Source organism: Ictidomys tridecemlineatus, unplaced genomic scaffold (assembly GCF_052094955.1).
Source record: "Ictidomys tridecemlineatus isolate mIctTri1 unplaced genomic scaffold, mIctTri1.hap1 Scaffold_54, whole genome shotgun sequence".
In the NCBI taxonomy this organism is placed as follows: Eukaryota; Metazoa; Chordata; class Mammalia; order Rodentia; family Sciuridae; genus Ictidomys; species Ictidomys tridecemlineatus.
This window is the reverse complement of record NW_027523576.1, coordinates 905,887-1,035,397: the sequence shown is the minus strand read 5'-3', so window position 1 is coordinate 1,035,397 and position 129,511 is coordinate 905,887. Positions and strand designations below refer to the sequence as shown.

The 129,511-nt window shown below is 44.8% G+C and overlaps 3 long non-coding RNA genes and 1 pseudogene across 4 annotated transcripts in view; 2 read left to right on the top strand and 2 right to left on the bottom strand.

The window, feature by feature from the left end:
- Positions 1–27,119: 27,119 nt before the first annotated feature.
- On the bottom strand, positions 27,120–98,359 carry LOC144373993 (endothelin-converting enzyme 1-like; annotated as a pseudogene). Its single transcript, XR_013433524.1, has 20 exons — positions 98,324–98,359; positions 96,296–96,389; positions 83,827–83,900; positions 69,428–70,131; positions 64,591–64,802; positions 56,105–56,226; positions 54,942–55,088; positions 53,862–53,927; positions 52,720–52,911; positions 46,057–46,199; positions 44,505–44,618; positions 40,834–40,944; positions 39,078–39,176; positions 38,293–38,370; positions 36,571–36,674; positions 33,268–33,378; positions 32,565–32,638; positions 31,682–31,872; positions 30,188–30,283; positions 27,120–29,459 (listed from the first exon to the last, which is right to left on the bottom strand). The product of XR_013433524.1 is annotated as an endothelin-converting enzyme 1-like (transcript).
- LOC144373995 (uncharacterized) lies at positions 52,291–52,760 on the top strand. The gene is made up of 2 exons (XR_013433526.1): positions 52,291–52,547; positions 52,684–52,760. It is a non-coding gene; the product is annotated as an uncharacterized LOC144373995 (long non-coding RNA).
- A 14,185-nt stretch (positions 98,360–112,544) lies between the features above and the next one.
- On the bottom strand, positions 112,545–115,228 carry LOC144373994 (uncharacterized). The gene is made up of 3 exons (XR_013433525.1): positions 114,994–115,228; positions 113,578–114,225; positions 112,545–113,126 (listed from the first exon to the last, which is right to left on the bottom strand). It is a non-coding gene; the product is annotated as an uncharacterized LOC144373994 (long non-coding RNA).
- A 13,796-nt stretch (positions 115,229–129,024) lies between these two features.
- Positions 129,025–129,511, top strand: part of LOC120891599 (uncharacterized) — a 13,178-nt gene continuing 12,691 nt past the window's right edge. Inside the window, exon 1 of the long non-coding RNA XR_013433512.1 lies at positions 129,025–129,204. This is a non-coding gene — a long non-coding RNA (uncharacterized LOC120891599). The remainder of the gene's footprint in view (positions 129,205–129,511) is intronic.

The window sequence follows — 129,511 nt, the reverse complement described above, 5'->3', positions numbered from 1 at the left end:
GATATAAAATCAATACCCATAAATCAAATGCATTTCTATACATAAGTGATTAATCCACTTAAAGAGAAATTAGAAAAACTACCCCATTCAAAATAGCCTCAAAAATATAAAATATTTGGGAATTGACCTAACAAGAGAGGTGAAAGACCTGAAAACTACAGATCACTAAAGAAGGAAATTGGAAAAAACCTTAGAAGATGGATAGATCTCCCATGCTCTTGGATAGGCAGAGTTAATATTATCAAAAGGGCATACTTATCAAATAGTTACACAGTTTTAATGAAATTTCTATTAAAACCCCAATAAAATTCTTCATAGAACTAAAAAAAATCATAAAATTCATTTGAAAAAATAAGAGACCCAGAATAGCCAAAGCAATCCTTAACAAGAAAAGTGAAACAGGGGGCATCACTATACCAGACCTTAAACTATACTGCAGAACAATAATAACAAAAACAGTTTAGTATTGGCATTCAAAATAGATATGTAGACCAATGGTATAGAATAGAAGATACAGAGACCAACCCACATAAATACAGGTTTTTCATACTAGAAAAAGGTGCCAAAAACATACACTGGAGAAATGTAGCCTCTTCAACAAATGATGCTGGGAAAGCTGGAAATCTTCTGTAGCAAATGAAATTAAACTTCTGTTTCTTACCATGCACAAAACTCAACTCATAGTGGATAAAGAACCTAGAAATTATACCAGAGACATTGTACCTAACAGAATAAAAAGTAGGTCCAAATCTTCATCATGTCAGATTAGGCCCCAAATTTCTTAACAAGACTCTTAAGGTTTGAGAAATAAAATCAAGAATCAATGAATGAAATGGACTCAAGCTCAAAAGCATGTTCTCAGCAAAAGAAACAATCAGTGAGCTATGGGAGCAAAATTTTCCCACACATGTCAGATAGAGTGCTAATTTCCAGGATATAGAAAGAATTAAAAAACCTCAACAACAAAAAAAGAAAAAAAAAAAACCTAAACAACCCAGTCAATAAATGGGGTAAGGAACTGAACAGACACTTCTCAGAAGAAGATATACAATAAATCAACAAATATATATATATGTGTATATATATATATATATATATATATATATATATATCTGTTCAACATCTTTAGTAATTAGAAAAATGCAAATCAAAAGTACTCTAAGATTTCATCTTACCCCAATCAGAATGACAGCTATCAAGAATACAAGCAATAATGAGTGATGGTGAGGATGTGGGGAAAAAGTACACTCATACATTGCTGGTGGGACTGCAAATTGGTGTGTCAACTTTGAAAAGCAGTAAGGAGATTTCTTTGAAAATTTGGAATGTAACCACCATTTGACCCAGCTATTCTATTCCTCAATCTATACCAAAGGACTTAGAATCAGCATAGTATAGTGACATATCCACACAAATGTTTATAGCAGCTGAAGTCACAATAGCTAAACTGTGGAACCAACCTAGAGGTCAATCAAAAGATGAGTGAATAAAGAAGCTGTGGTATACATGGATACACACACACACACACACACACACACACACACACACATACACATACACATACACATACACAATGGAATATTACTCAACATTAAATGAGAGTAAAATTGTAACATTTGTAGGTAAATGGATGGAGTTTAAGAATATAATGCTAAGCAAAGTAAGCCAATCCCAAAACCTAAAGGTGAAATGTTTTCTCCCTTTAGTGGATTCTGATCTATGATGGGGGGAGGATGGGAAGAATGAAGGATCTTTGGATTGGGCAAAGGGGAGATTGGGTAGGGGTTATGAGGGTAGAAAAGATGGTGGAATGAGATGGACATCATTACCCTAGGTACATATGTGATTGCACAAATAATGCGTCTCTACACAATGTACAACCAGAGAATTGAAATGTTGTGCTCCAGTTGTGTATGATAAATTGAAATGAATTCTGCCATCATGTACAACTAAGTAGAATAAATAAAAAATAAATATAATAATAAAAAAGAAATTACTCAGTCCATCAAAAAAGATATAATCCATGCTTATACAATTACATCAAAGTGAATTCTACTGTCATTTGTAACTAAAAAGAACCAAAAAAATGCAATCTCAAAAAATTCAGCATATCACCGTGATTCAACCACATCAATGTTTATAGCAGCTCAATTCACAATAGATAAGCAATGGAGCTAACTTCAGTGCCTTTGGACAAAGGAATAAAGAAAATGTGGTAAATGTACACAATGGACTGTTACAATTACTCAGTTATAATTAAAAAATATTTTATGGTTCTTTTTTGGTTAATGGATGGAAATGGAGATTATCATAAGTTAAATAAGCCACAGCCCAAAAGTTAAAGGTTGAATGTTATGTCTGACATGTGGATACTAATTCAAAATTAGGGGGTAATTAAAAATAATCAAAGTAAGATCAGAAGAGTAGATTAAATTGAATGAATATAAGGGGGGGGGAGGGAAGGGATAGGAAAAGTCAGTGTAATGAATGCAACTTAACTTTCCTATATACCTGTATGAATATACCATGAATGTACCACACTGAATCTCACCATCCTGCATATCCACATAATACTAATTTTAAAAAACTCTTAAGTAAATAGCAAAATGATCAGTAGAGTAGAGGGAAAGGAACAGGGAGTGGAAGGAAATTAAGGTAAAGAAAAATACTGGGGACTGAATTAGAACAAATTATTTTCTATGCTTTTATAATTATGCCAGCATATTCTGTTTCTATGTATAACTAAAAAGAACCAATAAAAAAGAAATATTTTATTTCTTTTATTTTTTTATTTCTTTATTTCTAAATAAATAAAATATAAAATAGAGCTGGGGATGTGGCTCGGTGTTTAAGTGCACTTGAGTTCAGAGTTCAGAGGGTTTTGGTATCAATACCTGTTACAAAAAAGAAGGAGAAGGAGAAGGAGAAGGAGAAGGAAAAGGAAAAAAAAGAGAAAAAGGTGTGCCTTCAAATTAAATATATGTGAGAGCTGAAATGAAGAGTTCAATTCCCAGGCTGCACAAGAAGTTTGAGGAGAAGGCTCAGAAAGCAGAGCCTAAACAGGAGAGATGTTATGAGAATCAGACAACCATTTCAGGAGGCCTAGCAGCTGCTGATGTGAACCCATCAAGAAGGAAACCACAATAAACCAATTCATAAGAACTCCCTAGAGCTCAAAGACTAGATCTCCAGCTGACAGAGATCTGCCATGCCCAGTCCTGGAGATGGAAAACAGATCAGCAGTCAAGTACAGTTGAGAAGAATGGACCCATGAGCAGAGCCCTTCCAGAGAACCCTGAGCCAGGGTGACATGCAAACTCCTGGCACCCTCTCTTCAGGGATGTGGCCTGAAAGCCAGCCAGTCCTCTTCCCTTGGCAACTCTGTGCAAACAGCCACTTTCTCTACTCCTCTCCTCCATCACCACACAAACGAACCACCCCCTTTGGGGTCTCAAGGCCTCTGGTGACCTGACCCTCCCTCAGCCCCTCTTTGCACTCCAGAGGTATCTGCCAGGGACCACATGTAACTCCAGTTCAGGCGCCTCTTTAGAGAGGCCTCTCCTGAGCCCCTGAGGGCTGCACAGCTTGTGCTTTTACAGAACCCACAAAACCTGGGTGTGTCAATTCCTGGCCCCCTTGAGGCTCACAGAACCACCCTGGGGCCTCCATCTGGGCAAACTGATGAGGTGACCAAGCGGATGCCATTCCTGCAGTAAGGAACCAACCAGAGTGGAAGAGATGACCCATTCAGACAGCAGGAAGAGCATGGTCCTCAGCCACAGTAAGCGCCAAGATGGAGAAACACAAGGAGCTCAGGAGACATACCAACAACAAGGCTCCAGGCAGAGTAACTAGAACACAGGGCACAGGGGAGAGCAGGTCAGGAGAGCACTGATGGGTCCCAAGAGAAACCCAAACAAAGGCCCTTGCACAATGTCATTGAACAGCACAGCACCTTCCAGGACAATCTGGATGCCTCAGTGGGGCATGCATTTCCCTTTTGCTAGGCCTCAGGCATTCCACCAACTCCAAAAGTGGCCCTAGTCCCATACTGACCCATCCTGGTATCATCCAGGGCTGTACAGAGGTGGTCAATAAATGAACTGCAGGAACAACCCTGAGGCTGAACAAGCAGCAGGGCCCTGAACTGTGCTCTGATCCTCATGGCAGCCGCCCAGATGACCACCCGACCCAACAAGAGGCTCCCACATGTCCTAGCATGTTTCTGTTTTGGTCAATTTTACTACTGCAAATTTTGTTTTTATAGCCCAAGGAGGGCATTTGAGACCACAGATCTGGGACCCCAACCAACAAATGAGGACATTTCCTTCTGCAGAAAAGTAAGCCCTAAATAACTGACAAAGTTCCAAAGCACCATCTATTGGAAACTGGCACCAACCTGGGATGAATAAAATAGTACCACCTGGAGAAAGCAGACACCTTATCAACAATCATTCTTAATGCCTATACTCCCAGTCTCTCAGAAGGCCAAGGCAGGAGGATCCTAAGTTCAAAGCTAGCCTCAGAAACTTAGTATGGCTCTAAGCAACTCTAAATCAAATACAAAAAAAAAATGGCTGGGAATGTGGCCAGTGGTTAAGCACCCCAGGGTTCAACCCTGACATAAAAACATAGAGTTTATGGGTGGTATTTTAAAAAATACTCAAAGGAATAAGGTGAAAACATAGACTTAACCATCTCTACTCCTATGTCACAGTTCTGAAGTGGAAAAAGTTTAAAAAGAGAGTCACCTCAAAATGCCACTCTGCATCACTCACAGCAGAAACTCAGTACCCACAGTGGAGAAGCTCCAGAGCAACATAGAGCTCTCCCCTCAGCAGCAGGAATGCTGCCCTAAACACAGCTGAGAGAAACGAGTGTGAAGGCCAAGGGCAATGAATCTTCCGAGGCAGAAATCAAGTCAGGTTCCCTCTGGGGCACAAGGGCGAGGATGACTGCAGGCTGAGGGGCACAGGGGCCTGAGCAGTGCAGCAGGATGCGGGCTCTGCTGCCATGTTGTGTTGTCACATGAAGAGAAAGGTTCTGGTGGGGAAGATGAGGCATAGATATGTGCTTTCTTAGGGGGAAACAGGCCCTAGTTTTCTGTGAACAATATAATTAAGGACAGGGAATGGGTCATGTTTTTCATGAGGCTAAGAGTGAAGTGTGTAGTCTGTACAAAACAGAACCCAGCATCTAGGAGGTACCAAATAAATACATGACAGCTGACTTGACCACTCTGTCTCATCCAGGCTTCCCCAAATACCCCAAGTTCCCTTCCAAATCAGGCTGCGTGGAATCTCAGACCTCTCCTGGGTATAACATTTGGTCCATAAATCCCACTCACCACTGGAGGTCTAAGTCCAATGATTCTGCCAATGACCTCAGCAGATGAGGCAGGGATCTCATAAAACCTCAGGTGTTTGGTGATCCTGCAGACAGCTTCATGGAGCTTCAAGTCCACAGTCAAGAGGACTCTCATGAGGTCTTCTGAAGAATCTTACGACCACCAGGAGTCCAGAGAGATCATTGAAGTCATTGAGAAATGAGAAAACAATACCAATTATCAATTACCAGTCCCTTCTCCTTTTTAAGTTGTACAAGTATACCTGTACTCACAGCTCCTCAGGAGGCTGAGGCAGGAGAATGGCCCAATTCAAGGTTAGCCTCAGCAAATTAGCAAGACCTTATCTCAAAATAAGAAACAAAAAGGGCTGGAGTGTGATTCAATGGTAGAGAGCCTCTGGGTTCAATCCCCAGTACTGCAAATAAATTAAATATTTAAAATAAAATAAATGATCACAAGTAAGGCATTTACTTTATCTCCTCCAGGCTATCATTACAATAAGCCTTAAAGCTGTGACTGTGATAAGAAGGGAACACAGTCCTTTTGACTTAGCTCAGCAGTTGGAACTCTATAAAAACCAAGTTAAAATATGCTCAAATACATTCCCTTATTCAAAAAAATAGTAAAGAGTGGCTGTTTCTAATAATTTAAACATAACTTAAGAAAAAAAGTCAGAGAGATACAGGAGGGCGGGAGGGAGGGTGCTAGAAGAAGAGTGTGCACTGTGTATGGAATTCTTTCCACCTGGTGTGAATGGGTATTACATTTACTAACTGACAGCCTGGTGATACAAGAAAGAACCCTGCAAAGTCACAATGACTTGTCATGCAGGGAGACCCTGTGCTGTGCCCCATGTCCAGACATCCCAGGGGCTCAGAGGAGGGAGACCAGCAGTGCTGAGAGGCTCCATGGACACCTGAGCCCTTGGTGCACATTCCTGTTCTGTGTTTCCTGTGCTGTTTCTCCAGGTGGCAAATGTCATGCACAGGTGCGGGAGTAAATGATTCTGCAAGGCAACCTTTGATTTTTGTTTTAAACTCACCCAACTTACAAAAACCATAGAAGCAAACATTTTAAAAAATGAAGGACACATACATTTTCATTCTGAAAATGATCATTTAAAAATAAGTGAAAACACAAAGGCCAAAATGTTGGGTGGGAATTAAGCAAAATCTCAGCACCCAAGAGCTATGATTGGGTTTTTTGTTTGTTTGTTTTTAGTCCTGGAGACTGCACCCAGGCCTTGCACATGCTAGGCAAGCGCTCAACCCCTGAGCTGCATCCAAAGCCCGATTCATTTCCTTTAAGAAAAAGAAGAAATTAAAACCTGGATGTCTGGATTCACAACTGCAGAGTACACTGGGGCACTTGCTGGTGTGCCACCTTCCCCCTTTGACAGGAGGTGGCTCACACAACATAGGAGCCTTGTAGCAATTGGCTGCTCTATTTACATGTCCTTATAGATGTTCACGAGGTAAATGAGCATTTTGAAAACCTTCCCAACATGCTAAGGCAAGGAAGAAAAAAGGAAATATGAAAGTTTCAACCAGGAAACAGATCTTCATGCTTAGAAGAGAGTAGGGCACGGGGATTTGTCTTGTTCTCCCTGCCCATTAGACTTCAAGGGCTCAAGGGCCAATCTTCATTTTCCACTGGTAAAATTTGTACCATTTTCATTTTTTTTTTGGTTGGCATTCTTTTTATTGTCTTTTGTTTTTGGGGGGCTGGGGATCAATCCCAGGGCTTTGCCACTGAGCTGCATCCCAGTCCGTATACTATTTTCTTTACCCCAAAAAGCATAAAGGGAAAAACACCAACTATGACACATGTGATGTTCACAGAGCTTTCTAAGACTCATAATTAACAAGCGGCGATGTTCCTTTGTGCTCTGTATACTAAACCAGAATCAACTCTGGGAAGTCAATCTTTAACACTAAGAAATAATGACTTATTTCAGCAATTCTTAGCACTTCCCCCAATCTGTATTTCAGGACAGAAGACCCACAAGCATTCAATGTTCAGCATGTTACCTGCTTTTGCTAAGCAAGGACCTGACAATCTACTTCCAACCACAAACCTCCAAGACATCTTCTGAATCTTCGAGATCTTCTGAAGCCATTGCAACCTGTTGTGAGCCCCTAGAAAACAGTCCAGGACCCAAGCAGGCATGAGACTCAAGTATTCTGTGGAGTTTTCCATATAGGGAACGAGGCTTCCCAGAGGCAGCAAACTTAACCAGTATGGAAAGACATACTCATCCACACACAGCAACTACTTCCTGCTCTCCATAAAGTCAAGAAACTGGTTCTTGAAGGAAGAAACTGGGACAGAGACCAGGGCAGCAGTGAGAGCACTGAACAGACTCAAGACAAGAAAAAGCAAGGCTGGGAAGGTCCAGAATTCTGAGATTTTAAAGTAGATATCAATGCATCGTGGAAACAGACATACGGAGTGAATCAAATGAAAACTGAACAAAATAGCCAAATGCATGGCACACCTGTGATCCCAGCAACTCAGAAGGCTGAGACAGGGGGATCAAAAGTTCAAGGCCACCCTCAGCAATTTAGTGAGGCCCTGTCTCAAACAAAAAAAAAAAAAAAACAAATAAAATCATTAAAAATGGACTAAGGATATGGCTCCATGTTTGAGCACCCCTGGTTTCAATCCCTGACACTAAAAAAAGTGAGTTAAAAAATATTTCTATTTGGCTTTCATTTCAAAAGGTTTCAAAACTAGATGAGAGATGGGAACAATTGAGCTCACTACCTTTATGCTAATGATGACACTGACTCCCAGTGGATGGAGTGGGCAAGGGGACAGGTTATTCCACACATGGAAATTATCTGTGTGTGAATAAAGTGATGTTTTCATGTTTAATTCAGGTTTATTTTAAGTTTTGTACTTAAATTGGATTTAAAAAGTTTTTTTATGGTGTTGGGGAAACAACCCAGGGCCTCGCCCATGCCAGGCAGACCTCTGTCACTGAGCACAGCCCAGCTCCCTTCAATTTTTTTTTATGTATTTGTGCTTTCCAAGTCTTCTCTGAAGAATCTTTCCTCACTCCAAGATGACCTTATTTAGAAGCATGCTGTTAACACAATCAAGGCATGTAAGGAGTTTTCATTGAGCCTTCTGCTCAGCTGTGGTTAGGGACCTGCACTCTTGGACAGCAGCACCTTCAGGGTACTGAGAGTGGTTCAGCTCAGAATTCAGCCTGTCTTGTTGCATGTGCTCACGGGCACACCTAAGAAGGGTATGTGTCCTGGCATGCAGGGTGCCAGAGCCCCTGGGTGCCATCTGGGCCTCCAGCTTTCTTCCCAACATCTGTACCATATTCATTCTCCTGCCAATTGTTTTACAGTCACTGAAGAGGAGGCACAGAGTTCCACAGAGCTATAGATCTGGATCTGCTGGCTCCTTCTCTCAGGCTCTTGTGTGGGATTGGATTGGATTCTCTACCCTGGGGTTTAGTCCTTCTTGGTCCCTTTGTTCTCTAGTCCTCTGTGACTCTTGCTCTGACTTTTTTTCTTTTTGGTGGTGCTGGGGATGGAACCCATTGCCTCGGCCAAGCTAAGTAAGTTCTCTATCACTAAGCCCCAGCCCCAGCCCTGGCCTTATTCTGGCTTTTTAAATTGGTGGAATGCATATTGCTTAGTATTTAGTTTGGAGTTTTGCATCTGGGAGTCCCATTTCTCCTGCGGAAGCACAGTTCTCAGTGGGAGCAGTGGTGTTCAAGCCCACCCTCTATCCCACCCAAGGGGCCCTAGCAATAGCTGGATACACTTGTGCCTTTAAGACCTGGGGTGGGGGCAAGACATTGTCTCTGTACCCTTGCCCACCCAAGACATCCAATCCAGGAGGCCTGAGCTTCCCACCTATGGGACACTGCAATGCCTTCACAATCAGAGAGCAGAGAGTGTGGAAGTCCTCTGCTTTTCCTGGCCAGTTCTATGGCCTGGGCTTTATGGCTAGCAGAAGGAGAAGCTTGCTCCAGCCCTACCAAATGCACTCATCACCCACCACTTCAGCTAAAAGGCAAGGTCATAGATCAGAAACTGAGATTTGTAATACTCGGGGCTGAGTCTTGGGATATACAGAGTTGCTAAGTGTCACACAAATGAGTAAACACACATTAATATAGTCATAAGAGGAAAACTGCATAGCACTTTGGCCATGTTAGTGATCCCAGTTGTTTCAGAGATAGGAAGATCATGAGTTAAGCCCAGGCCAGGCAACTTAGCAAGACCCATCTCAAAAATTAAATATTTTTTCCTTGGTGGGGAGTGGTTCTGGGGATTGAACTCAGGGGCACTCATCTACTGAGCCACATCCCTAGTCCTATTTTTATTATATTATAGTTAGGGTCTCACTGAGTTGCCTGGTGCCTTGTTTTTGCTGAGGCTGGCTTTGAACTCTGGCGTCAACCTCTGAGTACCTGGGATTACAGGCATGTGCAACCATGCCCAGCTTCAAAAATTAAAAATTTAAAGAACTGGTGATGTAGCTTCATGGCAAAGTGCTGACATATCATTCCAATATGCATTTACATTAATGCAGCTTTACAACTTACTCATTTAGCAATTCTTCCTGAAACAAAGAGAAGGAGGTTCCCTTGAAGGCAGCTCAGATGTTCTCACACTGGCTCACAGAGTCCTTTCTTGGAGGGGCCAGCTGCATATAGTAGTTCAGGGAGGATGCCAAGCCAGCCGAAGACCCTTGCAACAATGCATCTTTGGCACTGTTTGTCAAGTACACTTGCCATCTGGAAGGAAACCAAGACCTACTGTGAGCTATGGATTGCTGTGTCCAAACTGCCTTTTGGCCTGATGTCCCAGGAGGGAAGGAACAGCCACTTGCACCCAGCAGAGGGAGCATAATACACACCTGGACTGAGTCCAGACCAGGAGGCACAAGGTGGCAAGGGGGACAAGTTCCTGGCCCCCAACCCTTTGCACCAGGATACCATAAATGCCAACAGACACCCACTGGAGTCATTTCCACCCACACCACACAGCTGAGGTATTGAGGTGCTTGGTTTCTGACCAAGGAATTCACATAGGGCCTAGGGTTTGAACCAGGCAGTCTGGTGATGGTGGACCTAAACACAAAACAAATGTTTTTTTGTTTTTAAACTGGAATTAAACCCAGAAACCTTATACCACTAAGCTATATCTCCAACCTTTTTTATTTTGAGATAGGGCCTCCCAAAATTGCTGAAGCTCAAACTTATAATCCTCCTGCCTCAATCTCCTGAGTCGCTGGAATTATAGGCATGTATCACCATGCCCAGCTACAAAGTCACATTCAAAAGGAATGGCACATGATGTGTGTTCCATGGGCACAGAAATTGATGCTTCTTTCTTCTCTCACACCCTTACACAGCTGTTGGTAGACACCACTGTCTCTCTTTCATACAGGGCACAGCAACTACCTGTGTCTTTAAACATAGGAAACCTACAGGTGCTAAGAGTTCAGGAGAGGCCACCTGATGTTACCCAAGCTCAAACCAAACAGAAGCAGAAGAGACCATGATTCTCCAAGCACAGCAGCTCAGAAGAGGACTCCCCTACCACATTAAAGGCCATGGCTGAAACAGCAGGGGCAGTGTGCTTCCACCAGCACAGGTGGGCCAGCAAGAACAGCATCCCTGTGGGTTCTGCAGCTGACCTAGGTGACACCTGCAGGCAGGCCTGGGCCCCAGTGCTAAGGCATGCTGAGTGTGAAGAGGAAGGTCCTCTCAGGAGCACTTCTATCATGTACTTTATATTATTCATTTATTTTTCCAGATGGGGTTCCACTAAGTTGCCCAGGCTGGCCTTAAGCTCTTGAGCTCAAGCAACTCTCCTGCCTCAGCCTCCCAAGTAGCTGGGATGACAGTGCTGCTGTGGTGCCTGGTCCTGTGAAGATTTTTGAAGTCAGCATATTCAGGAGAACACAGAATTTAACAACACTAGCAATGACATACGTGCCAGCAAAGTGACAGGAGCAAGTGGTGACATGACTGTGGTTTTATTTTTCCCCAGTGTGCACTCAGCCTTTCTCTGACTAGCACTTATCTCTATAATCAGATAAAAATCATGATAAATGCCTACAAAATCTCTGACAAAACAAAACAAAACCAAAAAACATGGGATACCTCTCAGATGTTACCAGGATATGGTGGGGGTCGCTGTGCAGGGCATCTGGTGAGCAGGAACTGGGGCAGAGAATGGAGCACCGTGAGGTCAGGTCACACTCCAGTAAGCAGAGTTTGGTATCTTCCCCAAGGAAGAGACTGATCAGACCCATTCTCAATCTGCTTCACATAGGGCAGCCATCACGCAGGACGTCCCCACATTTTTCTTCTAGAAATGGTCTTATCTGCTTTTTAAAATACTCCCACAAGTGTTTCTTCACCAGAGGCAGGGGGAAAAGAAGAGGCATGACCATGGAGTGCATGCCCTGGAGGCTGGAAGGCCCCTTGGGCAGGGGATCAATGTCCTGAGGACAGAGAGCTCTGGGGAGGGCCCCATCTGCCCTACCTCCCCACCGTCCCAGCACATGGGCTTTTGGAGCAGCAGGAGCACATGGATGCTCATTCCCAAAACGTGTAGTGAGGGGGTCTGGGAGGCCCCAGGATGCTCAAGATACCTCAATGTCAAACTGAGAGAGAGTGCCAGCTCTGTCTCCAAGTTACAGTGTGGCTGAAGGGGAAAGGATGGGCTCCACCTTTTCTTTCAACTCTGCTTAAGCCCAGAAAGAATGCAAGATTGGTGCTGGGAATGAGGCTTATGGGTGCAATAAGGAGGAGAGATAAGGAGAGAATTTCCAAGAGGTGGTGCAGAAACGAAGGGATGGAAAGGCCCTCCTGACCCCTCTACACCTGCCCTACTTGGTCACAGGGTCTCTATATGCCTCTAATAGGTCAGGGGACCCTGACCACCCACACCAGAGCTACTGATGATTGGGAGAAAACTGATACCTCTTCCTCTCTGAGGCCCAGGCTATGCCAGGGCTGTGCTTTCCCTGCATAAATCATAGGCACCTGGACAACAGAGTAAAACTGCTGGAACTGGGTAAAGAAGTTCCTCAGGTTGATGGGGTTCCAGGTCTGGGGATGTTGAAGATGTGGCTCAGCATGATGTTGGCTGCCATCTTCTTCCCCTTCACCACCTCCTTCTTTATGTTATTAGTGAAGAGGTTGTGGAATTTTCCAGTGTTCCAGGAGGCCTCATGCAAATTGTGTCATTATAATGATGCCAGTCTATGGGTTATAGCAAGAAAAATGTCACACTTAAGATTTCAAATCCCACCAGCCCAAGGCACCACTCCAGAAGACAGAAATACAGTGGAGCAGCAGCCAGGCACAGTGGCACATGTTTATAATGCCAGTGATGCTAATGCAGGAGAGTCACAGGATGGAAGTCAACCTTAGCAACTTAGAGACCCCTTCTAAAAAATAATTAGAAACAGGGGAGTACAGTCAGGATGAAAGGAAGGAAGGAAAACAAGAGGACTCTGGTAAACTGAGGTGACCAGAACTCACTGCATCAGCTACCATAAGCAGGTTATGCCTCTACTGAGAGAAATCCTAGACAATCCACAGTGATGAGCTTCAAACCAAGTCTCTGCTTAGCCATGCAGTTCAGCAAGCCTGGTAAAAGCTTTCAACATTACCACATGTAGGTTAAATATTTTATACCAAAACTCCATCCCTCATTAGCAACTGAGTCCTGTTCTGATAAATGAGCAGGGTACATAGTGGAACACCCACCTCAAAGAGAATGGTGAAGATTACACAGCAGACACAGAGCCTCTAGCAGGTGCCCAGTATAGGGCAGGGCTGAATTTATGGCTACTCTGAGGACAAACTGTAAGAGACACAATTATAGACCAAGAAAACCCAGTGACATTAATTGTAAAATAATTAGAAAAAAAAGTGGTTAGCCAAGCACCATGGTTGAATGCCTGTACTCCAGGCAATTTAGGAGGCTGAAACATGGGGATCCAAAATTTGCAGGCAGCCTTGGTAACTTAGGAAAACATGACCCAAAATTTAAAAAATGAATAAAAGAGCTAGGGATCTGGCTCAGAGGTAGATCAGAGGTAGAGCACTTATCTAGCATGAACAAGGCCCTAGGTTCCATCTACAGCACTGTCAAGAAAAGAAAGCAAATTTAAAAAGAGAGAAAACCTATACAAGGGCTGAGAGCTGGGCATGATGGTACATGCCTGTAATCCTAGAACTCCAGAGGTTGAAGCAGGAAAACTACAAGTTGGAGATTAGACTCAGCAACTTAGGAGGCCTTAAGCTACTGCACACTACTGCCACATTGGTAGGCCCTGCCATCCCAGCTTTACCTTGTCCTTGCCTACCCTGTCCCTGCCAGGTGACAGTTGGCCAGGGTTCATGTGCTGATTGGAACCTGGCCTCCTCAGAGCTTCTCCCTCACCCCACTGTAGCCCCTCCCTTTGTGGGAATTTTCAGAGCAGAAGTTTCATCTCTCCTTGTGGAATCATCTGATGAAGTCCAGTTTTGCCTCAAAGCTGAAGTCCTCGAAGTACACTATTGTTATTAAAAATTACGTGTACAGGGGCTGTGGTTGTGGCTCAGCCATAGAGTGCTTACCTAGCATGTGCAAGGCCATGGATTTTATCCTCAGTACCACATAAAAATAAATAAATAAAATAAAGATGATATTGTGCCCAAACAAAAAAACAATATATATATATATATATATATATATATATATATATATATATATATATATGTGTGTATGTATGTATTTTAAATTACGTGTACAGCCATGTATCATGGTGTACATAAAGCCACTCTAGAGGATGAGACAGGAGGGCTTCTTTTCTAGTTGGAGCCCAGATACTTGAGGACAGCTCAGAAAACATATTTTTAAAATCCTGGGTCCTGGAAGTCGCTCAGGACAGGGCTAGGTGCTCAGGCAGGCCAGGACTGCCAATATCTTCAGAGAGGGTCACCGAGGAAGAGCTGCTGAGGGACTGAAGAGGTGCAGAGAGTTCTTTCCAAAGATTCAACAGATTGAATGTAGAAGCCACCCAAGTGCCACTAGCAAAATGTGATGAGGACAAATAACAGAGGCCCATAGGGAGGCTCTCCACACATTATCCTGCTTCTGGTCACCACCTGGCCCCCTCCAGGAAGGGCCAGCCAGCAGCTCCCTGTTCCTTGCTTTGTCCCAGAGTCTGTCCCGGTAGTCGGGCCCACCCTGCCCACATCCCCAGACCTTTCTGTGGCTCCATCCTCATTCCTTCCCATTTCCTCTCACATGAGTCAAACCACAGCAGGGGCAGCGTGCAGCAGAGAACCCATGCAGACCAGGCAGTCTACTCCGCACGGCAGCACCCAGGCCAGGACACAGGCACCACAGGAGAGGCCCTTTACCTCTGGATCACAGGAGTGAGGACTTGACACACAGGCAGTGGTTCACATGCCCCCCTGCCTTCTGTGGCTGCTTGTACATGTACTCAAACTCCACAGTGCATTTGGAGCCTTGGTTGCAGGGAAGAACGGACTTGTAAGGAACGGCTCTATACAGGCTCTGCCTTGGAATGACAATGCTGTCCTCGGTGAGAGACCCATACTCATGTAAGTCCCTGCAAACCAACAGACACTGGCCAGTGATCTAGAAGTCTTATTTCAGAAGATTTTTTTTTTCTCAAACACACCAAGAACACAGACCCAATAATGGACACTGACCAAAATGGCATGTCTAGAACAGGACAGGTCTTACTTTCTAGTTAGAACAGAAAAAAGAGCCATGGTGAAGGGAGACAAAGAATGCATGCTGGGAGTGTTAAACACACTCACCCAGGGAACAGGGTCACCCCAAGGACTCACTGATCACCTCTAACAAACACCAGAGGGACTGGGGGCCCCAGGACTCACTCAGTGTAGTACATCTCACAAGCATCACTCCACTCAGGCTGTCCAAGCTCTTCTCCTCCCCTGATGAACACAGTGTAGAGCTTGGGGTACAAGGTGACATGTGTGGGGATGATGGTGTGGAAGTACATGGTGATCCCCTCCTCGGGGTTCAGCCAGCTGGAAGAGGGAAGGAAGCACTTCGGTCACTAACTGCTCCTGGCCCAGCCCCCCCTCCTCTTTCTCCACTGGTCATTTTCACCCCTGGCCACTGCCCACCATGAGTGGCCAAGAAGAGGAAAAGAGAGTGTGAAGCCCCAGCCTGGCTAGCCCACCTCCCCTGCTGACCCCACAGCTGAACTGTCCCAGGGGCCCTCAATAGGTGCAGACAGCATCCCTGGGCCCTGGGCCTGGGCAGGGCAGCCTGGTACCTTGAGGGGAAGGCCTGACTGCTGGCCTTCTGCTTCTTCTGCTCCTTCCCCTTTGTCACAACAGCTGTGTCATTTTTGTCACTCCCTTCTGGCTTTCTCAGGTCTTTGGGCTCTGAGCTGTTTTCACCTGGTTTTTCTCCAGGAACAGCCAACCTGTCCTTGGTCTCACCCTCCTGAAACAAGCAACAAGCCCCAGCCTGAAAGGCTGCCCCTCAGCTATGCATCTTACAGCAGCCCAGATGGACTGTCCAGTCCTTCCAGTTCACTCACATGGCTTCTGAGGACCTTCCCCAACCTTGACTGGGCCCTCTTCCCTCTCTCACTTCTGGGCACACTAGTTTCTTCCACTGAGAACAGGCTGCCACAAGATACCCCCAGGCCTTAGCACACCAATCCTTTCATCTGAATGTGTCCCCAAAGACCCCAATGCTCAACCCTAACTCCATCTAGCCTCTGCTTCCCCAGAACCTCCCTGGAAGCCTAACCCAGCCTCCTTGGCTGAGGGACCACCTTCCCTCATGGCACCAACCATCTCATTCCTGGGGACCCTCCTGGTGCCAACCATGCTCTTTTTCCCAGCTCACTTCCTGTTGCCTGGCTTGGCCTCAGTCTTCCCCCATCAAGAATGAGAGCTCCTTAAAGGAAGGCTTTGTCTCCTGTGCACTGTCCCTAGCTCTCCACAAACATGCCACAGAATCAGACTGAAGATGGGCTAGTGACTGACTGCAGGAGAAGGAGCTGGGAAGGCCAAGCAGTGTAGCCCAGGCCAGCCTGGAGAGAAACTTGTACCTAGCACTGTTCCTTGGAAGCAGGGAGACTTGCTGGCAGCCCATTTGCTGACTGAACATTATCTTTCATTTGTTTCCCAGCCATGTTAACTGGAATATCTGGTTCAGCTGTAGCATAAACTCCCTAGACTCATGGGGTCTAAGCCACAGAGAAAAATGGAAGCGCTGCTCTGCCCCAAAGGCTTAAGATCAGCATTGGCCTAAATGCTGAGTGTGGGGTTAACTGTCCATCCCCACCTCTCCAGCTGCCCTCCCAGAAAGGGAAGCAACCTCTCACACACATGGCACACCAAAGGTGCTAGGGCAAGTCCCATGCCCCTGACCACCACTCACCCCAGAGGCTGGGACTTCCAGGTGCTGCCTGGCCCTCTGTGCTTCTTTCTGAGGCTCAGAATCCCCTTTGGACTCAGGCAGTGGGAGCCCCTGGGCAGAATCTTTGCAGGTAGATGTTGGTGGCCCAGACACCTCCTGAGAGAGGCTCGTGTCCCCAGAGGGCATGGAGGTGTGAAGATCTTTTTCTTCCATGTGTTCCTGTGGTGCTGGCCTGCTCTGAGCCATATCTCCTGTGGCTGCACCCCTGCACTGGCCAGCTGGACCAGCCTGCTGGGCTTTGCTTTGGTCCAGGGCTGTATCCTGGGACCAGGGCTGTGAAGGTGAATTTGGACACTGGGGAATGGAAGGCAATGGGGCCAAGATACCTTGCTCTGAGGAAGCAGTAGTGTCCTGAGTCTTTCTCCATTTCTTCCTTTTGTTCTAAACAGGAGAGATATACCAATTTTACTTCTTAGGTTTACTAAAACTTGCTTCACATTTCCCTCCCATTTTTTTTTGTCCCAACTCTCTGGTACAGCAGGCTTAGCTCTGGTGAACCACTTACATTTGTCACTCTGCCACTTCTTTATCATGGGTGGACCTGAATTAAGCAACCAAGAGTGGGGTTGGGGGAACCAAGGAGCAAGAGGCCAGGCAGAGCATTGCAAAAAGGGGCTGGGGGTGTCACTGCAAGATTGTTCTTGGACATTACAAAACTCATGGACTGTCCATGTGATACCCTTTGTGTTATGTGTCACAAGCAGAAAAACTAGAATTAAGAAGAAGAGGAGACTGCAGAGTGTGGAGGAGAAGTGAGGCTGCTCCTGGGCTCTGGAAGTCTTGGGCAGCTCCCAGCCAAAGCTGGCACCTTGGAAACCAGGAATACAGCTTGTGAGGAACAGGCTTCTGGGATCCTGGCCCCAATGGCTATGATGCTCTAGAGGAGGAGTCTGTGGGCCACTGAAAGCAAGTTGTTGATATATCCTGAGTCCTGGCCGTATGTGGGGAGACCCTGCCACGCCAGACAGCTGGGGGTGAACCTGCACTTGCCCTAGACCCCCACTCCTTGAGTTATGCCATCAAGAAAAGGGAAGAACTTGGGTAGATCTGTGCCTAGGGGGTACAGCCTTCTTGTGAGTCAGTATGCAGCTTCCCCAAGAATCTTAGCTGACCTTCCTGCAGAACTTCCAAGATGCCCACAAAGTCAATCCCTCCAGGCACCCTGAGCACTCCTAGCCTGAGTCATGCTCATGGCTGGGCTCCTGAGAGTCAGCGCCCAGTGTGTGCAGTAGAAAGACAGGGCTTAAGAGACTTTTTTATTTTATGGTTCTGAGCATAGGACCCAGGACTTTTCACAAGAAAAATAATTTAAGACAGAAACTTCTCCATCTTCCAAGGGCAACCAAATCACCCAAGATACTGTTAACATGGGCAGTGACTCAACAGTCTGGGTGGGTCCCAGGGTACTCATTTCCACAGGCTCTCTGGAGGCACGTGCTGCCTGCTCAGGCCCAGTCATGAACATGAGATAGTGCAGCAACTGGTGGTCCTCTCCATGGCACCCCAGGGTCACCAGGAAACCTCTGAGACTGCTGGATAGGTCTGGGGTCTCCTGACCTTAATGGTGTCCATAAGCATTCTGATGGCTCCAAGTAATTGCTGAAAAATACCACGTCAAAACAGTGTAGGCTCTGGGAGGGACACACTCCCTAAGCCCTTCCCAGAGACCCTGAAATGTCAGTGCTTAATCCAAGTGGTGTTGCCTCCACACTGAGCCACTGAGTGATGTGGGTCTCTGTGAGGCACAAGGACCATGAGGGCATAAGGGCAAAACAGGGTCCGGTCCCACGATGCTGGACACATTATGAGACATGCCAAGGACAAATCCAGCCAGGAGGGCATGGTGGGAAGTCAGAGGCCACCCTGACTCATAGGCTTTCTAGAGACGGTGGCAAGTGGCTGAGTCTGAAAGATGCAGAAGCTCTAACTCAGCCTGCTCTCCTTGGCAAGGACTCACAGGTCTTTGGGCACAAAGACCCTGCCAACCAAGGCCTCCTGCTTACCCAAAATTAAAGCCAAAATCCAGCACACACAGACCCCATGAGGCTCAGGCTGCGCTCTGCCCTCACCCAGTGTAAGTAGCAGCTCTGGAGTGAGTGAAGCCTGGGCACAGGGAGTGACTCCAGTAGCACCTGGGGACAGCACTGAGTGCAGAACTGATATATATATATATATATATATATATATATATATATATATATATATATATATATATATATGTGTGTGTGTGTGTGTGTGTGTGTGTGTGTGTGTGTGTGTGTGTGTGTGTATGTGTGTGTGTGTATGTGTGTGTGTGAGAGAGAGAGAGAGAGAGTGTGTGTGTGTGTGTGTGCGTGTGTGTGTGTGTATATATATATATATAAAATGAAAAAATGGCTGGGATGTGATTTAGAAGTAAAAACACCTCTGGGTTTAATTCCTGGTACCAAAAAATAAAAAAAAAATAAATAAAAAATTTTAAAAATCAATGAGAGGAACTAGCCCCTAAGTATAGATGGGCCAACTGCCAAAGGAGTTGGTCAGGGAGCCAAGGGATGGGATGCTGAACCTACTTTTTGCAGGTGTCATGGCTGCTGTGCTGCACTGAGCCCTGGAGAGCATCCTACTGCCCTGGATTTTCAGCTGCCTCCACCCACAGACTGTAGCACAGCCACACCCAGCCTCACCACACGCCACACTAGCCAGGAGATCCAGTGGACTTATTAAGCCACCAGGTGCCCTAATTTCCTCATCTGTTAAATGGAGCAGATGTCCCTACATAACATGGTCACCATAAGGATGACCTGCAGTGAAAAAGCATGTCTAAAGTCATGGAAAGCTCTCTAGCTCAGCAGGGGACTGAGGCTATGTCATCATGCACAAAGGGTCTTCAGGGCCACCTGCTGACAATGCAGGGTGGCACAGGGTGGGTGTGGGACCCATGTGGTCAACGCCCCACCTCTCCATTGTACTGGGAAAGGTCCCTGCAGCTCGCTGTTCTCACCATGCACCCTGAAAGGATAGTGGCATCAGCTCTGCTCCAGCATCAGGGTCAGCCCTTGTGGGCTCCTTCAACCACTGATTTACACCTCACGGCCACAGCAAATGGAGGGCCAGGCTGGAGAGTCTGTTAGAACCAATGGGGCTTTGGGGGAAAGCTTTCCCTCTTTCTTCTTCTTCTTCTTCTTTTTGTTCTGAATAGTTATACATGATAGCAGAATGCATTTTAATTCATTATACACAAAAGGAGCACAACTTTTCCTTTCTCCAGTTGTACACTATGCAGCGTCACACCACATGCACAGTCATACATGTACCTAGGGTAATGATGTTATTCTCATTCCACCATCATTCCTTCCCCTATTGCCCTCTTCTCCCCTCCCTCCTCTTTGCCCAAAGTTCCTCCATTCTCCCCCTGCACCCCACTCTCATTATAGATCAGCATCCACTTATCAGAAAGAAAATTTAGTCTTTGTTTTTTTGTGATTTGCTGACTTAGCTTACATGATATTCTCCAACTCCATCTATTTTCCTGCAAATACCTAATTTTATTCTCTTTTAATGCTGAGTAATATTCCAGTGTGTATATGTACCACCATTTCTTTCTCCATTTATATGTTGAAGGGCATCAAGTTTGGTTCCACAGTTTAGCTATTGTGAATTGAGCTTCTATGAACATTGATGTAGCTGTGTCACTATAGTATGCTGATTTTAAGTCCTTTGGATATAGACCAAGGAGTGGGATAACTGGGTCATTTTCCTCTGTCCTGAAGGAGCATCCTTTGTTCCCTGGATGAAGCAATGAGGCAGGGAGCTGGGGATTCCATGTGACCAAGGGATGGGATGGTCTGTAGCACAAGAGACAGTCGCCAGGAGGGAAAGGAGGCAGTGCAGACTGGTAGAGCCACACCTGCTCTTCAGGGCTACCAGCCAGGTGCCTAGAATGATCTCGCCTACAGCCTTAGGATTGATCAGTGATATGAGCAATAAATTCCACTTAACCAATCTGAGTTGAATTTTTGGTAATTTGCAAACAAAAGTTTTCTGATGGTTCAAATAATCAAACCTCAGATTCAGTTATTTTTTCCTTACAGAAGTGAAAACTAAGTATAGGTAACCAATGTCCCAATTTCCAGGATGAAATGGATGCCAGGGTCTTGTAGATACCTGAAGGTCACCACATGGCACAGAGGATCCTCCAGGCCCATCAGAGCACACACCTTGCTTCAACCTTAGAACAGCTGCTAGCTGCCCTCTAGGAGGTGTGTGGTCAGCAGGGAGGCACTCAGCAGCAGGATTTGAGAGCGCAGGCATCCTGGGGTGGGGCTTGAAGGTGCCCTGATGAGGGTCTGGCTATACCCTCCATGACACAGTGGTGAAGAGACTGCAGGAAATGCAAGAATGGCCCAGGGAAGACCCTTGGAAAGACCCCAGTCAGTTCCTTGAGGACAACTGCCAGGGAAGGGTTAGTGACAGGTCAGTGACAGCCCCCTGTGGACCCATACCCTTTTGGCTATACCTGGGCAGCAGCAGGCCACTCATTTCCCATATAAGCACAGCCCAAATCCCTGATGGACAGAACTGCAGTGACTCAGGTGGACCACAAAAGTTGGCCCTGGAGGAAGGTCCATACCAGGATTCCAAACTCACCAGGGCACAGCCCAACTCATGTGGGAAACAATGTGTGACCATGGTACTCAGGATGACCCACAGCCCTCTGTGAGTGACAGCTCCCCCTGCAGGGTGAAGCAGCTCTGCTTTCCTCCTGTGCATAGCACCTTTGTTACACAAGCAAGCTTCTCTTCTTGTGTTATAGTGAACCTGGAACACACCCAACCAATGCTCTGGAAAATTACAGGGCAGGATCTGAAACCCAAGGAACAGACATCAAGCTCTGTAGGGCACCCACCATACCACTGGTGTCTCAAGCACAGCTTGCTGATGGGCAAATGCCCAAATTGGACACCACCTGGCTGGTAAGTAGAACTCTGGGTGGCCTATGGATGACAACGGAGAAACTTTCACAAGAAATAGAAGCTAGGAGTGATGGTGGGCAGGTAGGATGTGCAGCACAGAACAGAAAGATGGCACCCCCAAAATTACCTGCCACAAGTGCCAAAACCTGAGTGGGTGCTGCTGCCTCACAAACAGCTCAGTTCCCAGCTCAGTTTTCTCAGTGGAGATGTGAGGGTTACCAGCTATTCTAGGGCTGGCGGGAGGCTCTGCAGCCAGAAACACTAACTACCTGCTCATCATCCACAGTGAAGGTGTCCAAGACGTCGCACAGAGCAGCCTAATCCATTCTCCTCTGGCTGAGAAGGTGCTGGGCAGCTGCCTGCTCACCAGGTATGTCCTCTATGGTAACTACAGAAGGTTCAGAGGCCACTCCCTGTTGAGACATGGCACCTTCAGACAGCACAGGGTCACCCACATACCCTGGAGCCCTGCCTCAGCCAGGCCCAATCAGGGAAACCTCATGGAGCAGGGAAAACACAACACAGAGCCCAAGGCAGCTGAGACCAACAGGAAGAAGGATGCAGGCGGGCAGGCTACAAGTGTCCACCAGGTAGGCAAATCAGGTCATAGTTCCCTGGGGCCTCCACCTGAACACCTGGGCCTCTGCTTCCAACATATTCAGCTGCAGAGGCTTCAGAGGTCAGTCAAGACACCCAAGGCTCATCCAAGAATAGCCTCTAGAGCCTCCAGAGGCCAGGTGTGCCTCCACCAGGCAGCCTCTGTCAAATCATGCCAGCAAAAGGCTGAGGAAAGAAAGCCACTGAAGGCCAAGGGCCACTTGGAGCATCCACCTGACCCACTCAGGCCCCTGCTAGGTTGCTTCCCTTGTTGCCATTATGCTCTAGGCCCTAACACACTAGACTGAAAATCAAAATGTAGTAACCCATACTATACTCAAACAAAAATTAAGCTGATATAGGATCTTTGTAGGAATCAGGATAGAAATAAGACAAAACTTGAATTCCCAAAGAGTCCATTTCAATGGCATGACAAGTTTTTTTTTTTTTTTTTTTTTTTAAGATGGACACAACACAATGCCTTTATTTATTTATTTATTTATTTATTTTATGTGGTGCTGAGAATCGAACCCGGGTCCTGCCGGGTGCAAAGCGGGCGCTCTACCTCTGAGACACAATTCTAGCCCCACATGACAAGTTTTAATCCTTATCTTTTTTGTGCAATCAAAAATTTAATAAGAGGGATGTGGATGTTGCTTTGTGGAACAGTGCTTGCCTGGCATGCATGAAACCGTGGGTTCAATCCCTGCTTAAAAAAGAAAAATTACTAGCAAACATACTATTTTTTTAAATGTGTACTGTAGATGGATCCCAGCAGTGCTTTACCACTGAGCCACATCCCCAGCTCTTTTTATTTATAATTTATTTATTTATTTATTTATTTATTTATTTATTTATTAAAATAAATGACACAGGCTTTGTGCCACCTGAGTCTTTTTTTTTAATATTTATTGTTTAGTTTTTTGGCGGACACAACATCTTGTTTGTATGTGGTGCTGAGGATTGAACCCGGGCTGCACCCATGCCAGGGGAGTGCGCTACCGCTTGAGCCACATCCCCAGTCCTCTTTTTATTTTTTATTTTGAGACAGGGTCTCACTAACTTGCCCAGGCTGGCCTTGAACCTGCTATCCTCCTGCCTCAGCCTCCCAAATTGCTGGGATTATAGGCTTGTGACACTGTGCCAGACCAGCAAACTACTCTTTTTACTATTTTTTACTATTTACTTATTTTAACTAGATTAACTTCTTGCTTCATGAAGCCCCATAGGATGGAAGAAAACTAAATCCAGTATTTAAAATGTTTCACTTGATTCTAGATGTAAAGATAATTTGAAATTAAAAAGAATTTCTGAAAAATCAGTCTGTTTAGAATCATAAAAAATTGAACACATGTATATGGAACACATTTAAATGAGCATGTAAATAATTAAATTATTATTAAGTTTAATTTTTTTTTTCTTTTGGGTACTAGGGATTGAACTCAGGGGCACTCGACCACTGAGCCACATCCCCAGTCCTGTTTTGTATTTTATTAGAGACAGGGTCTTACTGAGTTGTTTAGTGCTAAATTGCTGAGGCTGGCTTTGAACTTGCGTTCTTCCAGAATGCTAGGCAAGCATTCTAGAACTGAGCCACACCCCGGGTCCACCTCCCTGTCTGTACCTGTGTTTTGGAGACTGTAATTGGCCCTCTCCCAGCCCATTTCTTGAGGAGAATTCCCATTTTAAGCTGCCCTCCTTTGTGAATGGTGGTCAGAGGATAGGGGAAAATTTTTTATTTCTCATTTATTTCTGGATTTCTCTTTTTCTTTCTTTTTTTGGTGATTCTGGGGGTTGAATCCAGCACCTTCAGCATGCTAGGCAGGCGCTCTACCGCTGAGCTGCACCCCATTCCCCATGGTACCTTGGTTTATAAAAGAATGAAATTTCGGTATTGCCAAATGTGTTTATCTTCTTTATGTTTTTCTTTTTGTGGTTTTTAAAAGGTGGCTTTGCTGGTATGAGGTTGTGACTCAGTGGTACAGCACTTGCCTAGCTCATGTGAGGCTCTGGGTTCCATCCTCAGCACCACATGAAAGAAATAAAGGGGAATTGGGGTTGTGGCTCAGGGGTAGAGCACTCGCCTAGCATGTGCAAGGCCCGGGTTCAATTCTCAGCACCATATAAAAATAAAAAAATTAAAAATAAAGGTATTTTATTTAAAAAAAGAAAAAGAAATACAGGTATTGTGTGTCCAATTACAGTAACAATAAATGCTAAAAAAAGGTGGCTTTGCTAATCCAAAGTTATAAACAGATTGTTATATTTTATCTAATACATTTATAATTTTAGTCTGTTTAGGTTTCTAATGCATAGAGAACTTCCTGATGTACACAGTAGGAAGAAATTCCATCTAAATTCATTTTTTCTCAAATGAATCCCCCAACACCATTTATTAAATGGTTCATTTCTCCACTCACGAAGAGCTTCCTCTATCTTACACTAATTCCTATATATGTGCAGGGTTGTCTCTGGCTTCTGGTCTATTCCAGTTTGGTACTTGTTCCTAACCTACAGCAGCTCTCATTTACCATTGCTTTATAAATATTTACATATGGAATATAGCTCCTTCGTTGTTTCAAATTTTTTTTTTTTCAGAATTGTCCTGATTGTGCTTTTTCCCTTTCATGTGAAGCAGCTCGTCAAATTCTATGCAAAATGATCTTGGGGTTTTGGCTGAGAGTACGCTGAAATCACACATTAATTTTGGGAGAGCTGGCATTGAATATTACATTGGAATTTTCCGCCCACCGGCAGGGTGCTCAAGGGTATTCTCTGACGGTCTTTGGTAAAGTTTGTCAGTTTTCTCTTCTGAGGTTTTCCAAGTTCTGGTTGGGCTCTTCAGTGGACCAAACTCTTTACAAGTTTAAAGTCTGTCCTAACCCCCTGCTCCCACACCCTTTCAGAGGCCTCTGCAGGCCCTTCTGCTTACACAATTGTTACAGATTGCTTACTTTTTCCAGCTGTTCCCAAGTTACAACCTGTGTGTTTCCACATGTGTCGGGTGAAGTCTGAAGGGCCAGGCTGGGGTTTCAAGTCCTGCTTGGGGGGGAGAACAAGGTTGGGTGAGGATCTAGGAAGATGGGAACGGCAAGGGGCGCTGGGACCCCAGCCGGGGGAGGAAGGAGCCTGTCCTTAGTCCCTGGGAGGTGGCCTGTCTGGAGGGAGGGCATCTGAAGGCCCAGGGCTGGGGGAAGGGTGGCTAAAAGCTCCCTTCTTGGCAAAAGGGTGGGCAGCAGCCAGCTCCTCCATCCTGTGCCTTCATGTGTGTGTGTGTGTGTGTGTGTGTGTGTGTGTGTGTGTGTGTACGCGCATGCGTGTTCTGCACACGTGGCATCCCTGGGGCATTCTGTTTCTAGCGGCTTCTCATGTTTTCCAAGAGAGTGGCCTGGGCTCAGAACCCAACTCAGCCACTTCCTGCCCTGCAACCCAGTGTCCCCGAATGACACCTCCTCTGAGCATCAGGGCTGAGAAATTCTCTGTCCCACAGACTGTGAGCTCCAGGGGAGGTGGGTGAGAACTCTTGCACATGGCTGCACTCCAATAGGCACGTGACTCATGGCAGGTCTAAACAGAATTCATGCATCCATCCTGCTGGGGAGGGGTGTGCCCTCTGTGCAGAGAACATTCCAGCCTGAAGGATAAAAGGGACCCAGAGCCTCAGTGGGAAAGGGCTTGGCCTGTTTGGGCTCCAGAAAGAAGCTGGAGGCCTGGGGTGTGGCTCAGTGGGGCGCTTGCAGCCTGAGGCCTGGTTAATCCCGGCACTGCCCCAGACAAAACAAACAGGACACAACAGGGTCAAACACAAGAGGTAGGAGCCAGTGACAGAGAGGGACCTGCTCTTTTAACAGGCTGCTCTCCTGAGGACAAGAGGAGGAGGGGAGGGGGCTCTCCCAACTGCCCCGGAGAGAGACACTGGGGCCTATGGGCCTCGCAGGCCCCTTCGCACCTCATGGGGACAATCTGAGCTCAAAGCATATCACTCTCTCTGGCATCCTCACTGTCGCCCATACCTGATGGTTACCAAGACAGAAGAAGAGAGTACATTGTAGGTCTTATAGCCAGAGAAACAGAGAAATGACCTACTCCTTTTAAAGACAGGTAGAGTCAGGTCGGGCTTGGTGACCCACACCCGTAACCCCAGAGACTTGGGGGGCCAACACCTCAATTGTCGTGTAGGCCACCGTGTTTGTGGTACCTAGTTACAACAGTCCTAGTAAACTAATACCTTCTGGAAGGAGAGGAAAGCCTGTGTGAGCCCCCCCCCCCATGCAGACCTGAAGCTTCCTACAGGAGGTGATGGTGAATGGGGCACTGAAGGATGGTAGGAGTTCACCAGGTGGGGAAGTCAGAACATTCCAGGCAGCAGGAAGAACACATGTAAAAGCCAGCGGAGGCTGTTTTTTGGACCTCTTTGAATTTCCTGCCTGCCCTGCCCAAGTATCTGAGATCCAGAAACTCTTTTGCTCTGAGATAATGGAAAGATGACGTTGACCAGGGAGCCCCTTGGGCCCAGGCCATGAGATGCATCATTCTCACGGGTAGGGGGTGCACACAAGCCTGCCCATGAAGCCCGGCTGGCTGTGGGGGTGCTGGCTAGGTGGGTGCAGGCAGGAGGAAGCTCCAGCTGTTCCTCAGGGTCCAAAGCCTCTTCCTAGTGAGGCTAGGGTGGGCCGCTCTGGGCTGGCTGGGGCTTTCTTGTGGTTCCAAAGGATTCACAGCATCCTGGAAGGACACTCAGACACAAGTGGCTCTCGATACAAGTACTTTATTTTAATTACAATAGTGCCACACAAAACTACAGTAGCACGAATCATAATACAAAAAATAGATTCCCACCTCCAAACCCCACACCCATGTGCCCACAGAGAAGCAAGCCCGAGGCTCCCCTGGTCTTGGGAGTGCAGCTGCCCATCTCCCCTTGGCCTTGACACTGTGGAGGGGCAATGGGAGTGGGGACACTGCCTCTGCGTGGGCCTGGACTTCTCCCCCTGCCCCGCACATCCTGACGGGGAGTGCCATCTCCATTCCCTCTGGCTAGACTCCAGCCCAAGACACTTGTGTCTGGCTGGTAGTACTGACAGTTTCCTGGACCACCCTTCCTTGGGGAAGGCAGGAGGGTGGGGCAGCGGAGGCACAGGGAGGCGCAGGGACGGAAAAGGCTCACCTCCCAGGTGGCTGGCTCTAGCTCCTTCCCTGGTTCCTTCTTTTCTTTCTTCCAAAGAGCTCCCAGGCCTTGAACTTGTTTGTGAGGAACAGGGGCCTCACCTGGAGTCCACTCACAAGCCTCCTGCTGACCCGAGCTGTCTGTGCCTCTTGGACAAGGCTTCCTCGGTAAGGGGCGCGCCATGGGGCAGGGCCTGGTCTCTCCACAGGAGCTGCTGTGCGGCTGCAGTTGGGTCCACCTACCTGGTGGAGCCTGAGCATCCGCTGTTGGAAGGAGCTGTGGCCTCTAGGAAGGGGTGACCTTCTTGATCTCTTGACTTCATGAGCCAGACTGCGCTGAGGAACCCTTCCCTTAGCCTCCTGTCTAAGGAGGGGAGCCTGTCCAGCTGCAGGGGCCGTCCTGATCTAAACCAGGGGGCCTTGATGGCTGGAGCGCAGGGTGAGGGCAGCAGCATCTACCTTCTACTACCCAGGGCCACAGTCCTGCAGGCCAGAGCTCCTGGGGGCTGATGGGTGGCCCTGTGAGCATCAGGAGTGGGAGTATGGCCTTGGGTTCCAATCAGGACACTTGGGGGCTCCACTGAGGAGGCCAGGAGCCGCTGGGGCAGGGGTCATCTCCTCAGCATGGCCCAGGCCGCAGCCTCAGATAAGGCACTAGAGAACTAGTCTGGAAGCTGACCAGGCTGGGGGCTGAGGACGGAGCTCAGGGGAGGATCTGGACCCTTCTGGAGACAAGAACGGCAGTCTCTTTCCTCCTTCCCTTGGGGGAGAGGGATCCTGCAAGGCAGAGCCCAGAATGGCTGGGGTGGGGGGTTGCTACAGAGAAGCAACACGTCCCACGGGGTGACCCGAAGAGGAAGGGCCAAAAGAGAAGGTCTATGGGCAGCTGCGTGCATCTGGTGCTGGAGGGCCCTGTGCTCCAGATTCAGGGCGCTTGGGTGCCCTCAGACTATGCTGGGGACCCTGACCTGGCTTCATCTGCCATAGGCATGAGTCCCTGCTGTGAATGTGGGGCTGAGATCTTCCTTGTTGGGGTTCCCATGGTTGAACTCTGGGGGCAGGGGCAGCAAGCTGAGAGCAGCTGGCCCTGAACTGGGCCTCTGCCTGGCTCCCACATTTCCTGTCTGTGGGTGGCCATGCAGTAGTCACCACAGTCAGAGGATTTGTTTAGTGGCCTGGGGCAGGTGTGTATGTGTCCCTGCCTCAGCCCAGCCTTGCAGTGAGGGGGTAAATCAGTGGGGCTTCCTTGTCCACAGGTTATTTAGGAAAAAAAAAAGAAAACATAATAAATATAACAATCCTTCATGCAAAAAAAAAGTGTTTTAAATGCATTTTTCCCTGAAGATTTCCAGTGTATTCCACAATGTTTAAAAAATAGTTCCCCCAAAAAATATATCTTAAAGCATTTGACACAGTGGTAATTGTGGTCTATGTGGTGCTGGATGTGGGCGAGGGGGCTGTGTCCCCTGGCCCTTGTCGCTGTGGGGACCAGGCCTGGTGAGCCACCAGCCCGATACCCAAATGCCCGCTGGAGCTGGTGCACGCTGGGATGCCGGTCTGCACAGGGGAGCAACTCGGGTATGTGAAGGACCCCCACCTGGCCCAGTGCTGGCTGCAAACCCTCCAGTTTGGGGAAGGGTCCCTGGGAGGCCAAGGGGCTGGAAGGAGGGGCGGACTTGGCAGCCTCCCCTCGGGGCTCGTCCTCAAGCCCCTTCCTCTCCTCCATCTTGGCTCTCTGTGCTCTGCCCTTTACCAGACTTCACATTTGTGACGAGGGTTCATGGGTGACCCAAGGGGGCAGTGGAAGTGTTCTGAGAACTCTTTGGAATTGGAGAGGGAGCTGATGACCCTGAAGCGGGAGGGGCTGTGGGGGTCGGTGATGAGGCCTTCGTGGGAGCTCTCGGGCATACGGACAGAGCACCAGACCTTTGAGGGAACAAGGGGGAGAAGCTGGGGTCACTGTGCAGGGGTGGAATGAGCCCTCGCCTGGTGCTCACACCCCAAGAAGTCAGGAAGGCCCGTGGGTGGGTCGGAGGGGAGGCTGGTGTGCGCCCGTGCCCCTCTCTGACGCAGGTGTCACCGAGCTGTGTCTCTTCAGCCAGAGCCGGGTCTCTGTCTGATGCCAACATACCAGGCTGGGATTCTGCCCAAACTCTACTTTACAAATCTTGGATTTAGTTTAGATCTCATCTTTCCTGGGCAGGGCACTCTCTCGAGAAGCAGCTCTGGGAATCAACTGAAGGCCAACTCAAGTGCCGACCTGGTGGGTCTTGATTTCTGGGGACCGAACCCAGGATTGCTCTCTCACTGAGCTACATCCCAACCCTTTTCATTTTCTATTTTGAGATAGGGTCTTGCCAAGTTGCTGAGGCTGACCTCGAACTTGTGATCCTCCTGTCTCAGCTTCCCAAGGAGCTGGGATTATAGGCATGCATTACCGTGTCTAGCTATGTTAAGAAGTTTCTAGAACCCCAGAACCAGGAGGGGCCTACTCCACCACATACAGGATACTAGTATTTTTTCTTGGCCCTTCCTTGAATCTCTCTAATGACAGGAAGCTCACCTCCTCACAGGGTAATGACCTGAAGATGGTCTGATGAGTCAGGGAGCTGGTGATCGGAGGGGACCTGTACCTGTTCCCCTAATGAACTCACCTGTGCAAACCCCAGGAAGAAGAGCTGGTCATTGGTGAGACCCAGCATGGGCAAGGTCTGCTCCTCCCCATTCTTCTTTACCCAATTCTGGTAAGCCTGGGAGGAGAGAAGGCCAGAGATTGAGGGCAGCCAAGACACAGGGGCGAGGGGCTAGTGTGCAGGCCGGGGCTGATTTCTGGGGTCTGGGCCTCGGCTCAGCCTGGAGGATCCCTCCTCTTTCTCTGCTCCCTCCCTAAAGTGGAGTGCAATTGACCCCAAGTCCTAAAACGCCATACAATGCCGATGGCTCTCCAATGTGCACTTTGGCACCAGCCTCTTCCCTGATCTGGATATTCAACTGCCTTAGCAGGACACCCAAGGTCACATCCAACCCAGCATGGCAAAGAAGGAATAAGTCACACACACACGTACCCTCACCAAACCTGCCACCATACGATGGCACCACCACCCTCCTAGTTACTCAGGCTCAAAACCCAGAGTGCCCCCCAACTCTTCCAGCCAAGTCAAACACCCCAAATCTGACCCTCCTCACCCTTCCCCCTGTTCCACAGGGCCTCTTGCCTGGTTAACTACACAACAGCTTCCAACGGGTCGCCCTGACTCAGAGGAACCAAGGACACAAGCCTGGTCCCCTCCTCATGTGGCAAACCATCTAGGGTGGGTGTTGGCAGACATCCTCTGTGAGGGCCGGAGTAGATGTTCCAGCTTTGGGGCTACCAGTCCCTGTTGAACTATCCTCCTCTGCGTTCAGAGTGCAAAAGTAGCCACAGGCAACCTGTGGACACAGTGTGGCCAGGTCCCCCAAACCTACAGGGACAGGCTGGGGCTGGATTTGCCCACGGGCTGCGGGCTTGCAGACCTGCCTTAAAGAAGGATTTATATCATGTCTCCTATTTGACCCTGTAGTGGCTCCCACTGTCACCAGAATAGAACCAAGCTTCTTTCTCAGTGACAGAGGCCCTTGCTTTCTACTTCTTCCACCACCCCCTGCCCCTGGCCCTTTTTCCTTGGTGAGTTGCCAGGCTGCCTCTCGGGCTGGGACCTGTATGAGAGTCACTTGCTTTCACCTCTGGCCACCTGAGGGTGCAGGTCAGGGGCTCAGAGCCAAGCCAATGAGCTCAGATGGTAGCCACTTACTCTAGACTAGGATCAGAACCCAGAACTGGCTCTGTGCTCAGTGTCCAACTGGACTCTGCTGCCCTACCTGGCAGTGGGTTCCCCCTCAAAGGTAAGAAGGGGCCAGTTCTGCAGGTGGACCCCACCCTGGCTCTCTCCCGGGTCTCTCAGGCAGGTGGTCTCCGAGCAGAAGGCCTTGGGCACCCGCCTCAGGCTCTGCATCCACAGTCATTGCTCTCATCCTCCCCACCCCCACCGACAGATGAGGAAACTGAGGCACATCACTCCTGCAGTTTGCCAGGCATCTCTACGCTGACCTACTGATGAGGCATCTGGACAGATGTGGACCTCGACAGGTGCACGGGGGAGCAGACCCACCCGATAGGCCCCCTTGAGGCCCCCGTTGTCTGCGATGTTCTCCCCAAGGGTGTGGCGGCCGTTCACGGGTTCCCCGTTCACGCTGTAGCTGCTATACTGCTCCACCATGCACTCCGTCTGCTGCTTGAAGGCCTCCACCGAGGAGTTCTTCCACCAGGGCCGGAGGTTCTCGTCCTTGTCATACTCCCGCCCTGTGGTCAGAGCGCAGGAGCGGCACCGTGGGACCTGTCCCTGCTATCGCTCTTCTTCCCTCCCAGTGACAAGTGGGTTCCTCTGTCTGACCCCCACCCTCCAGCCTGCACAGGGACAGGATGCCCATCAGAGGGCCAGAGGACGGGCCAGACCGAGTGGGAGAGGGTGGGGGAAAGTGGCCACGCAGGCGGCCGAGCGGCTGTGCAAAGGCTTGAGGCGCGGGGTGGATCTCCACTGGCCAAGGGCCTCGGATCCCAAGGAACGGAGGCCAGCAAGGGGCCAGTGGAGTTGACAGAATCAGAAGCACATGACAGGCCTGGTCTCCAGGGTCTCTGCCACTTCCTTCTTGTCCCCAAGAGGGGGCAGTTGAGGAAGACCCTGGACATTAGCTGCTGAGGAGGGTGTGACTTCCACATCTCTGATTCCCACTTTGCACCGAGCACCCAGCACCCTGCAGAAGGTGCTTGCTATAGTCTTCACACGATCCTCTCCACCCCCACCTGGATCTGTTGCACCCATTTTGCAGATAAGGAGGCTTGGAGAATGACGTAACTTGCCGAGTTGAGAGCATTTGGCAAGCGGCTGAGCCAGGGTTTAGACTCTGGTCCTTCTCTCCAAAGCTAAGTCTCAGGGAGCAGAGGCAGCGGGGCTAAGAAGCTGATGGGCTCTGTCTGGAGGGACCCCAAGGAACCTGTATGTTGATCATCAAAAGCGTGAGTCAGCTCATGGCCCACAACGACACCAATGCCACCAAAGTTTAAGGCCCTGGAGGGAGAAACGCAAAGTGAGAACAAGGCCTCTGGCTCCTGCCCTGTCATGTGGCCCTCACTTCTTGGGCCTGAGATGTAGCAGAGTCTCTCGGGGCTCTGTGGGACACAGCCCTGGAGACAGTGAGAGGCTGGGCAGTCTAAGGGAGCCAGCTGTGCCCTGTGGGTGACATGCACGTGCTGGACACTCTAGAGGATCACTGTCCCCTCCCACAGACTAGCAGTTAAGCTTTAAAGCAAACGGAGCCTGGGAATGGGCCAGCATCTCTTTCCAAGCTCTACACGGTCATCCCAGGAGTCCAGCTTCTAAGACAGCGCCCTCACCCGCCAACTCCCTGGCTGTGACTGCTCTAAGCCACCGTCACAGCAGTATTTCCCACATGGGGCTCTTGACTGCACAACTGTGCCATGTTCCCTGATTGCAGGAGCTTTCAGCCCCAGAGACCCCTGGAGGGAAGGCAGGGGACGGGGGATGCTGCGCTCTGCACCCACGACGCTGCAATTCTAGGCCACCTTGCCACCGGGGCGCAGATGGCTCAGTAAGATGGCTGTCAGGGTCAGCTGCAGACACAGGGCTGGCTAAGGGGCGGGGAACCCATCGGGGCACCAGTACCAGAGATGGCCTACTTGGGCGAGGAGCGGGTGTAGAAGGGCGCCTGCAGGATCCCAACCGGAAACACGATCTCATTCTTGGTAGGCAAGTAGTAAGCATTCACCATGGGCGGGGTCATGCTCCACCTGCAAGCAACAGGTGCGAGAGAGCCCAGGAGGTGGGCGGAGTGGAACTCCAGTGGGTTCTCCTTGACCCCGGGCCCAAGTCAGCACAAGGACATCGGGCAGCACTGTTTCTGAGGGGGAAACTAGAAAACACCTGAATGTCTATAATCAGAGATGTCACCTCAGAGGGTGCCACACCAAGGCGCTCACAGACAGCAAGAGGGACCATCAGATATTGAACTGAGGTTATTTTTGAGGCTTGAAATGTGTCTAGAAACTGTTCTAAGGTGTGGTCTGTGGACAGTCCCCAAGATCCTCTGGTTTATGATGTCAAAACTATCTTCATTATAACATTGAGACACTTTGCCTCTGCCACGTGTTGAGATGTGCATCATGGTACAAAAGCAACTGTGGATGACACTGCTGCCACCTAGGCAGGGAGCCAGGCAAGTCCTAGCGGCCACCTCTCCTTCCCCAGAAGGTGCTCCAACCAAAACAAACCAGCCAGTCATTTTCATTGACAACACCCAGGAAAAAGTAGCCTAACTATTAATTCCATTAAATCTCGGCCCCCAAGTACCAGTCTTTAATATCCCGTGTGACCAATGGGGAAATACCCACGTGGTGCTTCAGGCCTCTCTCATCCTCTTCGGATGACTGACCAGCCATGGAATTTTGGACTTGGGCAACTAGGCAGACATGTTCTTGAAAATGAAAAGGGAAGCTTAGCACCTCAGGGGAAAAATTCACATTTTGTCATTTATTACCAATGATAAAAATCTGAGGTTTCAAAAAAACTAAAGTTTTAAAGAAAAATTATAATTTTGGAAAACTTGTATTGACCATCATGAATTTGATAGTACTTAAAACTTTTCTCAGGAGGTCAACTATGATGTTAACTAATGTGAAAAAAAAATTTTGGCTGCAGCATATGAGAGTGAAAAATCTGTAAATCTTAGTGGAACCACATTTTTTTTTCTTTTCTGTTTTTTTTTTCATACTGGGGACTGAACCCAGGGTGTGTAACCACTGAGCCACATCCTCAGCCCTTTTTAATATAGTATTTAGAGACAGGATCTTGCTGAGTTGCTTAGGGCCTTGCTAAGTTGCTGAGGCTGGCTTTGAACTCATGATCCCTCTGACTCAGCCTCCTTAGCTGCTATGATTGCAGGCGTGTGCTACCATGCCTGGCAAAACGCTATTTTCCAAAGGACCAATGCATGAGGCCATGATTATGTAAAAAATCCAAAAAGTGCAAGACAGATCAATGATTTTAGTGTACAGGGCATGAAAAGTTCATGGATAAGTTTTCAGATTTTTTATATTGTATTTTTTTTGTGGGGGGGCAAGGAGGCTAATGGGGATTGAACTCAGGGCACATGACCACTGAGCCTCAGCCCAGCTCTATATTGTATTGTATTTAGAGACAGGGTCTCACTGAGTTGCTTAGTACCTTACTTTTGCTGAGGCTGGCTTTGAACTTTTGCCCATGCCTCCTGAGCCACTGGGATTACAGGTGTGCACCACCACGACTGGTTCAGATTTTCCACACTGCATTAATCTTTCCTTCCTTGGGGACTGAACCCAGGGGTGCTCTATCACTGGGCTTCATCCCTTGCCCTTATTTTTTACTTTGCTAAATTGCCTAGGCTGGCAATTCAGGCCTTCTGCCTCAGCCACCTGCGTAGCTTGGGTTGTAGATGAATACTGCTGTGTCTGGCTAGAAGACAAGTTTAAGTGAAAAATTTTAATCTAAAATTTAAAAAGCCAGGTAAATTGGCAGTAGTGTCTGTGCCATATTCTGAAGGCGAAGGCCCACCTACCTTCTTGTTTGTTAGGGGGACCCTGGTTGACAATGGAAAACTTGGAGGAAAAGGATGTTTGAACCTCCATTGCCCACCAGAGGGCGCCAGAGGCAAAGAGGACTCGTTCTGACTTTTGGTAAGATTTATCCTGTTTCAGGAGTGGAGGGACTAGTACCGGGCTGACTACATCTAACTTTCCTGGGGAGACCATTTTAAAAAGAAGGGTCTTTCTCCAGATTATTCTGACTTAAGATCTGGGGTAGAAGTTAGGCTATGGCCAGGTGCAGTGGTGCCCAAGTGTAATCCAGCAATTTGGGAGGTAGAGGCAGGAGGATCACATGTTCAAGGCCAACTTCAGCAACCTAGTGAGGCTCTCAGCAACTTAGTCAAACCCTGTCTCAAGATAAAAAATAAAACAGGGCTGGGAATTTAGCCCAGTGATAAAGCCCTCCTGGGTTCAATCCCCAGGAACTCCCTAACCCCGTTGCAAAAGCCCCCACAACCAAACACCACCATAACAACAACAACAATAACAACAACAACAACAACAACAAAAACGTCAGGAGGCAACCCCCACACCCACACTCACATTTTTGGCAGTGCTGGGGAGGGAACCCAGGGTCTCAAGTACTAGGCTGTACTCTACCACTGAGCTACACCCTCATCCTAGGAGAATATTTTTGAAACTGCTCCCTAAGGGACACTGATGCACAGTGGGATTTGCAGTGTGTTAATGTGCTTGGTTATCAGCGCCCATCTAGAACCTTCCCCAGCTCTCAGGGAGACAGTGGGAGAAACCACCGCTCCTGTTTGTGAGGAGTTATGGGACATTCACCCATGCGGAGGGCCTCCTCTCAGGGCCTGGCTCTCCCCAGTTCCCACACTGGATTGCTTCAATGACCCCAGAACCAGTTCCCTTCCCTTCTACTTCGAAGATAATGAAATGAAGGCTCTGAATGCAGAGGCCATGAAGCTGGGATGTGGTGCCAGGCCTTCACTCTGCCAACAGGCTGGGCACTGCGGCACAGACTGGGGCCAGGATGGGCTCTACTCTAGCTTTTTTTGCAGAGGGTTCTGGGGATTGAACTCAGAGGCACTCGACCACTGGGCCACATCCCCAGTCCTCTTTTGTATTTTATTTAGAAACAGGGTCTCACTGAGTTGCTTAGCGCCTCTCCGTTGCTGAGGCTGGCTTTGAACTTGTGATCCCCTTTCCTCAGCCTCTAGAGCTGCTGGGATTACAGACATGTGCCACCATACCCAGCGGCTTTTGGTTTCTTAATTTGAAAAGAGGGCCTCTGTGACAGTCACACCTGGCACCTGACAGTGGGTGGGGAAGGCAAGCTCAGCGGGGTGCATCCCTATGGTGGGGAACCAAGGCCTTCCTGGCCGGGCCTGGGGGACTCACTGGTCTCTGTTGGGGGCTTTCCTGAGCTGGTCAGTGGTGACCCTCCATGAGAAGTTGAAAAATCGCATGGCGTTCTCGAAGTAGAGGTCTGGAACTGCCGTGTACTGAAGAAAGAAGCAGAGACACAGGTTGGGAGCATGCCCAGAGAAAACTCAGAAACTCAGACCCCTCGAGGTGAAGGGATGGGTCCGCAGGCCCAGGGCCAGAGTGTGGGCCCGGAGCTGCAGGCTCCCGCCCCTCTGGAGGCCTCTAACCTGCTGGGCCCAGCAACAACTGTCTCCTTCAGGCGCCTGACAGTGTCACAGTGCTGCAGGATGCCCCGGCAGTGGTTCCCTTGGGCAAGAAGTATCTCCATCACTGTCCTGCAGGACTGTGACGATGGGTGTGTTCTCCGTGTGTTCTATACCCACCCTGGCCAATATGGTAGACTCTGGTGACAGGTGGCTACCGAGCATCTCAAATGTGCTACTGTAATTAAATTTTAATTAACTTAAGTTTTGATGAATTAAATAGCCCCCCATGGCTGGTAGCTAACAAATTGGACAGCACAGATTTAATGAACCACGCTGGAATCTAGCTCTGAAATGTCAGGGGACAGGTGTTATCACACCCCTATCCCTGGGCAAGGCCTCTCAGCTCCTGACAGGTACAAAGCCCTCCCCCAGGTCCACTTCAGATATTTACGGTTTACCCAAGGGCTTCGATAAAACACTGGGCCCTCAGGGGCAGGCCCCTGTCCTGTGGGCCCTGCTTGAGCTATCTCCAGGAGACTCTGGGTCTTGCATCATAATGACCCTGGGGTGTCTGAAACTGTTCTCAAGAAACATGGCTGTGGAATGAGTCTCCTATTCTCAGAAGTAATTTTAATAGTCTTAGGTTTTAAATAGAACCATGATGAGAGGTTATTATAATTTCAAAAATGCCTGAATTTCAGAAATTTCACTCATGAGAAGATAGGAAACTATCATTTGGGGCAAAATCACAACCCACTTAAAGGGGTGATGTGCCGAAGGTTCTGGCAGCAGGGAGGCAGCAATCCCCCTCTGCCTCAGTGGAATGTCACCGTGCATTTGGGATGGCTGCCTCCTCGTTCCCATCCCCATCTCAAGGTCAAAATTTGAGGTCCAAGTTTTCTCTGAGGAGGTTGAGGTACAACCCTGAAGACAGGTGGCCGCTCTGGAGCAGGAATGGGGGTGTGAGGGGCTTCACATTTCTACCCACCTTGTGGTGTTTTAGGGCCGTGATGCTGGCCAGCTGACCCCAGCCCTATGGGCTCTAGGCTCAGTCAGGGTCAGGTGGTGCTGCACCTTTTAGGATCTGCTTCTCCAAGACCTTTTTTTTAAAAAAAAAATTTTTAGTTGTAGATGGACATAATATCTTTCTTTCTTTATTTATTTATTTATTTATTTATTTATTTATTTATTTATTTATTTATTTATTTATTTAATGTGGTTCTGAGGATCGAACCCAGGGCCTCACGTGTGTGAGGCAAGCACTCTGCCACTGAGCCAACCCCAGCCCCCCTGCCCCCTGTTTTATGTAGTGCTTGGGTTGAACCAGTTGGAGTCATGAAGCGAGGCCAGCGTTCTCCCACTGAGCTAATCCCCTGATGGCTGTCATGATGCCAGGTCAGCCTCCCTGCCTCCAGAAGCCCTGGGCGTCCCGCCCACCTTGGCCCCTCCCCAAGTGGGCACTTGGGATGGCAGGGCATAAGCCACTCACGTCGTTGAACACTTTTTCCAGTTCCTTGGGGTCCATAATGAAGTTGGGGTAGCCTATCATGTTGTAGATGGCGCCCGCCTAGATGGGAGGGACACAGAACTGAGCACCTGCGATGCTGGCCTGCTGGCCCCAGCTCTGTGGGCTCTGTGCTCAGGGTCAGGTCAAGGTGCGGGGGATCAGGCACCTCCCCACTTAGGACTTTCACATCTCTTTTTGGAAACATTCTCTCCTTGCCTAACTTATCTTTTAACAAAAAATATTTATTTTTTTTTTAGGTGGACACAATATCTTTTTTTTTTTTACTTTTATGTGGTGCTGAGGATCAAACCCAGTGCCTCACAAAGGTGAGGCGAGTGCTCTACCGCTGAGCCACCACCCCAGCCCCCAGTTAATCTTTTGGGTTTCTGATTAAATGTTGCTTCCCCAAGGGAAGCTGCTATGGTCCAAATGTGTCCCCAAAATTCAAGGGTTGGAACCTTTGGCAGGTGATGAGGTTCTGAGGCTCCGTCCCCCACCGCTGGGGAACTGGGAGCTGTGGAGGGAGCGGGCACCACAGTGGCTTGGTCCACCTCTCTTGCGCGTGCTCTCCTGCCTGTCCACCTTCAGCCAAGAGATGTGTGACACTGGGCTTCAGGCTGTCCCCCAGGCCTGCTAGACTGGTCACAAGGCAGGACAGCATCCATGCGTGCCCAGGGGACAGGCTGGCCTCTCCTAGCCCTGCTCTCTCTCTGCTGCTCTCACCCAGTGCAGAAAGCCTGGGTGCCCGAGCTTCTGGGCGGCCTTACCTTCTCCTTGGCTGACTTCTGGGTGTCCTCATCCATCCACTTCAGCATGCTCAGGCTCTCCTCAAAGGCCTACTTGATCTCCAGGATTATCTCGCTGGCCTGAGGAGACAGATGTTGCACCCTCAGCTCTGGGCACTGGCCCCCTAGATGCAACCAGTGCCCCAGGCAGGATGACACTGGACCTGAGGTCAAACTGAGCCCACGCTCAAGGCCTCAGGTTCTGCAGAGCAGGCTAAGAGGGTGGCCACGGCTGTGCTTCCAGACCATGTTCCTAACATGGACATCCCGTGAGACAAGACGGGCTTTCCGCGCACTGGTCTCTGTGGTCGAATGAGCTTGGATGTGCCTTGGGGAAGCAGAAAGGTCCGCAGCAGGACGTTTCGGAGCCTTTAGCATGGTGGAGTGCTCTTTTGGAGCCATCCAGAAGACATGGCCTCTCCCAGGCTGATGGGATCCTATTTGATGGAATAGAGCTTTAACACCCAGAGAACTTGATCTGAGGAGCACTCAGAAAGGCCACACTCAGGCGCAAATGGCAGCTGTTGAGGGTGACGATGCACGGGCAGACCCAGGGGCCAAAGATAGAAGATGGAAGAATTCTGGGGAAGGGGAAGGCAAGAGCCGTGGGGCTGGGGCCAGACAGACCTGGATTCAGATTCTGCCTCAGCAGATGTGATAAACAATTGCTGCCATTGACTGTAGCTTATTTTGGGCCAGGTGTTCTTTACGTGTAGCATCTCATTTTGTTATGGCCAGGCTGTGTGGGCAATGACCACACAGACTCCATTTTGCCCTGAGACTCCACATCATGTAAGAAACACTTCTCCCGTGGAAAAGCTCCGCCTCTGCACCCATCAGCGAGCGGTTGCCTAGCATAGCACGTTAGGCGACACAGATGGCAATTCTTATATAACGTGAAAGTGTCCCCTCTTCAGTTCCCATTTTTCTTGGACAATCTACCCTGTCAGAGGTGGACTGTCTAGATGTTAGTAGCCATTCTTTAACTTGTCCTTGACTAGGGATGTTTTGGCCCACCCTCTTTACTGCTTATGATTTTAGATCTTATGATGTTCGTTTATGGTTTGAGTCATAGCAACAGCCACTTATGCGTTAATATGGTTTTGGACTACAAAAGGTGTGCTCGAACCCTGGGAGGGGGTGGAAGGGTGTGGACTAGCAGCCTGGCCGTTGGCCTGTCTCTTGCTTTAAGATCCACTTGGTGATTTATTGCAATCTCACCTTAACAATTTAACACCCCTCTGCAGATGAAACAGCCCTACTTTCATGTCCCAGGTGAGGGGAGAACACCGCTCAAGTCACCCAGCCAAGTGACAGAGCCAGAATCTGAGCTAGGGGCTGGCTGTCTCCCCAGCACTCAGCCATGATGATCCTCTACCTGCCCGAATAATTCTGTCACCCTCAGAGTAAGAAAAATGTCACTTCCAGGTCAACATTACCTAGTGGGGTCCTTCACAGCCCCAGGAGGTGGAGATGGCTGTGGTAGCCTCGTGGGGTCACTGGGAAGATCAAATTAAATAACACAAACTGGCCTGGCGCTCAACCACGGAAGTCATTTAGTAAGTCATTCCCTGCAGCCTGAGAAGACGGCCTCTGAGTTAAAGAAGGCCCCAGGATCCTGTGGCCTGGAGCAGGAAAGGCCCAGAGCAGAGCAGAGTGTGGGCTGTCAGGCTGGCGGCAGGGTGGGGGGTGGTCCAGCAGATGCGATGCCCACTCTGTCCACAGGGGAGGTACTTACTATGTTCTTGCTGTCCTCGGCGAAGGTCACTTTGACAAACATGGGGTCCAGGGCAAAGCCCAGGTTGTTTTCCGTGTCACTCATGCAAAACTTCCAGCGAGGAAGGCAGGTCTGAAAAACACGAGCGCAGAGGGTCACTGGGCCCAGTCCTCCTTCTCCCAAGGCCTGGCTGGGAGGTGGCGCCATAGGAGGCCTGTGCTTCCCCCCAGAACTCCAGGGAGACAAACCTCTTCTGGCTACAGAAGTTACTTTAGGCCACAGACACCCCTCATGGCCACCATCTACTGTCTCCTGAGTACCAGCCTCTGTGCTTGGCACTTCACGAAGGTCTGCCACTGAGCACCCCTAGCAGGCAGGGATGGGCCACTGGACAGACAGGAAGCAGAAATTCAGTAAGGGCAGTCACTGGTCCAGTAGGTGACAGTGGGTAGGGGTGCCACAGGGATGGGAACTCTGACATGCCTGGTCCTCCATCTGGGGCTCCCGCCAACTCCACCTGGTCCTGCCTCCTGGAGGACACAAGGAATCTTGGAGGCACAGAACCTCAGGAAGCTGCCTGTCCACCTGAGCAACGGCAACCTTCCCAGAAGGCCAGGGGCCCAGCCCCATTTACAGCCTCCTAGAGAGAGAAGGCCACAGTGACATCACAAAACTTCAATGTCGGCTTTTTTTTTTTAATGTGCTAAGGATGCCAGGCAAGTGCCTCACCACTGAACCGCATGCCCACCCCAACCCCAGCTCTTTCCTTATATTTTATTTTGAGATAGGGTCTCTCAATGCTCATTGCCCAGAATGGCCTTGAATTTGCAATCCTCCTGCCTCAGCCTCCCCAGCAGCTTGGATCACAGGTGTGTCACTTTGCCGGGCTTAAGTTGGTTCTTCCTCAGTCTCACCCACAAGCAGTGCTAGCCCACAGGACACCTCAGTATGAACCAGAAATGGTCCTTGAGCTGCAGCTCCCCAGAGCATGGGCTGATAAAAGAGCACCGGGAGGGTTTCAGCCTCGCTGTCCCCCTGCCCGGCCATTCCTCCATGGACAGTGTGTATGACCAGGTGTGATGACCCTGCTTATGGAAACCAGTCCGGCTGCAGGGTCCTCTTAACCCTGAGGAACAGGCGTGACAACCAGCTTGGGGCAGCCTGCTTCACACCAGCCCTACTGTGAACAACCCAAATGCCCATCGGCAGACAGATGGATAAACAAAATGTGTTGTTTTTCTACAGCGACATACCACTTGGCAGCACGGAGGAACCAGCTACTCAGAGATGCCACAACATGACGAATTCCACAGACTCACTAAGCCAGGCGGCCAGGCAGACAGTGTAGGACTCGGCTGCCCATCTGCAGCACCTTGGGGAGACGCAGGAAGGGGCCCGAGGGCATGCCGGGTAACTGGGTCCACAGAAACCTTGTTTGTCCTGACCGGGCTGGTGGTCACACGCACGACTTCATTGTCACAAATCAACAAACTGTATCCTTCACCCACACTCTATACACATGTGTGTGCATATTGTTTTTAAGTGCTGGGGGTTGAACCCAGGGCTTCACACATGCTAGGCGGGCTTGCTTTCTTTTTTTCTTAATGGGGTGCTATGGATGGAACCCAGGGCCACCCTCACACCACACCAAACTACTCTATGTCTCAAATTTTTTTTTGAGACAGGGTCTCCCTGGAATTACCAGAGTGTGCCACCATGGCCAGGTATACTAAATACTCTATTGTATGTAAATTATGACTTAAAACATTTTTTTTCTAGTCAAGAAGGAAGGGAAGGTCATTCTAGTCTAAGTGTAGCCCCTGGATTCTGCTTAGCTGTCCCAACCTGTGTCCGTTTCAATGGCAGCTTTCTGCTCCCCTCTCCCTCCTGCCTGCAGCCCTGCCAGCCACTGGGCAGCCCACAGCTGGACACAGACTTGGCCTGGATATGCTGAGGCCAAGCACATAGTGGGTCAAAGCTAGGGAGTCTCCAACTGTGAGGCTTGGCAGAGGCTCTGACGGCTGGATCACGGGCAGATTCTTATTGTCTTCTGCCCGGTGTCTCTGGAGAAGCCCATTCACTTTACACACACGCATTTGTCCCCTGAGTGACTCCCCTGCTCGGGGACTTTGCCAGGTCTCAGGAATTTAGAGCTGAATCAACGGCGGGCCTGCCCTTGAGGACTCTGTGGAAATGCCCAGAACATCCAGCAGGAGACAGAGGTGCAGTAATGATGTCAACAGCCGTGACAGCACCGAGTGCCTGAGAGCCCAGGGTGTGCAGCCCGCACGCCTAGAATGCTCGAGGGAGACTAAGGGAGAGGAATGAGGCACAGAGAGGTTAAGTCACTGGCCCAAAGGGAGCACCCAGGGAGTAAGTGCTGCAGTGGGCTTGAGCCCAGAGAGTCTGGCTCCAGTGACTTCCCGCAAAAAGGCCACTCTGACTGCCTACGACAAAGGTTTTGGAATGAGGAGAAAACTCTTTGAAACAAGAAAGGGTCAGGCAGGTTCATCTGACGTGGGGGCCACCTCCGGGCAGAAAAGGAGGGGCCAGCAGGCCCCTGAGGAGGCTGTGCGACGTGTAGCCTCTTCACCGTAACCCGAGGAGCACCAGCAGGGAGTGGAGAGGGGTCCCTCCTCCCCACCAAGATCTGCGGATTGTAGGCAGGTAGCACGAGGACAGCCGGCCAGGCATGCAGTAGAAGCTTCCGCCTTTGGAACCGACTTTACGGCCTGAGGAAACGGAGCCCAGGGATCACCTTTTCACAGATGGGAAGACCGAGTCCCTGCCCCATTTAAGTGACCCGCCCAAGGCTGTGTGGTAAGAAGCAGAACCTCCCATTCAAATCTCTGCCCAGCCTCCCCTGCTCTGCAGCCGGGGCACTCCCAGCCATTCTCTGATCCTTAGGTACATGAGGGCAGGTCAGCCCTGGCACCTCCCAGGCAGGCAGGGCTCCTGGGCACAGACCCATCCCACCCATCTTGGTATTCCCACACTGGGCTTGAGGCCTGGCCCACGGTGACAGTGCAGGAGTAACTGTTTGTTGGATGTGTAAGTGAGATGGGGAGGCCTCATTCTTGGCATCAGAATTCTTGGCATCAGCTTCCCAGGCGAGAGGGAGGGAGGGAGGCCTGGAAGCCTCTTACAAAAGGAGACGCAGAGGTTTGGGGGCACTTAAAATGGGTGGAGCCTACTGGATCTGGGGCCTGGGACTCCTGCTCCCTGAGAGAACCTGGATCTGGACTGGGTTCCCCTGACCACAAACAGGGAGGATAAGAATCAGGGAACCCTCGTGAGCAGGTGTTTGATGTGTTTGATGCTTCTGGGGAAGAAGTCCCCACCTTTAGAGTCACAGTTACATAAGGAGAGCACTGACATCTCCACGGGGAAGCAGCTGGAGGGACAGAACAGAAACTACCTTCTCTGCAAACCAGCTGAGTTGCTAAGACTCCTCTTTGTGCTTTGGCTTGGCATAACCACCTCCTTCCAGAAGCCTCTGCCCACCCTGGGGGCCTAAGTCCCCATCAGTGTTCCCATGACCCCAGATGGACCCTCAGTGGCCTCTTCATTCTCCTCCTAGACTCAACCCTCGTAAGTGCCACAGCCCTGAGGGTACAGTGGTCTTACCAGCCCCAGGGCAGAGCACACAGTAGGTGCTCAGCATGAACCCAGGAATCACTGTCGCCGCTCACCTTCTTGGTCCCATACATGACTTCCATAACTTCTTGTCGGCGTCCTGAAAGCGCTGGTCAAGGAAGGAGCTCGTTTTCCGCACCAGGTTCCAGATCATGTAGTTGTTCAGCAGGCTGGGGAACAGGACGCTGGCTCAGAAATGCCCGGGGCTCCCGAACAGCCTCACCCCGGCCTCCTTCCTAGCCTACCTGGGGCTCGGTTGGCGGCTGCCTTCCAAGCACATGGAATGTAACTCTCCGAGGAACGCCTGGTGCTCCGCCTAGAACCCCCCAGTGTCCGGTGCAATCACTTGCATACCAGCAGTGCTCAATACATGCTGCTGCTTAGCTGCTTTGTGTCTGAAGCTGTGAAGCCGCTGCCTAGAGACTTGCCTGGTGGTGTATGCTACAGTTGGGAGGAGGCTGCCATTCCCTGCTGAAGGCCAGACAAGAAGTAGAGGCCTTAAAGCAGCAGGGGCAGGAAAGGAAGCTCTGGCCAGCCAGGTTTCATGAAGACAATTCCCATGTTCCACCCACAGGGCACAGGGAACCTATCTGTGGCTGACCAACTGACCATGCTGAGTCAAGTTTGCAAAGATGTTACCTTAGTACAAAGATGTTCACTATATTCAACATCTAGCCTCAACTGGAATCACCCTGAAAGTCTGACTACGGGGGAGGGTATGGCAAAGATTGCATGTACAGTTGATGGAATACTATGCAACTATAAAAATGATCCTCACAGAGGGTTTGGGATGGCACTGGAAAATATTCATAATGAAAGTCAAGGCAAGGCTTGGAGCGGTGGTGCATGTCTGTAATCCCAGTGGCTCTGGAGGCTAAGGCAGGAGGACAATGAGTTCAAAGCCAGCCTCAGCAACAGCAAGGCCCTAAGCAACTCAGTGAGACCCTGTCTCTAAATAAAATACAAAAAGTTTGGGGATATGGCTCGGTGGTTAAGTGCCCCTGGGTTCAATCTTCAGTACTCCTCCTACTAAAATAAAAATGAAAAGTCAAGGGAAAAGTAGATTATCCATCTAGTCACATTAAGGAGAAAGAAGAACTATAGATTGGAATCCTCTCTTCCCTCACACCTTCTCTCCCTGATATGCACACACACACAAACACCCCCCAAAATGACCAAGAGTAGTATTTTGAATAATTTTACATTTTTCCTATTTTCTGTATTTTTCAACATTTCTATAAGCCTTTGAAATAAAAAAATAAAATAAAATAAAAATCCCATAAGTATTAATCAAAAAAGTGGTATTGGCAGCGTCCCGTTCCATGCTAGGAACGTGTTAAAACATGAATCATTTTGTGTGATTCTCACGAATCCCCTGCTTGGTAAATGCTATCTGCATCTCCATCTTATGGGTGACAGTATGACCTCGACAAAGGACAAGGGACATGCCCACAGCTACACAGCTGGCTGAGGGCAGCAGGATTTGAAGCTGCCCAGGGGACCAGCAACCTCTGCTGCCTCTCGGGGAAGCCCACCAGGGTGCGGCGCCCTGTGTCCGGTCGCCCTGCCCCTCCTGCCCCTCCTGCCCAGCAGGGCTGCTGGCCTCACCATTTGTCCATGGAGTTGATGAGGGCAGAGACCTGCTCCAGGTAGTCCTTGTCATAGACCACGATGGGCTCTGACGCGTTGATCTCCACGGGGTGGAAGATGGCGTTGAGGAAGGGCAGCCAATTGATGGCCGGTGCCAAGGTCTGCAAGGGAAGGGGACAGCGTGCAGCTGGAGGGTGGATTCTCCTCAGCCCCGTCTTCGGGTGTCCCTCAGAAGGCATCATTGTGCCTCTGCCCTGGGACCACGGTGCAGATGGAGCTCCAGGATGAGGCTGGCTGGCTGGTGAGTGCTGCTGTGGACTACGTCCCCAGGAGCCAGAGGCAAACCACATCTGAAGCGGAACCAGGGTGGGATGAGAGGCTGCAGCAGCAGCAGGCACAGCAGCCACCACCATCACCATGCCCTTCCCATGCAGCATGTGCCACTGCCCAACTGACCAAGCAGTGGCCATAATTATCCCCATTTACAGAGAAAGACATGGAGCCTCAGACCCCTAACTATTAAGAATCAGGAGATGGGCTAGGTAGCTTTCCTGGTGTAGCTTTCTTGCTTATGAGCTGTGCAACCTTTAATAAATTAATGTGCCCATCTGTGCCTCAGCACCTCATGTGAAAAACAGGGATCATCATGACAATGAGTCCCGTATATCTGGTAACTGTGAGGGTCACACACAGAAGCCAGCACTGTCCAACTCAACAAGGGTGTGAAGAGAGAAGGGAAAGCATATGGAAATGGTAGGAGACCTTCAATAATACACAAAATTATAAGAGGTTATGAGGGGCAAGGGGGAGGGGAAAAAAGGGAGAGAATTGAACAACAGCAGAGGAGGTAGAGAGGGAAGATGGGAGGGAAGGGGGGAGGGGGGATAGTAGGGGATAGGAAAGGTAGCAGAATACAGCAGTCACTAATATGCCATTATGTAAAAATGTGAGTATGTAACAGATGTGATTCTGCAATTTGTATTTGGGGTAAAAATGGGAGTTCAAAACTCAATTGAGTCAAATGTATGAAAGATGATATATCATGAGCTCTGTAATGTTTTGAACAATCAATAAAAAAGGAAAATATGAAAAAAAAAACAAGGGTGTCAGCAGCAGCAGTCTGCTGCAGAGGATCCAACATTCAGGAGGGCCAGTGTTGTGGGGTAAACTGTAGTCCACAGGTGAGGCTGCCGAGGGGGGAGCTGGGACAGCAAAGTCGGTGATGACTGCAGCAAAAAGGGAGAAGCCTGCAGCTCAGCCCTGCACACACCAAGCCCGCGGCTCTTTGTGCTTGTTTGTTTTGGGGAGTTATTGGGGTCTGAACTCAGGGCCACTTTACCACTGAACCACACCCCCAGCCCTTTTTATTTTGAGGCAGCTAAGTTGCTTGGGGCCTTACTAAGTTGCTGAGGCTGGCCTTGAACTCTTGATCCTCCTGCCTCATCTTCCCAAGCCTCTGGGATTATAGTAGGCATGCACCATCATGCCCAGCGGCAGCTCTGTTTTTTTTTTTTTTTTAAGTATTTTTTTTTGGTGGACATGATGCCTTTATTTTTATTTATTTATCTTTATGTGATGCTGAGGATTGAATCCAGTGCCTCACCCCGTTAGGAGAGCGCTCCACCACTGAACCACAACCTCAGCCCCAGCAGCTCTGTTTTAAGGACCTAATATGAGAACCTGTACCCAGGGCTTTCCAAAGAGACACTTGGATTTTCATAACTATCAGCTCCCAACAGATCTCACTTTCCCTTTGGCACCCCAAGGTGCCCTGCTCAGAGGTGTGTCCCCCAACACCTCCACATCACGGCCAGCATCTCCTGCATCAGCAGCCTCCAGCTATGCGAGCTATCCCTCTTGAGGTGGCAGATTTTTGTTATGAAGTCCTACAATATTTTAAAAATAAATTGTGGTAAAATATGCTGCACATTTGTAATCCCAGAAACCCAGGAGGCTGAGGCAGGAGGATCTCAAATTAAGGCCAGCCTCAGCAACCTAGTGGGACCCTGTCTCAAAATGAAAAATAAAAAGGGCTGGGGATGTGGCTCACCCAGCTGCAGATGACTTTTGCAAGACTTGAACTCTGTGCTTTCCACTTCCCACCCCCACCTGTCTCTGTGAGTCCGACGCTGGCCCGAGCGGCCCAGCTTAAGTGCAAACACATAGAGATTCGGGCTTCAATGCTGGTGTGTGTCCCTTGGTGTCAGTTCCTCAAGCAGAGCTGCATAATGTGTCTGCTCTGTCCCTGTATTCCCCACACATTCAGTTATTTTTAGTGTGCAGTTTTACAGAACATGAGGCTTTGGGCTGCATATCTCGTCTTTTAGCAAAGACACCTCTACATGTCAATCACTTGGATGGGCATCTGACTTAGCCAGCAAATCCAGAAATTACGATCATCGCTTAAGACCTTCCAAAAGTGGCCCTGGGCCTGGCAGATTTCAAACTCCATTCTCTATTCTCTTGAAAGGGCAAAATGTAAGACAAATACGGGAAGTGAGAAATGCATTCCCTTCATACAGGAAAACCGTACCCATAAAGCCACCTAAGATCCACTCCCGCCTGCTGGGACAGGCAGTCAGTCACAAGACCCCCAATTCACAGAGGCTGAGTTTGCTGATCAGGGAAGGTGACTTTCCTGAGGTTATATGGTTTACTGTGGGGGTTAAATAAAACTCAGGGCACTCGTCTCTGGGTGTATTTGGCGGGGTGCTGGGGATTGAACTCAGGGCCTTGAGCAGGCTAAGCACAGGCTTTACCACTGGGCTCCACCCCAAGGCCATTGTTCCTGGGTTTATTTTTTTATATTTTTTAATTTTTTTTGGTTGTAGATGGACATAATACCTTCCCCTATTTATATGTGATGCTGAGACTTGAACCCAGTTCCTCACACGTGCAAGGCAAGTGCTCTACCACTGAGCCACAACCCCAGCCCCTGCTCCTGGGTTTAAGTGGACATCTAATCCATTGGGGAACAAACATCTCAAAGGACAGATGAGGCTGGGGACGGGGCGGGGGCAGCTCCCAAAGGCGGTATTGTGCTGGTACAAGTCATCGACCAGTTCTCAGTAGGGGGCTGACTGGTGTCATCCCTGGGTGAATGTTCCCACCAACACCAATGGCAAACCCTCACGAGGCTGGGAAGAGAAGAGCACAGTGGGCCCCGAGCCGGCAGGCACCAGCACAGCCCTGCGACATGAGCTGAGTTGACATGAGCTGGTGACATTGAGCTGGGCGTGAGGAGTCCTAGATCAGAGTCCCCAGCAGGAACCAGGGGCACTGTCTATCCTTTCCCTAAGATGGGGTCAGTGACCCTGCCCCCAGAGCTGACTGCCGCAGGCCTCTCAGCCTGGCCTCCCCCGTGGCCCGGAGCCTCCCCTCTCCCTGGCAGGAGACCCTCAGGCCAATCTCTACATTTCTGTGGCCACAGAATTCAGAGGTGTCTGATGAGACCTTCAAACTGGATCCCACAATCAGGGTCACCTGAATGCATGGCCTGGTGGCAAAGACCCTGGGAAAGTGGGTTAGTTTACCGAATGTCACCAGTTACAGGGCTCACGAGAGCTTTATGAACTGAGGTGGCGGATCCCTGGTGCAGGGTGAGGCATCAGGTGTGGAAAACCCTACTACTCATCACAAACCTGCTCATTCCGGGAGAGCAGAGTCCTGACAGGGCAATTCTCACAACTCGGAGATAAAGAGCCTTATGCTGACAGCAGGACGTCCACATTTCAGTGTCTTGCTTTAGTGAACTCCTGAGACGCAGGTGCCGAGATCCATCTCCATGGATGTGGAAGTTTTGTTTGTTTGTTTGGTTGGTTGGTGCTGGGGAATTAAACTCAGGGTGCTCGACCACTGAGCCACACCCCCAGCCCTATTTTGTATTTTCTTTAGAGACAGGGTCTCACTGAGTTGCTTAGCACCTTGCTTTTTGCTGAGGCTGGCTTTGAACTCACTATCCTCCTGCCTCAGCCTCCCCAGCCACTGGGATTACAGGTGCGCCTGGCTAATGCAGCAGTTTTAATGGACTAGGACACTCTGCCCTGACTCAAATCCCCTAGAGGCAGGCCTGAGAGCTGCTTCCCACACCCAGAGCCTAGGAGGACCGCTGCACACCAACCAACTCAGGCCTGAGGAGTGGGAAAGATGAGGGTGCTTTTTGGCTTCATTTTTACAGGAGAAATGGCAGAGGATAGGGCCGAGGCCCAAACAGCTTGCGGGACGGGAGGTCCTAGAAAAGAATGAGAAGGCCCCCCTCCACCCCTAGAGCAGCAGAAGGTGGCCCGACTCATGGCTCTGAATCCGAACTCCACTTGGGGCTAGCCTGGAACACCATTCTGTTCCAGCAGGTCTAGCCTTGAACCACACGTAAGCCTGGAGTCCCTCTCCTCGATTCATCTTGAGTAGGAGAAGAAAACAAATCTCCAGCTACCAGAGAAGAAGACACTCTGTCCCAGGGTGGAATGATTCAAGTTAATTTAGTGATAGGGACCTGAGAAATATCACCGATCACAAAAGCACAGCACTACTGATATTTACTTCTGGGATGCTACTTTTCCACGGCGCATGCCAGTTTACAAAACAAAATCTCATCTTCTGCGTCATGTTATGTCCTCATAACCCGAGGGCAGGCCAGTCAGGTTTTGGGGGCATCCAGGACTTCTCTAAATGTTAGCCTGTGTGTTTTTTTCATGCACACATGCCCATTTTTCCTGGGTGACAGTCTGTAGTTTTTGAGTTGTTCTCAAAAGACTCCATGACTTAAGAGTTAAGAGCCACTATCCCTGGTGAAGGCAGGGGTGGTGTCTCATTTGTCTCTGTTCCCGCACAGAACAGGTGTGAGCAGATGAGCAAGGGCTTTTTACCTGGAAGGAAACCAAGGCTCAGGGTGGGCTCCTCACCTGCCAAGGCCACACGGCTCAAGGTGTGACCCTCTGACTCCAGGCCCCCTGCAGGCACTGTGTGATCTTCAGCCCCTGCTGAAGTTATGACCTTTCCTTTCTTCCATGAAACAAGAGAGTGAAAGCAATGGGGAGAGGCTGCCCCGGGGCAGAATCTGCTGGCCATGCCAGATTGATGTCCATTCTCTGAGCACCATGTCAGAGCCGTGAGGCGAGTGCTCAGGCCAGGCCCCCTGCAGCTGGGGGCGAACTGCATCTCCCTCCACCTCCCGGCCTCAGAGCGGAAAAACAGTGCCAGATGGTGCCCAACACAGGCTGCCGATCTCCATAACAAACCGCGCGAACCACTCACCCTGCCACCAACCTCCCTGGAGACCCGAGGGGCAGCTGTGCCACCAGAAGGCTGGGCTTTCTTGCCTCAGCCCAGGTCTTTGCATGGGCTGCACCTGTGCCTGGGAGACCCCACCCCCCGCAGCCCTCAGGATAAAGTGCGTCTCAAAGTCCAGGATCTGCTGCATCGGGGTCCAGGTGGTGCCCTAACCCCCGGGCCCAGCAGCCTCCCAGATGGACCATGTAGTGCAGGTATCCAGTCAGCCAGGGACTCAACACTCCCAAACTGCTGCCCATTAGGCCAGGGTGGAGCAGGGATGGCTGTAGCCCTGTGCCTGGGGCCAGAGGGACACACACTTCACCCAGGAAAACCAATGGAAGCACGACTTCCAGAATGAAGCCCACGAGGCCCTGCACACACCAAGGTCCCTGCAGGGCAGGTGTACACTCAGCTTCCCCAGCCCTTCCCCACCGGGCCTCAGTCCCTGCTTCTCTCGCCCACAGCACTAGGAAGGGAGACTGGGATTGTTTCTTAGTGTCCCCACCAGACCAGAAGCACAGGAAAGCGGGGCCCAAGTGGCCCCTGATACATCTGTCAGATGGAGGAGGAAAAAAGGGAAGGAATTTCCTCCTCGAAAGAAGAGGGAAAGGATGGGAGAGAAGCTGGAAGAAGACCGACCGGCAGTGGAACCCACCGCAGGTGCAGGGTCTGCCCCAGCAGAACAGCAAGGGCCACCAGGCGCTCCTGCCTGAGGGCAAGGAACAGGGAGATCTGTGGGACCACTCTGCTCATTCCTCGGAGACCTCCAGGGCCCAGGACAAGCGGGTCAGCAACAGCACATGGGCCAGAAAGAAGGAAGCAGTAGGAAGTCCACCCCAGGCCCTGGAGGCCTGAGCAGCCACCAGGGGGAAGCCTCGGCAAGGCTGGCCTACGGAGGAGACAGCAGGTCTCCGTTGAGTCACACCAGTTTCACAGAAAGTACAGGTCTGACTCCCAGTTACACCTCTGGATATCGCCTAGGGACATGGTCAAAAGCTGAGCCAAGCCTGAGTCCCAGGGCCAGCGGCCCTGCCCTCAGGAGCCTCCGGGCCCTGACCATGTCTCTTCATCTCCTGTTCAGCAAAGGGAGAAGCAACGTCGGAATCCACACCCCACCTTTACTCAGTGCTCGGTGCTGGATGACTGGGAGCTGCTAGGGAAATGCTGTCACACGAAGCAGCCCGGCGAGGGAAGAAGCCTAGCTCTGGAGTCCCTTTGCACTCTGTGGCCACCAGCAGGTAATCTTACTTGTCTGAGCCCCAGTCTATCTGTAACCTGGGCATAAACACCTCCTTCCAAGGGTGGCTTTAAGGTCATGATGAAGTGGGTATGACCCCTCCCCTGAAGAGCCCTGTCCGACTCTGTGTACTCCAGTGGCCCTGCCCCTGCAGTAGCTGGCGCACAGGGTACCTGCAGCTCGGCGGCCGTCACTTTGTGGTAAATGAGCTCCTCGTCCCGACGCTTCTCCTGGGGGATGGTGATATTGGCCAGCGCTGTCTGAAAGTCCAGGATCTGCTGCATCTGGGGCCAGATGGTGTCCTCATCTCCCCAGCCCAACAGCTTCCCCAGCTGGACCATGTAGTTCAGGTATCCCGGCAGCACCTGTGGAACCCAGCACCCCAAAACTGTCTGTCAGTGGTTGCCACCTGCCGCCCAGTGGGCCAGGTGAGGCCGGCCCAGCTGCGGCCCTGTGCACGGGGCCCAGGAAACATGCTGGAAAACAGCTCTGGAGAGGATTCTGGCGCTGTGTGTATTCACTGGTGTCCGTGGCGCTCCTGGTAAAGCCCACCGCCTCTGGGCACACATAGGTCCCTGAGGCTGGCCCCTGCTGCTCTGGCCCTGCCTTCACGGGTCGTCCTCAGCCATCTTCCTGTTCTGGAAATGCACCTTTTCTGAACCACCCTCTGCCACCACATCCCTAGAGCTTAATCAAGTCCTTTCTCGGCTCCCTCTGCCCTGATCACAATGTATACAGTTGGCATCTAGTTGGGTGGTCAGTTAAGTAATGTCTCCCTCTCCTACTGGACCTCGAGCCCCGTGGATAGGCGAGTGAACCTCAGGTGGGCCAGGCAGGGGAAGGGAGAGCTGTGAGGGGTTGGAGGTGATCTGGTTGTGGCTCTGGATCTCCCCACTTACTGGCTGTGTGACTTTGAACAGGTCACTTCTGTCTCTGAGACTTATTTCTTCCTCTGTATAGGGCAAGGTAAAATGAATATCCATTTGACAGATAAAGCAAATGATGTTCAGAGAGGCTGAGTGAATTTGGGGTGACTGGGAGCGTTAGAGGTGAGGTATATAAAAGGTCTGAGACCCTCAGATGGTGGGGGCTGCTACTGCACCTCTCTACAATGGGGACAAATGACACCTAACCCCTGCTCTTTGTGCCCACAGTGCCTGCATATGAACTAGCGAGCCTGGGGGCATCCCTCCCCTGACTGGGCTGCCTGTTGCCCATCAGGAAAGTGATACCCCTGTGTTCCCCCAGCTTCTAAGACCTGCCCAGGTATGCTGTGGGGGACATGGTGGGAGAACCACTGCAAAGTCCCACTCACCTTCTCGTTTTCAGTCTTGTTCAGGTAGTAATCTCTGGAGGGCAAGCCCAGGCCAGACTGGTCCACCTAAAGAGGGAGGCAGAGTGAGAGGAAGGCCCTGCTGCAGGCTTGTGTGTCTCCTGCGGCCTCTGCCTGCCCCAGGACTTCTCACACCAGGCACTGAGGACCAGCTCAGGTCCGAGCAGGAGCACAAGCCGGTAGCCGAAGTCACAGATGGGATCACTCAGTGATAAGACAGACACGTTCCTGTACACCTGTGGGGTCAGCTGCAGAGACCTGGGCCCTTCTGAGGGCTGGACAGAGCCTCCTTCCTCTTCAAACACCCCTTGGTCTCAGCAATGCACTCTACTTCTCTCAACCCTTCCCAAGTGATGAGGAGCCAACACAGGTGGCTTAACCTTAACCCAAGTTACTTAACCTTTCTGATCCCCAGGTCCCTCGCCCAGAAAGTTAGGGAGATAACACCTAACCTTCGGAGCTAGAATGAGGATTCAAGAGGACAGTGTCAGTACAGGGTTTTTGAGAGTGGGGCAGGCAGAGGAGGGTCACTTCCTGATGGCTACCATTGGAACCTTCTGGCCACACCTTGACTCAACCTGGGTAGCTGCTATTATAGTTCATTAGGATGAAAAGGAAAGTGTACCTCAGTGAGGTTGATGCTTGTAAAGGTCACACAGTGAGTGAGTGGCGCAGTTGGGCTGAGAACTAAGCCTTTATGACCCCTAATCGGCTCTCCTGGGTGTGCTGATCCTCAGCCTTGGGCAGGCTCTGGTGGGAGAGATGGACCAAAAGCATTCCAAGCAGCACCACAGAGCCAGAGGCTAAGTGAGGGGACAAAGAGGTGGCTACAGCTGTGCCCAGGAGTTGATATCACTTGTCATTTCTGTGGCCCATGATGAGCTGCCCACCGAGATGGCTAGTCTGCCCTCTCATAGTCTCTTGCCTGTAAAAATCTCACTGCTTGGGGCTGCCAGAAATAATCCCGGCTTAGAAACCAGAGCCTGCTGCCACGGCCCAGGGCAGGTCTCCCTCCACCCGAGGAGGCCACACCCTTTGCTTCCCTGGCCCAGGCCTGCTCACCTGGATCACATTGCTATTGGAGTTCTTAGAGTCTACACTGACATAGACGGAGAAGAAGGGTGAGGTTCGGTAGTGGGCAGTGACCACCTGCAGGGTGTCCTGGAAGTTGTCCTTGGCCCAGGGACTTGTGATATTCCAGCCTCCAAGCTGGGAGAAGGCAGAGCAGATAGGGAGGGGAAGGTGGTAAGGAGCCTGTGTGCAAATTCTGGTTCTGCAGCTGACTTGCTCTGTGACCCTGGAGCAGTCATCTGACCTCTGGGAGCGTCCAGAGCAAATGAAAGGGCTTCTGACCTGTGACCTGGAGACCCACGGAGGGAGCAAAGACTCAACCTTAACAAATGAGCTGGGAATCCCAGAGACTTTGCCCCCTGTGCTGTTCATTTGTTGGACAATCAATCACACGAACGTGATTACTATTAAGACATAAATCCAATTGTGACTACGGGAAATAAGGCTCTGTATTTTGAAAAAGGCTGATAAGCTAGGGTCTACCTTGGTCTCTCTCCAAGTTGGGACTTAAAAGAAATTCTCTTTGGTCCTCCAGGATTGGCACACACTGGCACATGGGGCCTGTGCCAGAGAGGAGGGACTGGGAGAGTCCCCATGCTTGCAGCAATACCTTCCCCGAACTGAGATAGGATGGCGAGCCCTTGAGCAAGCAAAGGGTGGCCAGAAAAGCCGCAGCCATCTCTGTCTGTGCCAGGCAGCCTGGCCGGAGGGAAGATTTCTCCTGGGCTCAGGAGCAAGGCGAGGCCTCCAGCCAGCAGGTCTGGCTCTGTTGCTGGCCTAAGACTCCCTGTTGGTTTCTCTGGAATAACACACACCTCTCGCACACTCAACCCACCTCCTGAGGAAAGGGAAGTGGCAATCCAGAGGAAGAGATTCCCAGTGAATATCGTCCCCAAGGCCCACGCAGATGCACTGAGACACTTAGATGTCCTCAACAGATGCTGACACACAACCCCACACATTACAACAGACAGTCCCCCCATGCACAGACGTGCATGCACACGCAGTGGCAGACAGACTGGCTGCGTGTTCCAGCTGGGTGCGGAGGCTGGAGGTGTGGGCTGGCTGAGCACCAGTGGGCCTGAGAGCTGCAGCCAGAGGGGCTGGCAGGAGGCGCGGCAGGAGGGAGGCCAGAGTGTGTCCCAGGGACTCACCTTCTCAATCAGCTCCATCAGGGACTAGGCCCTGAGCTCCTCTATCCTGGTTTCATTCATACATGCGCGGTAGTATACTTGGGCCTTCCTTTCTGCCTCACTCAAGCTGGCTGTGGAATTTTCTAGAAGGATAAGAGATAGCAGATATTGAATAAGCCCCCATTTACCTGCTGGGGATCCCCAGGCAAGTTCCTTTTGGAGCCTCGGTGCTCCCCACTGTGAAGCCGTCAGGGCAGCTGCTGTCAGGGAGCAGCCAGCCCCAGCGGGTATGAGTGCCCCCATCCTAGTTGGGTGCAGATCAGGAGGGCATGCCCTGTCTCTGCCCATCTGCTGATCAGGCCTGAGGACCTGTCCCTGGCATGGCAGCCCGGGCCCACCCAGCAAGACAGTCTGCATCCCTGCCAGCCAACGTGTGGCAGGAACTCCCCTGCCTGGTGCTGGGACAGAGCCATGTCTCGGCTTCAGATCACAGCTCACTTTCCTTGTGAGAAACACTGGGGTTGAGTGAAGCCTGAAAGGCCTCATTCACTGTGAATTGACTTTCTGCTTCCTCCTCGGGGGGCCAGGCGTAGTCAACAGACCTGCAGACGACTCCAAGGGCTGTTTTCCCCGTCCCTCCCCAACTCAGGCCAGCAGCACCTCATCCTCTTTGGTTCCCAGACCCCCACCCACCCACCCACCCACCCGCAGACTCCCTTCCTATCCCCCCTGTCCTTAGCCCCTGGTCCAGAGCCGCCTGCTGAAGGCCACCCTCCTGTGTGAACACAGCACGGAAGGTCCCCATCTGTACCTGACGAGTTTGAGTACTCAGGTCCCCAGGACCTACTATGTGCTGGGGCTTCTGGGTCTGCATGTTTGTCTCAGAGCTTCACTCCAGACCACGTAAGATTCCTGGCCCCTGCGTCCATCTGTCCAGCTTGCTCCCACCCTGGGCTGGCCACTTGTCCTTCTCTCAGATTAGTTGCTCTCTGACTTTAAACCTCTTCCTTTGCTTTCTCCCAAGATCTCTCCAAACCCACCTCCTCCATAGGCACCTTTCTCGCGGGCCTCTATCGACCCATCCATCCATGGGACGCAGAGCAAAGGGTTGCTCTGTGCCAGGTACTGTGGGTACTCTGGGGCCAGACAACAATGTCCTCAACCCCAGGAGGCTTCGGCATGGGACCCTGCTAAAACCCCACTTGCTTCCATACTTTCTCAGTCTATTTTTTTTACCCAGAACCTCTCCTATGTTGCTCCTTCCAGAACATTCTCAGCACTCTGGGCACAAAATTAAGACCTGCTCTCTATCCCCAAAGAGCTTATAGTCTAGCGGGGACATAGATGTGCCAAGGAAGGAACACAGCACACAAAAGTGCTTTAACACTGCAGAGGCTCTGGAACACAGAGAAGCACCCCCCTCTGCCTGGGTGTGGGGGGGCCTCCAGAGGAGGTTCTATTGGAGCTGGGTCTCAAAGAGAAACAAAGGCGGTCTCCAGGTAGAAACAGGGCAAAGGGCACTGGGTGGAGGGAGTGGACAGCGTGGGGCCAAGGAAGGAAGCAGGAAGGGCTTGCTGCTAGAAGGAAAGTGTGTGGCATTCGCTGGGTGCCAAGGGCACGAGTCACTTCCTGGCCAGTCTTTAATCAGCTTCTCCAGTTCTCAACCCAGAAGGCTCCCCATCCCTCCATTCTGGCATAAATAGCACCATGGTTATCACTGGTCAGAGGGCATCAAGCCCAGTCTAGCTGAGATCTGGGAGGTAGCCCCGGAAAGGCCACTCAGCGGGCTGGACTGAAGACAGGTCAGAGCCAAGAGAAGGCCCTGAATGAGAGATGGAGGTTAGGGGCTTGAACAAGGAGGGGCAAGCCTTGCCCTGGAGACCAAGGGCTGCTGCTGGGCTCTGGAGACACCTGTGTGAGGCTTCCTGGGGACAAAGGAGGGAAAGGGGGCCAAGCTAGGGTTGCTGCCACACCTCCGACTCAGGAAGCAGAGCATGGGGCGGCAGAGGGGAGTCCCTCACCCCAGTGGCCTCAGCTCTGTGGCAATGCTTTTCCCTTCCCAGCAGCTAGGCTCTTGGAAGGACAAGCAGGAGAACTGTCATCATTTGCCAGGCCCAGAAGCTGCACCTCACCATCCACATCTGGCTCCAGTCATGACCCTGAATGCCAGGGCCACTGTTAGGGGAGGTGCTCTGTGCACAGCTAGAGGGCCTGGCATCTCCCTCCTCCAGAGCCCAAGGCCACCCAGATAAGAGGCCCACGGAAGGCTCACCAGGAACAGCCTGGCTGTGCTAATCACAGCACATTATGAGTTCCAGCTTGAGGCTGCCTGTCCCTTCCTTCCCTAGCACTTGGAGGTCAACGACACTGCCTTCAAGCATGGCCTCCCTCTCTCCTTTGTTGAGAGGTTCCCCAACCAAGCTCAAAGTTCCTCCAGCAACCTGGGATCCTACTCACTGGCTTTCCCACAGCTGTGGGTTTTTGGTGGCCACCAGGCTGGGTGTGGAGATGCACGGATCTGTCCGAGGAAGCTGGCAGCCCAGTAGTGAACAGATGGCAACTAAAGTCACAAGAGTGTTTGATTCCACACAGGGGAGTATGAAGAGAAGGTGCCGGAAGCCATGAGAGGATGGTGGGAGAGGCCTGGGAAAGTGGCCAGAGGAAGCCCTGCTTGGGCAGGAGGAGGCTGACATGGAGCGGGAGTGGGGCTGTCTCGCCCCACATTGTGTCTTAGTCATCCCTGTGTCCCCAAAACCTGAACAGGCACAAAGTAGGCCTTCAGCAACATGTGCTCAAAGAAGGGAGCTCGGCGTCTGTGTTTAACAAGGCAGGATGTCACCTCAGGGGAGGAGGGTGATGGGGCTGGTGCCTCCCAGGATTTGCATGGAGAGGAAATGCAGGTGTGTGCTGTGCTGCGCCCCCTCCAGGGGCACCACGCCTGGACCCCGCTTCAGCTCTGGCTGGGGCAGGAGCCCTGGTGGATCCTCTTCCCACCTCTGCTTCCTGGGGCCCCCGGATTCTCCCACCCCTCTCCTTCCTCACTCAAGAGCTCCAGGGATAAGTGCTGAAGCAAGATGGCCAGGTGAAGGCCACTGGAGTAGATCAGGTGGGCCAAGATGGGGGCGTGGGCCAGCAGAGGAGGGGTGAGAGTGTCAGGAACGGTGCCAGGCTTCTTCAGCCTGGGCAAGCAACTGCCTTTACCAGAATGTGGAGCCCGGGAACCAGTGGTAAGTGAAGAGCGTCGGTCTGAAGTTCAGGTTCAGACACCTGGGGATCTCTACCACACCCCCGAGTGGACCTCTGCCCTGGGCCTCAGCCACTGACTCGTGCGACCTCCAGTAAGTTACCCAACCTCTCACCTATTAATTGGGTGTGGTACTAGTAAGAGCCGCAGTGGGAACTGTTAGGATGAGATGTACACACACGGCCACACCCACACAGGGGTGGCTGGTCCCCAGAGAGGCTTAAGTGGCCTGGGTTCAAATTCCAGGAAGCCCAAGCCGCTGTGGGCTCTGCCCTCCCAGGCAGGCACCTCCCCTCCCCTCCCTGGGCCTAACCTTCTCCCTGTCTCCCAAATGTGAGGATGATGCTGAATCCCCATGGGCTGTCCACGAGATCTCGGTGCAGGGCCTGGCCTGCAGCAGGCACCAGGAATGGCAACAACACATGGTATCCTTATGTTTTTTTTCCCTGCAGAACAAGGCGCCTTCTTTATCAGCTCCCGCTTTCCCTGAGACTTTGGGGAAGTTTCTGGAACTCAGGGCCCCAAGAAGGAAGTATCCAGGCAGTTGGAAACTCTGTGGTCTGGTCTCAGGCTGCCAAACAATTTCTATGCCCTTGGGACCCCAGAGTAGCCCTGTCCCCAGAATGTGCCCCGCACGGAGCCAGCATTTCAGAGACACAGCCTGTCACAGAGGGCAGGAGGATGAAACAGCAAATGCGGGAAACCTAAAAACAAAACCATGAGTGATGACACAGGGTGACCTGATTCGTTGCCAGATCAGTGACGTGGACACATCTCATGCTGCTGGAATAGCGTACATGTGTAGATTGGTGTTTGGGATAGAAGGAAGGAGGCTGAGAACTTTCCTTATGATCCCGGTATTGCTTGAATTGTTACAAGCTTGCATTACGTTTTTTTGTTATGCAAAAAAAAAAAAAAAAAAAAATATATATATATATATATATATATATATATATATATATATATATATATATATATGATATTGTAGATATTGTAGAGTAAACCTGGCAGTACCAGCTCAGGCCCTAAGAAGCCCTTGGAAGACTCAACAGAGGCAGTGGGTCGAAGGAGTCTTGAAGGGCCGGGTGGGGGCACTCTAGAGACTGGATCCAAGCACAGTGGGAAAGCCTCAGGCAAGGGCCAGGCTAAGGAGTGAGGGGCCTGTCTGTTGGCTTCCACGATGATGTGAGGTCACACTTTTTTTTTTTTTTGGGTACCTGGGACTGAACCCAGGGTCGCTTAACCACTGAGCCTCATCCCCAGCCCTTTTTATTTTTCATTTTGAGACAGGATCTCACTAAGTGGCTTAGGGCCTCGCTAAAGTGCTGAGGCTGGCCTCGAACTTGTGATCCTCCTGCTTTGGCTTCCCAAGTGGCTGGGATTACAGGCCTGTGCCCCTGTAACTGGTGAGGCCACACTCTTGTCTCCCCTAAGTCCACAAGGTAGTGCTTGTATGTCTCTTGGGGGAGAGGCAAGAGTGCAGTGAGGCGCCTGTGTTCTGAACAGCTGAGGTCGCACCCTCTAGCCAGCAGGCTGCAAGGAGGACACACCACAGTGGCCCCGGGCCTAGTTCAGCCCACCTGCTCCAGGTCTCTGGATTTCCTGAGGGGCCTGGGGTGAATTCACCCATGAAAGAAACACACGGCTTGCCCAAGCTCACTTGGCACATGGATGGTAGTTGCTGTCCTCTGGACCAGTGGACGCTATCCTTGCCGGCACTGCAAATATCTTTTCCTCTGTCCATCTAGAAAGAAGTCTGCTCCGGGTGACCTCAGAGGAGCCTGAGCACTCTCTTTTGTTCCAGTGTCCACTCAGGTAACAAGGCCCCAGGTATCGAGGCCCACAGGTGAGGGGCTGTTCTAGACTAATCCCCAGGAGTAACCCTGATGGGGACGGGACCCCAGGATGTGCCTTCCAAGCCTCTGGTCAGTGTGATGCGAAGGTGATCCCAGTACTGAGTCATGCCTAGGCCAGGGCTTGGCTGGCCTGCAAAGCTTGGTCAAGCAGCCACTGCAGATGGGAACCGTGAGGCCGGAGGCTCTGCTCAGCCAAACTCTTGAGCAGCATCACTCAGGGCTTGTCGGTGGGGAATCTGACTTCAGGAGAGCCAGGAGACAAAGGACAGAAATTTTGAGGCCCCATAGCTGATCCCAGCTCTACCTTTTCCTGGGAAATACACTTCTTTTGTCTTTGTGAGTCTCGTCTGTAAAATGGGAATATACTGGTGCCTACTTGAATGTACCATGGGAATAAAATGAAGTAACCCAAGGCCTTGGTGGCGGGGACGTGCCTGTACTGCCTGCTCTGGAGCCAGGTCCGCGTCAGTGCTTCCCTGAGAAATAAAATAAGCAGAGATTCTTTCCCTTAGAGCATCCTGATTAACCACATGAGCTAGACGCCACTTCACAGGTGGAGAGCTGAGGCCTGAGAGGCTGGTGGCCCTCTGCAGTCACACAGCTTGTCAGGATGAAGTCCGGTTGGAACCCACCCCACCAAGAAGGGCGCCTATGCCCTGCTGAGCCCCCGGTGGGTGCCAGGCCCTGTGCGTGGCCCTCTGAACCACACGTGCCAGTCAGTGTCACAGCAGCCTCACTCCCGGTGGCACTGGCTCCTCCATTTCACAGAGACTGGAGCTACAGTGGAGAGAAGCAGGTCACTTGGCAACGGCCAAGATCGCAGGCCAAGGCCACCAGACTTGGCAGCTCTCTGGTCTGCCTCCTGATACCATCAGCCCCTGGCCCTGGGGTCAAGGGTTTGATGGCCTGGTGCCGGCTGTTCTGTGCCCAGCTCAGAGCAGCTTTCCATGTACAACGGGACTCTCAGGGACACGGTGATGTAAGGCTACAGCCCAGGCCTGGAGGCCACTCCTCATGAGCCCTGCCACCGTACAGGGAACAGGACAGGATGGATCCAATCTTGGCACAGGTCTAAGGTCCTCCCAGTAAGAATCAGCTCCAGGCCAGTGGGAGGCCAGCGCCCTTGACCACAAAGCAAAAGGAGTGGTTCTGGGCCTAATTGCCCATCTTTCTTCCTCCCCCCCTCGATGCTATCTGCCCCCCAGAGCACCAGCCCCACTCCATTCTGGAATGAAGGTATGTTCTTGGCAAAATTATTTCACATTTCTGAGCCTCAGTTTCCTCATCTGTAAAATGGGAACGATAATCCCTAAGTTCCAGGATGTTAATGAGAATTAAAGGGGCAGTAGATATAAACAGCCTAAAACATAACAGACACTCAAAAACTGCCAGTGTCCTTCCCACTCTCCTTCAGCCCTCAGTGTTCTGTGCTCCCTTCAACACAGTGACAAAGGAGCTATGTCTGTCCCTTATGCCTGAGGAGAGGGCATGGGACAGGGGAAAGGGCACAGGACCAGGAATCAGGCCAACTATGAGCCTATCTTGAGGACCTCTCTGAACCTCAGTTTTTTCATCTATCAAATGAGGTGAACGATACCTCCCCAGCTTCCACCCTACAGGATAAAATGGGATGACAGTTCAAAAGCGTTCTGTGAACTGTACAGTCCTGTGTGGGGATTAACGTGAGGAATGAGAGTACTACCACCGCAAAGAGCAACCACCACATGCAGACTGAGGAGAGCTCTTTACTCATATTTTCCCATTAAATTTTATAACCTGGAGAAGCGCAGTTGCCAGTGTGTCAATGAAAAATCAGGCTCTGGGACTGGCCCAGACCCCACAGTGAGAGTCGGCACTGAACCCAGCCCACCTCGATACGTGTCTGGACCACCCACTGCTTCGTTATGGTCCTGCCAAGGCCCCAGGTGTGTCACTGGGCTCTGGGGAAGGGACTGTCCTGAGTTGTAGCCTTGAAACCACAGACATATTTGCCACTTGAGCTTCCAGATCTGAAACAAAAGGCGGCACCCCCTTTGGAAGACACCTTTGGTGGCCTCAGATGGCCCGGGGCCATCTCAGGCTGAGACTTGGCCATCTTGGCCTGCAGATTCCTTCACTCCACATTCAAGTACCACCCTGCTCCATCCCTGGGGGGCCAGCAGGAGGCTGTCGCTGCACTGGGTGCTGAGGGGCATCCCACCCAGGAAATGCCCGGGTCAAGGAGAAAGAACAGGCAGGTTTTACCTGGTGGCAGCTGTGCCCCAGCACGAGGCATGAGTGAGTCAAGGACTCCTTCACCTGTGTACATGTTCCCACCTTCACCAAGAGCCCCAGCTGCCTTGATTTCATAATTGTCAAATTAGAATCATTTCCTGTCTTGTAAGGAGATGACTGTCCTTTTGAGAAGATTTGTCCCCTCTCAGGTAGCTTCTTCATTTTACCTACCTTGGGTGTCTTGAGTGGTTTTCAAAAAGTTAATGAGCATTTGTCAAAGCCAAGGTCTGTCCAGCATGGCTGCATGGATTGTTTTTTTCATAATCTGGCCCTTCCCAGCATTTAGGGTCCCAGGACAGGGGATAGCAGGGGGCAGCAGTAAAAGGTCCCTACTGCCAAGGGGTTTGAGTCAGGAGTGGGGTGCAGCCTGGCGCTGCAACTCCCTCTGGGTTCCATGGGGCTGATGGGAATTCAACAACATGAACCAGAAATCCAGCTGCACACAAGGCAGGTGGGGAATTGGAATCTGAGGATGAAACCATCAACCCCAAAGTCAAAAGTACTTTGGAGAGTCTGTGAGGCCACGGAAGACCCTGCCTACGTGGACAACTTAACTCTCCGATAAGCTGTTAGAACTTCCGTTGGGCCTTAAAGTCTGATGTGGTATGTCCAGCCTTGACTCCATTTGCTCACAGCTTTCAAAACTCAGTCAATGCTAGCCAAGGACGATGCTGCATCCTGAAGCCACAAAATAAAATGACCACAGCTATCAGCTCCTGTGTGCCTGGTATATGTCACAGACGAGCTGACGCATCACAGTGTGTTCTGTAGTGCTCAAAGCCCTGCATGATTGTAATCTCAACTACTTTGGAGGCTGAGGCAGGAGGATTGCAAATTTGAAGCCACCCTGGCCAATTTTGCAAGTACCCTGTTTCAAAACTTTGACAAAGCACCTGCCTAACATATGCAAGGGTCTGAGTTTGATTCCCAGCACCTCAAACAAACCGACTCTACAGTTTGGATGTTATTAATGCTGTTACACAAAGAAACTGAGACTAGAGACGAATAACTCACACAGCAGGGCCCCACAGCGAGTGACAGGGCAAAGCCCCTCCTGTGACCAGGCCTGGCTGGCAGGTGCAGTAGGTGGCGTCCCCTGCAGCCCATTCCTTAGTGTCCCCATTGGTGCTTACCCAGCAGGTACTTGATGATGGCTTGACTGTGTTCCCAGAGGTTGCTGAAGGTCCCCCAGCGTGAGTGGCCATCAGGCACGGTGTTGGCCTTTATCCACCCCCACAGGAATAGATGAAGAAGTCCTGGCAGGGGTCCACCGTGGGGTCCATGGAGTTCAAGATGGAGCTGGTCACTGAGACGCAGGCCTCGCTCAGGCACACTGGGGGTGTTCCTGGAGGGGTAAGGGAAAAAAGTCAGTGATGGGCAGGGAGGAGGGTTCGGGAGGGCAGCGCAGGTAGCCTAGGGCCCCAGCACACAAGCTCCACCCTTGCCCTGACCGAACAGATTAGGAACTGGATGGTCACTAGACCCCGAACAAGAAAGGGTTCAGCAGCTTCATTATCTTCTGGTTTGTGAAATAAGACTTCTGCCCGTTGCCTAAAGTCCCTTCTGTGGCTTAAAAGAACCCAGAGCCCAGGTGCTTTTTTCTCTTTCTAGGGATTGAATCCAGGGGCTCTTCACCACTTTGAGACAGTTTTGCTAAACTGAGGGTGACTTCAAATGTCCTATTCTTTTACCTCAGCCTCCGACGTAATCTGGGATTACAGGAGGGCACCAGCACACCCAGGGGTGCTTTTCCCTTAATCAACCCTTCCTCCACAAAGATTCTCTAACTTCTTATTATTCCCTGATGCTTAACACACTTATCCACTCATTCACGCACTCAGCTACTCCACAAAATCAATACTGAGGCCCTTTGCTGAGTACAGAGTGTGTGCGAGGTGGAGAGACAGGAGGTAGTCCTTCCCTTTTCTGTTGGGGACACACATGTTACATAAGAAAAGTCAAAACACACCAGGAGAAACTGCCACTTATTTACAAAACTAAACTGAATGTTGACTAGGAGCCAACTGGGTGATGTGGATATATGGTACCAGGACTCAGGGACAGGGAAAGGACTGGGAGAAGCCATTCCCTCACCAGGCAGGAGAGCTGCTTGTCCCAATTGAGGGGGGGGTTGGTGGCTGAACAACCCTAAACCAAAACAATAAATAAATAAACAGAAACAACCTGAGAGGCTGGTTTGCCAAAGGTGTGAGCAAGGGCCAGACCCTGCCTCAAGGCTGTCTGATGAGCTCTTGCAAAGGACCAATCTGGCAGGTACCCAGAGGCTCATGGCCTGCCCACAGGAGCCACCCAGGCCACAGGGGGGACTGCTTCCTGAACAGGCTGGGCACCAGGACCACCACCCACGTTCACGGTCTTTCAACCCTTGCTCAGCGTCAGATGCGGGTGGGATATCCCTGAGGAAACTGAGGCTCTGAGAGAGCGACCAGATCAAGGTCATCCAGCCTCACAGGAGAGCTGAGAGCCAATGCTGGCCTGTTCTGGCCCAGCAGCCCCAAGGCCATGTTTTCCTGCTGTCCGTCTCCTCTTTGGTGGCCATAGCAGAGGCTGAAGTGGCCTGATTGGCAGGATTGGTTCCTTCAACACACAGGGAGGCAGTGAGGCTGGGTAGCTTTGGAGACTGGTAGATCTGGGTTCAAATCTGGTGCAGAGACCTCCTGTACAACCCTGGGTTGGGGGCGCAGCTTGGCAGTATGCATCTGCCACCGAAGGCCCTGGGTCAACCCCCAGCACTGCCAACGAAAACCAAAAACAAAACCTCTGAGCCTCAGTTTTTCCAGGGTCCATTTCACAGTGACGACAGGAAGACCTCACATGATCCCATCACACAGGGTACATCAGACAGGTCTGAGCTTCCAGGCTGATCTTTAGAGAGGAGGAAAGACTGCAGCCTTCAGCTCACTCAGAAACAATACCAGCAGGGCTGAGGGTCTTGAGCAGGTCCCCCGGGGGCTTATCCACCTCAGCTGACAAAACCCAAGTCCTTCAGGTGGATGAAGGGCTCAGAGGAGTCACACCACAGCAAGAAAATCAGGGTGACTTAATTTTGAGATTAGGCAGTAATTAAAAATTACTGAGCTACTGTGCGTGAACCCAGAGCTCTTCTACGGCAGGACCGAAGCTGCCATTTTCAATATTTCCAGATGAGCTCCGTCATGAGTTTCAGAGTTGCATGTCCCAGTCCCCAGCCACAGTGACGACAGGATTATTTATGGGGGAAGGCAGAAGAGAACTTGTGTGTGGCTTGACAAGGCCTATTCACTATTATGATAAAACTTCATATTTGGGAAAGAAAAAGAATACCTATTGTTGTTACAACCAAACCACAGGAAGTAAAGCTTGGCACGATCCTGGCTGGTGGAAAGACCCAGAAGGCAGACTGCTGAGGGGCTCAGGGTTGAAGACAAAAGCAGAAACCAGCACCTAGAGTCGGACCTGCAGGTGGTATCCTCAGCTGGCGCCTCCTCTGCAGACACTGCCCTGGGTTCCTGGCTGGACCCGGGCAGTGACCTTTAGGTTATCTAACTATTCTAGGGTTTGACGATCTTTAAACAAATAGTCTTGGCCAAGCAGGTCTTAATGTATATTTGGTTAGTTAATTAATGGTTTCCCACCCTGTTCATCCAAGGCTTCCGTTCCTTAGGGAAACCTTTCCAGACCCTCTTCCCCTCTGGGTCCCTAACTGCCTGGGTGTTTGCCATCTCAGCGTGGGCTGTGCTGGGTCACGACCATATCTCCCTGTCCACCTCCTGCACTAGAAATGAGCTTGAGGGTGGGTTAGGTATCTCCCTTGCTCCTCTATGTCCCCTTCTTGTCACTGTGCTTGGCATCCGGCAGCTCTTCAATACACATATGTGGAATGAACAAGTGACTGAATGAAAGTGCCTTGCCCAGTGCCTGTCACCACCTGCAGCAGGGCTCATATTTCTTCCCTTTAGGATGTGTGGTCAGCTGAGAAGCAGGAACCAGACCCACATCGAAAGCGTTCATCTGGATAGTGCTATCAAAGATGGTTTGAAATATACTGATGACTTCACTGGCCAGACATCACTCACCGGTGGGTCTTATAGAATCACCAGAGGATCTGCTTTGACTGGCCTGATGTTTGTGCATCCGTGGCCAATGTCAGCACCTACTGCTGTGTAACGAGTTTACTGTCAACATCCGAGGTGGCCACTGCTTTCTCAGGTGGCCCAGGGTCACTGATCCTCTGCCCGGCTCATTCCTCTCCTGGGTCTAGGCCAGGGAAAATCTGTCTGAGGCCCTGAGAGCCAGGAACACAAGGCAGAAGCAGGATTCTTCAGTGTGGGCCCCACTTGGCAGAATTGTTTTGGGTTTGATCACTAGGAGCTGACCCTGGGGGTTCCCTTTTGGTTCCTGGTGAAGAAACTTTCTGTACAGAAACTCCTAAGGATGGTCGCAGGCAACACTGGCTGCTGAATCTGCCCCACTCCCTGTGTCCTGGGCCATGAGCTGAGCAACGGGGCTGGCCAGGCTCCACACTGACTGGCCAGTTGTTCTGGACTGACTTCGGTGAGGACAAGGTAAGGTGGCAGCTTCAGGGTGAGGAAGATCTGCATGTGCCCTGTTGACAGAGAGTTGCATGCACACACTCGCAACTCACACCTGCACAGTCAGGTACACACACTCAGCAGAGAAAGGCTTAATCCTCCTACTCTGTGGTTCACTCCAACTTCCAGTTCCTAGGCCAACATGATGAAGATTTGGGCCTACTTTTTCTTCCAGTAGGTGCAGGATCTCTAAGAAAATTTCATCTATTTGATTTACTGTTTGCACAGTTAAGTTATGCAGGCACGATTCCAGGCACATATGGTTAGAAGTCTGGAGATTAGTAATTAATGAATTAAACAGGCATTAAGCACCTGTTGGGCCAGGCACATTTGGTAAAAAGCCAATAAACCATTAAATAGTTAAATAATCAAGTGATTATTTCTTAAGTATTACACAGGCCCTTAGCTCAGTGCCTGACACAGAGTAAGCACCTGTCACGTTTGTGGAATGAATGAATGATATGGGTCCCATACAAGAGGGATGCAGGGGTGACTCAGATGAAGTCTCTGCCCTCTCCTCAGGCCCCCAAGGGCCCTCCTCACCCCAGCCCAATATGGCTACCTTCACAGGTCAGCAACTTCACAGTGGCAAAGGCTCAATACAGCCATGAACTCTCTGATGGGTTGAGTGACCAAGTTGGTGGATGGAACCCCTGGGGCTGCTCACCAGGTGGACTAGCAGAAAGCAGGATGTGGGGGTACAGGAGAGTGGGCCCTTGGCCTTGGTTGTAACCTGAATCCACCCTGTTGGGTTGTGTAAGGGCTGAGCAATGAGGCACTGACTGGATCTACGCAGCTAGACATGAGATCCAGCCTCGAACTCCTGACCGCAGGACCTGAGAGGCCCCATGGCATCACCATGTGGGATGGAACAGACATACCCACTTACAGAGCGGTGCAAAGGCCTTGGGTCACAGAGCTGAGCTCCTCTGGGGTCCTGGTGTGCTCCGGAGTGCATCCTGATTACAAAGCCGGTGGGCAGGGCCTGGGCCCCAGAGCCCTCAGGAGCCAGCAGCCTGTGCACACTTCTCCACTCCACCTGACACTAGACCCCCACTGGCTGTGTAAGCTTGGCCAAGTTACTTGGTCTATGCCCATTTCCTCATACGGAAAAGGACCCAAAGCAACCACACCTTGCAGGGGTGCTCTGAGGAGGACAGGAGGTGACAGACTTAAATGACAGACGTTTGGCCCACAAGTGGTGTACAGTAAACAGAAGCCTTTGTTACTAGTCTGTTGGGACTGAGGATAGCAGGCAGTGGCAGCCTGTCTAACTGTCCCACGTCCTAACAACAGCAGTGCCCAGAACCGAGCTGAGAAAGTCCTCTCAGGCACCAGGTACTTCCTCAGAGCCATCTCCAAATTGGGCACTGCTTACCCATTTAAAGTAGAGAAGACGAAGGCTCTGGGAAGTGACGTGGCTTGTCCAACTGAGAACTTGCTGGTCCTTCTGGTTCCAAGACTTTCATACCATCCATGCCGCCCACCTCCCTGGGCTGAGATATGAGATACAGGACACATGAAGAGGTGTGATGGAGACTCAGACCCAACTGAAGTCCCACCTCTACAGGTGAGGACATTGAGAGACACACATATATCTATGCACATACAGCTACTTTTTGAAAATGATATGAATTAATACTTACATGAAAGTTTAGGAAAGATTTTAACCATCATGGAACTTATTTGGTTTGTATAGTTTTCATGGCAGGGGGTAGGAACCATCCAATCAGGCACATTTAAAGCTTCAACTCAGACACCACATCTATTCACATTCCAAAACACAGGACATGGGCTCTGCCCATTCAGAGAAACAGAAAGCCACATGTCTAAGGGCTGGATGCACAATAATCCCACAGGGGAGACAGTGGATAGTTGGGAATAGGAATACAACTTACCAGAGTTGGCTACCCATGACACTCTGTCTGTTTACCTTCAAGACCACAGCTGTGGGCCATGCCTGTGGACTTCCAAGCTAAGGAGATTACCACGGTACCTCGACCAGGAAGGATAACTCTTGACCTCTGGAGTCTTTACTGGTGAGATTCGGGCAGGTTTATTTCCATCTAATTTCACAACATCCTGAAAATTCAAATTTGTTTATATATATATATACACACACACACACACAAATATAGACAATATATAAAAGGTGGTCTCATTTAGTGTTCACCACAGTGCTAAAGGACAGCTCATACTGTCCTCACTATGAATCACCATGCATCAGGGGCCTTTCAGATGCACTCAGGTTGTTCAGGGCTCTGATGTTGAAGATTGTTTTACATGCCATTTTTGAGCATTTTGGCTTAACGTTGCAACTGTACCTCAGCAACACAGATACATGTGCAACAGGTATGTTCATTTTCACACCTAAGACCCAGGCTTTGTGAAGTTAGGATATGAGATGGCTTTGTGTTCTTACCAACCCAGTGGAAGAGGAAGTCAGAGAGAGTTCTTAGGGTTTCAGTATAGGCTGAATCATGAGAATATTTTGGCTTCATGTAATTATATTATTGGTAACTGACTGCTTATGTAGAAATTTGTCAGAAAAGTTCAGCACTAGTAAACTCAAAAGCTTCAGGGGCTGGCTAAGTGGATCACATAAAACCTTTCCTGCTGGACAGAGAACCAAAAGTGAAATCATTGTGACTAATTTGAAAACATATTCAATTAGAGAGGAAAATGAAAGCTGGGTATGAAGGCACATGCTCGTTATCATAGCTATTCAGGAGGGTAATGCAAGAGGATTGTGAGTTTGAGGCCAGTACTGGCAACTTAAAATAAAATAAAATTAAATTAAAAGGGATGGGGATGTGGCTTATTAGGAAGAGTGCTTGCCTAACATGCCCAAGACCTTGGGTTCAATCCCAGTACTGCAGACAAACAAAAAATGAAAACAAGAACTGTTCTGTCAAATAAGACACACAGGCAAGTTTCAGTGCAGAGCTATCTACATCTCTGACCTGTGTCCTCAAAGATTTATTTGAGAATATTTCAGTGTGTGCCCTTCAGTATAGAAAAGGAGCATTGATTCTCAGAGGTCACTGTGCCAGGGTGCTGTAAAGTACTTCTAGTTTTACTTAAATGTACATTCTTCTTAGTATATCATTTAAGGCTCTTGAGCTCTCTGGGTTTTACAATCATTATATAAATTTGATGCCTAAGATATATAATTACATCAAAGTCAAATGTGGTGTTTCCTTTTTTGGGAGAAAGAAAACCCAAATTTCTTTCAACTCAGTGGAGGGCACTGACCTAATTCTAACCTTAGCCCAAAGGTCCAAGTTCATGTATGCAAGAAGAGTTCTGTACACATTTTCCCTATGGCCACATCTTTTACTCAAGCTCCATATCTGACTCACCAGATGCTGCCAGCTGGTATCCTATTGTAACACAGTAAACGCAGTATAACATAGTGGACAGCAAAGGTAACCTCTTCACAAACCTGTGCTTGTTTGGGTTGGGGTTGAAGATGCTAAGATCTACCAAAACATGATTTGGTCACTTATTGTTATTGTGTTGCTATTGTCCGAGGACATTTCTCTCTCTATGTGGAGAAATGAAACAATTAATATAAGCATCATTATTGTATGACCAGAGCAATGAATGAAAAAGGGATTGAGCTAGATTTCGTTCGGACAGTTAATACTGACTCACTAGAAAACATTGAACAGGTTTCCTAAACTTTCTGTGTCTTCGTTTGCCTACGTTTTAAATGTCCTCTCTTGACCTCAGGTTATATCAATCAGGTCCTAATTTTTCAATTCCTCCACAGACCCCTCACTGGGACATCTAACAGTATGTTTTGAGTGCTTCCTCAGGCCAGAAACTGTTCCAGGAACAATCAAATACATCCTGAAGGTGACTTTATGGTCTTCCCTCCCTCACACCAGCTTCTCTCTCTTAGAAATCCTCAGTGGTGGCATAAACATCCATATCCCAGGGCAGAAGCCTGTGGGAGCCCACCTCAGCCTCTCTCTCTCTCCCTCAGCCCTCTGGTCAATGATGACCAAACCCTTTCAAGTGCATTGTCACTATCTTTTTTTCTCTCAGCACTAGAGAGTAACATCATGCTTTTATCAATAAAAAAAACTGAATGATACTTCTGGAAAATTAATGGCCGATATCCATAGCATACTGTTCATATCTGGGAGGTAGATTATATTGTCAACTATACTGGCACTTGTTTTGAATGGCTGAATTTTTATATATCAATAGTAAGCTAAAACAGATCTAATACAAATTGATATAAGGTCTGATAAAATAAAATACAAATCAGTTAAAGTTAACACCATGAAATTAAAGAATTCTTGTTTATATGAGAATAATAGGCTGAAAGCTTTGGCAAGACTCAATAAAAATCAATCATTAAATAGTAAATGCTGTTTCATTTGGTGTTACAGATTCAGGGAAATCATAAAAAGACAGTGATCCCTGACAAGGGATAACACAAGGTAAGCCTTAAAATTGGACCAGTTCTATACACGCCAGGCAGCATAGTAAGCAGGGAAACCTAAGCAGAGCTAGGACATAATAGTGTGGAGAAGGAGCTGGGACTTCAGCAAGGCCAAGGTGATTATATGATATAAGGTGCAGGATCAAAAGGGACAACTAAACAGAAAGAGAAGGTTCTAAAAATCAGAAAAAGAACCCTATGGTCTCTTTAGCTGAGTAGTAGAGAGTATATATGTGAAGAAACCACCCTAGGATGGAGAAAGAATAGAAGGACCAGAAAAAATGAGCATGGGGGCAAAAACACATGGGTAGAAAGTTTGTGTTCTGATAGGCCAGGGTGGAAACATCTTATAATTCACAGGAGACAGAATAGAGTACAAAATTTATTATCTAAATGCTGGAGAGAAAATTAGCTTTAGACTAAATGCTCTTCCAGTCCACTTAACAAACCTTAAAAGTAGGTATGAAAAGATTAAACATAACTGTGTCCAAGAAAAAAAGTACAAGTAATATTTGTAATAATATAAAACTATCTGAAACAGAAAGAAAAACCCAACATGTCAGGCATTCAATAAAAAAATACAAGTCCTGAAAGGAAAGAGAAAAATGAAAAAAGTACCTACATGTTCAAGAAGCTACAGAAAACCATAATATGTTAAGAAAAGACAATAAGAAAGAAAAGGAAGATCACAAACATAACAAAGAATACCATAACAGAACAGTGTAAAAGCAACCAGTAGTAGAAACATCTAAAAGTAACCAAAGTAAAAAGAAATTAACTACAAAGGATGCAAGAAAAGAATGACAGGAGACTTCCTTTTAAAGGTGGCATTAAGGCAATACAGAAACAGTGAATCTTTTACTTTAAAGAATAAAAACACAAAAAAGAACTTCAAAATTTAACCTAGATTTCCATACCAAGAGGCAAAATATTCATACATGAAGGTAGTGTAACAGAAGAATGAAAATTCTTCTTCACTCCTTGCAGGGGGCGTATACAAGGTGGAGGTTGTTGCCAGGTGTGGTGGCACACTCCTGTAATCCAAGTGATTCTGAAGACTGAGGCCAGAGGATCAAAAGTTCAAAGCCAGCTTTAGCAACTAAGCAAGACCCTTTTTCAAAATAAATATCAAAAAGAGCTCAGGGTCAGGGATGATGGGGTTGTGGCAAAGTGGATGAACGCTTGCCTTGCATGTGTGAGGCACTGGGTTCGATCCTTAGCACCACATAAAAATAAATAAAAATATTGTGTCCAACTACAAGTAAATATATATATATTTTAAAAACAACAACAACAACAACAACAACAACAACAACAACAACAAAACCCAATACCAACTCCACTCCCAACTTTGGTCCTCTGGAAATCAGTTAAGAAAAAAAAAGGCAAAAACATTTACTTATAAAAAGTTAGTGAACTTAGGATAAGAAGAATGGATGCCTATGGCATTCTGGCATGAAACTGATTTCTTTAAAAATCCTAAGATAGAATAGATTGCCAAGGTTGAGCATGCCTATGAACACCATCAGCTTTGATGCTCAGGGAGCTGATTTGTTGGAATCCAAGTACTAAATACTCATAAGCACAGAAGAAGGCAACTTAAAAGAATACATTCTATAAGAAAATAAGTGGGAGGAAAAGCTAAAGCTCTGTGCTCCCCCCCCACCAGTAGAAAAACAAAAAACAAAACAGCAAAGTATGGCCCATACTCGGGATCTGAAACACTGTAGGACTCTGTGGGCCCACATGTCAAATACCAAGAATCTTCTCTTTTGATCATAATAAGGATTGATGAGACATAGGTCTCAAGAAAGCTAGGCAAACTGGGTGTGGTGGCACATGCCTGTAATCCTAAAAGCTCAGGAGACCGAGACCCTAAGTAATATAGTGAGACCCTGTCTCACAATTAAAAAAAATAAGTAAAAAGGGCTGCGGATAGAACTAAGTAGTAAAGTGAACCCTATGTTCAATCCCCAGTACCAAAAGCAGAATGCTAGGTAAGCACTCTACCACTAAGCTAATATGCCCAGCTTTACTAAAGACAATTTAAAGTGGCTCTAACAAATATAACCAAAGAATTAAAGGAAAGTTATCTGAAGAATTAAATGAAACATTATGAAAATAAATTAACAATAAATCATGAAAAAAGAAATGCATCAAAAATAAACAACTGCAAAGGAGAAGGATGCCCATTCTCTCATCACATTTGCAACATAGTACTAGAAATCCTAGCCAGAGCAATTAGGTAAGAAAAAGAAATAAAGGGCATACAAAGTGGAAAGCCATCATCAAATTGTCACTGTTTGCAAATGACCTGATCTTATATATTTAAAAAACAAAAACAAAAAACATCCAGACTCTCTGCTAGAAAACAATTACAAGTAGTAAATTAACTCATCAAGTTGAAGGAGACAAAATCAACCTTAAAAACACACACACACACACACACACACACACACACACACCCTTCAGCAGCACTGTTATACATCAACAGTATCAAAATTACCTGAAATAAGAGTCAAGACAGCAATCCATACACCAAAGTACAAATGACATTTTTCACAGAACTTAAAAAAAAAAATACTAAAATTTACATGGGTTCACAAAATACCCCCAATAGCCAAAGCAACCTTGGGAAAAAACAAAAATACAGGAGGCATTTTAATACCTCACTTCAAAATATACTACAAAACTGCTGGGCATGGTGACAGATGCCTTTAATCCCAGTGACTTGGGAGGTGAAGGCAGGAGGACTGCAAGTTCAAGGCCAGCCTCAGCAATATAGCAAGACCCTATCTCAAACTTTAAATAAACAAACAAACAATAAAAGGGGATGGAGATGTGGCTCAGTGGTTACCTATTGCACTTGGGATCAATCCCCAGTACCCCTCTTCCCCCAAATACTACAAAGTAATGAAAACATCCTGGGATTGGCAAAAAAGAGACATAAAGACCAATGGAACAAAACATATTAGAAGTAAGCACAAGCATATATAGCCAACTGACTTTAGAGAAAGATTTGAAAAACACACATAGGAGAATGAATCGTGTTTTAAATAAATGATGCTGGGGAAATTGGGTATCCACATGCAGAAGAATAAAATGAGACCTCATTTCAAAAATCAACTGTACATAGACTAAAGATTTATGTAAGATCTGAAATTCTGAAACCACTAAAAGAAAACAGGAAAAATCCTTCAGGATACTACTATGGCCAAGGATATTTTTAAGAAGCACACACACACACATACACACACACACACACACACACACACACACACACAGACACACACACACACACACACACACACACACAAACAAAGCAAAACAAAACAAAAAACAACAGAAATAGTATAGGAAACAAAAGCAAAAAAAAAAAGGTATCATATTAAACTACTAAATGTCTGTACAGCAAAAGAAGCAATAAAGAGTGAAGGTCTTAAAGAATGGAAACTTATACCTCTGAATAAGTTTAACACTGACCATGTTTTTTTACCTGGTTTATTCCACTTAAAATGCCCTTGAGCCAAAACCCAATGAAATTCAAATCCAGAAGGCCTAATAAGAAATCTCTCCATCTCAATTAGTTTAGTAAAAAATAATTTAAAAATAGTTTTTTATTTCACAGATATTATTTTTATATTGATTTGCTAGGTTTCTCCCTATTATTTAATATTGTATTCATTAACACAATTATATATATAAATATATATATATTTAATGAATTAAATGGATTTACTCATTCCTCTTTCTCCCTTGTTCACTTTATATTATCTCCCTCTTTTTCTTTTTGTGTTTTCTACTCCTGTCTCTCCACTGCCATTTCCTTTCCCTCTTTCCTCATCATGACCCCACAGTTTAATAGCAATGTACTTTCTTTAATACCTAATTTCTTAACTTATGCTAGAGAATTACTCCACTTTCCACTTTTAGATAAAAGAGATTGAGAAGAACATGTTCAGAATATTTTTTGAAGGTTTATTAGTATATGGCTTTGTTCTGAATTGATTACAGCTGATTGTATCTCCTCTCAAAACAGTGTGAGGGACTGAATATAAAATCAATGTTGGGTGTGAGTTTTGACATAGACATATTCCCAACTCAGGGCACACAATTAAGAGAAACAGCTCACTAAAAAGTTCCTTACATAACACTGGAAGAGATAATCATCCTAGCAGATGTGAAAATATCAACCCAGAAATACAAAAAATGTGAGGAAACAAGGTAATAAGATAGTTTACAAAATTCACACCTCTCCAATAACTGATTTCATAGACACTGAAGTCAAGAAAATGTCAGATGAAGAATTCAACAAGTTTTTGGACGGGGGTTGTAGCTCAGTGGTAGAGCGCTCCTCTAGCAAGTGTCAGGCACTGGATTTGATTCTGAGCACTGCATAAAAATAAGCAAATAAAATAAAGGTATTGTCCATCAAAAACTACAAATTTTTTTAAAAATTCAAAAATTGGTTAAAATGATCACTGAAGTAAAAGAACATCTATCAAATAAACTAAAGGAAGAAAGGTAGGCTATAAAAGAGCATTTGAATTTAAAGATACAGATTCATAAAAAGCACCAAACAGAAATCTTGGAAATAAAAATCTCAATCAAATAAAAAAGTCATTTGAAATTCTTACTAATAGATTAGGTGATGTAGAAAACAAAGTTTTAGGCCTTGAAGAGAAAATATTAATGAGAATACTTTACATGAGCAGAGTATCTAAGAAATATGGGACATTAAAAGACCTAACAAGGCTCATAGAACAAGAGAGATACATGACACTGATATACCAAAAATACAGACTAAGAAAAGAATTTTTAAATGCTACAAGACAGAAATGCCAAGGACATGTATAAAGGAAAACCAGTCACAATGACAGCAAATCTCTCAGCAAAAACTCTAAAGGCCAGGAAGGCTTGGAACAAATTGTTTCAAGCCCTGAAAGAATGTAATTATAAACCTAGATTGCTATTTCCAGTAATTATGTGACAGAACCTAAGAAGAAATAAAAAATTTATGTGATAAGAATAAACAAAAGAAATCATGACCACTAAGCAAATACTATAGAAAAATAGAAAATTCTACACACAGAAGATGATAGAAGTTTTAATAAGGAGATCTCGGAAAGGAATAAATCTCATTAGAAGAGTATATTAGTCATTCACAGACTGAAAATGAAAAGATGGAAAATTATATTTAATGCAGATGGAGCCTGAAAGAAGCAGGGGTGGTAACTCTCACATCAGAAAGAAGCAAATTTTAATCCAAAAAAAAAAGTGGCTAAAAAGATCACTGGTAGAGAAAAAAGTCCAACAAGAAAAAATAAAGATTGAAAATATTATCCCCCAAATACCTATGCACTGAATGAGACAAAATAAACAATATTTGACAGTAAGACTCAGATTAAATTCCAATACAACAATCATGGTAACTTCAATATAATTCTCCAATAGATACATCATAAAGACACTACACAAATAAAACCTACTATAGATCAAATGGACTTAGGGACATCTACAGAATATTTCATCCAACAACAGCTGAATATGCTATCTTTTCAGATGCTCATGAAATGTTCTCCAAGGTAAACCCTATTTTAGGACACAAAACAAGTCTTTGAAAACATTTTTCAAAAACTAAAATAATTCTTTGCATCATATCAGATCATAACAAAATAAATTCATTGGCCAAGAAAACTACAGAAACTATATAAATACATGGAGACTGAATAATGCAATACTGAATGATGAGCACAGGACAGGCATGTTAGGTCACAAAATAAGTCTCAGCAAATTTGAAAAAAATGAAGCCAAAGCATGTATCTTCCTCTGAAAACAATGAAATATAACTAGAAAAACAGTAAGAATTTTAGACATTGACTATAGAAATATATGCATATTAGAAAATATTCTCTTCATTAACCAATAGGGAAATTTAAAAATTTCTTGCAAACATATAAAAATAATGTTCTAAAACTTATGACAATATGGTAAAAGCAGAACAAATAGGTAATTTTTATAGTAGCAAGTACTTACATTAGAAAAATAAGATTTCACAAAAACAAATTAAGGATGTAAATTAAAGAACTAGAAAAGAATTAACCAAACCCCAAGTTAGTAGAAGAAAAAAAAATAACAAAGATTGAGCAAAAATAAATAAAATAGAGCCTTAAAAAATACAAAAGATTAATAAAAAAGGGATTTTTTAAAAGATAAACAAAACTGACTAATCTTTACTATATAGACTAACTAAACAACAATAGGAACAACAAAAAAGAAACAGAAGACCCAAGTAAATAACATCAGGAAATACAAATGCAAAGAATCATTAAGGATTATGATGTATAACTATACAGGAATAAATTGAAAAACCTAGAAGAAAAGTATAAATTTCTGGATACATATGACCTAACAAAGTTGAATCACAATGACAAAAATCAGAAGTGATCAATAACCAGTAATACAAAAATTTACCAAAGAAGAAATACCTAGGATGAGATGGCTTCATGCCTGAATTCTGCCAAATATTTAAAGAAGGAATAATGCCGGTTCTCCTCTAAATACTTTAAAGAAATGAAAAGGAGGAAACCCCTGAAAACTTACTCTGTTAAGATAGCATTACCCTGATAAATAAACCAGGCAAAAACAAACAATAGCAAAAACAGACTATAGCCAGGCGCAGTGGTGTATATCTGTAATCCGAGTGGCCCAGGAGGCTGAGGCATTAAGCAACTCAGTGAGACCCTGTGTCTAAATAAAATACGAAATAGGGCTGGGGATGTGGCTCTGTGATCAACTGCTGCGAATTCTCTCTCTGATCCCTGCCCCCCCTGCTCTCCCCCCAAAATTCAGATCATTACAGATCAATATCCCTGATGAACAAATATGCAATAATTCTCAAAACTATGTTAGCAAATCAAACACAAAAGTACATTAAAAAGATCCTGTGCCATGATCAAATTAAATTTATCCCAGGGATACAAGGAGGTTCAAAATAATAAACTTAGCACAGTAATACATTAATAGAAGAAAGGACAAAATCATCTAATTATGTCAGTGGATAGAAAAACTATATTCAATAAGATTCAATGTCCCTTTGTGATAAAAACTCTCAAAAAATTAGATAAAGAAGAAATATACTTTGAGATAATGAAGCCCACATGTGACAAAATTGTAACCAATACTCTGAATAGGTAAAAGCTGACATCATTACCTCTAAGATGAAGGAAAAGATAATGATGTCTATTGTCACTGTTCTCATTCAACACAATATTGGAAATCTTAGGCAGAGGAATAAAGCAAGAGAAAGAAATAAAGGGCACCCAAATAGGAAAGAAGAAAGTAAATTATTTTTGTTTATAGAGGACATGATTTGATATATAGAAAAAACTGAAGATTCTTCTGAACTGTTAAAAAGAATACATTTCATTAAGGTTGTAGGATATAACAATTAGCAAAAATCAGTAGCTTTTTTATTTAAATATGCCAAAAACAAAATTGCTAAAAAACTAATCAATAAAATAGTCCCATTTGCAATACCTACAAACTTAAGTGAAAAGAAGGAAAAATAAAATACCTAGGAATAAGTTTAAACAAATGACTAATCTCTACAACAAACATAACAAAATGCTGATGAAATAAATTGAAGAGGACAAAAGTAAATAGAAAGACACTTCCTGTTCATGGAGTAAAAAAATCTTTATTATTAAAATATCCACAGTACTCAAATCAATCTACAAATTCAATATTATTCCTAACAAAGCAAATATGTTTTCTCAGAACATAACTAAAAGTTTTATGCAATCACAAAAGGTGCCAAATAGCCAAAGCAGTCCTGAGCAAAAAAAAGCTGAAGGTATTATAATACCTGACTTCAAAAGATACTACAAAGATATAGTAACCAAAACAACATGGTGTTAACATAGAGTACAAAAGAATTGAGTTCCTAGAGATAAATCCACAAATAACAGTGGACAGTTTGGGCTAAGGTACCCATAGTGTGCATTGAGGAATGGAAAGTTTCTTCCTTGAACTGTTCCAGAAAAACTGGATATATACTGGATATCCACAAGATGAAAACTAGATCCCCATCTTTCACCATATAAAAAAAAACTACAAAAAAATGATAAAAAATTAAATGCAAGACCCGTATCTATACAACTACTAGATGAAAATATAGAGAAATGTTTCAGTACATTGGTCTGGGAAAAGATATTTTTTGCTATCAATTCACAAACACAGGAAACAAAATATGTGATAAATTGGATTATCATAAACTAAAACTTCTTCATGATATTGAAACCCATCAAAATAATGAAGACATAACTGACAGAATAGAGAAAATATCTGCAAGCCATGTATCTGACAAGGGACTAATATTTAGAATATACCAGTTAATCAAAAACTCAAGACAAAAACAATCCAGTTTTCAAAAGACTGAAAGACACAGACTTTTTCACAAAGACAGTAAAAAAATGGCCAATAAAGGATCAACCTAGGCACCTACTGACAAAAGAATAGATAACGAAAATGTGATATGTAGATACAATGAAATATTATTCAGTCATCAAAAGGATGAAAGCTTGTCCATTGTGAGACGAGAGATGAAGAAGAAGACATTATGTTAAGTGAAGCAAGTCAGGCTCAGAAAGAATATGTTCTTCGACATATATAGAACAAAAGTTGGATCTCAAAGAACTGGAGAAGAAAATGGTGGTTACCAGAGCCTGAGTAGGACATGGGGAAAAGAAGACAGAGAGTGAATTATTAACAGGTAGAAGGGTACAGCTGGACAGGAAAAATAACTCCTAATGTTTTACAACACAACAGCCTAACTATAGTTCACAACAATTAACTGAAAATATTTCAAAATAGGTAGTAGAGAAAATTTCAAATATTCCTACCACAAAGAAATAATAAATGCCTTAAGTGACAGAGAAGCTAATTACCCTGACATTATCTACATTTGTGCACATGTATTAAGTGTCAGATTATACTCCATAAGTTTGTATAATTACGATGCATCAATTAGAAGTAAAGATACTTTTAAAGAAAAGAATGAAGAGATAACAGGAGCAAAAAGTAAAACTCTCTTTATTCAAAAATGACCATATCTCACATGTAGAAAAGTTCTAAACAACCTAAAAAAAAAAAAAAAAAAAAACAGAATAAAACAAAACTCACCACACCCTGACCAAAACTGCTAGGATAAAATTACTTTGTACAAATTTTAAAAACTGTATTTTTGTGTAATAGCAGGGAACAATCTAACACAAAATAATAAAATCACAGTTACAAGATAAAATATGAAAACGATTAGAAAAGAATTGATTCATTACAATTCATATGAAAACTTCAGAAGCTATTGTGTAAAATAGGACAAGTTTATCCCCAAATTTGTATTCTGCAAAGGACCTATAATACTCAAAACAACTTTGAAAAGGAAGAACAAAGTAGAAATACTATATTACCTAATTTAAAAATATTACTCAAGGGCTGTGGCTGTGGTTCTGTGGTAGAGTATTTGCCTAGCACATGTGAGGCCCTGGGTTCTATCCTTAACATCACATAAAAAATAAATGAATAAAATAAAGCTATAGAAAAAAAAGTTACTTCATTTAAAAAAAATCTTATTCAAATGCTACTCAAAGAAGGTAGCATGGGGGTAAGGACAAATAGCTCAGAATGCAAACCAATCTACAAGTTCAGTGTTGTTATCTTTATACCTAAAGTAGTCAGATACATCCATTAAAATAAAGAGAGATTAATATATTTTGAAGATGCAAAACTTCTTGGGCAAATTCTAGCAAATCACATTCAATAATATTAAAAAATAAAAAAAAAAAACTACAACATGACTGTGGGTTTTGACCCATGAATAAATGTAAACATATGAAAGTCAAACAACTCAGTTCATCACATTAACAATGTTCAAAAAGAATATTACACAATGATCTCCAGATGCAGAAAAGCAACTCATAAAATCCAATGTACATTCTGAATTAAAACTTTCTGAAGAACAGAAACAAACAAACTTTGTCAGTCTAATAGATGGCATCTATGAAAACCTTACAGTAAACAATACATTTAATGGTGAAAGACTAATTTTTTTAGACAAAAAAGCCAGACTAATGAGAAATATATATTGCATAATTCTATTGCTGCAAAAGTCTAAAAGAGAACCATGAATCAAATAGCAGAACAGGATGATGCAAGGGTAAAGTGCTGAGAAAGTAGGTAGGGAGGAACTACAAAGTGCCAAGAAAAATCTTCTAAGGTTGATGGACTTATTATTTATCTTGTGGCTTTTCAGGTACATAATATGTCAAAACTCATTCAATTATACAATTAAATGTGCAGTTTTACCTCAACTATACATTCACAAAGAACAAAAGACTACATGACTGCATGCCACATACATGTAAGCTCTTTTTTTGTTGTTTCAAATAAATGGGTCAGTATTGGATTATATGCAAGGTTTATGCAAAAAAGAGGATATAAAGATCTAACCAGAGAATCCATACTAAAACTAAGGCCTTGGTCCTGTTTCAAAAGATATTTATATACTTTTGAGTTAAAATGTTTAAATTCTGCTAAAATCTCAAAGTTATATATAAACACACACCTACACACAAAATTTCTTATGTTAAACTACTGCTTTATATGAATTTATCAACTACAGTTTCAAATCCATCTGAAAACAGTGCTTCTATTGGAGTGTATCTACCTATACATATACTGCATCTAAGTAACAGAAATATAGGTACACATACAATCTATTAATTTATGTCAAATATGCTTTTATAATGTAGTATTTTCAAAGTTTTATGACTTCACAGAAAGACAAAATAAACTCATTCGTAATGTAGTATGACAAAAAATATTTCACTAACAATTCCTTTCTTATTCTTGTCCTTTTTCTTCTTAACAGACATGTTTAAAAAAGATTAGTCATTAATTTGATCATTAAACAAGACAGTAAGTAACACAGATCAAGAAGTAAAGCATTTAATTTTTTTCAAATGTGAAAAACATATCTTATTAAGGCTACATTAATTTAATAATCACATAAATATTCTATTAGTACAAATGCCAAGTCCATAGGCTGCCTCCAACAGTAGACAGTCTGAGTTTGGAAGAATGTGGCAGTAATAAGTGCATATTCTCCACATGTCATTTACATAGCATTTACAGCCACAGTTGTTTTCCAGAAAACAAAAGTAATAATTAGTAGAGTATTATGGCTTTACAGTTAGTCTGTTACAAATAAGCAATAATTATCTAAGGTAAAGACTTTCTAAATGACTTTAAAAATCCCTTACCGGTATCTATGAACAAATATGCCCTTAAAAATAGAGTTCATCATATTTTCGATTTCGTCCTGGTTTTCTTGTAGCTGGTGGGGGGAGAAAAGACAGTAAAAAACGTAAATTGAAAAACTGGCTATTTTATTTGGAATGAACATTTCCAAATGTTTTAAAATCCTGGTTATTATCTATCCTTTCTCTCATTATGCAATAGATGTTTGAAATAACCAGTATACTTGCATTACTTCTACAGCTTTATCACCTTAAATCTCTTGCTGTCTCTATCTAGACACGGATTAGCTAGGAATGGTAGTGAATATCTGTAATTTAAAGGACTCAGGAGCCTGAGGCAGGAGGAATTCAAGTTTGAAGCCAGTTACAGCAGCTTAGCAAGATCCTCCGCAACTTGGTGAGACCCCGTCTAAAAATAAAAAAAAATAAGAACAACTGGGGATTGAAAAAGAACTCAGTAGTGCCTCTAGGTTCAATCCCCATTTATTAAAGAGAAAAGAAACAAGAAGAAAAAATAGATATATACTACATAGTGACTAACAAGGTAAAGTGATCAGGCTCCTATCTCCAAAGTATCATCTGCTAAAAGATGGGAGCCATTACAGCATGTTAGCATAATGATAAGACTTATCTAATCCCAGGGGACAAATTGAAGTCAGAAAAGAGAGAGAGAACAATCTGAAAAACAATGTTCTAAAGTGAACGGGGATTAGATTCATTATACAAATATAAGGACTGGCCTTAGAGGGCATTGTAGTAAGAGAAAAGACAGAACGTATAGATATTACAACTATTGTAGCCAGACAGGTAGGTTTAATCCTTGAATAATCCTCTTCTGATTGTTTCCATTAAAGAACAAGATAATCAACTAAGTGTGAAGACAAGACAGGAGGTTTTATAGTTTTGAGGTAAGGCATAACCTTGTAAGGAAGTGCAAATAACTCTAGAATGAAATATCATAGGGTTTACTAGGCAGCATTAAAAAGGTTCCATTGACAGATTAACAGAAAATCCAGCCATTATAGTTAGGTTTCCTCCCCAGTCACTTTCAGGTACTCTGATGCAAGTGTGGTGCATATGGTGATACAGGGTTTTCTAGGGAGTATGACGAAGGGAGACAGAGGCAAGAAATTGAGGGTATAAAGAAGGATGTGATTATAATAAATAATGAAAGGAAAAAAGAGATAGATATTGTGTGAAGAATAATAAAAATACTGGGATGGAACTGCAAATTGGTGCAACCACTATGGAAAGTGGTATGGAGATTCCTCAGAAAACTTGGAAAGGAGCCACCATTTGACCCAGCTATCCCACTCCTCCGTTTATACCCAAAGGACTTAAAATCAACATATTATAGTAATGCAGCCACTCTATGTATAAAGAAGCTCAATTCTCAATAGCTAAACTATGGAACCAACCTAGGTGTCCTTCAATAGATGAATGGATTAAAAAAGGGGTATATATACCCAATGGGATATTACTCAGCTTTAAAGAAGAATGAAATTATGACATTTGCTAGTAAATAGATGGAGTTGGAGAAAATCATGCTAAGTGAAATAAGCCAATCCGAAAAAACCACAGGCCAAATGTTTTCTCTAATATAAAGATGCTAATTCACAATAAAAGAAGAATGTTACCTTAGACTAGGTAGAGGGAATCGAAAAAAGGGGAGGAAAGGGGATTTAGGGATAGGAAAGATAATGGAATGAAACAGTCATTATTACTTTATGTATGTATGTGACTGCATGATCAATATGATTCTATAACATGAACACTCAGAAAAATGAAAAAATTATATCCCATCTATAGATATCAAAGTGCATAAATGCATTCTACTATCATGTATAACTAATTAAAACAAATAAAAAATTTAAAAAAATACTGTGTAAAAGTATTTCAGGACCAAACAGAAGAAAAACAGTAGATGAGTAGGAAAACAGAAAAAAAAAACACTACACTGCCCTGGCTGGTCTAAAACTCATAGGTTCAAGTGATCTTCCAAAGTGGGGAGGGGACTATAGGCACATGTTACTATATCTAGTGTCTAAAAATGTTTGATAATGGGACACATTAGATTATTAAGAGAGGGTTGATAATACTTAATTTTGCATAAGCCTTACTATAAAAAGCTTAGGTTAAAAGGGGGCTATGATAAACTTCATCATTTTCAAATGATAAAGATTTAACTAATTGGGACTGGGGTTGTGGCTCAGGGTAGAGCACTTGCCTAGCATCCATGAGGCACTGGGATGTACCCACATAAAAACAAACAAAAAAAAACAAAGAAATAAGCAAGCAAATAAAAGTATCCTATCCATCTACAACTAAAAAACTATTTAAAAAAAAAAGATTTAACTAATCCCTTTATCCCTTTAAATTTGAAGCAAAATAGGAAGGAGAAAAGATTTTTCATCTTCAAAGAATCCAGAAAATACCTGCAGTCTCAAATCACAAATATATGAATAGCAAGGAGACGAGGAGGGAACATTCAAATCAAAGAAAGAGGTAGAAAAATCATGACAGCTATTATCTGTGAAACAAAAAGCCATTTTGCTCTGTAAAATGCAGAAACAGACTGCATCTGTTCCACAGAAGATGGAAAGTGATATAGTCTGTAAAATATGCAATTAAATTCCCATGTCCTCACCAAACCTAGGCAGCCTGGCAATTTTTCTACCACATACTTATTTTGGAAGTCCAGACATTTATTTCTTGAGGAAAATAAACCAGAGATTTGGAATCATCGTATATATACATAATACATATGCATACATACACACACACACACATATGTGATTCACATTAACAATTATATGTGATGTGCAGAATGTCAAGCACTTCCTCACCCTACCCAACTCCAAAATGTCAAGACAGCCATTATACATGCTTCTGCAAAGAAGCTGATCTTTTACAGGAGAAAAAAAAATTACCAAAGCCAACATCTGAGGACCTATAATGAAAACATTAGTTTACCACTAGACAACCCCACAATGATACCCACCAATCTGGAAAAAACATACACCAGAGTATAGCACCGTAAAATTTCAGAATACTAGGAACAAGTAGCAAAATGTAAAAGTTTCTAAAGACAAGAAACAGGGTCATTACTTGGCAGAGCAGCTCAAGACTGTTATCCCAGTGACTGGAAGACTGAGACAGGAGGATTCCAAGTTTGAGTCCAGCCTCAGCAACTTAGTGAGATGCTGTCTCAAAATAAAAAAATTAAAAGGGTTAAGGAGGTGGCTTAGTGGTTAAGTGCCCCCCCCACCGAGTTCAATAGGGAGGGAGGGAGGGAGGGAAGGAAGGAAGGGAGGAAGGAAGGAAGGGAGGAATGGAGGGAGGGAGGGAAGGAGAGAGGCTTGAAATATTTTAATTAATTATTTATTTGTAAAGTTGTTGATGAACCTTTATCTTATTTATTTATATGTGGTGCTGAGAACCGAACCTAGTGCCTCACACATGCTAGGCAAGCATTCTCTCACTTAGCCACAATCCTAGCCCTTGAAATCTTAATAGCGAAGAACTTCTCAGGAGCAATACTGGAAGATAGAGACAAATTCTGAAGAAAATAATTTGTAATATTTAAATCTAAATTGCAGTCAACTATTAAATAAGAGGCCAAATCCATATTTTGTAAACATGCAAAATCTCAAATATTTACTTCCCTGATATCCTTTTATTCATAAATGTATCAGATAATATCCTATACCAGAAAAGGAGACTAAATTAACGGGAAAAATATAATAGGGGATCTAAAAGATAAAGGATCCAAACAACAGGAAAAACAGAAAATTTATATAAATTGAGGGACAGTACAATTGTAGCAAATAAGGTTATGATTTAAAAAAATTAAAAGCACATTAAAATTCTTGTTAAATAAATTTAACACTTATTTTATTTCCTTGATTCTATTTAACTTAATTTTGACCATAATTTTAAGTTTGTAAGAGTTCTGATTCTTCACGTTGTTTTAACTACATGCCAGTACTGAGAAAGGATCACTGGTATTGATACCATACAGATGAAGCACAGATGTTAAGCTGCTTGTCCAAAGTCACTAAGTTAATAAATACAAGATACAAAATGTTTGTAAAGTGATTTTTAAAAACAAGGTTTATTTTAAGAAACTGGTTTCTAAAATAAAGCCGATTTTCAGAACTGTTAAAAAAAACAAAAGGAATGTAAAAACCAACAAAAAGAAAAAATTTTAAATTACTCTAGACTCAAAAAAGATATTAAAATTTTAAAGTCATACTTTTCTTTTACAGATATAATTATATGATGTGGAGGTATTTGTGGTTTTGGCCAACTGTATATTAACCCCAAAATACTACAAGGTAATGATTAACAAATATTAGAAACTTGAATTAAAGTTTTATACCTGTAGCATGGGTGAGAAAGATGAATGATAAAGTAAAATAACAGAAGGGATAAAAGTACAAGGCAATGAAAACTTGTACTTTTTAAGAAACACTTAAAAATGAGTAGGAAAATTTAAATATAAAGACAAAAATTAAAAGAGAAATTATTTATACTCTATGGTCTCTTTTTTTTGATGATGACAGATTGTACTAAACTTTTCAAATCCTAACCATAAAAAACAGAAATAATCTGTCTGTTTAAGAATTATAAAATACTTAGTGAATTTAATAAATAGAATATGGGTTCTGAGAATCAATAGGTAAGTAAAATGAAAATGCATCATATTAATATTCCTTAACAGCAATTTTTCTAAATTCACTAACTTGTCTTTTTTCCCTGATTTCCCCATTAGCCATGTCTATTATTACTATAAGTAGGTATTCAAACATTCTGTATGAACACAGACAAATACTATTATCCCTCTTGTCATTATAGAGTAAGAGCAGCAACTTACTAAATTCCAGACACCATTCCAAACTCTCTTAATCTCTTTTAGAAAGAAGTAACTGTCATTATCTTTCCCACTTTGCATTTGAAGAAAATGAGACCAGGTAGGTTAAGATTATCCAACTAGTAAAAGGCACAGAGAAATGGGAATCCAGAAAGTTTGGCTCCAAAACCCATTCTATCAATCACTAATATATGGTTTCAGCAACTAAAAGCCAAAGAAAAGAAATGTCAATATTCTAAAGCAAAATGATTTTCACCCTACTATTAATAAATAAAGCAATTTCACATACATAATGTCTTTCTTCACAGAAAAAGTTTAGAGATGCTAAGAAATGTTAATAAATAATAAACCATATGCAAATATAAAATCAACCACAAGTTAACATAATAGTGTCAAACAATAAAGTATAAAGAAATATTTAATCCTTCAAGAGTTTTATCTTGAAATTTATCTTGAAACCATTTATCAAGACTGCCCTTATATAATGATCTTGACCACATTTTAAAATTTTTCCCAAACTCAATTTGGAAAAAATTAAAACAGAATCAATTACTTCATTATTAATACAGATACTTAATTCTTTATTCTCCTTTGTTCAAATAAGCATCTTCACCTTAAAAGTGAGAGGTAGCCAGCCAGTATTAGATTAATACTATCTGCAACATCATTAGAAAATTACATAGGTGAGAAAATAATGAAAAATAAAGTTAAACCAATGTTGCTCATTCTGAAAACTGCCATCTAACAAAAATTTGAAGTGAACAAGTTCTGAAGTATTGGCATACAGTTTAAAAGCAGTTGCTTAAAAATGAGATAACTATAATTCTGAAAAAGATTCTTGGAAGAAACCATTATTTTCATAATTCCAAACAAAGTGCTAAATCAAAGAAAGTCCTATTTATTCATGACCATGTTTAAAAAAAAAAAAAAAACTTTCTCCTAAAGTATAAAAACTTCATCAAATTGGGGGAAAATGTTCCCAGTCTCAGACTATAAATCCACCAGAATTAGTGTAAGAAAATGTTTCTTAGATAAGTTAAATCCATAAACTGTTCTAATATGTCCAACTGAGAGCTATTATAAGGGTACTTAGTTCTGAGGATTAAGAGTTAATAAAAACTGTACTGCAATGTGAGCCTTCTTTATTTAACGGGTCAAGCAAATAAAACACTATACTTTAAATTTTCAATTAATAGAAAAGAAAAATAAGGAAAGTAGGAAATAAAATGTAACTGTTAACAGCCTGTTTCAATTTAATAATAAAAGTACTCCAAAAAGAGTTTACCTCCAATGAAAAGTTAGAATACTTATAAACTGGGATAACAGACCTGAAGAACTACAGAATGTTGAAAACTTTTAACAAAAATGTAGTATAGAGTTTAACTCAATGCATAAACACTGATAATAGGGACACATTAGTTAATTCATAATAAGAAAGTGGGATATTTGGAAAACAGATTAAAAGTACTACTGATAAGATCACTCTAGTAACTTATGAAGCTATGGAACTCATCACATCTGTACCCTACAAAATAACTAACCTGATTCTCTCTCTTCTCAGCTAAGATATAAGCAATGTCAAGGAGCATTTTATTCCAAAGCCGATAATCATATCTGGCCATAACTGCCTTGTAACTGTCCATGCACATAGTCTTTGAAGCAGAGGATTAAATGTTCCTGCCCATTTTATCTAGTCCCTAAGACTTGTCCTGCAAAGTGAATAAAAATGATTATCTTTTAATCTATGCCTCAATACATACCACAAAAAAAGAGGACAAAGATGAGAACAAAACATCCTTGACAATATGGATAATTATTGTCCAACTTAGAATTAAGTTCTCAGCAAGCCCTCTGTGCTTTGTTGAAAGAAAGGTGATTGATATGTCTCACACATTTTATTCAACTGAGCTTCAGAAGATATGATGATTAATATAGACATATGGGAATTAAAGTACTATTTTGAAACAAATTTAGAGAATGACTGAAAAATAGGTTCTAAGTTTTAAAAAATCAGTATAAACAATGTTGATAACTTCCACTTTTCAATATTTGATTTTGAAAAACAATTTCAAATGCAAATAATCTACATGATGAAATTTTTAAGAGTTTGGGTGAAAACAAAAAGGCATTCATAAAACAATTTTAAGAGCTATCATGAACACAAGTAAATAATGGGAAAAGAGACAACAAAGAACTCGAAGGAAGCTACTCAACTTAAACAGAAGAAAAGCCATAATGAAAATATACAAAATTAGCAGATATAAACAACCAAAGGGATAGTGAAAATGAGTCAACAGAAAGAAGAACTAAAATGAATCATCATAATAAATGTAGTTAAAATACAGAAATACATCATTTACATGGCATCGAAGGACAAATGCAAATGAATTAAAGTGTGTTGTTCAAAGAATTAAGACAACATGCTATTTTTGGTTCCAGAACTGAAGACAGGGAATTGTGCCTAACCATGCCCTCTACCACTGAAATATATATCCCTAGTCCCAAGTCAATATTTTAAAAGTGAAAATATCCTGCATATTTCTATAATACAATACTCTTTCTCTTTTCCCTTTTTTACCCCTCAGTACTAGGGACTAGAACCCAAGAGTTCTTTATCACTGAGCTACATACTCATCCTTTTTATTTTGAGACAGGGTCTTATTTAAGTGTCTGGGCTGGCCTTGAAATTTCCATCCTCCTGCTTCAGGCCGGCCAAGTCACTGGGATTAGAGGCATGCACCAAGGTGCCCAACTTCTGTTCTTAAATAGAGTTGTGTGGCACAAAGTTTTCTGGATTCAAGAGAGGTAGTCTACTGCTAAAGAAGAGCCCCAGATTGCTCTGAAACATAAGATCTATAAACTAACCTTTCTGTCTTTTTTGTGAATTGCCATTTCAAAACACTACCAGCAGAACAGTATCTAAGGTTAATCTTCAATTTGTTGCTTCTCCTTCTCTCCTGACTTTAAGAAAATAGATAATAACTTCTTTTTGAAGGCAAGTGCATTAATTTTTTATGACAGCAACTTTGGCTTTTTAGAAGCAATTTCTACCTTATGTTTAAGTTGTATATATTTCAAATCACTGAAGTCTTTATGCATCTGACAACCAGGTAATTGGGCATTACTGTACACAGAGAGAAGTAAGATAAAAAGAAAATAGAAAACAAAAAAAAAAAAGAAAAAGCAGACATATGCAGAAGATATTAAAGGCCATGAAATTAGAGAGCAATGTGTAGTATCACACAACTTACTGAATAAACATTTTAATTATATTTTAAAAAATATATAACTACGTAAAAAACATTTCTCTTCCTAATAATGAAGAGGAGGATATTCTCAAAACAGAATAAACTGTGTTTGCTTTATGTTCAGTACAGAAATATTTAACAATAAATGATATTTCTATTTTACCTTTTATATAAAGATAAAACTAGGTAAAACATCTCCCTCTCCTCTTAACAATGAGAAAAAAGACAATGGTAAAAGAAAATAAATCGTTTCATATTTGTTTGGCATAAAACTGTAGAACACTAATCATAGCTGTATAGAACCAAAAATAAATAAATAAAAAGAAAATTGGAAAAAATGAATGGGATATCTCAAATAACTCCAGATAATATTATCATACTGGAATTGGGTAATAGGTCAAGCCAGAAAACAACACAATATTTAATCAGGCATTTGTAGCATATTGTTCCCAAATCACCAGGATCAACATCATTTAGAAACTTGTTAAATCCTGAGGGTGAGGCCCAATAATCTGTTTCTACATGTCTTTAGATGATTCTTATGCATGCTGAGGTTTGAGAAACAATGTTTTAAATAAATGCAATACTAAAATTTAAATGCAAGATGAAATGTATGTAGTTAACCTAAATCTGGTTTGTCATGGTAAAAATTAAGATGGAAGATACACAAAGTTACTGCTACAAAAAGATGTAAGTTGGGAATATTGAAATATGTTTATATATACACATGTGCTCTCACATGCACATTCCATACATGAATGAAAAGGAACAGTCATTTTAGGTAAGCACAGTTAAAGTAGTAGAGGCAAAACAGACAATTACTCAATTAATAAAATTATCTTTTGGGAAAACAAAAAAATGAATATACTTGGCTGACAAGTTAATAATAATTCTAAATGAAGAAAGCAAAGGTAAAAACTTATCAGTTTTTCATATTATCTGAATGAACTGATATTAGTATCTGAATGAAGCTGAGGCAGGAGGATCACAAATTCAAGGCCAACCTGGGCAACTTAGGGAGACCCTGTCCAAAAATTTAAAATGAACAGGTCAGGGGTATAGCTCAGTAGAGTATTTGCCTAGCATGTGTGAGGCCCTGGGTTTAGTCCCCACCTACCACCACCATCAAAAAAATCCATTGTGTTATTACAGTGATAATATTTTGCTAAGTATTTTTTAGCTTCTCTCCTCCCCCTCAGCCCTTTACCCCTCATCTCATGCAGGCAGGGCCTCTTGAGGCATGTGCTATACCACGGAGCTATATTCCCAGCCTAGCACTTTAAAAAAAATTTTAAAATTATCCAAGAGCATAAATAGTCAACTTTCTAAGTATGTGGAAACCTAACACTTTCTTTATTTTGCCCTCACACAAATTGAACTGGTGTTTGTAAATAATTACGTAGTCCTCAGGGTCTAAATTATAAGGCCATACTTGACTTTTTTTTAACCTGAGTCCCATCATATCCTAATTCATTCAGATCCCTTGTTTTTTTTCTGCAGCCATCTTCATCAAACCCTTCACTCCCCATCTCTTCCCATTGCCTTACACCACTATTGTAATAGTCACCTAAACAGTTCAGATCCTTCATTTTCCTCCTTTTAAAAAAAAGCAATATTATATACTTACACAAAAGGTCTCTGTAGTTTCTTATGGATTATAAACTATCATCTAAAATATGTAATGTCATTCAAGGAATGCCTTGATGTTTTTTCCAGTTTATCTCTGTTTTGTCTCAAATTCTTCATACCAGCTGATTTGGTCTGATCAATCATAAATGTAAACAAAAGGCAGATTCATTCATCCTTTAGCTATTTGGTAAAGTAATAGAGATTCCATAACATGATAAATTCATTGCAGGATTACATATTTCCCAGAAGCCTCTGCTTTTAAGAATTTCTTAAGATTTCAAATCCCTTGGCAAAGATTTTCAAACACGGCTTTTTTCATTAACAAGTCATAGATATGCTTGAAATATCAAAAAGAAGGATATGCCTTTTAAAATACATGCCATTAGACCTTTATTTCAACTCAGTCTCTTGGCCCACCTCATCCAAAGTTGACATTTAAAATTACAAACAGAAAAATGCATTCCATATTCTATGAAATTGGTAGACATTGAAGAAGAGTTTCTATGGTTTATTTTAAAAAGACTTTTTATATACTATTGTCTTAAATTGCCTTTGATATTTTCCTTGCATATATACCAAATCAAAATGTGTCTAACAATGTATTCGATCTAATTAACCAATAACATGAGGAACTTTGTTTTATAACACAAAGAACTAGTTTGTGACTCTATAGAGAGTATGATTCCTTGAAATTTTAGCTAAACTTTTGCCTTTTTCCTCTCTAGATAATGTTAGCTCACAAAACAATTCAGTTCTGCTTAAAATTCAACTTTTTAAAAATAGTCTTTAGTTGTTAATAGACATTTATTTTATTCATTTATTTATATGTGGTGATAAGAATCGAACCCAGTGCCTCACACATGTCAGGCAAGCACTCTGCTACTGAGCCACAATCCCAGCCCAAGATTCAGTCAACTTTGATGATGATAATGGTTATGTTCTTTCACATGAAGGCATTTTAAAGAAATATTTTTATGAATTATTCTTCCTTTCCACTACTTTTTTGCAGATCTAGTTCCAGATGCAGCTACTGAATATTTAGACCAAAGAAACGTGTTCTGTCATCTGACCCTACTTCCTTATCCCTTCACTTTTCTTACTTTCACAAACCCTGTGTTTTAGGGATCATGACAACTTCCTCATTTTTATTTCGCAAATGAAGTATTCTTACTTAAAATTTTTTCACTTGGTTACAGGAAATTTGATGTTGCTTATATTTTAAAAATCAGAAATTATTTTCCTTTTTCTACTCTTGCAATTAAGATGTGATGCCAGTTGGTGGCAGTAATATGCCATGGTGTCCTACTATCAGTCCATAATTGGGTTAAATCATGAATTTTTTTCCTTTTTTTTTTTTTTTTAACTCAGAACATAATTCCTTCCAAAAATGACAAATCAATTCTGCCCCAAAGTTTATAATAAGATGTATCCAAATTACCTTTCCTTTTAGAGTCAATAACATGGTTGGAGACAAAGTTCTATCCCTAAATGTAGAGGACCAGAACTACTCAGATATTTAAAAAAAGAAGAAAGAAAAAGAGAAAGAAAAAAGAAATAAATCCATAGGCATAAGACTGGAACTAACATGGGAAGAAACTAACGGTTTCTACACATTATTTAAGATAGAGATTAAAGAATCAGTAGAACAACAATTTGCTTAGTCCAAGTTTCTTGGTGTCCTTGGAATTTTCACCTCATTTCAAAAGGCCTAGCCCACTTTTGGAAATCATCCTTGATCAAATAAATGACTAAGACATTGTTTCCATACACACAGAGAAACCAATCTAACAGACAGCTTAGCACAGCCCTGTCACAAAATAAAAATTAAAAAGGGCTAGGGATGTAGCTCAGAGGTAGATTGCTCCTGGGTTCAACCCCCAGTATCACAGAAAAAAAGAAACATTAAGTTTAGTTGGTCAGTATAACTAAGTTTGAATCTACTTTCATTCAGTAGTCCCAAGGCATTGTCTAGTACTCAGTGAAACTGAATGAAAGTATGGATTGATTTTTGTTGTTGTTTGCTTGCTTGCAGTGCTGGGTGTGGAACTCAGGGCCTCATACACAAGTACTCTACCTAGCCCTGGATTAAAAAGTGTTAACAAACAATAAAATAAATCTGTTACTGTGTACCGTATGATAAATGAGAGGATGAACAATTACAACAAAAGCATTCCAACAACCCTCTCTGAGCTTGACAGCAGGAATGTTCAACCTGTTTTCCTGGATTTAATAGATGATTAGTTTCTTAATTCCTCATCATTATCAGATGTTTACCCTTCCACCCAATGTAAATCATCTCTGGGTAAAATATTTTATGGAAACCTATCTAAATGATTTTCCTATGATCTTTCATTGCATATATTTTATAACCAGGTTTATTTTGTAAAAAGAACTTTTATTATAAATATCACATGCATATGAATGACCTATTGAAACAATAAAAAGTTACTTGCTGTTATGGTTTAGATGTTAGGTGTCCCCCAAAAGCTCAAACCTGTGAGACAGTGCAAGAAGGCTTAGAGGTGAAATGATTGGATTATGAGAGCCTTCATCTTGATTGTGGTAATGGTTTAACAGGTATACATACATGAGGAATGGAATTGACCATCTACGGACTGAGACCTCCGAAACTGTACGTCCCCAAATAAACTTTTCCTCCTCTAATTGTTCTTGTTGGGTCTTTTAGTCACAGCAGAAAAAAAAAGATGACTAAAATACTTGCCCATATCTTTACTCTTGTTCTTAATTCTCCCCAGAGGCAGCCACTGTTATCTGTTTCCAAAAGCTTTTAGGCTTTCTCTTTAATCTTAGTGTTCCTAGGAAAGAAAATATAATAACAAGTTATCAGGATCAGAATTGCAGACCTTTCCTTCTAAATCAATGTAAACAATCAATAAATAAAATTAAATATAAATACCTTCTGTCAATGACACTTAGGTAGACGTATATTGAGTAGCTATTGCCATTTATGACAGACATTTGTTATTTTGTTTTTAGTGCAATTTTATCAATATAGGATTAACACAATAAATTACATATAATTAAAGTTTATAATTTGATGAGCTGTAACATGTATGTATACCCATTAAACTATTACCACAATCAAGATGACAAATATATCATCTCTAAAAGTTGCCTCATTGGCCTTTGTAAACCATTTCTCTTCCTTTATTCATCTCAGGCAACCACTCATCCACTGTCTGTCCACTGATCTGCTTTCTGTTATTATAGGTTAATTGAATTTTCTAGAATTTAAAAAAAAAATGGATTAGTAAGTACAACATGCATTAGATCTGGTTTGGTTTTGCTTTTTTGTATTGTTTCTCTACTCAATAAATTATTTTGAGTTTCATCCATGTTGTATTCATTCCTTTCAAGTACTGCTATGGTACTCCTTTGTATGATCATACTACAGTTTGTCAGTGTACCTACTGATGGATGTTTATATTCCAGCTTTGTCTTATAGTAAAGCTGCTGCAAACACTTAGACATTGTGATTATGCATCACCTGATCTGGTCTTGAGGTAAACTAAAATAGCTGTCTACAAAGCTAGGGCCTTCAGAAGCCGGAGAGGTAACATACAAAAGTGGAAAGAGGGACAGACATAATAAAAGCAACAATTTAAGCTCTGTGATGAACGGTGAACTGGCACTAGGCCGCCACACTGAGAGGGGTGGACACTAAGATCTCAAAGAGGAGAGCTCACACCCGTCTAAAGCCAGGAGCTGCTTCTCAGAGCCAGCTGATAGTCACCACCCTAGCCAGTGTTGCCAGACCTTTTTTTTTTTTTTTTTTAATCACCCAAAGAGCTGTCACAAATCCAGATTTCATGTGAAGTTTCTCAGGGTGTTTTGTTTTGTGTTTGTATTTAAGATAATATAATTTTCCTCCATTCCCAAGTATGGAAACAAATGAAAAATAAGATTTTAAAAAATCTGACAGATAGAAATAAAAATATTGGCTTGTATAAAAATCCTGATATTGGGCTGGGGTTGTTGCTCAGTGGTAGAGTACTTGCCTAGCATGTGTGAGGCACTGAGTTCGATTCCCAGCCCACATAAAAATAAACAAATAAAATAAAGGTATTGTGTCCATCAATGAATAAAAAAATATTTAAAAAAATCCTCTCAGTGGTAGAGCGCTCGCCTCACATGTGGAAGCCACTAGGTTCAATCCTCAGCACCACATACAAATAAAATAAAGGGGGCTAGGGTTGTGGCTCAGTGGCAGAGTGCTCACCTAGCATGCATGAGGCACTGGGCTCAATGCTCAGAACCTCATAAATGTAAAATAGAGATATTGTGTCCACCTAAAACTAAAAAATATTTTAAAATCCTGATATTTACTTAATTGGGTATTAAATATAAGCAGCATTCCTTGATTTATTCTTTCTGCTTTTGATGATGTTTGAAATTTTTATAATAAATAAAATTTATAAAAAATTACATTGCATAAAGCCAATTAAACAAAGAGGTAAGGTTTGGCAAATGTACTTGTTACCTACAACCAGATATATCACCCAGTCAAAAGCAGAACTGGACAACTTCATAGATTTTGGGTCTGCCACATAAAACAGAAAATTTGTTAAATCCTACAGACAAGAGGGGGAAAAAACAGAGAGAAACAAAGTGAGACTGAAACAAAAAGCCCAGAATGGGCTTAGTGTTTTAAATTTGGTTCCTCCTTCTGATCTCAACTGTTAGTGAAATTATTCCTACTTCCCTAGAAAGTAAGGGATTAAGCTCTTACCATTTTTTTTTCCTCATGGGAGTGGAAGTTTTCTCCCTGATATGAAAACAAAAACAATAAGAGATTTAAATGTTTCATGAACATGGTGATATGCTACCACCATCCCCCTTCGAGTAAGGATTTGTCCCAGCTATTGAGCCTGCTGTTGACCGAGTCTTTGGTGCCTTTAGAAGTGTTGCATTTGCAGACTGTCACCTTTGCTAAGGTCCTCTCCCAGCCTGGTCCACATATCGATTGGGGATCAAAGTGGAAATATAAGAGACTGGCCAACTTGCCCAACTTGGGACAACTATAATAGTCATTTTGAACCTCCAAAACTCCCTATGGTATCTGCACAATCTCTCTCCCCAATCCTTTTTTCTTTCCCACTCTTCTACAAGTGTTTAATCCAAAGGGCACTCTCCAAATACCCTACCTGTTCATGTCTTGTCGTCACCTTCCCAGGAAACCCAACCTATAACTGTTGAGGGCAAGAATAAGGTCTGAAGGAGCAAGCAATAAGATGGGGTTTTGCATATGAGCATTAGATGCCTACCTGACATTGAGGGCTCCTATCACAAGTTACAGTCTAAGTCTTAAAATTTTTATGGATGGTTAATGGGATTGGTACACCAGTGGAATGGTACATATAGGGAAAATGAAAATTATAAGAACAATGGAATTGGGTATTTCTCTGGACTAAAAATGTGATTGTACTGGGATATAGGGCTTTTAGGAGATAATTCAGGTTAAATTAGATTGTAGCAGTGAGCCCTAATATAATGGGATTCATGGCCATACAGAAAGAGGAAGAGAGCTGTGTCTCTTTGTGAACACACCGAGGAAAGAATGTGAGAGAACAAAGCAAGAAGATGGTGGTCTGCAAGCCAGGAAAAGAGCCTTAACCAGGAACCAAATGAGCCAGCACCCTGATTTTGCATTTCTCAGACCCTGAAACTGTGAAAAATTTCGCTTTGTTAAGCAATCTGTCTAAGGCATTTTTTAAAAATATTTATTTTTTAGTTGTAGTTGGACACAATACCTTTATTTTATTTATTTATTTTTATGTGGTGCTGAGGATTGAACCCAGGGTCTAGCATGCGTAAGGTGAGCGCTCTGCCATTGAGCTCCAACCCCAGCCCTGTCTATGGCATTTAGAAAAATATATTCTTTTAGTTTTAAATGGATACAATATCTTTTTTAAAAATGTATTTATTTTTAAGTGGTGCTGAGGATTGAACCCAGTGCCTCACATGCATGAGGCAAGCACTGTACCACTGAGCCCCAGCCCCAGCCCCTGTCAATGGCATTTTATTGTAATAGCTCATGGTGATTAAGATTATTGTTTAGCTGGGTGAATGGACTGGAAATAAGTTAATGAAAAGCTGAGAGTGATTAATATCCAACCGAAAGCTCAAAGTGACTACTTAGTACCTCACAAAAAAGAAGAGAAAAAAAATCTCCTGAAGTAGGAGTCCATAATAAGCCAAAGAATGAATTCAGTCAGAGTGAGCTAAACTCCAGTCAAGACAGGTATATTAAGCTAAGAGCAGAGTCTTAGTTGAGAAAGAATGGGGCTTGACAATCAGATGAGGACATTTCCAGAAATGGTCCCCCATTACTCAGAGATGATTCAGACATGTCTCTTCATTAAAATAATAAGTGTCTCCTCTTTGCCCTCAAGATTTGTTCACAGGTTCTCTCTTTCCGTAGGCCTTAACTAGTGTTAAGTCTCAATATGCTGGATATTGTCATTCAGGAAAGGACCTATATCCCAAAAGATCTTTAATACCCAGCCAGCATAAACTGGAAAAAAAAGTATAGAATTAAATTTTGAGAGTGCTTAATGATAATGAAAGGAACATCAGATTGGATAAGGGAGAAGTATATTCGGAAACACCCTCCCAGTACTAAGGATCTAAAACCATATCAAGACCTCCAACAGTTAGTGTGAATGGGTTCCAGAAGCATGAAAAAATTGATGACCCATATCAAATGAGGCTAAAATGTCACCATTGCCATGACAGAGAGTAGAAGAATAAATTTAAAGGATCAGGAATTTTATTATGCTGAAGAATATTTACTTTATAAAGATGGAAACCCCACCAGATGACTATTTTACATAAGGCCATTATTTACACCATATTTCAAGGCCATTAGAAATGCACCGTTATGCTGGACTGGGGACATAGTTTAGTGGTAGAGTGCTTGCCTAACATGCATGAGGCCTTGAGTTCAGTTCCCAGCACTATGGTTAAAAAAAAAAAAAGAAAAAGAAAAAGATGTGCTATTGTTGGGGCACCAGTATCTCTAAGATGATGACTAGTGACTCCCTGTAGGCCAGAACTGATGGTAAAAGAAGCCATGGAAGAATGAGTTTCACTGATAGCAATAGGGATAACAGGGTCCTAAAGTGATCAAGGCCACGTAGTGGTTATTAACTGTCAGAAGTCAAGTTGGACAATTATTATAAAGTCCCAGGTGCAGTGAGGAAAAAGAGAACCACAGAAAATAATATGAAGATAATTAATATGATGATCCTGAGGGAAAAATAAATGGACAGTTAATGAGGATACTACTCATTTTGTACCATTTGATAAATTCTAGGATTTATAACCAGGAGAGTGAAGCAGTCTCCTCAATTAAAATAATGATTCCTTGACAAGTTTCCAAACATGAATCTGTTTTTAGATCTAAAACCATGAACTCAAAGAAAGACAGGTTCCCATGAAGATGGACTTGAAATACCATGATGAATGTGCATAGTATCAATTTCCTCAGTATTTCCCCAAAGATTGTTTCAGAACCTCTTTTAGACCTAAAGCCATTTACTCAGATAACTGTCCACTGGGAACATGGGATTACCTAAACACTTCAAGGACCATAAGTCCTAGAATCTGAATTGACATTCTTACTTAGAGATCAAAAGAATAATCATGGTCCCTCTGTTAGAGTACGTACATATGGGAACAGTATATAACACCAAGGTCTGAATGTTTGTGCCCCACTCCCAATTCCTATGATGAAACTCAATCCCTACTGTGATAGTTTCAAGAGGTGGGGCCTCTGAGAGGTCATCAGATCATTAGTATATATCTTAAGGTATTGGAATTACAGATAATTTTTATTTTCTTTATATTTTTGTGCTCATTCCAAATTTTCTATAGTAAACATACACTGTTAGAATCACAGAAAACATGTTTTAAAACTAAACAATACTATTATATATCTTGATGCAGTTATTTCTAGAAACTGAATAGAATTGCAAACATCATTGTTAACTTATTTCCAAAGCTGAAAAACAGTTGCATCTAATATTTTAAAACATACAATATAAAGAGATGACATTAAAATACTAACATTGATATTTTAACTGATGAAAGATCTATTGAAATAATTGCAACTGGGCACAGTGGTGTATGCCCATAATCCCAGCTACTAGGGAGGTTGACCAAGGAGAATTGCAAGTTAGAGGGCAGCCTGGGTAATTTATCTGCTTTGGAGTTGAGCCCAATCTCTCTCCACCACTGCAAAATCTCATTGCTTGCCTGGCGCAGTAGCACATGCCTGTAATCCCAATGACTGGGGAGGCTGAGGCAGGAGAATCTTGAGTTCAAAACCAGCCTCAGCAAAAGCGAGGCACTAAGCAATTCAGTGAGACCCTGTCTCGAAATAAAATACAAAATAGGGCTGGGGATGTGGCTCAGTGGTAGAGTGCCCTGGAATTCAATCCCCAATACCCCCCACCCCCCCAAAAAATCTCATGGCTTGTTACCAATCACAATGATCCTGAATGAAGTATTCGCTATCATGCTTTGATGAGTATTTATTGAATTTTTTTCCTTGAACAGGATCTATCAGGATCTTGTCCTTAAAGATCCAGATCACTCTGTAGCCCCTTACCTGTGTGTACTTACATCTCTTCTTTAAGCTCATATAGCCTGAAGGAGTATCTCCTGCCAATCTTTCTTTTTCTAGAAAAAATAAAAACTCTTTTTACTGATAACTTTTCATTCGTGAACTGTTAAAGACAAAATCAATTCCTTAGAAAATCTTAGAATACTGGAAGTGAAAAGAGCTTAGAGAAAATCAAGTTTAAATGTGCTGCTTTAAAGTTGAGAAACTGGTAGTTCCAGGGGAGGTTAATTGGTTTGTTCAAGGTCACACAGTGACCTAGCAGCAGAGCTAACAATAGAACTTAGGCTTTTCATCCTTAGTCAGGAACCTGTGCCCAACACCACCTGCTGTGTGGGCAGACTGCCAGTCTGCCTGTCTCCATCTCTTAAAGATCATTAAAGTGGTTCATAAACTACCTTGTGGCTGCAGCGGAGTTCACTCTAATTTTTATCACATTGATTATTATTACATATAATATTAAATAACCAGCATGAGCAATTACCTCTTTAGTTTTACAATGAGAATTTTTTGAAGGTTAACTGAGAGAGAAAATTGTAATGCATTTAGGAAATTTGGTGGCAGGCTAGTTGGGTGAAGAGGGACTGGGGGTGTAGCTCAATGGTACAGTACTGGACGAGCATGTGCAGGCCCCAGGTTTGATCCCCAGCACTACAGAGAGAAAGAGGGGGGCGGTAATGAAGTGAAGGGGCAGAAGAGCAAAAGCAGGAAGCCAGAGTGAACTATTTATACCCCAGTATTTCCAAAGAGCCTAGACCTGATGATTCTGTCCTCATGGAAAGATAGCCCCTGCTATAATTTGGATCTCAAATATCTCCCCAAAGCCCATATTTTAGAGGATCAGTACTCAGTTTGGAGCCCTTGGAAGACAATAGAAACCTTAAGAGGTGGAATCTTGTGGGAGGTTTTTCAGTCACTGGAGGCATGACCTTGAAGGAGATAGTGGTATTCAGCTCCTGCCTCTTCATTTCTTTCATCTGCTGCTATGAGGTAAATGTTTTTGCTCTACAATGTGCTCCCACCATGATATACTGCTCACCACAGACTCAAAAAGCAATGGGGTCTATTGGCCATGAACTGAAACTTCTAAAACAGTGTCAGAATAAACCTCTCCTCTTTTTAACTTTCTCATCTCAAGTATTTTATTATAGTAACAGAAAGCAGGCTATAATTCAATACCCCCCTGCTTGCCTTATGTTTGTATTTTCATTATCAAATATGAGTGGACTTCCAGGAGCAAATTTGGATGCACCAAGTGCAGGTGCTAGGAAGTCACTTAAAATAAAACTTCCCAGAGAAAATGATCTCAATAGAAAGGTATAGACTAAGAGAAAGAGTTGCCAGGAATAAATTATTTCTGATTGTATTTTTTATTTTTTAGTGTTGTATTCAATGAATGCTTGTTGATCAGCATGTCAAATCCTATCTTATCTGCTACATATCAGAAGCCAACCAACACTCATTCCTCTTTTTCTTGGTAATGGTTTCTCATATTTATTCCCATGATCCATGTGCTTCAGGAAAACCTGATGCTCCCCTCTTCTGATTTAGAGACCGAATATTAATATGAGGTACAGTGTTTCTGTTAAGCAAATAAACACTATCCCAGTCACCATAATGACTGGATCAGGGAAGCACAGGTTCACCTAGACTGAATTCAGGACGTTAACATTTGGGGCCAGAGAAGTGCTTTGCTCTTCTTTCCTTCATGTGAACAAAGAAGCACATGGGCCCAGCAGCTTCTGCCAGTCATCTTGGAAGGGCCAAGAATAGAACAAACAATAAGGAAGTAGAATTGAGAAATAAAGAAACTGGGTCCTGATTCCATGATTTTAGCAAGTGTATAAGGCCTGACTTAGAATTCTAGGCTATTCAGTTACCCAAGTAATTATATTCCCTTATTGCCCAAATCAATCTATTTCACTTAGTTTAAAAGAATATATCAACATGCTCTTTTAAAAAAATTAAATACATATATATATATATATATTTAATATATATATATGTATATATATGTTTTATATATATATATGTATATTTTAGTTGTAGCTAGACACAATACCTTTATTTATTTATTTTTATGTGGTGCTGAGGATCGAACTCAGGGCCTCGCATGTGCTAGGCAAGTGTTCTACCGCTGAGCCACAACCCCAGCTCTCAACATGCTCTTATTTGCATTTCTATTTATATGAACTTCTCTATAATCAGCTCAAAGTATCTACCAATGACTGGGGGAAGTGGGGTGGGATTAGGACTCTTAAAAAAAAGAGGAATTAATTAGAAAAAAAATGTCAAAATTCAGGGGTTTTTTGAGTAAAACGAGGAAAAGACAGTGGGAATAAGTAGGTAGGGTCTTGTGACTTTAACCTTTCCTGCAGAAAGTCCAGTGAACAGACTGCTGAGAAAGCTGTAAGTAGAGTGGGCTTGGATTCCACTGCCTCTTTGGAAATATGGGTGGAGAAATCCTCATGGGGTTGTTCTGTACCAACACAGGATGGGAAAGAAGAGGGAAGAGGAGCGCTGCCCAGGCAAGCAAAGTGAGGGCCCAGCTGACCCTCCTGACCCTCTTAACTCCAGAACCATATGGCAGGGATATGAAACTTACTGCATGCACCGTGAGAAATCCAGAAAGTAGAGAATGCTGCTAGGTTTGGCTAGCAGGTCAGCATGGTGGCAGCAGAGTGGCCTTGTAGCCAAAAGCTTCAGGCAGATTACCCAGGCTGGAAATCCTCCTGGTGTCCCACCCAGATGTCAGGGTGCTCCTGACTAGTGCCAGTGAGAACCAAGTAGTGCCAAGAGAAAATCTGCTTGGCTCTCCCTATTGATGATTGCTCATGTGATTAAAAGAATTCTTTTGGTAAGCTTGTGTTTTTCCCTGGGAGTGCTCTGTATTGTTGGTGGTGAATGTGTTTGACAGCATGTTCATGCATTTGCATTTTAAGTCAATATTTTATATTGTTGTCAAATATACACAACATAAAAATTACCACTCTATTCTCTTTCTTTTTTGGTTTTAGGGATTGAACCCTAGGCTTCTCATATGCTAAGTACCTGCTCTAGAGGTAAGCTAGACCCCTAGCTCCACTGTAACTCTATTTTTTTTTGTACCAGGTATTGAACCTAGGGGCACTTAACTGCTGAGCCACATCCCCAGCCCTTTTTATATTTTATTGGTGTGTGCCACTGTCCCCAGCCATTTTAACTATTTTAAGTGCATGGTTCCTCAGGCATTAAGTATAGTCACATTTTTTAGTGCTTATAGTTATACATAATAGTGGAGTTTCTTGAAATATATTCACAAATGCAGATAATATAGTTTTCTCTATTTCAATCCTAATACTGCCTCTTCCCTCCCCTCCTTCTTCCCCCTTGAACCCTGCTTCTATTCTACTGATCTCCCTTCTATCTTTATGAGATGCCTTTTTAAATTCCTTTTTTCTTTCTAGCTTCCTCATGTGAGAGAAAACATTTAACCCTTGACTTTCTGAGTCTGGCTTATTTCACTTATTTCTCCAGTTCCATTCATTTATCAGCAAATGCTATAATTTCATTCTTTTTATGGCTGAGTAGAACTCCATTTTGTGTGTGTGTGTGTATGTGTGTGTGTGTGTTTGTGTACTTCACATTTTCCTTATCAAAAATAAAAAGAAATCCAGGTGTGGTGGAGCATGCTTGTGATAACAGCCACCCAGGAGGTTGAGGCAGGAGGATCGCAAGTTCAGAGTCAGCCTTAGCAACTTAGTGAGGCCTTAAGCAACTCAGTGAGACTCTTTCTCTAATAAAATATAAAAAAAGGGCTGGGGATGTGGCTCAGTGGTTAAGTGCCCCTGGGTTCAACCCCTAGTACCAAATAAATAAATAATAAGAGATAAAGCATATTTTTATGCAACAATCACTACTACCTATATCCAGAACTGTTTCATCTTCCCCAACTGAAATCTTACACTCACTAACCTACTACATACACTGAGTTCTCATTCCCCACCCTCAGCCCTGCTACTATTATTCTACTTTTTGTGTCTATGGATTTGACTACTGCTCTTAGGTATCCCATATAGATGGAATCATTCGATAACTTTCCTTCCGCTATCGGCTTATTCCAGTTAGCATAAGGTCCTTAGGATTCATGCATGTTCAACAGCATGTGTCATAATTTTATTCCTTTTTAAGGTTGAATCATATTTCATTGTATGTATATACCACATTTTGTTTATCCATTCATCTATCAGTGAACACTTGGGTTACTTCCACATTTTTTTTTGTGGTACTGGAGATTGAACCCAGGGCCTTATGCATGCAAGGTAAGCGCCCTACCAACTGAGCTATATCCCTAGCCCAAAATTATTTATTTATTTTTATATGGTGCTGAGGATCAAACCTAGGGCCTTGAACATGCTAGGCAAGCACTCTACTGCTAAGCTACAACCCCAGCCCACTTCCACATTTTGACCATTGCAAATAATGCTACAAATATGGGTGTACAAATATCTGTTTGAGTTCCTGACTTTTTTATCTTTTGGGTGTGTACTCAGAAGTAGAATTTCTGGAAAGTATGTTAATTCTATGGTAATTCTTAATCTTTTTAAGAACTCACTACACCTTTTCCTACATTGGTTGCACAATTTTACATGCTCACCAATAATACTCAAGGGTTCAGTTTATACATATCCTTGATAACCCTTCTTATTTTATGTTTTATTGTTAACATTCCTAATGGGTATGAAGTAGCAGCTCATTGTGGTTTCAATTTGCATTGCCAAATGATTAGTGATGCTGAACATCTTTTCGTGTGCTTATTGACCATTTGTGTGTCTTTTTTAGGGAAAAGCCTATTCAAATCTTTTGCCTATTTTTAATCTGGGTTGTTTGTTATTTTTGTTTTGGAGTTGCAGGAGTTCTTGAAGTATCAGAATAGTAATCCATTATCAGATACACGATTTGCAAATATTTTCTCCCATTCTGTGGTTTGTGTTTCCACTTTGTTAACATTGTCTTTTTTTTCCTCCCCTTGCAGTACTGGGGCTTGAACCCAAGAATACTCTACCACTGAGCTACATACAAAGCCCCCCCCCGTTTTGGGGTGCTGGGGATTGAACTCAGGGCCCTATCTGTGGGAGACAAGCACTCTACCAACTGAGCTATATCCCCAGCCCAGCCTCCCCATTAAAAAAAAATTTTTAGTTGTAGATGGACACAATACCTTTATTTAGTATTTTTTTATATTTATTTTTTAGTTGTACACAATATCTTATTTTTTTAATGTGGTGCTGGGGATCGAACCCATGCCTCACATGTGCTAGGCAAGCACTGTATCACTGAGCCACAGCCCTGGCTAAATTACTAAAGCTATCCCTGAACTTGTGATCCTCTTGCTTCAACCTCCACAGTCATTGGGATTACAAGTGTGCACCACTGTGCCTGGCATTGATGTGATCTTTTTAGGGGGTGTTGAGGGGGAAACATGGATTGAACTCAGGGGCCTTGACCACTGAGCCACACACATCCCCAGTCCTATTTTGTATTTTATTTAGAAACAGGGTCTCACTGAGTTGCATAGCACTGGTCTGAGCTATGTCCTTGGGGACCACCCGGGACCCTCCACTCCCCGGCCTGCCCCGCTCCCCCCCGCCACCGCCACTCCGGGAGGCGCGGGTCACCTACCAGTCGGTGTGCGGCTCGTCGACGACCAGCAGCACCTTGGCCTTCCTGGCGGCGGCGGGCGCGGGCGCGGGCGCGGGCGCGTCCACCAGGCCCGCGGAGGCGGCCGTCTGCTTCACGGCTTGGGACAGCGAGCTGAAGAAGCTGCTGCCCACCGAAGGCGCCGCCGCGGGCTGCGGCGCGGGCTGCGGCGCGGGCGCTGGGGCGGGCTGCGGCCTCCGCTCGGGCCCGGCGAGGCGGCCGGGGTCGCCGACGAGGCCGAAGCCGCCCCAGAGGGTGGCGGCGGGGGCTGCTGGGGCTCGGGCCGCTGCAGGTCGGTCATGTAGCCATTGGGCAGGTTGGCGATGAAGCTGCTGTCCGACAGCCGGCGCCTCAGGAAGTTCATCATCTGGTTTGAGGGGCTGGGGGCGCGCGGGGCGGCGGGACCGGGAGGCGCGGAGGGAGGCGAGGGGCGGAGGGCGAAGCTGAGGCAGCGGCTGAGGCGGCTGAGGCGGCTGAGGCTCGGTCGGCGGCGCGCGAGCCCAGCAGACAGCCGCGGCGCACTGGGCGGGTGAGCCCGGCAGCGCGAGGCTGGGCGGGAGGCGGGAGGCGGGGCGAGGGGCGGAGCTACTATTGGCCCCGCACCGCACCGCAGAGTCGGCCCCGCCCCCGCCTTGCCGCCCGCGCTGAGGGCTCCTGGCCGCCTTCTCTCAGCTCTGAGGGGACTTGGAGGATAGGGAGAGCCAGGCCCCCTGTCACCTGAGCGTGACTGTGTGGAGAGGGCGTGAGAGCTAGTCCTTCTACCCCGAAGGAAGGGAAGAGGGAGCTGAGAGTCTCCCCACCACCTTTTTTTGGTTGGAGAGAAAAGAATCGTGTCCCAGCCGAGATGGAGGCGCAGGACACCACCCCCACTCCTTTTGGAAGGAAGAGAGGTGTCAGCCTCTTGAGGTGAGGAAAAAGGAGCTATCCCCCTCGCGCGTGTACACACACACACACACACACACACACACACACACACACACACACGGGTGCATCCCGTAATGAGAAAGAAAAGAACCACCTCCTTTCCCAAAGCCAGGGAGAAATGAGCCATGTCCCCAATCTTCAGGTGAGGGAGAAAGGAATAATTCGCCCCCGCTAACAAGGACCCGTGTATGGTGAGATTTAAAAAAAAAAAAAAAAAGGAACGACTCCTTCTTCCTCAAGGCTGAGAGAATGTGTCTCCCCACCCCAAGAGGAGGTCAAGACCACAGGGAGGGCTACCTCCTCTACTTTGAGAGAAAGGGATCCTATCTGATGTCTGAGAAGGAGCCATGGGGTGCATTTTCAGTGGCCCACCTAATAGCTCGAACTTCTCTCCACCTCCTCACTGATCAGAGAGAGGAAGCCATGGGAAGTTTGGAAACCCTCTCTGCATGACCCCACGAAGGGGATGTCTAAGCCCCCCTCCTTCTACTTCCTTGACCTGCATTGGTGCATTCAGTGCTGTTGAACGATGTTTGGTTTTTCCCAGTCCAGTCATTGTTCACATCTGCCTTACCATCCACGAGGACTTTTCTGATTGTCACCTTCTGTGTGCCTGGACTCTCAATCTTGTGGGACCCTGGGGCTTTTACTTTCACCTCTCATGGTGTATATCTCATGGGATATACATGTCCGTTGTATTGGAGCACAACGGAGCAGATGTGCTTTGCGAATAGACCACCTAGAGTGATAAATGACCTTGGACAAATTACCCCCCTCTGAACCACTTTTCTCCAGATGATAAAAAAAAAAAGAGCAGAAATAACACTTTTTGAGGATGTTCGAGTAAATGAGAGCATGTGTGAAAAACATCTGGTATAGCGTGGATATTACAGAAGTGGTGCCTAAATTATTATTATTTAAATTGGCTCTCAGTTCGAATTAACTGGGCTGGATAGAATCAGTAAGTGGCTTGTCACTGATACTGGCAGGCCATTCTTGCTTCCTACATCCCAGCTGGCACAGCTTGCGGCTTGGAGATGTGCAATCCAACTCTGAGTCAGTGTATCAGAGGAGTGTGCAGTCGATTGTAATAATGCAGCGGGCTTTCCTGCTACCAGGTCCCAGGCTCAGGGATGGGAGCAATTAGGAAGTGGCCCCTGAGTATGAGAAGTTTGGAATCTATGAGGAATCGAGGGGAACACAGGAATGATTCACCACAATAAGATGGAAGAGATGCCTTGGGTAAGGTACTCTAAGTACACCAAGGAGGGAAGAATTTGTTCTGTCTGTGAGGCTTGGGAAAGGTAATACTGAGCTGAGTCTTGAGGCATCTGTAAGAGTTTACCAGTAGAGAAGTGGAGGAAGTGCTCAAGTGGATATGGTAAGGAGCTATTGTAGCTGATGACTTCTCTAGGAATATTCCCTCAATCCTCTAGGAGCACCATGTATTGTCTTTGTTAGAACTCCTGAAGAAAGTATAATAAAGTATTGTGGTGACTAGAATGTAAGCTTTTCAAGAATAGGTTGGGTCTTAACCATCTGTGACCCCAGCATCAGGCACCATACCTGACACAGGTCGTTTGAAAGGTGAACTGTATTCTTATCCACCCCAGTTCTTATCTATTGAAGAAATACTGATGTCACTAATAATTAAATAAGGCTAATTTAATGCAATGTCCTTCCTGGAAGTATTTTGAGGGAATCAAAGGAATCTTTTCCAAAGATATGTATCTCTACTGGTGGGATGTCAGGCACTGTGTCACTTCTGCTTTTTATGTGACTGGAGACATCCTTTTTATATAACTATATATAAAACTTAATTGATAGATGATAGATAGAAGATAGATTTTATTAATTCTCCCAGTAAGCTTGTAGTGTATGTGTAATTTTTTTAAATGAACCAATTAACAAATATGTTTTGAGTGCCTAATTCACATGAACATTATGCTAGGGACTGGAGTATAAAAGAGATTAAAAGATGAATCAAACTCAAGTTCTTGCCTTAAGAAGACAGTTCAGGCCTGGTGCAGTGGTGCACATCTATCATCCTAGCCACTCAGGAGGCTGAGGCAGGAGGATTGCAAGTTTGAGGCCAGCCTCTGCAACTTAGTGAAACCCTGAATCGAAATAAAAAAGGGCTGGGGATGGAGCTCAATAGTATAACACTCCTAGGTTAAAATCCTCAGTACTGCAAAAAATAAAAAAATAAAGAAAGAAAGAATGAGCAAAATCTGAAGCTGTACTCACAAGAAATAAGATTGTATGATCTACTCCTGGAAACCAAAATCCTTTTCCTTGTTGTGGCTTTATTCCTTGAACTTTTGCAAGGCACCTGGCATGTAGTATGCCCTCCAGCATTTGTAGGGGAGGCTCAGAGAGACTCTGGTTGTGTACTGATGTTCCCTCTGATCCACAGTTTTGCAGTGGTGTGCATGGTGCCAGTTACCTGTGGTCAACTGCAACACTAAGTGGAAAATTCCAGGAACAATTCATAAGTTTTGAGTTATGCATCATTCCGAGTAATGTGATGAAATTTCCCACTGTCCTGTTTTGTCACGGGGGATGTGAATCATCCCTTAATCCAGTGTGGATGTACTGGCCACCCATTAGTCACTCAGTGGCTGTCTCCATTATCCCATCAACGGTCGTGGTACCAGGGTGCTTAGGTTCAAGTGACCCTTGTTTTACTTCATGACCCCCCAAAGCACAAAAATAATGATTCTGGCCAAAAAAGAATATGCCAATGAGGAGCTGTAAAGTGCTTTCTTTAAGTGAAAAGGTGACCGTTCTCAATTTAATAAGAAAAAAATATATGCCAAAATTGCTAAGATCTACGGACAGTCAGATGTTTTGAGAGACCAGATTTGTACCACTTTTATTGTAGCATATTGTTATAATTGTTCAATTTTATTATTAGCTATTACTATTAACCTCTTTCTGTGCCTAATTTATAAATTAGACCTTGTCATACATATATATGTTTAGGAAAAAATATAGAGAGATTTTTGTGGTTTTAGGCATCAATTGGAGTGTATTCCCTGAAGGTAATGGAGGACTACTTTGTATGTTAATGTCATTAGTGTTCATCCAGCTTGTCTTTTCATGAGTCTCTCAAGGTGTGGGATTCTGTGTTCCGTTTCTCAGAATGATCTATAACGCCAGATAAAGCATCTAACACAGATTAGTCTCCCAATCATGGGATGTAGATCGGAATGTTCCCAGAGGACTGCTTTACTTAAGATTCCTTCATTAAAGCAATAGAGACAGACTCACAAGATCAACAAAAGATTCATCGAGCCACATGCCTATGATCCCAACAACTGAGGAGGCTAATGCAGGAGGATCCAAAGTTTGAGGCCAGCCTCTGCAACTTGGCGAGGCCCTAAGCAACTTAGCGAGACTCTGGCTCAAAATAAAAAAAAAAAAAATTTTAAAGGGCTGGGAGGGCTGGGATTGTGGCTCAGTGATAGAGCACTCATGTAGCACATGCAAGGCCCTGGGTTCGATCCTCAGCACCACATAAAAATAAATAAATAAAATAAAGGTATTGTGTCTAACTACTTCTAAAAAAATAAATGTTTTTTTTTTAAGGCTGGGAATGTATCTCAGTGTTAAAGTGCACATGGGCTCAGTCCTCAGTCTTAAAATATTAAATAAATAAATATATATGTACACACACACAACATATATATCAAAAAATTCTATTAATTAGATTATTTTCTGATAGGTTTTAATAAGAATTTTCTTGTGGAAGAACAGACTATTTTCTCATTGGGCATAGGAGATCATTGGTGAGTTGTGTACGATCAGAAGTTCTTCATCAGTGGGTACAACTGTCAACCAGTCTACTTCAATGGAAATCCTCCACATTCCACTGGATCCTTGCCAAGAAGTGTCTTTGCCTCCTGTACTTTATTAAACACGGTCCTGGGTTTTAATGAACTGTAGTGGAAATCTTCCCCTCATCTGCACCTGCGGGTCTCAATTCCACATCCAGGTACAATATGGCACTATTAGTCTTTTACCTGGAATTGAAGAGAGAACTGGATTTGGATTTAGGAAATTCTACAAAATATAAAAATGTAAAAAAATATAAAAAATTTAGGGTCTTTTCTTCCTCTCTTCCTCTAAGACCCAGTAAGACTTTCCTTTTCCTCAGGTAGAGGGCCTTTTTCCCAGATCCATCAGCAATCCTCTGAGACCTATGAAGCCACGTGTTAGATTCGGAAAGGTCTCTCCCAGTTGTGGAAGCCCAAGACGCTCTGACGGCTTCCCTTGTGTACCTTGTGTCGTTGTGATCGTCCCCCTGGATTGTAAACACAGATAAATGTCTGGAAACTGCAGGTGAAAGAACCCCTGCTAAAATCAAGAACCAATTTACATGATTGGAACTCAAAAAAACTCAAAGGAAAATGTGCTACACAGAGCTCCTTGCCAAAAATGCAAGGTTTCCTCTCAAAAAAAAGGAAGTCGCCTAAAAAAACCTGCCTTCCTTGGCTCCTGATCACATCCCAGGATGAGGGATCCCATTCCCATTCATCTGCTCTCAAAAGAAGTCAAAAGAGTTTGGGTTCCAGAAATTGTTCGTTCTAGTCCTGCTCCGTCACTAAATGGTTTTGCAATTTTCAGTGAGTTGTTCGGGCCTCCTGTGCTCATAGGAAGAGTGGGAGTGTCTGCCTGATTTGAAAAGCCCTTTGGAAGTGCCAAAGATTTACCAGAAGAGACATCCATCATTGCCTGCCACACCATCTCCTTACCTGCTGTTTTGGACGGTCCATGACAAGTGTTCATCATCTCCACGGAGGTGGGCCTGTTTTGATGGTGCTCATGCTAATGCTCCAGATGCCTTTCTCTTAAACATCTGTACAGGGCCAGCAGAGAATAGCCAGGCCCCCACTATGAGCTGGGCTAGTTGGCTACAGTTAGGAAACACACATATATAAGTCAATTTCTAAATCTGTCTTCTATTAGTTATATATCTTTTGAGCAAGTCAATTCCTGCCTCAGTTTCCTTACCTGTCAGAGAACAGTAATAACTATCAGGACTACACTGAAGGACTATTGGGAAGACTCAATAAGACAGCATTATAAAATACACTCAGAGTGTATTTTATTGTAAAGGACTGTGCAGATGTTAGCTATTTATATTTCTGATGCCTGTGGAACCACAGAGCTCACCAACACTACAACTGAAATACAGAAAAAGGAGGCTCCCCACCCATACTTATCCCAACGTTAAATACCCAGGGGAATCCAGGCAGGTGTGAGGCCAACCCTCTTGCGGTGACTCTCAGGCTTAGTCATACCTGCTAATGTAACAACCGCTTCAAGTAATGCTTCTACCTTCCCCGGGTGACCTTGAATGGGGACACTTCATTCTTCTCTCAAGGGTTCCATTTCCTGGCCTGGAAAATGAAGGAGAGGGAGCTGAGTGAGGTGATCCCCAAGGTCTGGTGCTGTGACATTCTCTAGGTGGAGAGGGAGTACAAGCAGGGGCCAGATCTGCAGAGCAAACACTAAATACTAGCAGATGGTTCAAGAAAGATGCATAGGAGATGTGAATTCTAAGTCCAGGTTTTGCCTGATTTTAAGAGAATCAGAGATGGTCCCCTTACCAAGTCTCCATTTCTCTGATGGTGTTGGGGAATCAATAATAACTACAATTAAACTACATACCAGAAACTGCCCATATGTTATCTTCATATATTAAGTATCAACGCCCTCCTGTTTTTTTTTTTTCTAGCCAGTGAAGTAATTTATACTCCGTGAGGTTATACCAGCTATGATAAGATCTCGGGACTAAAATGTTGCAGAGCTAGAAAGCAGGACTGACCGAATGCAAAACCTGTGAGATTCCCCATTAGGATATTCGGACAAGCCCCTAAGAGAGATGAATCCATTAATAAACACACTTATCAAAAAACACACTTATCAAAAGCCATCGGAGAAATACCATGCCCTCCTGGACTCTTCTCATAAGCTCCCCTACCATCTCCTATTACCCAAAGTCTTGCAGGCACAGAGAATTAGCATAACAGGACCCAGAATAAATTGCTCCTGCCCAAGGAACAAGTCAGCTTCAAGCCAGAAGAATCTAGCTAATGAGACACCCTTCTTTCCACCCCAGTGTACCCCAGCCCTGTTTTCACCCAGCCAGGACCCCAGCTCCTCACCAAGCAGCTCTGGCCTTTTGCAGGATGCTGATGTGTTGGCTGTTGCTATGGCGACGGAGGAGCATCTCTGTCATGCACACATGAGCAACAGAGAGTGGGTATCCCCCACCTGGGAAACTCGGAGGATTTATCAGTTGTTTTCCAGCAGCCTCCTCGCACTGCTTCAGCCAGGAGCAAGGGAGCATCCCCTCCACTTAGCGTTCGACCCATGCCAGAGGCGGGGCTGAGCGTTCTGGACCACTTCTGTGCAGAAAGCAACCCCTTCCCTCTACTTCTGGTACAGTCCTTGTTCGATGAAGATGCCTTCCCTTCCCGGTAGTGGGAAGTGGGACTGACAGGGTGCAAGTGAGTGAACTGCTGTGTTTACAAAGAGCCAACAGGTAGCCCCTGGTTCTTCAGTCCTCCTGGGCCACTCCCGGATTGTGAACCAGCTAGATAGTTAGAGCCAAACTCATGTAGCTTTATACCCTGCTTCAGCCACTTATGAACAAGGCAGTATCACGCCATTTCTCTAATAAGACTTAGCTTATTTATGTGCAAAAATGGGTTTAATAATTCTTTGCAAAGTCATTGAAGAAAATTAAATGAAATTGTATAAATAGGTCCTAATACCAAGGGCACCTCGTGATAGGAACCCTTTTTTTTTTCAGGGGATTGAACTCAGGGGCACTCAACCACTGAGCCAAATCCCCAGCCCTGTTTTGTATTTTATTTAGAGACAGGATCTCACTGAGTTGCTTTGGGCCTCGTTTTTGCTGAGGCTGTCTTTGAATTCAGGATCCTCCTGCCTCGGTCTCCCAAGCTGCTGGGATTATAGGTGTGCACCATGGAGCCCGGCTGGGAATGCTTTTATGATAGCAATTATTTTTTAAAAAATAGCTTAGTGAAACATGTTCTTATTTAAAGATAGGCAGATATATGTTTTGTTTTGTTTTAGAACTGAGAATTGAACCCAGGGGCACTTAAGCCATATCCCTGGATTTAATTCTTTTGTTTTGAGACAGGATTTCACCAAGTTGCTTAGGGCTTCGCTAAGTTCTTGAGGCTGGCTTTGAACTTGTGATCCTCCTGCCTCAGGCTCCCAAGTGGATGGGATTTCAGGCATGCACCACAGTGCCTGGCCCAGATATATGTTTTAATCCCTGGTTTGATCTTCATAGTCTGATATCTACTGAGTATTCTGAAGTCAATTTTTTTGAGTCTCCTTCATGTGCAAAATGAAGAGGTTCGGATAACCTATGAGATTCTATGCAAAAGATTTTATTTTGATATAGTTATCATATCTGGTTGGAATTTGGGGATTCTGACTAAAAAGGAAAAGAAAAAGGCACCTTCTATAGCAGTGAAATAGCACATCATCATTACTGCCACCTTTAATGAGCACTGTATGTGCTAAGCACTGTGACAGATGCTGGTCCACTCTCTCATTTACCCCTGGCAGTAGCCATCATGAGGTAGGAATCGTTCTGGCAAATTTGCGGTAGAGGAAAATGGGCGGCGAGCTCTTCTAACAGTTGCAAAAAATAAATAAATAAACAAATCCTAACTTTGCCTTTACTATATCTGCACATTGAGAAAAAATTTTCCTCCCCTGCCAACCCACAACACCACATCATATGAATTCCTGCATGGCTACCCCCAGGGAGAGGTTCCTTAGTTCCAGGGCCAGCTCAGAGCAGATGGCCCCATTTCTACTCTCATAAAGAGCCAGCTCCAGGGATCTGAGAAAAGAGTTGCAGTCCAAGGTCTCACACTTGACTCTAGGAGTGTAATTCTGTCTGAAAGCACATCAGCATGCTCCCTCCATCCTTTCCCCTCCACCCTGCATATTTGCAGAATCTGCCATGCATGCATGATGAAGAGCTAAAGATACCTGACTGGCTTGCCTGCCGCCCATTCCTGATCAGGAGTGAGTCAGTATTTCTATCTCCTGGTTTTTATCTTCTCCCTAGTGTCAAGAGAACGTCTTTTCTCATCTCCAAAATAGCATCTGGTCCATTCGAAGCAGGCTAGAAGTAGGCTGACTGCCAGCACCCTCGTTTCTTGGCAGATAGATGGCATTCCCCCATCCAATTATCTTGAAGTCTCCTTGCTTCGTGATGCAGCCAACCCCTCCATCAGGAGCCAGACCCAGGTAGCCTAAAGTCACCTTGAACAGATCAATAATAATGATGGCTACAGATCTCATCTTCAATTCTTGCATCGCTTCTACTAGGTAGGAATCTCACTCTTTTAAAAAAAATGGGGAAACAGAGACTCAGAGAAGGGAAGAGGCTTCCCCAAGGTCACACAGCCTGGCACAGAAGAACTGAGATTCTCAACTTTAGAAAGAAGAGTTAAACAGTTCCTAAAGGCCGCTTGCTTTTCCTATAGATCATAGCCAAATGCTTGGAAGGTTCTGGGGATTAGAGAGCATGCCAACCCAGGTTCCAGAAAATATCCCCTGTGCTCTCTTCAAGTGTGCCTCCAAACATCTGCTCCAGCTCTTTCCTCAGCTTGGGATGCCCTTCCCTGTACCTAGCAGCGCAGTGCATGTTCCAAAAAAGAAACCACAGGTTTCATGGTTGATTGAGCTGCTCTGGAATCCTGACTGTACCATTTGCAAGTTTGTGATTTCAGGCAACTTCTCTAGTCCCTCTGAGGTTTTCTTCCACTGTAAAACAGGGCCATCTGCCTCACAGTGTTGTCATGACAATATATGAGCTTGAAGGGCCTAGCATGGTGTCTGACAGTTAGCAGGTGCTTATGATTACGCCCTTCCAAATACAGCTCAGGCACCACCGCCTCTAGGAAGCCCTGCCTGATTGTGCCTCTCTCCTCCAAGCCCTGACATGTATTCATTTATTTTTTTTCTTAATTCATTGAACCAATATTTTAAAAATACATAAATAACTCAATCATAGTACTCAGCACATGGTGTTATAATTACTGGGTCATGTTCTATTTCCCCCATTAGACGAGGATCTTTCTGAGGGCAGAGATTTTTGTCTGAGTCATCACTGAATCTTGAATGCCTACTCAGGCATTCAAGGAGGGGCCTGGCAGGAGGGAGGAAGTGAGAAAGCAACAATAAATAAATAAACAAAAGTCAAAACAGAAAGAAAAAGAAACGAGACACAGGACTGCTTGTAAAGACTTGCTCAAAAAAAAATTTTTTTTTTTTTGAAAAGAAAAAGGTAACCGGAGGCTGGAAAGGCACCTGATCCTTGGGCAGCCTCCCCTGCAAATGTTTCTCCCAATTCCCCCATTGACAGGAGCTGACAAGAGAGGAATATCAATGACCCCCTGAATAGGAAATCTCAGATGAGCCCCGCACCCAGCACCCAGCGTGCAGACAGGCAAGTCTGCAGAAAGGAAAATTCCAGTTGAACAGCCGATGGGGATAGACTGCAGCCCCAGGCCTGGTAACAAACAGTGTGTGGAGCTTCAGTCGGGGACCAAGCTCCTCCCACCTCCAGCAACTGCGACTGCAGCCCCAGCAACAGAACGGCTTGGCAGGTGAGGAGGGCAGCCAGATTTTCAGCAGGGAAGCAGGTGGCTGGCTGAGGTGGGAGCTTCTGCCCCCACAGAGCTGGAATTTAGAGACTGAGCCTTGGGCAAAAGGGGCCAGGGATGAAGAGGAGAAGGTCTGCTTTCTCCTGTCTCCCCAGACAGCTTTCCTGCCTACCACCAGAGCTCCAGAGGGACTTTTGAAAGTCCCATTCCAATCCCACCATAGAGGGGAGAGCCACTGTTTAACAAGGAATTCATGCATCTTGGTACTACCCTTCTAGTTTATCTACCTGCCTTTCTCCTCCTCCTCCTCCTCCTCCTCCTCCTCCTCCTCCTCACTGGGGATTGAACCCAGGGGTGCTTAACCACTGAGCCACATCCCCAGCCCTTTTTATATTTTATTTAGAGACAAGGTCTCGCTAAGTAGCTTAGGGCCTCGCTATATTGCTGAAGCTGTCCTTGAACTTGCAACCCTCCTGCATCAGCCTTCTGAGATGCTGGTATTACAGGTCTGTGCCAGCATGCCTAGATTCTTCCTTTTCCCTAAATAAAGTCGTCTGTGTCTGTCATACCTCTGTACCTCTTCCTGGAATGCTGTTCCTTCTTCCTGGAGTGCACTCTTGAGTATGCTTTGCTGAGTCGGGGTCCTTGTACTAGATGAAGACTAGAATCCTCAGACTAGCATCTGAATGCAGACAGTTTGCTTAATAGGCCATCCTAGGAAGCATGGGGGTGGGGTGGAGTGAGACAAAAAAGGTAAGGGAGCCAGGAAAAGGGGCATTAGTGAACAGGTGGCCATTATGGGCAACTGGGGTCCAATCCCACCGAGGAACCCTGGTACTTGCTGTAGACCACATTTTGGAGATGTTTCCCTTGAGGGATGAGAAAGCTAGAGCATTTAGCCACCAAATCCCATTCAAGCTGGTTAAGTAGTGATCCTGATGTCATTCACTCCCCCAGCAGCTGCCCTGTGCAAGACCCAGGCACATCCTTGCACCAGAGCAAGTGCTCAACTAGAAAGTTACAGGGAGCACTGGCACCATCTGCTACCCTTGCCAATCTAGCTAACTACTCCACCTTTTCCAAGGCTCAACTCAAAAGCCAGTACCTTTAATCCTAAATAAATTTCACAACCTCTCTCTCTGCATTGCCAGAGTAGGTTGAACACAACTCTATAGAATACTTGTCCTATGGAACTTTCTGTGTATCTTCTCCACTAGACTGTGGGCTCCTTTAGTGTCCTGACTTCCAGCACAAAGAGACACATGGATAACAGGTGCTTTGATCCTAGTACTGATTAAATATCAGTGATAGTTGAGAATGCTAACTAACATTGATGAATCCTAATACTAGCTGAAAAAGAGTTAGAGGGAATTTCTTATGCATGATTTATACATATTTGTAGCTGTTTATAATATGCATAACATCTTTTGAATGATGTGGTCACCTCATGGTGGATTAAAAGGCATTAAATTTATACGTATTTGTAGCTGTTTATAATATGCATCACATCATCAATCTGTTTTAATATCCATGGTACCATCCTAGAGATGCTTCAGCATAGGGATTGGGCCATCCTTTAGCCAGAACCTTTAAATGACTTCTGTCTCAGGGGTCTGGACCTTGCCTACAAGGTGAGAGAAAGGATTGGAACTCAAAGTCAAATCCAGTGTGACGTTTTCCAAAGTAGCCTGAGACAACACAGCCAGAATTGGAGCTTTTACCTTGTTGCCAAAACAACATCCACTTAGGAAATATGAGGGAAAGAAGAAATTATTATAGCAACGAAAGAGATGGATTACCTATCATAAAACTTAACGAGATGTGTACAGATTCTTTTGAACAAAAATTGGTATGACTCAGGAACAACAAAGAGCACTTGAGCGACAACAGAAAAGGTAGATCATGTCCTCAGATGCAACATCGTTAAAAATGTCATTTAAAAAAATTTTTTAAATTTGTTTAAATTAGTTATACATGACAGTAGAATGCATTTATGCACTTTGATATATCATACATAGATGGGATAAAATTTCTCATTTTTCTGATTGTATGTGTTGCAGAATCATATTGGTCCTGTAGTCACATATATACGTCGAGTAATAATGTCTGTTTCATTCTACTCTAAATCCTCTCCCCACATCCCCTCATTTTTCCCTAGACTAATTGGGAAATGGAATGCAGTTCAAATAGAAAAAAAATGCCAATAAATTTTGGGGGTAATTAGACAAATTGACTATGAAATCCACATGGAATAAATAAGCTGGAATCACAAGAAGAATTTTGAAAAGGGACATGAAAAAGAGAAGAACTGGCTCTACCATTATTAGAATGTCATAAAGCTGCAGTAATTTAAGCAGTGTGGTTCTTGTGTATGGAGAGACAGATCAATAAAGAGAAAACTCAGAAATAAACCTAAATGTATCTATACATCTAGTGTAGAATAAACATGGCATTTCAAGCCAGTGGAGAACAAGATTATTCAATCAACATTATTGGAATAATTGGATTGTTACCTCGGGAAGAAAAAGAAACTAAGTTTTAAGGTCCATAGTTCACACATTACGTCAAAAAATTTCCAGATGGATTGAAACCAAAATAGTAGTAGCAGGAGAAAATGTAGGAAATTTTATTTTATAACCTAAGGAAAAGCTGTCTAAGAGTGATGTATCGCAGAAGTCATAAATTTTAAAATTGATAAATTTGACTACCATGATGTTCCTCCACGGAAAACGCTTTCATAAATTCCTAAGGCAAAAGACCTACTGAGGAAAATACTTGCAATCCACACCACAGGCAGAGCACAGATTTCCTTAATATATTTTAAAAGCTTGTACATATCAATAAGAAGCAAAACCAACAAATACACGTGTGTGTGTGTGTGTGTGTGTGTGTGTGTGTGTGTGTAGATGATAGTAATGAGTATGAAAGGAAGGAAATACAAATGGCTTCTATACCTCAACATAAGAAAAGAACTAGGGGCTGGGGATGTGGCTCAAGCGGTAGCGCGCTTGTCTGGCATGCGTGTGGCCCGGGTTCGATCCTCAGCACCACATACAAACAAAGATGTTGTGTCCGCCGAGAACTAAAAAAATAAATATTAAAAATTCTGTCTTCTCTCTCTCTCTCTCTCTCTCTCTCTCTCTCTCTCTCTCTCTCTCTCCCCACAAAAAAAAAGAAAAAGAAAAGAACTAGATGCTATGATTAGGATATGGTTCATCTCCTAAAGATTCATGTGCTGGAAACTTGGTCTCCATGGTGGAGTCGTTGGGTTGGTGGGAACTGTTAAGAGGTGAGGTCATTGGGGGAACCACCCTTGGGAGGGATTAATGTAATTCTCAAAGGACCCCAATTAGTTTCCAAGATAATGACTTATTATAAAAACAGCAAACTTGTCCCGGGCATCCCTTTGACTTCCTGTCTCACCATGTGATATTTTCCACCCATAATCCCGCCATTATGATACATCCACCAGGAGATGGTCTCCTGGTGAACAAGTAGGGCTTTCAGCCTCTAAAACCATGAGCTAAATACACCTCTTCTCTTTATAAATACCCAACCTCAGGTATTTTATTCATAGCAAGAGAAAACAGACTATTACACTGGATAACCGAGAGAGATGCCTACACACCGTTTTGTAACTAAATTTTGTGCCGCGTGCCTGTGCTACCTAGTTTCAAAACAAAGAAAGATGATTTTAATAATAATCCATAAAGCCCAGGATCCTAGCTAAAGGGACAACTGTGGGCATCCATGGCATATGTGGAAAAACATGGAATAAAAGTTGGTAATAGAGAGACTTAAAGAGTTAAAAGCAGACTGGGGGTATATAAGTGGTGTGATCAGTCTCACAGTCTTAGGTGTTCAAGTTCCAGATTCATTTTGTCCTGTGTGGCTGTGACAGTTGACTTCTGTGACCCTCAGTGTCCTCATCTGTGAAATGGGAATAATCATTGTAATGACCAAGCATGGTGATGCACTCCTGTATTCCCAGCGACTTGGGAGGCTGAGGCAGGAGGATCGCAAGTTTAAGGACAGCCTCAGCAACTTATTGAGAACCGCCCCCCCGCCTCCAGGAACTTAGCAACACTCTGTCTCAAAATAAAAATTTTTAAAAAAGAACTCACGATATAGTTCAGTGCTAAAGCACCCTTAGGTTCAATCCCCAGTACCCACCAAAAAGAAAAGATGAACAAGAAGTGCCTAACACAATACCTGGCATATAGTAAGGACACAAAGGGCAGCTTGTATGTCCTAGACTCTGACTTCCCCAGCTTGACTGTAAATTTTATCTGCACTTCCTGTCTGGCAGTCCCCAAACACCTCTTTTATCTCAGAAGATGCCGAAGGAATAAATACCTCAAATCCTCTTTTGCAGTTATTCTTTTTTATTTCCCAAAGCCTCCAATACCCAAGAATTAACAGATTTTTATTGACTTGCACAGAGCTCTCCGGCCCTGACTTCTGGAAAATTCCGTTAAGGTTCTAAATATACTAATCTATAATTGTGGCTCAATGTGGTTTGCATTAAGAGTTCAGCGTGTGCATTTTATACCGTGCCACGGCTGATCCAGCCCTAGACCTGTCGACCAGGCTGTCCCACCAACTTGTCGCATTCCTGCCAGACCTTAAAAGCAAACTATAAATGGTAGCTGAAACCCTGAGCCGTCCTTAGGTCCATCTGCACTACTATCTGACCCTAACTGACCTGGGATCAGTCCTGTGACCCAGGTCTCCCTGATCTATTCCCTGTCTTTGATCCCTACCTCTGGCCCCTTCTGGACAATGTGATCATGGTTTTTATTATATTTTATCTTTAAATACTCACAATAAACCACCTTTATTTGGGCTCAGACCAGGAATCGACCTCTCTGTATTTATTGGTTTCTTTTTCCACATTGTCTACAGCCTGTTTCCATAACCCCATGAGCTATTTTTACTTCTGTAACTGATCTTGGCCCTCTTCCCTGTTCTATTAGTGTGAGGTTGTCCCTGTCTGCCACTCCTAGCTAACCTCTTGATGAGCAAGGGGCTCCAGGTGGGCCAATTTTCTTGTAGATGTCAGGCATGTGACCTTGAGGACAACGAGAACCACCTTCTGTCTTTTGTCACAGAGTGGCAGGATTTCATCAGCTACCCTGAGGTGGTCCCAGGCCACTCTGGCCTTATTTGGTGTTATGGGGTAGGATGTCTTGCACAGTCTTCCAAATGATGTGGATGGGGACCCAGAAGTGGTAGGGGCCTTGGGATGGGTTGGTGTTCATCTCCTTACGGAGCAAGGCCAGGTACTTTTACTTGTTTCTGTAGAAATGCTCAGAAATGATCCTTGCAGAACATGATCGCCACTTTGTGGCCCAGAAGTATCTATTTAACAGTGATAGTCACCCCTATGTGGCCCAGGAGTTGACCCCAGCCATTTAACATCAGGACCTGAGCCTCCACCATCTTCCTGAGAAGCCCCTTCTGTATTTTTATATTTTTTTCTTCCCTCCTGGCACTTGTACCTCAAGACTCCTGAATAATTTTTTTTTGAGTGTGGGTTACTGGAGATTGAACTCAGGGGCACTCGACCACCGAGCCCCATCCCCAGCCCTATTTTGTATTTTATTTAGAGACAGGGTCTCACTGAGCTGCTTAGTGCTTCACCATTGCTGAGACCTGCCACTGCACCCAGCTCCTGAATAATTTTTGACACTTTTTAATGACATATTTTTATGGGGAGGTATTTGATGTTTCAATACATGTTGGCTATTGGTCAAGGCAGTTAGCATATCCATCACCTGAAACATTTCGGTTTTTTTTTTGTTTTGTTTTTGGTAATGAGAACATTCAAAAACCTCTCTTAGGGCTCAGAGTGTACCTTCTTCTGGCTATTTGGAAATATTTAATATCTAATTTTCAATTATAGGCTGCCATGCCCTAACATGACTCATTCTCTTGATTACAGTTAGTTGGTTCATCCAACCCAACCAATTCAATTAATCTTGTCCTGGGAGAGATTTTTTTTTATGATTTCTGTTTTTATTGGTTTGTTTTTTTCACCCCCCTAGGAGGAAAGAAAAGAATGATAATTATTTTTGTGGCAATAGGAGCTAATGTAAAAACTAAGATACATCTACAGCTGTTTGTAGTACCTGTCAGTTCAGGTCTTTTGAAGAGCAGATACCAAGGTGGGATTAGACATGGAAGAGACTTCTCAGGGGAGTACAGGGGAAGGATAAAGGGGAGGGAGCCCGAGTAGGGCAGGGAGAGCCTTCCATTTGCAGGATACCTTGCAGCCAGATCCATGAGGAATCACCAAGTAGAAGTTGCCTATTTGCAGATTGGGCTAGCAATAGACCCCCCCCCCCCGCTCTGTTAGCTGGAAACAGTTTGTATGAAGCATGGCCTCAGCCAAGCACTAGTTTGGATCCACAGGAGTGGAACCATGTCTTCTGGTTCACCTTACTCCCTCCAGCCAGGTCCCTCAAGGGTAATCTAGTTCTCCGGAAGCAGTCACTGAGACAGGATTAAATGTGCAAAGGTCTTATTAGGTGAATCACCAGTGAGAGAAAACCAGGAAGGAAGCCAAGGAAAAAGAAAATGGTAGAACCATCAGACGGCAGAGCAAGTGGAATCCCAGTTGACAGAGAACGAGAAGGCAGGATCCTAGGCTCCCATGTGGAGCCAATGAGGTTGGACAAGGCTGTTGGAAAGTCTTCAAGCCAAAATCAGTCATCCGGGGATGCTGGGTTTTCCAGGGCTGGGCCTGGCTTAGTGTCTTTGACAAACTTGTCACAAGCTAGAAGCAGCACACCAGAAATGGAGTCTTCAAGCTAACATAGGCAATGAACTTCAGCAGCTGGGGGCTCAGTGGAATTCTCTGGCTGCATTTTTCATAGGCACGTTCTCTCAGCCACTCTAAGGAAATCTGAGTGGTGCAACTGGACAGCTTCCAAGCCACCCTACAGACAGAAATGTAGCCTGCTATAAGTACGACATCACTATAGTGACAAGACAGAAAGAGAATCCTGGCACTAAGCGCTTGATGACATTTCTTCCTAAAATCTAGAGTTCCCTGCCTTCCACAGAATTCAACTGTTCACATTTTCCTTGCTGAGCCAACAGTCTCCTCATTTTGCTTGCTCTGGTTTGAATTGAGTTTCTGTCAGACTCCTGATTAATACAGACCTAAAGGCAAGAAACGTGAATGGTGACATTTCGGGCCTTGTAATCAGCTGCTGGGGGAAGCATATTTGGTCAGGGAATTCAGAGTAAGTCTAGGTAGTGGAATTACTCAGACAAATGAGAACTGGTGCTGGGTTCCTCATAACAGTTGACAGTTTGAACTGAATTTGATGAATAAATGGTTGCTTAATAACCAGGAATTCTTTAAGAGTAGGAACCACAGGTTGCATCTCTCATACCTCCAGTATATGTAGTTATTCCTAGAACCAAAGAATCAATAAATACTTACTGAATAAAGGAGAAGAATTTCCATCCTCAGTGAGCTCCCAGTCTAGTAGCAAATCAGACAAAGAAAACTCCAATAGGATAAATGCTGTTATAGAACTGCATACACGGTGCTAGGGAATCAAAGAGGAGGAACATTTAATTCTGCCCTCAAGGATCAAGAAGTCTCTCACAAACTGCATGTGGTGATGCTTACCTGTAATCCCAGAAGCTCAGGAGGCTGAGGCAGGAGGATCGCAAGTTCCAAGCCAACCTCAGCAACTTAGTGTGAGGCCCTAAGCAATTCACTGAGACCCTGTCTCAAAATAAAACACAGGGGCTGGGGTTGTAGCTCAGTGATACAGCGCTTGCCTCTCATGTATGAGGCACTGGGTTCAATTCTCAGCACTGCATATAAACAAATAACTAAATAAAGATCCATTAATAACTAATAAAATATTTTTTTAAATAAAATAAAATACAAAAAAGGGTTGGGGATGTGACTCAGTGGTTAAGTGCCCTGGGATTCATTCCCCAGTGAAGAAGAATGGAAGAGGAGGAGAAGGAGGAGGAAGTGGAGGAGGAGAAGTCTTTCCTAGCGAGAGTACAAAGAATAAGTTAGACTACCCCCCAAAAAAGGAGGATAAAAATATCTTGCTAAAAAAAAGAAGCATCTACAAAGATATGATGACATAAAAATATAAAGAAGTCTAAGAAACAACAAATTGGATTGAACTAGACCATAAGCTTCTATGTTTATAAACCGAGTCTTATTCTTTAGTGAATACTCATTACTTAGCAAAGGGCTTAGAGTTTAGTGAGCACTTAGTACATTTTGTGTTGGGGAGGTGTAGTATTCAAAGTAGCAAAAGCATGGCAGTGGACAAAAACCAGCTAGGTGTCTCTCAATAGACAATTGGATGGAGAAAATGTGGTCTAAATATAAAAGAGAGTTTTACTGATCCACAAAGAATAATGAAATTATGTCATTAGTTGTTGATGAACCTTTATTGGTTGATTGATTGATTGATTGATTGATATGTGGTGCTAAGAATTGAGCCCAGTGCCTCACACAAGCTAGGCAAGTGCTCTACCACTGAGCCACAACCCCAGTCCTGAAATAAGTGTTTTTTTTTTAAAAGGAGGATCTCATTAAAAGGAGGATGAACAATGGAGAAGAGGAAGGGAATTTAGGTGGAAGAAGGGGGATGGGAATGGGGAGGAATTACAGGAGGAAACTGAACAAACTATATCATGTGCATGTATGAATATGCCCATTAATTGCACTTTTATGTATAACTCTGATGTACCAACTGAAAAAAATTAATAGAAGGAAGACAATAGCACAGATAAGGGGATTAGGGGAGGTAGGGGGTAAATGGAGAGTGCTGGGGATCAAAGTGGAGCCAATTATGTTCTATGAATTTATAAGTATATCAAAAGGAACCCCACAATTATGTATAATTATAATGAACTCATGAGATAAGGCTAAACAAATTGGAACCAGATGGTGATAAATAACAGTAAAGTAATTAAACCTTAAAGTATAAAATAAGAATAAATAATATCCACAGGAGCAAACATTAATTAGGCACCTGATGTATGCCTGGCTCTATCCTGAAAAGTTCATGGCCATTATCTGATTTCCTCTTTCAACAATTTATGAAATACATACTACTACAATACTTACATACATATATATTTTTTTCTTTTTTTTAGTTGTAGGTGAACATAATACTTTTATTTTATTTTATTTTTTATGTGGTGCTGAGGATTGAACCCAGCACCTCACACATGCCAGGTAAGTGCTCTACCGCTGAGCCACAGCACCAGCCCTAATCCCCTTTTTTTTTTTTAACAACTGAAAAATACTGATGCTCAGGACATGGGGAGGCCTCACCAAAGTCAAACAAGAATGCTAAAACAGAGCTGGGATTCAAATCCAGGTTCAGTTATTGCCAGAGGCAAGAGCATCAGAGCATGATATCACCTCCCCTGCTAAAGAGGATTCACTTCTTTAAGATCAATCTGATACCCCCAAGCGTCCCTTACCCCTTTTGTCCACCTCTCTGGGATAGAGACTCAGAAGTTGGCTGAGGTATGACCTGAATGACATGACAGCGTTGGATGGAAGGGACCAAATCCATCAAGGAAGAGACGGGAGTTGGGGGAGAAGCCAGGACATGGTCATAAATGCGACTCTCACACCCAACACTTAAGGATTTGTCCTATACTGGGCCCTGTGATCAATCCTTCCATAGGATCCTCTTGTCCCATCCCCCTGTGTACAATCCCACCCAAAGCATGAGAATTTGAAGCTCAAAGAAGTATAGGATCATTTTCAAGGTCATTTAGCTACTTGGTAGCAAATCAAGCATTCTAACTATTTCTGGTTCTCACATCAGAAGAATGCTTTTCTCTGTCTTATATTAATTGCTTTCTTTTTATTCTTATTTTAATCATTTTATTTTTCTTTTTCATATATAGACACATAAAAACCAGGGGCTAGCTATCTCTGAGGTTGGAGGGGTTATGTTAAACACTTGTTAGTGCTCAGGGCTCTGCCAGTTTCTCAGATTTTTCTCTCTGATCAGCTCTGTCGAGAGACCTGTTGCTGTTCCCAAGCTGAGCCACAGTCTATAGTAAACTGCTTTGGGAAGGGTTTCCCCCTGGAAGATTCATTGGAGGAAATTTCCAAATGTAAGCATCCCTTACTAGTTTTACAAGAGAGAAGCCATTACCACCTTCCCAGTCTGTATCAGGGGTGAAGATGCACCCATTTTTCTCCAAACTGAAGTTCTGTTTAAAAATGTGTTCTTTTTTACTTTTCTTTTCTTATGTTGGGGATGGAACCCAGGCCTCCTACATGCTAGGCAAGACTCTACCACGGAGTTACACACCCAGCCCTTAACTATGTTCCTTAAAGTTATGCTCTGATAAACTTGGATCTCTGTTTAAAAGCTCTCTAGCTGGGGGAAAAAAAATGGTAACAAATTCTAAACTAGCTGTCAGAAAATGTGGTAATAGGAGAAAAAAAATGAGTTTGAGGCATCAGTGAGATCGCACCATTATGTAAACTGTTTGTTTCTCCTTCTGTTTCATCCAGAGGTAAGAAAGGACCTGTTGAGGAGAAAGAGCCTGCCCCAGACCTCCCTTGGCAGAACAAGAGGACGAGGAAGGACCACAGAGGCTCCTCAGACTAACTGAAGAGGGGGAGGAAGCAGCGAAGCCACTGGGAGTCTGAAAAGACTTTTAATGTCAACCTTGTTCGAAGCATGTCCGGCACAGGTGAGCTCTGGGAGGATTCAACGTGACGAGAGATTCGGTGTTTGAAAAACCTCATCTGCCCATCAGCTAAGTCAATTCTCAGTCTGGCCCTTCCTGGGTAGGGGATGGGGTGACCTTATTCAAGGTCGCAGAGCAGGGACCTGAGAGAGACTCAGAGCTAACTCTTCAAGTTGTTTGTAGTTATACTCCAAATCTATATTCTACCTGTAGATGATCTTAAGGTGGGAAATTAGGTCTGCTTAATATTCTCTTTTTCTTTATTCAAAACAAAGGTTTAGCTCACTGGTAGAGAGCTTGCCTAGCATGC